Source organism: Copadichromis virginalis, linkage group LG14, assembly GCF_057382275.1.
Source record: "Copadichromis virginalis isolate Kocher_CV1m ecotype Utaka linkage group LG14, C_Virginalis_male_GT1.1, whole genome shotgun sequence".
Classification (NCBI taxonomy): Eukaryota; Metazoa; Chordata; class Actinopteri; order Cichliformes; family Cichlidae; genus Copadichromis; species Copadichromis virginalis.
The window spans coordinates 20412938-20552671 of NC_140631.1; the positions used below are offsets into that span (position 1 = coordinate 20412938).

The window sequence follows — 139734 nt, forward strand, 5'->3', positions numbered from 1 at the left end:
AACACTAATATAAGGGTCCCCCTGTCACTGAGCTCCTAGATAGTCAGTAGCGCCTTTCCCATGACTATGACAGAACCTGTGTAACATCTCTACATTTTGTAATAGAGAACACCAAAGGAATACTAACAGAAATACCACTATCACTACATCTTAAGGACGTTCTATGACACTGTGGTGGCATCTGCTATCTCTAATGCTGTGATCTGCTAGAGTGGTGGAATGGCAGAGAGGGACAGGGGGAAACTTAAAAAACTGGTCAAGACGGGCAGCAGGTCAAGACATCAAGCAGGTTTGGGAGGACAGGATGTTGTCTAAGCTAACATCCATCATGCACAACACCTCCCACCCCTTCTATAAGACTGCACGAGCACTGAGCAGCTCGTTCAGCAGGAGACTTTTACACCCACAGTGTAGGAAAGAGCGCTACCACAGGTCATTGCAGCTGCTAGAGTCTATAGCACAGTTTAACATGGTTATCCTACACATCACCTGTTTAATTGACATATCATATGTTTTTTAATTACTGCTACTCATTTGCAGCTTGTTTGTATGTCCACTGTATTTTTGCCATTTTTCCATTTTGTAGTCATAATGAGCTCTCCATCATGCAGCCCTTCAGAGATGTCAGCATTCATAGAGGAACCTTGTTTATGAAAAGCTTGAATTTGAGCTTTTACAGTAAACAGCCAGCAGGAGGCAAAACAACAACCCACTGCACACTATATTATATTAAATATTACTATTATTGTACGGTCCTCCTTACAATATAAAGCACCTTGAGGCGACTGTTGTTGTGATTTGGCGCTATATAAATAAAATTGATTTGAATTTAATTGAACTGTATCTCTGAGATGCTGCTCAGCACTGTCTCAGATAAAAGATAAAAGACTAACCAAACACAAAAACTGAAGATGAAGCAGCAAGGAAGCACAATCAGGAAAGAAGCTGTAATCAAATGTCTCATTAAAATCTTTGCTTGTTTTAATATTTTTACATTACTCATTTCTGTTTTTAAACTGATGGACTTTGTCCAATTTTTTCACTCATGTGTTTTTCATACAAAGTACACATTGACTTTTTTGTTGTTTTCATAATTCCCTTTTTAATTGTAATAGTTTTTAAGTAATAGTCACCTCAAGGAACGTTAAATGATGTATGGTAAAGACCCTGCAATCACACAGGTCTCAACATATAGTTATTAAAGTCTTTCAGTATTCAATCCCTGTTTTTATTAATGAAGGTGTTACCTAAATAACAAATCATTTTGCTCCAATATTAAAAAATGTAATATCAATGCAATCACATGGACCACTGAGGTATCAAAGACTCTAAACGTGACAGTAAGCCAACTTTCCAAGGAAGATACTTTTCATACTACCATAACCATAAGCTTTGCTCTTTTGCACATCGACTATTTATTTCAGTGCAAACATAATAACACAGCTGCCAGGAACAGCAAAACATGCAAAGAACAGTGATATAATCATAGTAAACACTGAGATTGATCGTTGATACCACATGCTGACAGAAAAATAGAACATACTCAAAATTAACTGAAACACGGAGTCTTAAAAACAGCAGTAAACATTTCCTACAAGCATGCGTTGTAGAGATTTTTATGGGGTACTTGTACAATCAACTTAAATAAAGGATGTGACACCTTGACCCGTATAAAGAATTTCCCAACAGTAACCATGCGCTATCACTGAGTACTGCAGAGGTATGGTTTTGAGTGGTGGAAGTATGTGACCTTTAATATATTTGCAAGTTGCAAGGTAACAAAACCACACAAAGTATCACCACATTTGATACAGTGTAAACAAACAAACTATTATACTGTCACGTTATTACACTGTCACATTAAGACTTACATTTTGATGCTCAGTTTACTCTTGAAATATATTTTTTTTGATGAAAACTAACATTTAGTCTCAATAAATGGGTGAAATCTGGATAGTATTGAAGTATTGAAGCCTTTTGATTTTTATTAAACAACTTGCTACAACACCCACAATAAACTTCAGCAGTTTGCCTAGCAACACAGCCATTGTGACTGATGTGGGTAAAATGTACTACTTGTCTTTTGATTACAGTAGCTAATGATCACTTTATGTATTCATGCGTGGCTTTCATAAGGGGGCCTCTTGCCCAGGAAATATCAGCAAGCTTCCACAGGAAGTGGTCTAAAGCAGAATGTCGCAGCAGGTGCTTTCTGCTTTCAGTCAGAAATACAATATCACTCTTTGAAATGTAATTATCTACACATTTCAGTTAAAAATGTAGCATTACTAGCATTCAGTTAAGATCACTGATTTTTGTGCTAAACATATAACTCCCATATAAAGGTAAATATGGCAAACCATTGCTTTAAACAACTGAAACTCGTGGTCTTGTGGTTTCTTTCTGTGATAATGAATAGATTAATATAGCATCGTGCTGCTCACATTGTACGAGATGCTGAGGAAGATGCACGCTGCCAGGTGGCCGCTCCTTTTTACCTTGTGCCTCACGTGTGTGTGTTCAAATGGTAAGTTTTAAAAATATATATATCTATAGATAGATAGAAGTCGGCTAATGAAAAGTTAATGAAAAATTTCATGTATTTAGACAGTGATTTTGTAACATTCCGATTTTACTCATATTGATAGAAAAAGGCATATCACTGAATATATTTTCTAATAAAATAATTTTGTCAATATTAAGGAAACATAAACTGTAAATGATGCGAGAAAGGTTAGTTGAATGCCATATACAGATCACACAAGTTCAGTGAAAAAGTGAAGCACTGTCAGTCTTCATGCACTTTTTTGTGGTCTTCATTTGGTTTTTATCTTCATCTTAATCTGGTCTTCACAGTCAGTATACTTTCAAAAAAGTCTAAACTTGTGTGACATGAATGTACACAATGAGAGTAAGTAAGAATAAGATGTTTCTAATTAAATATAATAATCAAGTGATTTAAATGGTAAATGGACTCATTCTTATGTAGCACTTTGCTACTCTCCTGGAGCACTCAAAGCGTGTTATATGCGCTTTATTTAGGAAGAGTGAAGGTGTGAATTCAGCCTACAGGCGTGCAGTGATTAAAATGTTTGTATGATGAACTCCAGCCAGGCTGCACAAAAGAGCACAGAGGGGAACCATCTATGCCTCGTTTTTGGTGACAGTGATCTAAATGAATCTGTACTAATTGATGGAGGTGTGAGCTCTGAAGTAGGCAGAGGGAAATTGAAAAATAATCAGATAAATAAAAAGACTGATAAACTGCTTAAAAGACGGAATAATTATTCTCTCAGCAGGATCATGATCCATGGTGTGAGAGCTACCTTTTGATAGAATATTTTCTCACCTAATGTCTCACTTTTCAAATCAATACTGTATACTTTCACGTTTTGGTGTCTAATCCAGAGAAATGCATATTCACTCACCGGTCACCTCTTTAGATATATTATTTTTATATTGCGTTGAATCCGGGATTTGCCTTCAGAGCCGCTGTAATGATTTTGTGTCACAGATTCAACTCGTTGCTGTAAGAGTTTCCCAGATATTTCAATCCGTATTGATATGATAGCATCACACAGTTGCTGCAGATTCATCACATCCATGATGTGAATCTCCTGTTCGACCATATCCCAAAAATGCTCTAGAATAAGATCCGGTGACTACTTGACTACAGTGATTCTGTTGGAAGTAGCCATCAAATGATGGTACATAGTGGTCATAAAGGCACACTGTGGACATGGTCAGCAACAATACTCAGGTAGGCATTTATGCCATATTCTGACCCTAGCACCCAAATGTTGTGGCTGATATCAAGATTTATGAAACGTTTTTCCAAATTGCTTTCGGCCAATTTTGGTGACCCTGTGTGACTTTTGGCCTCAGTTTCCCATTCTTAGCTGACAAAGTGTCCCACAGTGGGGTGTGGCCCACAGGAAATGGTTGTGTGGAAAAATCACAATATATCAGCATTTTGTTCTGAAATACTCAGAACAGCTCCTCTGACACCAACAACAATGTCACATTCAAAGTCACTTACATCACCTTTCTACCCTATTTTGATACTCGGTTTTTTTCATTTCTAGTATCTTTATCCAATATATAACATATGATCCATCAGATAAGAAAAACCTCCCCTTCATGCACTATATTATTTTTATGTGTTTGTTTATTGTTGTACAAGTATAACATATCTTCTATAATATTCTACAATATTTATAATATAATATTATCTTCTTTAATATTTATAAGCTTTTAGATTTTTTTTTTGTCATCAGCTCTCTTCAGCTAATCTTATCGTCATCGTAAACATTGTTCGCTTTTAACTGAAATTTTTATTTTGCTGTGGTAAGACCTATTAAAAAATGTCTGTTCTCATTCCCTATATAAGCTTTTTTCAAATATCAGTCTTTCAGAGAAGACAGCAAGCACACAAAATTATGATGATAATTGATTTGATGTTACTTTGTTTCACGCTTTGTGGTTTTTGTAGCAACAGATCCTTTGCCGCTTCAGTTTTTAACTACTTTTGGTGTAACTGTACATTGGCATAAGATATGGTTACTCTGTTGAAACATTTAAAATTGCTTAAATCATTTTAACATTTTTACTATAGATCATAAATTTTTACACTAACGTAGTACCACAGGCCAGTTTTAATCAATGTGTAAGGGTTGTATAATATAGTTGTATTTATTGTGATGACTTTTTGGTCATTTGAATATGAAATAACTAAACTTGATTATATTTCATTTTTTCCTTGAAGATGAAAAATCTTGTGAGGATTCAGTTAACTTCTGTGAGAAGATCAGTAAGACCGTTTCACTTGGCTCGTCTGTGCTCCTACCATGTAACCTTCGACCAAACAGCTCCAATTGGGTGACATGGAGCCACGCTGCCACAAGGCAGGCAGAGATGGTGCAGCTTTCATCTCAAGGGCATGTTAAGTTCCTGGACCCCAGAAATGGCCGAGTCAAAGTCTTTTCAAACGAGCAAATCGACGGGAACTACTCTATTAGAATTGATGAGCTTGAAAAATCTGACCTAGGGTGTTACCGCTGTCGACGGCAGTGTGTTCAAGTCATGGAAAGTCGTAAGTGGAGTTTTATTTTAAGCTATGTTAAATATTCAATACTAAACAGCAGCCTGTAGAGTTTCTTCCTTTCCAGGGTCACAAACCTCAAGACCCATTACACGAGAAGGGACAAATGATTAAGCGACTGTTTCCTGTGACACATATTTTGTAAAACCACAACTTTTCATGCAGGTGCAAGTACCGCCGACATGTGGCCAGTCATTTACATCTGTATTGGTGTGGCTGCACTCCTTCTGATGGTTGTTGTCAGCTTCTACATCTACTGGAAATGCATAGGTGAGAACCTGACATGTCAGACACAAAGCTGAAACTGGGTGGTTTAGTAATACAGTTTGCTTCTGTTTCAGTTTGCAGTAAAAACAAAACACAGGACAGTGCCGAGATTCCCACCATTGCAGGTACAGAGTCTATGCCATATATTCATATCTGTGTTACATCCTTTGTTTGTAATTTTTTTCACTTGTTACCATATTTTACGAACACTAAAAAACTAAAAGGGAATTTAAACTGGGATTACAAAGATATGTATATATAATATATATACTAAAATATCATTGCTGTTTCACTGGAAAAAGGTAACAGACGCAGGCCGGTTTGTTGTTTCCTACATGCAGCTCAGTGTTTAACATGCTAACCTGCAGTAACTACCTGCTGGCTTCATATTTAGCAGACAAAATTTGTAAAAATTTGCCAAGACATGGAATAGCTATCTTCCCAAAAATCTCTGAATAGACCCTTAATTTGCTCTGACAAATGTGCCACTGCAGATCCCAGTGCTCCACCTATGCCAACAATCAATGTACCAGTGGGTGTACATGTGCGTGTACAACAGGCAGCAGGAGCCTACGGTAATAATCTCGTCTACGGTGAGTTTACTCATCTTTTCTTCCCTCCTTACTTGCTAAAATACAATCAAGTAACTGTCTTCCACCTGAGAAATAATGATGAGTACGTTTTAAACAAATCTTTTTTTGAACAACAGAAAATGATAACCTGCGTCCAGCAAGTGCAGAACCCCCCAGAAATCACTATGACTCACGTGGAGCTGTGCAGTATCTGGACAGCATTCAGCCTCAACAGCCCGGTCACAGCAGCGGTGGGATTTATCCAAACGTGGATCAGTTTCACTTTGAAAGGGTGGAAAGTCAGAGAACCAGACAGAGATTTCATTTAGGTGCTTGGAAAAAAGTCACTTTACTTACGGCATTACTGGTGACTTCTAAATAACAGTGTGAAGTAACTGTCTTCTCTTACCCCATTAGAGCTTTTCAGCAGGTTACGGCAAGCAAGTCTCAGCCGGCATTATTACGGTAATCTTTAATTATATTTACATTTAAATTATTTCATTATTATGAGTTCAGTTCTGTCCGATTTTGATTCATCCGTTTTATTTCACAGTTAACCAACGCGATCTCCGCAAGCAACACGCCACATCAAAGCAGGCGGTGAATCAAAAGAGAGGTAGTTTGAGTTGATGATAAATGAGGAGAATGTCTGACAATAAACACAAAACACAGATTCCTTTATTAACTCACATTTCTTTTCCAGTTGGCCGCGAGAGGAAGAAAAACAAAGACAGTGAGTGTTGACTTCATCTGTGGGCATGTTACTAATCAAATAATACTGTACACTGAACTGCTGTTTCTTCCTTTTTAGATTGTGAATACAATAACCCGATTTACAACACAAGCTCAGACCAGCTCAACCGGCTGTAGAGAATGAAGGACAGAGATTTAAACTCCTTCCACAGTGAGGATTACTGATTTGTTTATTTTATTTCTTTGAAGTGATTCGTGTCTTATTGTATTTGTTTGTAGTATCACTGCACTTACTTCACTCCCTGTACTATTCTTGTTTCTGAACTGTTGATGTTTGTATGCTCTTTTACTAAAGTTCATCATTTATGGATCTTCACATATAATATATTTGCAATCTAAATGTACACACATTCAGAGATGTGTGTTACTTAAACTTAATAAAAGAACCTGTATGTACTAAATTTGGTTTGACTTTTATCACTGCATGTTAAAGCAGTTCTACGGTGCTTTCACTGTCAGCGCTTGTACCTTCTGTCATAGTAACAATGAGATTGCATCTGAATCCCAACTTTTCATTATGTCACCAAGGATTGCTGCATCATTGTGAAAACTATTGCTAACTAAATAAAAGAGTGGCAGATCGTAGTGTTCTTTGCAAACACACACACAATCACACAAATGTTACTGCTGAGTGCCAACCAAATGCCTGATCCTCTAAATCTTCCCAAAAACCGATTCTGTTCATCAGGACGTAGCATTACGCAGCAGTAGAAACACTACTACTCTATGTCTCTCATCCAAGTGACCGGACATGCCCTTTGTTTCAATTTTAACAGCACACTTGTGAAGTTTGATGTAGGTCTCTTATCTGGTTACGGTGCTATTACAATCACAAACTGAAAACTAGGTTTGTGCTAGTTTTTGTCACCAGGACCACATTTTTCCATGATGTCAGCCTGTTAAACTTACAGGCTCAGTGCAAAGACACTTTAGAACGTCATATGTCAAATTGCATGCCATTAACATGACATGTTAATGGCATGCTAACATGACACTCTTATTTCCATAGGTAACAGAGCTATAATATACAGCGTAACACAGCTGAACAACAACACCTACAGCCACAACTCATCTAAGTTGAAAAACGAATTAATATAGTTGACACCTGGTTAATATACGAGCTCAATTCAATTTTATTCTTATGGCACCAAATCAAAACAACAGTAACCTAAAACATTTGATTTCAAATGTAAATTATTATTCCCAGATACATACTTCAGTTTGCAGCCATATGCAGTATTAAGGCTGCGTACCACACTCATATGCCGGCAGATAGAGAAATGCTTTAAGAGGAGCAGGAGCAAAAACAAGAGAGCAAGAAAAGCATTGTAGAAAACCATGCGTATGAATTCATGAGCAAGTTGGTCTTGGCAAAGCATCATCCACGTGACTTGATGGCAAAAACAAAAGCCAACACATCACAATCTGAGCAACGCAAAACAGTTGATGTGATGAAGCTAGCTGCTGCTTAAAAGAAGAGGGGAATGCCGAAAAAACCGAATGGCAGCTGATCACACCTTCTTTATTTCTGTTAGAGAAACCATAGACAAAACATTTTTACAAAGCCCATGAGAGAATTTCTCTTCCAAACCCAGGAAGCACGTAAGCACTTTCTTAGTTGGGGGGTAATGGATATTCAGTGGCAGCGTCCTTACATGACCCAACACAATGTTATTAAGTAAAGCCAGATCACAAAACCAGCAGGTAATACATTTCACATAGTTTGTACCAACAGCACAGATCGAATGGGTGATCACACTTGCTCTCAGTTTCACAGATCTGCCTTGGTGTGAAAAAGGTTTTTGCAACCCAACACGGCAGAACTTAGTTTGTGAAATGGTCTCAGCACTTTCTGTAACTTATGATTTAATGTTCCAGTTTGGTTTTGCGGACACCTGACACATATGAGAGGTTCTAAAATTAAGTGAGGTCAAAAATACTTCTAAATATAGCTGCAACTCTTACAGAGCCATGATTGATCAACGGACATCCTCAGCACTTTAGTGGGTGCAACCACCTGAACCAATCTTTAATTTTTGTTTCATGCTTCACATATAAGGATTCTGATGACAAAACTGGGATGAAGATTTCTCCTTAATCAGAAGAAAGTAAAGGCCCAGGAGAAACAGAGACGTGACCATCAGCATCTGTGTTGCTCTTACTTAACGTTCTCATCTCAAGTTGAATTTTATTTCCAACCACAACAACAGTAGTTCCTTCTACTGCTCAAAAGTTAACCTAATTTCACTAGATGCAGATGCAACAATAGCAGCCATAACCAGCAAACAAAAGCACTAACCCCAAAATGACAAAAAACAAAACAGGCCCAAAACAGCCAGAGCTCAATAACCCATACAACAACAACTCCCCACAGCACAGCCCTGTTCCTCTGCCTAACCCTAATCTAACTGACCCTCACGCTTAGTTTTCAGGTGCTACTTAAGTTGGGTACTTATGCATTTAAAACCACAAAACTGGTAAAATATAAATGGCAAAAAACTGTTGCATCCTTGAATGTGTCTCCAAGGCAACCCTTCAAACCACTTTTAACATTACACTATCAAGACCTCGCAATGAAGTCAAAAGGGAATTCCCTCTCACACCTAACAGCAATTTTCTACAAACCAAGTACAAGCCTTAGCTCAAAACCAGGAAAAACCCCCGCAGAAGAGAGCTTACTGAGCAAACATGCAGCAGAACAAATCACATTCTGTTCTTCACTACAGCTGCTTCAGTTACCTCAGAACTAGAGCCCAACCGATGATCTGCTAATATATCGGTACCTGCATTTGCAGTGGCTGATAAATGAAATTGTAAGCATTTTATAAAGAAGAGCTGGACAGGCATCCTTCAAACATGAGTGTTAATTTTGTTTTGAGTTTTAGTGTTGGTGTTACAATCAGAAAGAGAGATGAAGGGAGTCTACAGGAAAGGTGGAGCTGTGATATACCAGCTCACTGGGCCAAGGTGTACCTCATGCTCATGCATGATCATCCAGTAAGCTCAGAAAACACCAAAATAGAGTTACAGAGTGCCAAGTAGTCCTAGCTACTCTAAATGTTTCTTATGTAGTGTCAATAGAATACACCGTCTTTTGGATCAAGATATCACTGGAGGAAGATGGAAATGCAAGTATTAACATTTGCATTACCTCCTCATCTTTGTAAGACTTGTCTTTAATTATCCTCTTTAACTGAAATGCTAAATTTAACAATGATTATGCAATGTATTTATATTTATGTTAAAATCTTTTTTGTGCACCCCGTCAGTGGTGTTTCCATCTACAGAAGTAAATGTAATGAAAACTCTTATAAGACAAAAAAAAAAGACACAAGTTGCACATGTAAACACTTTAAAATCTATTTATTGGATTTAGACTGTCATATAATATGTGATATATTGACATCAACGTTCAACATTCTGCTAGAGGCAGCTTTTAAAAGAAAAAAAAAAGGGTCCCATGATGAAGTTTACAGGGACATCAGCGCCATCTTTCTGCAGCTCATTTACAATGAAGTGTTTCTGGTGTCACTCAATCAGCCAGCGACACTGATGGAAATTAAGTACCTGAACTGTTTTGACTATTCAGTGTGCACTGTTTTAGTATTTGCAGCCTATGAAGAGATGTCCATTACTGGACATCTAATACTGGATTTTATGACAAACAACAGTAATAAAATGTCTGTAGGAAATTTTAATATATTAGATCTCAATGACATTTAAAAACAGTAATAGTACTAAAGTAAGTCATCTTAATTCCCAACATTTACTCCAGGATCAAAGAGAGAATGCAGTCACTGGACGCTAATCTCAAAACATAAATAATAACTTTTTATGTAAGAAACCTTACAATCTTTGGTGAATTAAGCAGTTTTATTATTATTATTATTATTATTATTATTATTATTATTATTATTATTATATAAGCATTGGGTGCATATAAGTAATGCAATAAGTCAATGACACTGACATGCCTCAACAATTTAGGCTTCTCTCACCCCCATTCTCTGCGGCCTGCTGGAGCGGGGGGGGCTAGGAGGAGTTGGCCGTCCGACTGCGGTCTGGAGTGTGGGGCCTCCCTGCTGCTGCGGAGTCGGGGCGGTCTGCCTCTCCCCACCGCAGGGAAAAGGGTAACACCACCTGGCTCTGGGTGCAGTTCCCCCCTCCTAGACCCGGTTCGTAGAGTACGCTTGGGGAGTGTGATCGTGTGTACAGCGTCTCTTTATGTCTGTCTCCACGTTGGTTGAGTGTGGAGTAAGTGCATATGAGAGCATGAGGGTGGGAATGGATGTTTGTATCTGTGTGTGCCTGTATGTCTGTGTCTATATGTCAGGCTGGGTATCAGACGCCACCTCTCTGGGGACACCTCAGGCCCTCCAAGGTTTGGAGGCCTATCTGCACCCACCACCACTTTCCCTGCCAGTGGCGGACTCCCTCAGGTGTCGGTGCGTTGGTGGTTCTTTGTGTCTGGGGGTGGGCGTCCAGGTACACACCGGTTCACTCCTTGGCGGCCGCTTATCGGGGCCTGGAGCCTGGGGCTCGCTCGGGCCACTTCGGAGGTGGGTTGCCCCCGGCCTCTCGGCCTGGGGCTCGGTCACTCAGGCACAGCTGGCTGCCGGCGGAGGTCACGGGTGCGTCACTGCAACTCCCCCTGGCTTCTGCTCCGCGGCTGCTGAGTGAGCCCTCATCTGGGACTCTCCTCAGCTCTTACTGGGACAGTGGCGCAGCTGCCCCTCTGTTGGTCTTCCTTGGTCTCTTGTGTTCTGGGGGCCTCTGGATGTCTGGAGTTTTGATCTCCTCCATACCTGCTTCATACCCTGGAGGACGGGGCTGTGGCCCCCCCACACTCCCTAGCAGATCGTTACATGGAGAAACCTTTGGAATGCAAGCATGCTGATCCACACAGGTATGCACACAGGTGCACACACGGGTATTCACAGACGCGGACTACAGCTTTCTTGGCTGCTGCCTCAAAGCACATTGTGCGCTGTCTATCTTGCGTGATGCACAATATCGTTTATTATTTAGTATCTACTGATATCTACTGCTAGCTAGTTTATTGTGATGGTGCTGGGTTTTTTTTTATTATGTTGCTCTTTGTTGTTTGCTTTCTCTTCTGTTTTTTTTCTCCATACAGGTGACCCAGGTGTTTTGTTTTTTTTGTTTGTTTGTTTTTTTCTTTCTTCTCCCCCTTCTCACCGTCTCTTCTCCCCTTTGGTTTTCTCTCTCCCTCTCTTTCTTTCATTCTTTCTCCCTGTCCTATCCCCCAGTCATGTCTGTCCCTTATAAAAACAAAACACAATAAACACCATTTATGTCTCCAGAAAAAAAAAAAAGTTATGTGTGTTGCAGGTATCGGTCTAGTTATGCTGTTCTTCAGTTGGTTGCTGTCGATCTTCAGAGCCAAGTACCATGGATATCCATACAGCTTCCTGATGAGTTAGTGCTGATCAGCTCCTCCAGAGTCAGAGCAAGTATAAGTCAGAGGACAGACGTGCTGCAGGGTGCTGTCCACAGCATCTTTGATGAAAAACTGTTTGTCAAGCCATGATTTGTCCTCTGATCTGTTTAATAAAGTCAGTACATCATATACATACGGTGCCTTTTACAATATCACAAGTGGTTCCTTTACAACAACAGAGCTCTGATCGCTGCTGTGCAACATGAACAGTCGTGTACCAAAAGGTGTCTTCTTGGTCTGAACTTGGGCCAAATTGTTTGATTTGTGATTCATTTCTAACCTGCAGACTATGTTTTTGTCTTAAAGTGCAGACATGAGTCAGGGCTGTTTAGTTCTTGTTGCTGAGACCTCAGCAGACATTACAGTCTGTTGTTGCTGTGACTCTTAGGATCCAGCAGCAGTAATCTGTGTGCTATTTGTACTAAAAAAGTTTTGTTAAAACATCAGTTGAGACATATATGGATCTGCACTTAACGTTTCTTTTTTTTTATGTACAAATGCTTCCCTCCTTTAGTAATACTCTGCTTGGTTTTTACTGAGTTTTTACACTTGTGTTGCAGTTAGGCAAACAGTCAACAGAGAGCATAGTTTTGATTTTAAACCCACATTTAAATTTAAATGTGATATTTGATTTATTTGCCGGAGTAACTGTTAAAGTTAGCTCTGTTTCTGGAACAGAACCGCTTCCTTTGTTTGGGGTTAACAAACTAAACCTGTTGTCGGCATCACGGCCCTCACATGTAAAATATGATCTGTAGAAAGAAAAGTTACTTTCATTACATGGCTCAGTAAAATCCCATAATCAGTAAAAAAACAAAACAATTTAGGCTTCTGTTCTGGCCATTTATGGCACCACCAGTGAAATGAAGAGCCTGAACTCCCAAATCATTGAGAAATTTATTTACAAAAAATCAAAATACAATTGCAGGTAAAAAAAAAAAAAAAAAAAAAAAATCCATTTCCTGAAATACCATTTAAAATCGATTAACTGAGAAACATGTACATATAATACAAAGATTAAGAAGCAAAACAAACATGGAAAAAGAATGATGAACTGTTAAAAACAAAGTCCCGATGAACTATTTGTGGGTGAACGGATGTGGGGGGCTTGACCAGTCATCAGACTTTCATCCTTCGCATCATCTGTAAGTTTGAAAGAAAAGAAAAAGACAAAGATTAAACCAAAACTCAGGAAAATGCATTTCAGCAACACTGCTACAAAACAAGATTTAATAACATCTGAATACAATAAAATGTTGTTGCACATGTCAGAAATAAAAACCACACCCTGTGCTGTTGTCCTTTCATAAACCACTGCAGTGTCAGATGTTTACCTTGCGAGCGCTGGCTGTCAATCCAGGAGACTTTGCAGATCTGCTGGCAGCTTGGGGAGATTTCCTCGATCCTTTCGTTACCACTTGAGGTGATTTAAAGTTTCCAGTTCTCCCAGCTTGTCTCACACCACCACGTGAACTCCCCGATGGCATTTTTTCCTGGTGCTTGCGTGCGCTCGTCTGAGCAGGCGACTTCTTCAAGCTGTCGCCTGGGGATTTACGTGCAGAGCTGCGCAGCTTGTTCAGATGTTTCTTCAGGTAGTTATTGCTTTTAGGGGTGTTTTCGATGGTAAACATCATTGACTGCCTCCGCTCAGCCTGAGAGTAATGCAAGTGAAACTTAGCAAAGCGCTCAAAAACAAAGTTTTGTCACAATTTTGTGTGAGCTAAAATTACACTCACTGGGCTGAGGGCAGCACGAAGAGTAGAGCTCGAAGGACCACTGCTCACGCTCCTGTTTTTCGGGGTGAGTGGACGAGGGAAGCAGCTGGCTTTCATCTTTTTCTTCAGGTTGAGATAAAAAGCAAACATAAAGTTACATTTTAAACATTTTTCTACTTATTTTGGATGACTATTCAATAACTATACAATATACTATCCACCAGTAATAGTATACCACAGTTTCCTGTTCATGGTTCAACCAACCTCAGGTGAAGTTTGGTGTAGGGACAATGTGGATGAAGGCTGCTTTGTGCCTTTTGGGCTCCTCAGCTGATAGGAGCTGGCGGTCCTTGAGGGTAGCTGGCCTGGCATCAAGGACAGACGGTCGGAGCGAGTGCCGGCAGCAGCACCCACCTGCCCCAACATGAGTGACTGTCGATGTGAGATGAGGGAATCCCGCAGCTGGCTTGGAACCATGGATGCTCGGCGGATTGTGTCTGACGGGTCACCTGTACGCAGCTCTTCGTCTGTAAAAACCAATGGACCGCTCCTTCCAGTCTAGAAGAAGAAAGATTTTAGTGCATTCAGTATACAGACGTTTAATTAGGAACAAATGGTAAATGGCCTGCATTTGTATAGTGCTTTACTCAGTCCCTAAGGACCCCAAAGCGCTTTACACTACATTCAGTCATTCACCCACACACACATTCACACACTGGCGATGGCAAGCTACGTTGTAGCCACAGCTGCCCTGGGACGCACTGACAGAGGCGAGGCTGCCAGACACTGGCGCCACCGGGCCCTCTGACCACCACCAGTAGGCAAACATGGAGTTAGTATCTTGCCCAAGGATATTTGGATGCAGCCATGGAGCCAGGAGGCAGCCTGGGATCGAACCACCGACCCTCTGATTAGTAGCTGACCTGCTCTGCCACCTGAGCTACAGCCACCCAACACACTATTTGAGAAATTTGGCATCCAAGTTCTTTTCTTATCACCTCAGACTCAACAGGGTAGCTGCTTTTTAGGTGAGGCAGACAGGCCTTGTTCCTGGACTGGAGCTCCGCAATCCTCTGCCAGTCTTCAGGTCCACCATCAGGCTCGTTTTCTGCTCCAACGCAGAAGGTACTGGTGGCTGAAAAGAAACAGATGACGCAAAACAGTTACACATACACACAAATCTCAGGTTTTACAGTTGTTACTATGAACGTGCAGCTCCAATTTCAGCTTCCATCAAAAACAGTGATTCCCAAAGTGTGGGCCAGCGTCCCCTTATGGGCCACAAAGGTACTGCAGGTGGGCCACATCAGTAACAGAAATTTAGCTTGAAATCACTCACAAATACAAGTTACATACTTATATAAATTTAGTTATATAAAAAGTGAATTATAACTAGTAAAGGGAGGTGGTTAGTTGAAATAATTTTAATTAAATAATCTTTACAATTGTAATAACTGCAATTATATTTCTTCCATAATCAAGCAGCCTGAGTTGCTCCAACTATACAGTAATTTAATAATGTTATAACTGCATTATAAATAATGCTGTTTCTCTCTGAAGGCTTATTAGAATTACGATTTAAAACTTAAATGAAGTTCCATCACGATTCTGCAACTCTTTCCTTTCAGGAGGGAAAACTGATCCTTTTACTCACGCTGTACATGGATGGTGCTCCGTCTGTACCCTGGAAGCCCAATGAGTTGGTCGCTGGCAGAGCTGGTCCTTCTGGCGGGAGTGTCAAACAGCTCCATAGACACGGGCCGGGCAGAGTTTGCATTAGCGAGGTTTGGCTGGGAGCGAGCTGAAGCCAGGCTGTAGAAGGTCTCATCAGCTTCACCGCAGCCCGGGGTCTTCTACAGATCAGAAATCAACAGTCACAACTACAGTAATACTCGGATGGAAGTTTTGGGATATTTAGAAGGGGAAACGTTGGACCACTTAAATGTATTGTTAAGGTGCTGCGGTGAATTATTATGTGCTGCCAACAAGCAAGTGATGTACACAAAGATCTATTAGTCAACTAATCTTTTAGTATGATAGTTAAAACTTGAGACAGTGATTCCTTGTTAGAGAAAGGCATCAGAGAAATTTTAGAAACTGGTTAAATGAAACAATAACAATAATACTAGTAAACCTTCATCAGCATAGTGACTAAATTACATAAATAGTGAAGTTGAAACACCTGTAATTTAAAAAAAATACAGAGAATATTAAAAATGAACCAATTTTATCAGTGTGTATTATTGTGAACATGCAGTAAGCGTGTGTGAGTTTCCTCCACCTTGGTCATAGTGATGTTTATAACCTGTGTGGTTCTGCGGCGTTTGACTGACGAAGTTGGATTTTTTTGGGTTGAATCCATAATTTCCTCTGCACCGGTCCTGAGAAAGAAAAGGAATTTGAAAATGAAAGATTTTGAAAGCAATTAAATCAGTATTGTTTCTAATACATGAAATACAATTTAGACACAATTATCTGTACAATTGTGTCCTATTCAGTTTTATACATTAAAATTACATTTAAGAACAAATGTTAAAGGGTCTGAATAATAAATTATTTTACTACAGTAACCAGGAAATAAAGTACTCACTCCTTAAAGGAGTAAAGAGTTGCAAAGTGTTTCGTAATCGCACAATATTAGGGGACAAGATATAATCACTGCTAATTCTTAAATTTTGTCTTGATAATAAAACACGTCTTGGTAAGATCACAACCAATCTAGAGCTAAAAATGCGTAAGGAGTATGACCACAAAAGCACCTCTTGACTTGTCTGGTGTTTATAGGAGTAAAGTACAAAGTTTCCAGTGACTCGGCCTTTAGACCCCAGCGTTTGGCTGCCAAGCGTTCTGAACTGCGAACAAGTGGTGTGCTGGATTCATCGGGCGCTGAGAGTTTTCTGAAAAAGTTTGTTTTAAAAAAAAGAAAGAAAACAATGTGCATTAATCACTACCCCCACTAAATCTTTCCAAATCCAATATAACACTTTCACCTTCCACACAGTGAGTGTCTGCATGTATAGTTGTTTTTGGGAGAACTACCACAAAGGTGATATTCAGAATTCTGGCAGGTGTTTGTGTGTCTAGTGGGACATATTGTGTTTTGTCAGTACTACAGTAGTCATGAAACATCACAGGTGTGTCGTTGGGATTGAAATGAAGTTTGAGGATGTGTGTAGGAACACAGAGTGGAGGCATGTCAGAATTTATGGGCCACAGCCCCTGAAACATGAATATCAATTTGTCATCCCATTTGGATTGTTTTCCATTTGTAATGCATTACTGCATCATCGTGTGAGTCATGTAATGCATTTTAGTCCAAGAACACACTGACTTCAGCTGGAGCCATCCTGTACAAGGTGGGCTTCAGTTATCTGTTACTCAAGTCACAGCTTTTAAAAGATTTTGCATCTCCTCTTCTTTAGAACACCAATCTTTTAACTTTGTTCTGTGCGTTTAATTTATTTTCCCGTCTGTTTGGTGAACAAGTCCTATAAAAAGATTCTGAGAAACCTTAACCCAACACTTACCTTGTGGAGTTTAGAGAGTCTTCCATACTGCTCTGGTCCAGGCTATCTGAGCTCATAGCTCTCTTCACCTGTGCTCTAGTGCAAACCCCCGAGTTTGAGTAAGGCACCTCAAAGAAACACGAGCTTGTTGCACTGCCTCCATTGGCATGAATCTTATTCTGTACTCTTAAATTCTGGTCAGCACAGGCAAGCTGAAAGTAAAGAAATTGTGACAGAACGGGTTAAAATGCTAAAAAAATAAAATAAAATTCAGGTGTGGTTTTAATTTCTTCTATGTTTCTGCTTATTGTGTTCAATCGTCATGCTTTAAACTGCAATACTAACCTGTGCCTCCAAGCTGGCCACCCTGTGTGAAAGTGTCTTCTCATTGGCTTGAGCCTTGTCCAAATCAAGCTGAAGTACTTTCTTTTCCATTATCATAGTGTGCATTTCATGCTCTTTAGCTTCAAGAGAAAGCTTGAGAGCATCCACTTCTTCTTGGCTTTTCTGGAGAAGCTGCTTCTTGCTGTTGTAATGATTTGCAGCCTTCTCCATCTGTGGTATTCAAAACACATATCTTAATTTTCTAGTCCAGATCATTTATCTCACACACAAAAAAATTCTCATGAACAAAACAATTATATTAAGAGATAAGCAGAAATAAAAATGATTACATTCTCAAACAAATCCAAACAGATGTTCAGTCACAAGCAGTAAACTATATTTTGTAACAGTTTCTGGTCACACCAACCTGAGCCTTGTAGTGTTCAGCAGCCTCTGATTTAGTGGCAAGCTGTTCCTGCAGATCTCTCTTGATTAGCTCAATTTCTTCTGCTTTCTCTTGCTCTTTCAGCAATTTCTCATTCTCCATTTTCAGTATTTCCAGCTCTTGCTGCAGTACAGACTCAAGCTTCCGTGAGGCTACATTCTCCCTCTTTAGGGCCAGGTTGGCTTGGAGAAGTCTTTCCTTCTCAAAAACTATGGCTTCGTGATCTTTTTCTGCCTGGAGTATTCTAACCAAAAGCACCTGTTTTTCTTGGACAAGAGTATCCTTCTCTTTGAGTGTGGTAACCTGCATCTCCTGCACAGTCTCTTTCAACCTGATGTTAGTAACTTGTGTTGCTTCATGTTGTGTCAACTCTGCAGCTGCGGATGCAAGCTGTTGCTGAAGGAGGTTTATTTGCTGAGCAGACTCTTGCTGAGTTTCAACTAATTTCTGCTCTTTGGCCAGAAGCCTTTCCACCTCCTCCTTCAAATCCTGGATCTCATTTTGGAGAACATAGGTCTGTTTGGAGCTCTCCTGTTGTATCTCAGCCACAAGTTTCTCACTAGCTTCAGTTTCAGCTTTTGTTTTTTGTATCATGTTAGCTTGAGCAGTGACCTCCTCTCTGAGTGTGTTTATACTTTGGTCTTTATCAGCTCCAAGTGTCTTGACAACTGACAACTCTGCCTGAAGGACTTTAACCTTCTCCTCTGCCTTTGTGAGAGACTCTCTCATGTCACATACTTGGTTTTTCAGAGTTTCGATCTCTTGTTCTAGCATGTCAGAGTGGATTGAGCCCTCTTTTCTAAGTGTGACCAGTTGTTCTTCTTTGGCCTCGACCTGCTCTCTCAGCCGCTTTACCTCATCTTCTGAGGTCATCATCATGTTTTGTAGAGAGTCCTTTTCCTGAGAAAACTCAAATTCCTTCTGTTTCAGCAGGTTTTCTTTAACCTGAGCCTGCTCTGTTGCAGTCTTCAGTGATTCATTCAAACACTGCACTTGACCCTGAAGACTTTGGATCTCATTCTGTAGAGCCTCTGACTCCATGTAGTTGTTGGTCTTCATCTCATCTACCTCAGCCTCTTTAGTCTGGATTTCCTGCTTCAGTCGATTCACTTCTGCTTCAAGAACTGAAATTTGCTTCCTAAGCTCTTCAATCTGCAAAGTGCTTTCCTCTTGCTGTTTGGCCATTACAGCTTCTCTGGCTTGAGCGTGCTCCTTGGCCATCTCAAGAGAATGGGTCATGCTCTTTATTTGGTTGTTCAGATCATCAAGCTCTTGCTGTAACAATTCAGAGCGTGTAGAGGCCTCAGTCTCTAGCAGAGCCATCTGTTCCTCTTTTGCCTGGACCTCATTTTTCATTCGCTTCATCTCTTCCTCAGAGGCAAACAGTTGTCGCTGCAACAGCTCTTTCTGGACGACGCTCTCCTGCTCCTGTTTTTCAAGTGCAACTAGCTGCTTTTGAAACTCGTCCTCTGCCTTTGTGAGAGACTCTCTCATAGTATTCACGTTGGATTTTAGAGTTTCGATCTCTTGTTCTAGCATGTCAGAGTGGATTGAGCCCTCTTTTCTAAGTGTGACCAGTTGTTCTTCTTTGGCCTCGACCTGCTCTCTCAGCCGCTTTACCTCTTCTTCTGAGGTCATCACCATATTTTGTAGAGAGTCCTTTTCCTGAGAAAACTCAAATTCCTTCTGTTTCAGCAGGTTTTCTTTAACCTGAGCCTGCTCTGTTGCAGTCTTCAGTGATTCATTCAAACACTGCACTTGACCCTGAAGACTTTGGATCTCATTCTGTAGAGCCTCTGACTCCATGTAGTTGTTGGTCTTCATCTCATCTACCTCAGCCTCTTTAGTCTGGATTTCCTGCTTCATTCTATTTACTTCTGCCTCAAGAACTGAAATGTGTTTCCCAAGCTCTTCACTCTGCAAAGTGCTTTCCTCTTGCTGTTTGGCCATTACAGCTTCTCTGGCTTGAGCGTGCTCCTTGGCCATCTCAAGAGAATGGGTCATGCTCTTTATTTGGTTGTTCAGATCATCAAGCTCTTGCTGTAACAATTCAGAGCGTGTAGAGGCCTCAGTCTCTAGCAGAGCCATCTGTTCCTCTTTTGCCTGGACCTCATTTTTCATTCGCTTCATCTCTTCCTCAGAGGCAAACAGTTGTCGCTGCAACAGCTCTTTCTGGACGACGCTCTCCTGCTCCTGTTTTTCAAGTGCAACTAGCTGCTTTTGAAACTCGTCCTCTGCCTTTGTGAGAGACTCTCTCATAGTATTCACGTTGGATTTTAGAGTTTCGATCTCTTGTTCTAGCATGTCAGAGTGGATTGAGCCCTCTTTTCTAAGTGTGACCAGTTGTTCTTCTTTGGCCTCGACCTGCTCTCTCAGCCGCTTTACCTCTTCTTCTGAGGTCATCACCATATTTTGTAGAGAGTCCTTTTCCTGAGAAAACTCAAATTCCTTCTGTTTCAGCAGGTTTTCTTTAACCTGAGCCTGCTCTGTTGCAGTCTTCAGTGATTCATTCAAACACTGCACTTGACCCTGAAGACTTTGGATCTCATTCTGTAGAGCCTCTGACTCCATGTAGTTGTTGGTCTTCATCTCATCTACCTCAGCCTCTTTAGTCTGGATTTCCTGCTTCATTCTATTTACTTCTGCCTCAAGAACTGAAATGTGTTTCCCAAGCTCTTCACTCTGCAAAGTGCTTTCCTCTTGCTGTTTGGCCATTACAGCTTCTCTGGCTTGAGCGTGCTCCTTGGCCATCTCAAGAGAATGGGTCATGCTCTTTATTTGGTTGTTCAGATCATCAAGCTCTTGCTGCAACAATTCAGAGCGTGTAGAGACCTCAGTCTCTAGCAGAGCCATCTGTTCCTCTTTTTCCTGGACCTCATTTTTCATTCGCTTCATCTCTTCCTCAGAGGCAAACAGTTGTCGCTGCAACAGCTCTTTCTGGACGACGCTCTCCTGCTCCTGTTTTTCAAGCACAACTAGCTGCTCTTGAAACTTCTCCTCTGCCTTTGTGAGAGACTCTCTCGTGTCACATACTTGGTTTTTCAGAGTTTCGATCTCTTGTTCTAGCATGTCAGAGTGGATTGAGCCCTCTTTTCTAAGTGTGACCAGTTGTTCTTCTTTGGCCTCGACCTGCTCTCTCAGCCGCTTTACCTCTTCTTCTGAGGTCATCATCATGTTTTGTAGAGAGTCCTTTTTCTGAGAAAACTCAAATTCCTTCTGTTTCAGCAGGTTTTCTTTAACCTGAGCCTGCTCTGTTGCAGTCTTCAGTGATTCATTCAAACACTGCACTTGACCCTGAAGACTTTGGATCTCATTCTGTAGAGCCTCTGACTCCATGTAGTTGTTGGTCTTCATCTCATCTACCTCAGCCTCTTTAGTCTGGATTTCCTGCTTCAGTCGATTCACTTCTGCTTCAAGAACTGAAATTTGCTTCCTAAGCTCTTCAATCTGCAAAGTGCTTTCCTCTTGCTGTTTGGCCATTACAGCTTCTCTGGCTTGAGCGTGCTCCTTGGCCATCTCAAGAGAATGGGTCATGCTCTTTATTTGGTTGTTCAGATCATCAAGCTCTTGCTGCAACAATTCAGAGCATGTAGAGGCCTCAGTCTCTAGCCGAGCCATCTGTTCTTCCTTAGCATGAATATCTGCATTTAGCCTCTTGATTTCTTCTCGAGATGCTGTCTTCTGCTTCTCGAGTGCTTCCATATGTTCAGCACTTTGTTGTTGAAGTAGCTCTATTTGTTGGACATTCTCTTGTGTGGTTTTATCTAGTAAGTCTTGCTTCATGTGAATTTCCTGCTCCGCCTGTTTGAGAGATGAACTAAGGTCTTCCACTTGAGCTGTTAAGATCTGGATTTTGTCACTGAGAGTTTCTTGCACATTAGACTTCTCAAGAAGTAACTTGGCAAGCTCTTCTTCTTTGGCTTGAATTTCATCTTTGTTTTTGTTAGTTTCATGTGTAAGAATGTCAACTTCATCTTTGAGACTGTTAATTTGTTGCTCTTTAACAGCCAACAGAGAAGTAGCAGCAGCTAACTTTGTCTCAAGATCGTTCACCTTTTCTTCAGTCTGATGAAGAAGATCTTCCTTTGCTTGCTTAATTTCCTGTAGTTTTTTAATTTCTTGTTCACAAGCAGCAATATGCTGTTGTAGCCTGTCTGTCTGCTCATTTTTTTGCTCCTCAACCTGCTCAAGCTGAAGCTTAAGGACTCTGATCTCTTCTTGAAGAACTCCCCTCTGCTCATGTATCTCCTTAATTTCTTGGTGGCATTCCTCCAGTTGCTGAGTTTTAGCATGAATCTCCAGCTCAGCCTTTTTCAGGGAGAAATGTGTAGTCTCTAGCTCATTCTTCAAACCCCTGATTTCAGTCTCCAACATTTCTCTCTGGCAATTTAAGAAGAACCAACAATTATAATCAATGAAGTAGAAAATAAAATTTCCAAACTTAAACTGAAAATAGGGCTGCTCAATTAATCGAATTTTAATCACGATTACGATCTGGGCTTTCAACGATCATTAAAAATGACTGAGCACACCTCTCTGCATTTCGAACACGTGTCAGAGCAGCGGTCCACAACCTTTTTTGCGCCACGGACCGGTTTATGCCCGACAATATTTTCATGGACCGGCCTTTAAGGTGTCGCGTATAAATACAACAAAATAAAACTAGTACCAGTACCGAAAAAAAGAAAATTTATTCATACCACACGTGAAAAGACCAAGGAAAACCGAGTAAATGATAAAAATGATAACAAAATAATGCTGAAAAACGATAAAAACCCTGAAAACTATACATTTCACACCTGAGCCTCAACTCTCGCGGCCCGGTACCAAACGACTCGGACCGGTACCGGTTCGGGGACCGCTGATTAAGAGGACCCGAGGGATGCTCGGAAAGCTCAGCAGAAGTTATTTGGAGAGGAGAGTGACTGCCGTTGGTTGAAAAGAGAGGTAAAAAACTTCAGTGGTGTGGAAACATTATGGATTGGCGGAGTCAGACGTGGATCAAGTAGACACAGTGTGTAAACTTTGCTACAGTGTCGTAGCTGCACCACAGAGCAACACTGCAAAGTTCACTAAACATAGATGTTTACATTTTTCATATTGCAAACATTTGCACTGTTATCAGTATTTTCACACTATTTTATATTATTTTTTGACAATCTTTAAAGTCATTATTCAACACATTGTTATTGTTAAATAAATATCGTCAAATAATCGAGATCTCAATTTCAGTGAAAATAATCGTGATTATCATTTTTGCCATAATCGAGCAGCCCTAACTGAAAATAAACAATTCAAGATGTTTATCGCTTACCATAATATTTTATAAATTTTTTATATTTTCAATTAAGTTTGCTTTTAAAATTGTTAGCTTTTACATATAATTACCTCTACTATGGGTCCCATATTTTCCCCAACTTCATCCTTACTGGCCTTGCTTATTTCATCCTCCAAACAGGAAATCTTTCCTTGAAGGATTTGAATTTGTTCTGTAAGGAGTTCCTGAGAAATGAGAAAGGGAGCAGCTTACAGTAAATTAATTTGTATAAAACCCAACATTTAATGAGAGCAATGGAGAAATAAGATTACTTACAGTCAACACAAAACTAATATAACTACTCTTCTTTATTTATAATAAAATAGGCAGACATGAGCATTTAAATGTGCTTTTCTTCTGAGTCTTCAACAGACATGATGTTTCCTATTCATTGTCCTTTTTGCATTCAGATTTCTCTGAATGACACAGGAATGCATGTTAAACAATATCTCTTGTGAATCTATACCTTTTGAGCAGTTGCTTGGTTGAGCTCAGACTGTAGATTGTTTCTTTTGTTTCTCCACTCCTCCTGAGCGGACGCTTGACTTTCCGTCAGTCTACCAACTTCTGTCTCAAAGGCGGCAAGCTGTGAGCACACAGCTCTCACCTGAGAAAATTTTTAAAAATTAAAAAGGTTTTTCAAATCCATGTTTTGATCTCAAAACTGACACAAAAAAACTCCTCAATACTTTAAAAGGTTTCTACTAGTGAAACACTCTCCAGAAACATGAAATGCACATGACCTTTACTGAATCCTGTCATGAGTGAGAATTCACTATCACAGATTTGCCTCAAAAGGTTTGGAAGCCGTAACAGCAGACACGTTCATTAGATCTTTAGTGTAATTAAGACACCCTCAAGAAAAAAAACAAAACAAAACAAACAACAACTTAAAAACAAACAAACAAAAAAAAACCCCAGAATATTTTGCATGTTATTACCTGAGAAGAAAGCACACCGTTTTCATCTGCAAGCTCATCCACTTTGCGCTCCATGAGTGAAGTGTTTGTCTTGAGGTCTTTATTTTGCTTCAGCATCTCATTAAGACGCTTTTGTAAGCTGGAAAATAAATAAATAAATAAAAAATTTACTTTAAAACACTTCTGTACAAAGGTCTTGAAGTACAGACTATTAGTCTGTTGTACAGAATTTAGTCTGTTGTTAGGGGGTTGCTAGGCAACATGATGACAAAATATTGTGTAACTTTTGTGGATAGAAATTAGATGTTATGGTTGTGATATTAAAATGATGATTTTATAGGTAGGGATGGGAATCGAAACCCGGTTCTTGTTGAGAACCAGTTCCCACTGTTTCAATTAACTGGAAGCCTAGGCTGTGAATCTCTTAAGATCTCACTGTTGGGTTTGTAAGGCCATGTTACTCCTAAATTTCTATCTTGTTCAAAGAGAAGATATAAAACAAAGTTATAAGCTAATCGACCTGTGTGTTCTTCTTTTTTAAAAACAAGAATCGATAAAGAATCAAGTTGTTAAACAGAATCGAAAAAGGAATCGGAATCGTGAAAATCTCATCAATTCCCATCCCTAGTTATAGGTTCATAAATCACTGTTCTTGGGTACTTACTCATCGTTCTTGATCTCAAGCTCATTAATTTGTTCTTTGGTAACATGCTCCTGATCACCTTGTTCTTCCTTTAGTTTATCCAGGCGGTACTGCAACTGGTTAATGCGAGACTCTGGGAAAGAGAGAGAAAGAAAACCAAAGCACGAAGCAAAGTCTACTGAAAACATGACAAGTATAAAAAGCTTAAATGAAAATGCAGACAATCTTAGACAAATATGAGTGGTGCTTTAACAAGAATTTTGCCATTTCTCAAGTCTAACAAAATGCAAACCATACATTCAACAGATAGTACCTCTTTGTTCAATGAGCGCAATCTTGCTGGCCAGCTCCCTCTCCAAACTATCTCGGTAGTCTCGCTCCTTGATCATCTGTCGCTGCATTTTCCTCAGCTGAAATTTCGGTGTGTTCATTACATCCTCCAGAGGAGAACTGCTGTGTGAATTAAGCAGATCAGAAAGGTAAAGATTTTCAACGAAATGATGACAACCTGTGGATTTTCATCATGTATATTATAAGATAATGTAATACAAGGAAGATTGGATTAACATAATCCATAAAACTGAATAAAAATGAATATTGCAACATAACCTGAAAATATTTAAGTCATATCTGGTACCTGACTGAAGAAGAAGCCACAGTTTCTATGTCCACAAATTTAATTCTACTGGTTCGGTGGAAGAAAGGAGACTCATCACCCAAGAAGGAAGAGATGCTTGACATGTTGGTACCAGAGGTGGCTGCTGATTGCTCAAATATTTCTTGAGAGAAAGTCAAATCTGAGACAAATATTGCACAATAGAGTCAAGCCAATTAGTTAGTTTGTTTTGATAAAAACTTCTTATTACAGTCTACCTCGGAGGGGAAAAACAAAAGTGACATATTTGCGACTTACGTTTTCCTCTCAGATGAGCGTCAAGTTCCTCGCTCAAATAAACACAACCCTCACTCTCCATCACAAAGGAACTAGTTAGGTGTGCTAGTTCCCGCTAGCAGAGTGGGAATAAATAAATACACACAGAATTAAAATAATAGCACCAAGCAACTCATGAGAAATGAGATGAGATGTATAAGTGTGACCACAATACACCAGCAGCTCCCAGCTTACCTCCACATCGCAGTCCAACATGTTCAGAGTGCAGTGGTCATTCATCATATCATGGTATACAAGCAACAAAAGCACCTAGTGATGTTGCAATAAAAAAGTATGATAAGTGTTTTCTTTGGGCCTTTGAAAAGAAAAATGAAAAACAAAGAGGAAGTTTTTTACCTTTGAAATTTCAGCTGTTAGGCTGATGCCATCTCTAATGTGGTCCCAACGCAGAGAAGAGCTCTTGCTTGCATTAAATCTGCAGTCCCCTAAACAACAAAACACACACATGCTCAGGTCAGTAATATATTTATCTCCCATTATAATAAAAATGGTACCAGTGAGGAAGTTTTACAGTGAGGCTCAGGAAGAAAAGCCAATGATCTTTAAACATGAAGGTCAGTTGCTCACATACTGAAGCGTCCTTGTGCAAGACACTAAACCCCAAACTAACACTTATCCACTAGAGTTAATGTGTGTTATATGAATGAGTGAATTTGGCTTGTAGGCTAAAACACGCCCTGTAACAGTAGAAAAGTGTTAAATAAGTAGCAGTCCATCTACCAGGACACAATCTGGATCCCACCCAGGAATGCAGGGTGTGTCCAAAGGTGCAAAATATCTGTTATTTAAGGGAGAGAAAACAATGTGTTTAAAGTAAGGATGAGCTCCAAGTTCCTACATTAACACTTTCTGAAATACAAAGCCGTTTAAGCCCAATCAGACCATGAAATCCCCTTTGATCATATGTACTTCAGTCATTGGTTTGGAACAACATAAGCCTCAATAAGCTAAAGTGCTGTGATTCACCAGCTGGAGCCTTTATTACATATATCTTGTATTAATATCACACTCGTACAAAAAGACACTCTTTTAAGAAGTCTCTCCAGAAAGAAACTCACTTTCTAGAAACTCTGCAATGACTCTGAACCGATCCTCAGTTGCATCATTTAGACAGGGGATGGGCTGCTTTTTCCTAAAATGACAAAGAAAAAGAAGAAAAATATAATAAAATAAATGTCTGTGAAGGTTCTCAGTCATCCAGGTCATCGTAGTCAAAGGAGCTTGCAAAGAAAAGCGTCTGGACTTCTTAAGTTACTTGAAGACGTTTCACCTCTCATCCGAGAAGCTTCCGAGAAGCTTCTCGGATGAGAGGTGCAAGGAAGTAGGAGCTCTATATTTTCCAAAAAGCACACAACCAACACGTTTAACACCCTGTCAGTCGCTGACACTCCCTGTTTACACAGGCTAAACATTACACCGCATTGCCAGCATACTTACAGCATATAAACAAGTCTAAGTAAGATCACTCCGTCCTGCAAGTCATCGATGGTCAGCTCTGAGTCACAGAGTTTTAAACTGTTCACCTATAAAATTATAGTTTGGAGAGAAAAAAACAAAACAAAAAAGGGTGATTAAAACTTTAAACATTAGTGCAATCATTTCACCGTAATGTCCACTAACATAACTCAACTTACCCAGGAAAGTAAAGACTTTACAGCCAAGTTCATCTCCATCTTGGCTGACCCTTTATTCAAAAAAGGGATTTGCACTCAGGAAACTATAAAACAAAAAGCTATGTTAAATACTTGCAAGCTATCCAATTAGCACCGATTAACATTGTTGCACGACATTTTTTTTAACTACTACTACTACTTAACAAGTACCTGACAATAATATCTACACTATGTTTCAGCAAAGTTATTTTGACCATAATGTTTTAAAACACCAGCTGCCGACCTACTGTTGCGTGCGAAATAGAGCTGCCAAAGGGTTCAGTAACGTCTATTAAGTCGAACGGTAGTAAAAATCGTGACTCACCTTAAAGGTTAGCAATTCTTGCCACTTGTACAGCAGTAGTCTATAGTGTAACTTATTAGTGTCTGAAGATACGCCTGCCTGTCTACAGAACATAGAGTTACTGGTAGAAAATAAACAGTCCCATGTGAACTACCACCAAATTCAAAAAGAGACGAAGAAAATTGAACCAGCCAATCCGTTTACACATATACTCGCGTCTGAAAAATAGGCAAAGTTGATTGGTTTACAAAGCGGAAGTTGTTCTCGATCATGTCCGGGCAACACAGGCACTGCGGAAAAGTTAAATAAATAAATTACATCCTATCTCATTTTTAAACACTTTATTTGACCTCCATGTCAAGTGATATGAGTTACGGAAAACGGCGAAGGAGAATTTGTAAGGGCGTAAGAGAACTGCGGCGTTCGTTCGGCGTCTCATGTTGATGACGTTTGCCAAGGTGAAACTACAATCTTCCGAGGAAGGACTACAAGCGCAGCTGTCAGAACGAATTGATGACTTTTGTTTTGGGTCACTATTGTTTAAACGTGGAAAACCCAGTGAAACATAGATCCTTACAATGGATGGAATAGAAAATAAATATATACACTCAGTGGACACTTTATTGGGTACACTTTGCTAGTTCTGGGTGGAACCTGGCAGAAATTTAATTAGATACTGGAGTACTGGCCCAACTTTTATGTCTTGAATTAATTACATTCTCCATTTTGTAGACAAATTATGACTTGTAGAATAGCTGAGAGCCTGCAGGTGGCAGGCTAAACTATGATGACAATGTTCACATGACATTTTCTTTAAATGAGAGATTCGGCACAAGCTTTTACAGTAAACAGCCAGTGGGAGGTGAAAAAACACATTTCTCAGCACTATAGCTATATACTATACTATTTAGTTACTTATGGTTTTAAACTACACCGTTTGACATTTTATTTTATTTTTTAATCTATTAGCTATTATATATTTTTATATCTTTTGGTATGATGTCCAGAGGTACCAAAGAAGTTCAAATGTTTGATAAAAGGGCCTGAAATCCAACTTTTCCTGTGATGAAAGTGACTGTTTTTATGTTAAGGTCGGACTCCTGTGGGACTTATTTCAGTCAAAAACTAAGGACAGCTGCCAGTGACAGCTAAAGGAAACACACATGGCTTCAGCTGGTTAACCTATGACCTGATAGATGAAGTCCCTTTATTTTGGAATTGTGAATCTGTTGTTTGCCAGCTCTTTAAATTCATATAGACTGATATTTCATACCACACAGTGACAGAAAAACACCTTAGACATATTTAAATATAATCCTAACCCATGAATTCTCAAAACAGAATCAGCAAAATTAGAATTGAGGTGGCACTGAACCTTGACTGACTTGGAAACTTTCCCAACCTTGTGAAACCTTAAACCATGACAAAACACTGCAGAGGCGTGGATTTGAGTGACAGAGGCAGTGACCTTTATTTACTTACAGTTTACCAAACCACACCAAGTATTAATGTACATTTAAACAATTCTACAAAAGCAACCAACAAAATGTGAACTTACACAATGTTATACCATGATAGTTATATTAAAGTATACTCTATAATAGATTAATATTAGAACTTTTATATGAAAATTTAAATCTGATGTACAGCATGGCCCATCTCAGAGTCTTTGTCTATTGCTGAGTAACTGAAATTTTGATTAACCAATTCACTTAAAACACAACACTCGGATCTTATGTTGATTAAAAGAAAACCTGCATGTGACATTGCACATGACAATGATCACTTCATATATTTATCTTTCTTTGTGTCTCGTACTCCGGAAACATCAACATCATTTCCACAGGAAGTGGTCTGAAGCAGACTTTTGCATCAGGTCCTTTCTGCTGTCTGTCAAAAGTACATTATCACTGTTTGAAAGATATTTTTTTTAGTCATTTGGTTTCATTTGGGGTTTTTTTCATGACTGCTGCTCAGTTAAAATAATGATTGCGTTAATCTGGCTGCAGTTAATATAAAGAATTTCTTCAAAGAAGTGAAACTGGTGGTCTTGTGGTTTTGTTCCGTGATGCTTGAACAGGTTAATATATCATCGTCAGGGTGCTGCTCACACTGTACAAGATGGTGATGAAGATGCACGTTGCCAGGTGGACTCTCCTTTTTGCCCTGTGCTTCACTTGTGTTTCTTCAAATGGTAAGTTTTTTGTTTTTTTAAGAAATCTTAAAATATAATGTTAAAAATGTAAAAAAATAATAACCAGTTTTATTGTAATGTTTAGAAAATATATGTCTACATAAGTCTGTCAGGTTTTCTTCCAATTCTCTCTTTTTTTTCTTTTTCTTTTCTTTTTGTAAATATTTGACTCTACTGAGTGAAGAGCTCAGAATCTGGCCAATGAAAAGTACACTTAATGTATTTAGACCGTTAAACTATCACTTAACTATCATGTTAGGGTAAAATCTTCTATAAACTATCTTAGAGCAAGCTGGTTAAAACCAGTTGCAAAACTGGGACATGACATTGGATTTTTTTAAAAAAGAGACATCTACAGAGTTAAATTAAATAATAAACTTGGTCTGAATGACCAGTGAGGGATTCCAACCAGACCTCAGTGCGGAGGTGGGACAATGTGTTTTTTTCTGACAGTGACACATGGCAACTTGTGTTTATTGCAGAAAAGGTGAACTCTATGTCATGCAAAGGTATTTGCAGAGCAAATTCACAAAATAATAATATTATTAAATATTATTAAAACTATTCTGAAAACGAAACAAGGTAAACTTTCAGCGATCTAAAGTCTACCAGCAACCTCTTTTCTAAAGATGAAGTGATCTTAAGATCACTCATAACACCTGAAGAAAACACAAAGGAAATGTTCAACTTTGGCTTAAACTTAACTAAACTGTTGTTTATCTGCATTTTAAAGAGTATATCTGCTTGATTTTTAACTTTATTTTAACATTTGCATAAAAGATCTTTTTCTCCTTGATATAGTAACACAGGGTCATTTTTTACCTGTTTGTGGGTGGGCCATATAAGATTGTTAATGGTTTTAAAAATGATGATTAAGGTTATCACTTATACATTATTAGTCTTTGTCACAATCCACATCCTTTAAGGGAGTGACCTAAACTTTCTATTTTGTTTCATTTTTCCCTTTTTGATGAAGACTCCTGTGAACATTTAGGAGAAATCGGTGAAGAGCACAGACTGAAGGTTCCACTTGGTTCATCTGTGCTTCTACCATGCAACATTCAAACAAGCAAGTTCAAATGGGTGATGTGGAACTACAGTGGCTCAGGGCAATTGCTCAATCTCTCATCAAAAGGGCACGTTACATTCCTGGACCCCAGAAATGGCCGAGTGAAAGTCTTTCCAAACCAGGGCTCAGAGGGGAACTACTCTATCAGAATTGATGATCTTGAAAAGGCTGACATAGGATTTTACCACTGTATACAGGAGGAGGGAAAATGTGTTCTAGTGGTGCTGGATGAAATAGGTAAGTGGATTTTTACTTGTAGATTTTAAGTTTATTCAATATTAAGCAGCGGCCTGTACTGTTTCTTCTGTCCTTGGATGACAAATGTCAAGACCCAGCACACACGAAAAGGACAAATAAATAAGTTTCTGTTTCCTGTGATATAGATCTTGTTAAACCGCAACTCTTCATGCAGGTACAAAAATCCCATGGCTGGTGATATACATCTGTGCTGGTGTGACTGCTCTATTTCTGCTGGGTACTGGTGGCTACTACACTTACAAAAAATGCAAAGGTGAGAATTGTTCTGTCTGAAATTTAAAGTCAAAGCTGAGTGTTTTAGTGATTGTTTAGGAGGCTCATTGTATATTGAACTCACTTTTTGATTCTGATGTAGATATCCGTAACAACAAAAGCAACAGCAAAGTAGAGAAGAGTACGGTCATTCCCAGTAGTGCAGCTGCTCCGGGTAAGCAACAATTTCAACTCTGTGTCACTCCAGTAATGTTCATTTGTTCGATGTAAACTAGAAGACATTTGAAATTTGTATTCACAGAGAATAACGTTTGCTTTAAAATCATTTAACTACTTTCTTACTGTTTAAAATTGTATGACAGATGCATAAAATACATATACAAGTATCACTTTCATGGCTATCCATTATGTTTAATGTTCATGTGAATTTGCATTATAATATCAACAATATACATAACACACTATACAGAGGTAAAACTACAAAACATGTCTTTATCTATCAAATCATAGACTGTGTACTACCTTTCAGCTGTTCATTTATAGTTTTACAAAATAATTTGATGTTTTTAATCAATATCATTAAGTAACTGTTAGGTCAATTGTTAACCAACGTACTTTAAAGGTGCTATTTCAACCATTTATTCACTCTTTGACAGTTAATTGCATATTTAATTCATCCCTTTTTTGTTTGTGAAGCTGTCTTCATGTTTAGCAGAACCAAACAGAAGAGCTCTTTCAGTTACTCTGCTAATGTTTCACTGCAGGTCCCATTGCCCCACCCGTGACAACAATCAACATACCAGTAGGTGTGCATGTACATGTACCACAGGCAGTAAGACCCTACACTCATGATCTTGTTTATGGTGAGTTTACTCATCTTTTTCTTCTCTTCCTCACTATTAAACAAACATTTTGAAGTCATTGTATATCAACTGAAAAATGAAAAAAAAAAGTTCAGTATATAATGTTCTCAAACAATAGAAAATGATGACCAGTTCCCAACCAGTGCTGACCCCACCAGAAGTAATCCACACGGAGCTGTGCAGTATCTGGACAGGACCCAGCCTCAACAGTCTGGTCAAAGCAGCGGTGGAATTTATCCAAATTTGGATCAGTTTCGCTTTGAAAGGGTGGAAAGTCAGAGAACCAAACATAGATTTCATTTAGGTGCTTAGAAAAAGTCAATATGCTTACTGCAGTTTGCATTGTTGGTGACTTCTAAATTGTAACAGTGTGAAGTAACCATCTTCTCTTACCCCATTAGAGCTTTTCAGCAGATTACGGCCACCAAGTTTCAGTCAGCATTATTACGGTAGAATGAGCAATTCTAGTCATCTTTTATTTTTATAATGATGCTATCATCATTTCAGTTCTGTCTGATTTTGACTCATCCATTTTATTTCACAGTAAACCAACATGATCTCCGCAAGCAACACGTCAAGTCGAAGCAGGCGGAGAATCAAAAGAGAGGTAGTTAGTGTTCGCTGAGTTTTCTCCAAATGATCAGAATTATTTGTCACTGTTGGAGAATAAGCACAAAACACTGACTTCTGTTCTTTCCTCACCTGTTTCTTTACCAGCAGGCCGCGAGAAGAAGAAAAACAAAGACAGTGAGTGCTGACTTCATCTGTGGGCATGTTAGAGATGGAATAATACTGTGCACTGAACTGCTCTCCCGATTTTCCACTCTTTCCCTCTCAGACTGTGAATACAAAAACCCGATTTACAACATGAGCACCGAACAGCTCAGCCAGCTGTAGAGAATGAAGGGCACGAATGAAGGAGTTTAAATCTCATTTGAGAATGAGGGCTACGAATTCTTTTCTATTTTACTCCTTTAAGGTGATCCATGTCTTTTGTATTTGTTTGTACTGTAAGTGCGCTGCATTCCACTATTCTCTTGAATGCTGTTAGAATAAAGTTCATCAGTGTCTTCACATATAAACTGATTGCATGATGAATATACTAAAAATGTCTTCTATTGATATGTTTACCACTATGTACAGAGTTGTGTGACTGTAGAGATGTGTGCTGTTTAAACTTACAGATTGTTGTATTGAGCCTGTGTGTATGACATTGAAATAAGACTTTCTAAAAAATAAAAACTGTTTTATTGCCTTTCTATTATTTTAAAGAGAAAAATTCAAGATGTTTTTTCTTAGAAACAAAATCCCCCGCCCCCCCACACACACGCACGCAGTGACTGTAACTTTAACAAGTTGGGGGGAAACCCATCTTGAAAAACTGATAACACCAGAGGGTGACCACACGATGCTCATGTTGTGTGGGCAGACACCTCACTGTCTACTGGCTGCATCAGTTTGCAGATCACTTTCTGATCTGCTGGGTTGCTTTTACCCTCCTGGTGGGAGAGGTGGCAATTAAAGCTAACAACAACCAGCGGCGCCCTCGCACTCAGACTCAGCAACCACGAGTGAAGACCAAGTTTATTCTGGTGACATTTACTTTCTTTTCACTGCCTATTCTGAAATGTGAAACCCTGGCTGTTTCAAACTATTTCGAAACACTGTGAAAATCAAAAAGGCCACTTTGATTTGCTGTGAGGAGTTCATGTCTCTCTATATATCAAAGATTAAATTCACAGATCTTTTTAATGGCCATTTACGTTTACGGTAAGTCATGCGCTGTCAATATATGTACAGGTATGTAGCTTTCAAAGTGCGTGGAGCTTTGAAATGTTTGTTGTGTCTGTGCTTCTATTTCTATTGATTCACACTCAGATGACCACAGCGGATATTACCAAGTCACTGCTATAGCAAAGCAGCGCCACTACTTCCTGCAAGAAAGTAACAGCTTGGTTATCTTAACAGTTGCATCCTGGGGATGTTTTGTGAGAAAGAAAAGTAAGATAAACCCATTGTGTATTCTTCTAAAAGGACTTTTATTTTCAAAACTTTTCTTTAACTCAACACAAATATAACACAAATATAACCATTTTCATTGAAGCACGTGCCAGCAGTGGCAGAGTTGAGTCAGAAAAGTGTTGAGTCTTTGCCTCTAATCTGTGAAAGGAAGATGAAAGGTAATGCACAGAAATATCACAATATATTTTAGTTTCTGTTTATCAAATAATTCAAGCATGTTTTCCACAGAAGTGTCATCAAAGCAGTTTCTCTGCAGCAAAGATGGCTTCAACATTACCATACACAAGCATGCAACAATGCTCCCTCTGAATCTGGATACAGTCTGGATTCACTCTGACCAAAATCCCAACTGTAAACCCAAGAAAAGATGAGCTGATGCCATCACTTTCATCTTTCTGTTCAGTGACTGTGGCACTCGGTCTATGGTAACCATCAGCCTTTAGAATATAAATAATGTTATATATTTACAGTGTGAGTTATTGCATGTAAATTAAGTACTGCACAGTGGACGATGACACACTTCACACTTTTTTTTAAAGATAGTTGTCACTCATTCTAGTTTCCTTTTCCTTTTGTCTCACTGTGCAGTGCAGCTTTGCACTAACTCAAATGACTCAACTAGGCATCAGGGTTCAGCAAAAAAAAAGTCAGAGCGCCCACTTAAACTGAGGAGCAAAGGAACAAGAACTGAACTGAGAATTGCCAAAAGTCAAAGTTTCATTCCTATTTTTGTTTTAAAAAATATTTTTTGTATTTGTTAATATGATTAAAATGTGGTGGGTCTTACTCAGACATGTTTATCTGCAGATTTCTCATATAGGTCTTTCTATTCCCATTTTTACCATCCAATAGTAGCTGAGCGTGGCCAGCCCGTGTATGTGGAGCTGTTTGTAGTCAAACGTGAGGACAGGGACTTTGTTCTGCTGCCGGAGGACAGCTGGGCTACACCGACTGAGGACTCAGATGGCCAACAAAGATGGAAACTGCTGCTAGTGGCAGCCACAAAACAGTTATGCTGCAAGTTTCCAATACAGAACTAGGATAATCCTCCATTCACAAGTGGTTTGTGGTTAGACTTTTCTCTTTTGTGAAATCCCCAACAGCTGAAAACCTGGTATGTTAAAGAGAATTTGTAGAGAATTTGTATCATTTTATCGCTGAGCTTTGCTACAGTACCTTTTCTCCTACAGGTGCATTTCTACTGAAATGTAGAGATCTCTAAGGGGCCAGGGAGCCTGCAGCCTTGTAGTAGTGGGAAATCGACTTTTAAACTGTTCATCTTTTGTCTTATAAATCTAAAAATAACACTGATCCCACACATTAACATGTAACACTGTGAACAAAAGATTGTTTTTCTTTGTTTTGGGGGAGTGCATAAATCAGGAAGACCTCCTGGATCACTATATGACAATCAACTCAACCAAGAACTGTACAATTTGTAATGGATATTAAATTGTACCTTGGCTCCCAAAAGACGTTTTCCTTATAATATTTGATCACATATTTAATTCTATAATCCTCCAGTCACTGCACAGCTTTATTGTCACTTTGGGTTGTTTGTGTCAGCAGCAGGGCTGGACTGCGACAAAAAATCAGCCTGGGCATTTTGACTAAAAACCAGCGTACTAGGTAATATAGGAAAAGCCATAAAGCCTTTAAATGAACAAAAACGCTTTTGTGACAGTGGTGTACACTGTCCTGTTGGTATATATGTATGATTTCTATATATTTTGCATCAGATGACCACTTTGATTGTAAGATTCTGATAATTATTTATTAAAAGCTAGACATTCTAAATGAGAATAAGAAAGAACTATTTCTTTGTGCCCCCCTTTCCCTGTTAATGCCCTACCTGACCCAAGGCAAACCTTTAGACCCGTCCCAGTACAGTTACCAGCTGTCAGCAACTGTCAGAAACGGTTCGTAACTTCCCTTCAACTCATTCGTCACCTAAAAGGTAAACCTGTTTCTCCATCACCTGTTCAGCTCTCATTCAGTAAGGACATCTCCCGTTTTCATCTTCATATTTCCCTCTCACCAGATATCCAAACCGATATATGCCCTGTATGCCCCATGGTCAGTCCAGCTGTGGTCAACAGGTTGTCTGTTCAGATGCACGCAAGGAGCAGATGCAGATGTTGTGTGAACAGCAGTGTTGTTGTTACGAGTAGTTATGATAAAAGACCAGTAGATGTCGCCCTATGTCAGCTAGCACATTAACATTTTTCAGTGTCGGATATAGATCTGATATAAATATAGATCTACTGCAAACAAATGGCTGTTTATGCAACTACAAAACAGTGTCAGCTTTTGTTCTGTAAATCTGTTTGACTCATTCAAATTGTACTAGAATCGATCTCTAATGAACTACATTCGCTAACAGCTGACGTCATGTGGAAGCAAATGAAAAAGTACAATTTGAAAATATCCATTCAAATTCAATTAAAATTGCAAATCTTCACATTTGTGCATGGGTTTAAACAAACAAGCATGTTTTTTTTTATAATGGATCAAGTGCTGCTCATGGAGAGAGAGAGAGTGAGTGAGGGAGGTGGGCAGGAAGTAAAAGTCACAGCAAGATACCAGCGATAACATCTTTCAAAGTACAACAGGAATCGACCTCAAAAATCATAAACATGGATCCCACTCAAGAGCTTCAAATTTAGAATTTAAGGGTTTAAGATGAGACACTTAATCGTATTCACAAGCATTCAAAATCCCTAAACAACAAATGGTAACCAGAACACAAATAAAGCAAGAGTCCAGACTACATACCTCGCATAGCACAAAAAAAAAAAAAAAAAAAAAAAAATGAAGCGCAAAACCAACATAAAAAAAAAAAACGGGGAAAAAAAACAACTTCGAAAAAACTTTAAAAAATTATGTTGGTTTGACACCATTGATACAGACTCATTAATCAGCCATATCATGCAGAATGATGATGTGTTATTTTAAACAATAGTTTTAATTGTATTGTGCATGGTCAGCGCCAGAGCAGATGGACTGGATGGGTAACTTGCTTGAACAGGGGAAATTAGATTCAGCACACCTAAAAAATGCATAAATAAAAACACATTTTATTACCAAATCTACTCAATTTTACTTATAACTGTCAAAGTAGGTCAGTAGAATTCAGCTGATGGGGAAAAGTGACCTTTTTGGACAGCCTGGACCCCTGGAGCCCGTCCATAATGCAGACACTGGTGTAGATTATTATGATAACACTAATTGTTAAGAGCTCCCTCACCTTAAATTTAACACCACACATCGCACACTGAACAAAATGACAAACTGATGGTCTTTTCTGTCCTGCTAGCAAAAAGTAATTTACTGATTAATGTGTTTCTTCTGCTTTTTGTTTTGCAAAAGCAAGCTTGGATATGATGCATAATGAGATCATAACAGGATACACAAGACAAAGTTAAGTTAAAAAAAGAAGTTAAAATCGTCCACTAAAGGCTACACTGCACAACGAGTACGTCTCTGTTTGGCTGTTTTCTCTGTACACACTGCACCAATGAAAAAATACCTTTATTTTGAAAGTTGTGTTTGAATTAGGCCCACCCACCCGTTTTTTTTTTTTGTCAGTGCCAAATATACTTCCGGATGGACCCTTTAAATAGAACCTGTGGTCTTGCGTGTACCCTGATGCTCAAACAGGTTAATACACCATCACCAGGGTGCTGCTCACATTGTACTACATGCTGAGGAAGATGCACGCAGCTGGGTGGACTTTTGTTTTGTGTCTGTGCTTCAACTGTGCGTCTTCAATTGGTAAGTGACTCGGTGGAAGTCTAAAAAGTATGAAACTACTCTAATCAATTAAAAAAAATAAAAACAAAATGCGGATTGAAATATTTTGGCTGAATATTTGGACTTCTGACCCAGTGGATGGTTTCAGAAAAATATTTTTAATCAGATTTAAGATATATTAATTAAACTAATCAACTAAAATTCATGAGGTTGATTTTTTTTGCATTTATTATTTATAATTGCATTTATTAAAGGAAATGTGAATTTCATATGCAAAAGTATTTAGAAAGCAAGTCTAACTCACAGTTTACCATCCAACTGATAAAAGGCAATCAAACCTAAATCCAACAGTCACGAAACCTAAAGGAAATACAAAGGAAACTTCTGTGATATGTTTTACTGAAACGTAACCAGAGATCTTTCTTGTAAAATACAATGTTTGTATCTTTAAAATACCTTTAAAATACCTACTACTTCCTTTGACACTTTCTTGTTTAATGCACTGAAACAGACATATGTTTAATTGCACTTTAGGTCTTTAATTACCTAGATATGATTGTTATACTGTTTAAATATGTTTAAAACTTTATTTTTATCACTGTGTAGCTGGGTTGTAAAGATTGTTAGTGTCAAGGTCTGTGCAGGCAGACCATGATGAGTGGAAAGTAATGGACCCAAATGCAGATTAACAAAACGTGGAAATGAAATTGGATTATAACAAAAGTTGCGCCTTTTATTGAGGCCGGAAAACAGAACATGAACCAAACACTTCTGCTTCTTCTTCCCTGTCATAATTATTCACTTTTATTGAAGAAATGAACACGTCATGAGCTCTGAATACCTGCAGTATGGAGGGGTAAGAGGTTGTTCTGTTGGCTCTTTGATCATCTGACCACGAGATGAGTAAACTAAACTTTCTATTTTGTTTCATTTTTCCCTTTATGATGAAGACTCCTGTGAACATTTAGGAGAAATCGGTGAAGAGCACAGACTGAAGGCTCCATTTGGTTCATCTGTGCTTCTACCATGCAACATTCAAACAAGCAAGTTCAAATGGGTGACGTGGAACTACAGTGGCTCAGGGCAATTGCTCAATCTCTCATCTGAAGGGCACGTTACATTTTTTGACCCCAGAAATGGCCGAGTGAAAGCCTTTCCAAACCAGGGCTCAGAGGGGAACTACTCTATCAGAATTGATGATCTTGAAAAGGCTGACATAGGATTTTACCACTGTATACAGGAGGGAAAATGTGTTCTATGGTGCTGGATGAAATAGGTAAGTGGATTTTTATTTGTAGATTTTAAATTAATTTAATTTTGAGCTGTAGAGTTTCTTCATTTTGAATAACAAATCTCAAAGCCTGACAGGCAAAAGGACAAATCAATAATCTATTACAATGATGTACTCTGATACATATCTAGTAAAACAGCTGGTCTTCATGCAGGTACACAAAGAATCCCGTGGCTGGTGATTTACATCTCCGCTGGTGTGACTGCTCTATTTGTGGTGGGTGTTGGTGGCCACTATGGCTACCAAAAATGCAAAGGTGAGAACTTGCTGTGTCTGACTGGATTGTCAAGTGATTGTTTTGGAGGGTGGATTGGTCACAGAACCATTGTACCAGACAAAAAATAATTAAACTGCCAAACTGCAAGATATCCCATGTTTATAGTCCTGTAGAATTTGTATCACAGAGAAAAATATATATTTTTTTAAATTAACCTATTTTTAGTTAAAAAAAAAAAAAAGTTGTTTCAAACCGTAATAAATTAGCTAAGGATTCCAAAATAAATAATCTGTTGTCGGACAGCATAATGCTAAGAGCACTTTTAACACAAACAAATAAAACAATAAATGTCAGACTACTGGAATAACAAATGTGAAATCTAAAATAAAATGTATTGTTTGTTTTTGTACAGGAGAAAACAGGTGAGAGGCCACAGAATCTTCCTTCTATAATTAATCCTCAGAAGAGGGAAAAGAGAAAAAGAAGAGCAAAAATGAAAATACTGAAAAGTTACTAAATTACAAAATTCTATAAATAAAATTATTCATGAAATAACTGCAATTAACGACATCTAAGGTTGCAAAGCCATTTCTAAAGCTTCAGGATTTCAGAGAACCACAGTGAAAGCCATTATCCACAGACGGAGAAAACTTGGAAAAGTGGTGAGCCTTCCCAGGAGTGACCACCTAACAAGAAGACTCCAAGATCACATTGAACTCATCTAGGAAGTGAAAAAGAAAACAGAACATCATCTCATGAACTGCAGGCCTCACTTGTCTCAGTTAATGTCAGAGGTCATGATTCAATAATAAGAGATTTTGCTCCTTATCACAACTGTTTGAAAGTTTTGCTGCTGCCGCACAACCAGTTATTAGGTTTAGGAAGCAATTACTTTTTTCACACAGGGCCAGTTAGGTTTGGATCATTTTTTTCCTTTAATAAATGAAATCATCATTTAACGACTACATTTTATACTTACTCAGGCTACCTTTGTGTGATATTGAAGTGTTTGATCTGAAACAGTTTGACAAACATTCAAAAAGAAAAAGAAATCAAGAAGAGGGAAAAACACTTCTTCACAGCACTGGATGTATATATGCTGATTTTTTTTTTTTTTTTTTTTTTTTTTGACACAACCCACTGTGGCTTATGGTTCTAATTTTAACTCTTACAGAAACCTGACATTTATGCAGTGTGTGCATCCACGTGTAAATTGCATTGGCTTCTAAAAGAGAAGGTTTGCTTATCTGTTGTTTACTAAAATACAGAAAGTGACAGCAACCACCAAATAAAGCAAGCAAAGAAAAGAAATATGCAAGTTATATATATTTCAAACATATTAACTTTATTTGACACATGATTATACACTCAATATGCATGTTTTTTGTTTTGTTTTGTTTTTTACAACAGATTATCCAGAACAAAGTTTACTGGGTTCTGTCAAGATCCTTCAAAAAAGGAAAAATAAGTTTTGTACACACATATTTGCAAACCATCTATCAGTTTTGTAGGGGAAGCTGACATATACCAGAAGAGTTTAATCTGAGACATTCCTTAGCTGCTGCTTTTAACCGTGTTGAATTACCATATTTCTCGCTCCTTTTTCTCATTGCTCTCCTATTACTATGAAATATTTAGAAAAAAGTGAGAACTGTATAAGTCAGCTGGGTACATTAAAGTTACAGGTGATGTTTCTGTGTGTGAGTTTCAGCAGCTTTGTGCAAACCACCAGTTTTTATTTATACACTGTTTTTTACCATAATGAGGACAGTGGTTTCCATTCTCTTGGCCCTGAGGCATTAGTGCTAGCAACAACCACCGTCTGCGACCGAGAGGGCTTCTTACTAGCTGTTGCTGTAAAAAAAAAACTCTCTGTTAAAGGTGGAGCTGCTAACATGTGACTTAATTTGACACATTTTGCCTTGATTACTATTTATTATTTCTTTTTCTCTGTCAGCTTTTTAGGTCTCTCTTGTTTTGCTTTTGTTGGTCCATTTTTATCAACCACTACCTTCCCAGTGTGCACAGACATGCAGGGAAGGGGAAGTGCTGATTGTTTTAAGAGATTAGATTGGGCAATCCATTGTCAGTAATGGCTCCTAGCCCGTTCAGGGCTTGGAGGGAAACTACTCCATCAGAATTGATGATCTTGAGTTAACAGACCTTGGATGTTACTCCTGTATACAGGATAACATCCATCACCACTGTTTTCAAGTGGTGATGGTTGAAGTAGGTAAGTGGATTTTTATTTGTTTAAGTTAAGTTGAGCAGCACCCTGCAGTTTCTTCCTTTTTATGGTCACAAACCTCAGGCTCAACATACACAAAAAGACAAATGAATAAGCTACTGTTTCCTATTATTAATATGTTGTGGAATCACGTGCAGGTACAAGGAGGGACATGCAGATGATTTACATCTGTGTTAGTGTGGTTGCTCTCCTTCTGCTGTGTGTTGGCGGCTACACCTGCAAGAAATGCATAGGTGAGAACCCGACATGTCTGACATTCTCATTCAGTAGAGATGGTAAAAGAATCTGGGTGGTTGAATTGCTAAGTGGGTCAAAGTTACCTTACAACATTGATTATAAAGCAATATTGTAAGCTTCCTGGATATAATGATGTGACTGTCAATATTTTTATGTGTATTTTAAATAATCTGTGTGTCAGGCAGAAACATAATGATAATGATTTTTCTTGGGAAGTGTAAAATAAAATCTGTTCTTTGTTTGTGTACACTACAGGAACTAAAAGGTAATGGACCACAGAATTTTCCTCTTCGTCATGTTCATCTTCAGCAGAGGGGAAACAAACAAACAAAAACTTAAAAAAAATGTAAAAGAGGAGCAAAAAAGCCTAAAAAGAACTAGCAAAGAAATAATAATGAATAAATTCTACAAATAAATAAATTATTCACATCTAAAAAAAAAAATCATTGTTAATTCTGCCTTGTTACTTTTAGTTTTGTATATAATCCAACTTAATTTTTTGTGGTTGTTTTGTCCTTGAAAGTTTCTTGGTGAACTGTGTTTATGAAGAAAAATCAAAAAGAAATAATTGAATCAGTCTGTGTACCATCATTGTGCCTTACGTTCTGGTTGTATCATTATTATGTTCTCTGAACTGTTTTGTACTATCAAATAAATCAAAGAAGAAATTTCCATATATCACCTGTACTCACTAGTTAATGGGATACACAACAACAACAACACACCTCTTTTGTTACACAGCATTTTGAGATCCCACTCTACTTTCTAGTCTGTCACTTTGGACTGGCTTCAGGTTTTTCTTTATTCAAAGATTAAAATGGGGGTTTGGCAGGCAAACACAGTCCAAACATCAGTGATAGAACCAATCAAAAGCTATTTTATTTTTTATTTTCTCTCTGTACGTGTTGTAAAAACTTTTTTTTTAAAGTACTGCCTGAACTTACTTAGACATTTGGCAGCTGTTGTGTGAAGCTTAATAGAGCAAAGCATTCTGTTAAATGCATGAAACTGTTGGTTTTGTGGTTTTCTTCTGTGAAGCTTAAAGGGTTTACTAAAGCATTGCAGGTAGCAGCTTACATTGTTAGAGAAGCTGATGAAGATGCACGCTGCCGAGTGGAGTTTCGTTTTTGCCCTGTGTTTCATCTGTGTGTCTCCAAATGGTAAGTGCTTTTGTCAAAGAAAAAAGTGTGAATACATGCTAACAAAATTTCATGTCACAAAAATCAGTTTTGCTCAAAAATTAAAGGAAAAAACATACTACTACAACAACAACAACATTACCTTTTTAACTATATATTGCACATTATTCTTTTGATTGCATATTTTTGGTTATATTTTTCACGAGCTTCATAGCATTGTCTAACATGTCTAACATATATTTAGAATTTAAGTAAAGAAAGATATATGCAAGTTATACATACACATACATACACACACATACATCATATATGTGTGTGTGTATATATATATACACACGCACATATATATACATATATTTCCACATACATGCTTACACATAAATGCCATGTGAGGAGCAGGTGCAGTATGATCAGTGAGATTGCACATTGAGTGTGTGTGTGTGTGTGGGGGGGGGGCTACTATAAGTACGGTTATAATAAATACAGTTTAAAGATTATAGTTCATAAATAAAGTGTAATGTCCATGAGTGTTGGCAGTGCAGTTATCCTCCAATCAGGGTGGAGGTGGTGCATGTTTGACAGCCTGCGAGTAGAAGCTTCTGTTGAGTCTGTTCGTTTGTTTGTTCATTTATTTCGATCATTTAAACAATATACAGGTACATAGCAAATAAAACAAGAGAGAAAAAAATACTATACAGAATAATATTAATATATTTCAATATTGCTTCTGATTCAGTTACATGTCGAAAGGAAGTGGGAAGAAGTACACACATATATAATCTGACCTCTTTGCCATAAGTTATCAGTCAATATTTAGTCAGCTTCCTTACTGATATAATCTGTAATAAAAATACCGAACAGATTTTTGTTATAATATATACTATAATATCACATCATGAAATTTTCTAGATAGAGACATTTACTTAATTTCAACATTTTCTCTTTCTTTATAGGTTCAAGAAGATCATATCTTTTTAACTCTCTTTGAACTGTTTCAACATTGCTTCGATTCCATATTCAAATTGTTCCAGTTTCACTCCATGCACAGAAACACAAAAGCTTTTTCTTGTAGTACGTACCTTCCCTATTTTGAAATTACAAAAACCCCTTACATTATAACTTCTTTAAAAAAAAAAACATACTCTGAATATTACCTGGCAGTTCCTTTTTTTTTTTTTTTTTTTTTTGCTTTTTTGCTTTGAATAGAATTTGTGCTGTTTGGAATTTCACTAGATCAGCAAATTTCAATACTTCAGACTGCAAAAATAGTGAGTTTGTATGATCCCTATAACCTGCACTGTGGATGATTCAAACTGCTGTTTTTTGAAGAGTAAAAAGTCTCAAAGGTGTCTTTGACCTGATGGACCTGAAGCCTTTGCCTGAGAGAAGGGGGGGGAAAGTGAGTGTCCAGGGTGCAAGGGGTCCTTGATGATGATACTGGCTTTCCACTGAAGTCTGCCAAATGTCTCTGAGGGGGGTTAGTGAAGTGCTAATTGCTCGCTCTGCTGCCCTCACCACCTGCTGCAGTTTCATCTTGTCTTCTACAGTGCAGCGGTTGAACCAGAGTGTGCAGCAGTAGGTCAGAAGGCTCTCGATGGTGGAGCGGTAGAGGTTTACTAGCAGTCTCTGGGGTAATTGGGCCTGACAAAACTTCCTCAGAAAGTACAGCCTTTATTGTGCTTTCCCTACCTAGTGGGAAATGTTTGTGGACCAGGTAAGGTTGGCCGAGATGTGGACTCCGAGAAACTTAAAGCTTTCTACCTCCTCACCATTAATGTAGAGGCTAGAGTGCTCAGATCGCCTTGTTCTCCTGAAGTCGATTACCATTTCCTTGGTCTTGACTGTTGTTGTCACACTATTGCTTCAGATGCTGAACCTCCGCTCTGTAGGTTGAATCATCGTTGTTGTGGATCAGTCCTATGATGGTGGTGTCATCAGCAAACGTCGTTATGTTTATAAAAGAAATAGAAAACAAATCAGCGTAAATTTGCACAGGCATACAGGGAGTGCAGAATTATTAGGCAAGTTGTATTTTTGAGGAATAATTTTATTATTGAACAACAACCATGTTCTCAATGAACCCAAAAAACTCATTAATATCAAAGCTGAATGTTTTTGGAAGTAGTTTTTAGTTGGTTTTTAGTTTTAGCTATTTTAGGGGGATATCTGTGTGTGCAGGTGACTATTACTGTGCATAATTATTAGGCAACTTAACAAAAACAAATATATACCCATTTCAATTATTTATTTTTACCAGTGAAACCAATATAACATCTCCACATTCACAAATATACATTTCTGACATTCAAAAACAAAACAAAAACAAATCAGCGACCAATATAGCCACCTTTCTTTGCAAGGACACTCAAAAGCCTGCCATCCATGGATTCTGTCAGTGTTTTGATCTGTTCACCATCAACATTGCGTGCAGCAGCAACCACAGCCTCCCAGACACTGTTCAGAGAGGTGTACTGTTTTCCCTCCTTGTAAATCTCACATTTGATGATGGACCACAGGTTCTCAATGGGGTTCAGATCAGGTGAACAAGGTGGCCATGTCATTAGTTTTTCTTCTTTTATACCCTTTCTTGCCAGCCATGCTGTGGAGTACTTGGACGCGTGTGATGGAGCATTGTCCTGCATGAAAATCATGTTTTTCTTGAAGGATGCAGACTTCTTCCTGTACCACTGCTTGAAGAAGGTGTCTTCCAGAAACTGGCAGTAGGACTGGGAGTTGAGCTTGACTCCATCCTCAACCCGAAAAGGCCCCACAAGCTCATCTTTGATGATACCAGCCCAAACCAGTACTCCACCTCCACCTTGCTGGCGTCTGAGTCGGACTGGAGCTCTCTGCCCTTTACCAATCCAGCCACGGGCCCATCCATCTGGCCCATCAAGACTCACTCTCATTTCATCAGTCCATAAAACCTTAGAAAAATCAGTCTTGAGATATTTCTTGGCCCAGTCTTGACGTTTCAGCTTGTGTGTCTTGTTCAGTGGTGGTCGTCTTTCAGCCTTTCTTACCTTGGCCATGTCTCTGAGTATTGCACACCTTGTGCTTTTGGGCACTCCAGTGATGTTGCAGCTCTGAAATATGGCCAAACTGGTGGCAAGTGGCATCTTGGCAGCTGCACGCTTGACTTTTCTCAGTTCATGGGCAGTTATTTTGCACCTTGGTTTTTCCACACGCTTCTTGCGACCCTGTTGACTATTTTGAATGAAACGCTTGATTGTTCGATGATCACGCTTCAGAAGCTTTGCAATTTTGAGACTGCTGCATCCCTCTGCAAGATATCTCACTATTTTTGACTTTTCTGAGCCTGTCAAGTCCTTCTTTTGACCCATTTTGCCAAAGGAAAGGACGTTGCCTAATAATTATGCACACCTGATATAGGGTGTTGATGTCATTAGACCACACCCCTTCTCATTACAGAGATGCACATCACCTAATATGCTTAATTGGTAGTAGGCTTTCGAGCCTATACAGCTTGGAGTAAGACAACATGCATGAAGAGGATGATGTGGACAAAATACTCATTTGCCTAATAATTCTGCACTCCCTGTATGTCTTCCTGTTTCCCTGTATAATTATAAAGTAAAGGTGAACAGCATTTAATGTCATTTTTTTCTATACATGTGTAACAAGTAACATCTAGTACTCTTCACCTCTGGAATGAGATATAGTTGCTTTCACACCTAACTGTGGTTTATGCATAGCTCTAACTCTTTAATATTATATTGAGACCCAACTTTCTTGCACACAGTGTGTGTGTGTGTGTGTGTGTGTGTGTGTGTGTGTGTGTGTGTGTGTGTGTGTGTGTTAAGAAATATATTCTAAAACACTTCTTCAGTAAAGACTCAGAGAAGAGAAACACACAGAACTTCTTGCTAGCAAGGGCAGCCTCCAGACTGAGAGACTCGCACTGAGAAACTGCCCCGGTCTTTATTTATACTTCAGTGAGCGTTTGTGGAGGTGTGTGTGTGTGTGTGTGTGTGTGTGTGTGTGTGTGTGTGTGTGTGTGTGTGTGCGTGTGTGTGTGGCCCCATAAACGACTTCCCTTAACCTGCTGGTCTGGAAAATCCAACAGTTCATCTATATGTAAAGAAGCACTTAAACTAAAACTGACATAGCTACGTTAATCCTACCGTAAAACAATAAGACAAGGTATGACCTCTGCCATGCTCCTAGGATGTGGGGGTGAACACACTAGAATGTTACAGACCTCCTAGGATGAGACATTCTTTCAATATGCCACCAACTATATACTTCTACACACAAATAATTACATGCAGCATTCTACCATATGCAAACTTATATCATTAAAAGATTATACTGACTACTAAGTACAATTTTCCTATTAACAGTGTGTGTGTGTGTGTGTGTGTGTGTGTGTGTGTGTGTGTGTGTGTGTGTGTGTGTGTGTGTGTGTGTGTGTGTAAAATACAGCAATCATAGTTGACACTGTATATGTTACATTCAATTAAAACATACACAGACCTTATTAACTTCACTATTCATTCCCAAAAAGACCTATTCAAATTTGTAGTCTAGTGTCATCTTTTCACTTTTAGTTTTAAAGACCTCAGCTGCAGCTTGGAAATTGGAGGAGCATATATGTAATTATATACTCAGTAAAATGTTAGCAGATAATACAAAAGCCAGTTTACAGGCTTCATTTTAAAGCAAAAGGTTCAGCTGCTTATGAACGCAGACGGACATAAAATCCTGCTGCTGCAGTATGCTGTTAGTCATCATTTGTCACATGATGAACATCACACACTGATTTTATACCATTAATGACTTCCTGATACTGTTTTAGGCTATTATCATATTAAATAAAAAATCTAGCGGCGATAATAAGTGGAGGTACGCTTTTCCTTAAGACTAACTCATATCTGTGTTTAGCCAATAATACATCTGAAATACCTTCAGGTTCAGGAGATGAATAGGGAGAGAAAGCAAGCTGCATCAGGTCCTTGCAGTCATGCTTTTGTCAAAGGAAGCTGCTGTGCCTGATTCTGATACCCCATTTTGGAACATTCATGTCAAAGTCACAGTCATGGTATCCCCACCTTAAAGATAATCAGCACGGTAGCAGACTAATGCCAAGGTTTTATCCTAAATATTCAGAATTATTTATCACTATGTGACAAACAACACAAAACAACAATTCCGTTTTCCACTCCAACAGGTCACGAGAAGAGTAAAAGCCCAAGAGAAGTCCCGACTTGATCTGTAGATATATTAGAGACGGAATAATTCTGGATTTTTGTTTGTTTGTTTTTGACTTCTTTAAAGTGATACATAGTGCATACTAACTGTATAAATTTTACTCCCCAAAGGAAGTAAAATGCACTGCACATATGGGATTGATTTTATTGAAGTTCATCAAATCATCATTGTCTTAGATAGAAATGAGTTACGTCGTGATCATATCCAGAAATGGATCCTTAGAGCACTGCGGTAAAAATGTATATTGCTTACATTTAATAAGAGGTTGTTATAATAATGTGGTATGTAAGAGATCCCGTTACTGCTTTTATAAAGAGCAATGTAAAGAGAAAATATTTTAATACATGGTGGGGTTAAGGTTTTATATAGATTTATGGTTGGATTGGCAACTTTCCCTCTCAGTAAGTTTTGATTTCAATAAAAGTAAAAATAGAAAAAAAAAATCCATATACTTTTATTGTGAAGGTGCCTAGGTCATGTGTCCAAAAAAGGACCAATAAAAATGGAGAATGAGTTTAGTTTGCGGAAGCCGAGGAAGTAGCGTGTCGCCTTCGAAACGAGAGGACCAAATTTTTAAATAAGCCGATCCTCTGTAAAGTTTTATAAAGACTCTGGCCGCAAAGATTAATTTAAGTGTGCTCGGCACTGTTAAGGTCAGTGTTTCACGTGTTTAAATCCTCGCACGGCTCAACACATTCAGTTTTGTCGGTTATGTCAAAATCAGCGAAATGGAGCCCAAAAGAAGACGGGTCAAAACGTCTGCCCATCTATCAGCACAAAAGCAAACTAATTCAAGCTGTCAGAGACTGCAGCTTCCTGGTGGTCACCGGTGAGACTGGCAGCGGGAAAACCACACAACTCCCACAGTACCTGCGTGAAGCAGGTAAGCTGACTTTTATTGTCAAACACACAGACATACTCTAATTCTGCACGTAAAGTCACCATATACATGCAGTGTACCTGAACTGAACCGTCTGAATAGTGCGAAGTTAGTGTGGCGACCATTAAATGAAAACGATGGCCAACTTTTGTCTGTTTGTTTTTTTTCAGGTTTTTGTAAAGATGGCAAAATTGGCATCACTCAGCCGCGCAGGGTCGCTGCCATCACTGTGGCCCAGAGGGTAGCCCAGGAGATGCAGTGCACTCTGGGAAAGGAAGTTGGCTATCAGGTCCGCTTTGATGACTGCACGTCACAGGTAAAAAAAAATCTAATAATTATAATACTACTACTACCTATAATAATAATAATAATAATAATTTATCCCCTGCAGAAAATACGTGTTTTCAGTATTTTTTTTTTTTGACACACACTTGTTTGTGCCTGAGCCAGGACACGGTGGTGAAGTACATGACAGACGGCTGTTTGCTGAGGGAGGTGCTGGCAGACCCTGCACTCTCTCAGTACAGTGTTATAATCTTGGATGAAGTCCATGAACGCAGCCTTAACACAGTGAGTCACCCTCCTCACCCAGAGTAATTAACATCATGTTGTTAGGACACTGACACATAACAAAGCTTATCAACTACCTTAAACCAAAACCTCCAGCCCTCAAACACAAACAAACAAATGAACAAAAAACTGAATTACAGCCTTTAAAAAAAACAAATTCTGTGACGTCATATCTGTGGTGGGCCAAGGTTTACATGCACCCATCATGGGTAGCTCCTGCTACAATCGTACTCAAATGTTTTGGTAGTTAGAGGAGCATGCACTGTGTAGTCTTTAAAACAACATAGAAACATTAGATTAGTTAGAACTCATCTTTCAAGATAGCAAATATACAAAATGATTTCAAAACAACATAGGAGATTGAAACACTGAATGGGGTAAACAACTGCACTAAAGTTATCCATTCAAACACTGCCACCTTTTGGTGAAAGTTTTTTTTTCTCCCCCTTTTAAGTTTGTTTCTCTGTGTGTTTTATTACAAGGACATTCTCTTGGGTTTAATAAAGAAAGTCTTCACTGACCCAGCCAAGGCCACCAAGGGCCGATCCTTCCCTCTGAAGGTGGTGGTGATGTCGGCCACTTTGGAAACGGACAAACTATCAGCTTTTCTTAGTAACTGCCCCGTCTTCGCTATTCCTGGGAGGACGTTTCCTGTAACCTGCACGTTTGGGTCGGCTGTTGGACCTAAAGATCTGGAAAGCACTGGTTATGTAAAAGAGGTACTCAGGGTCATCTGGAAATCAGGCACTGCTTTAGCCAATAATAATTATTAGTGATTAGGTAAGCTTAGATATGTTGTAGATTGATGTGTTTGGCTTGCGTTTATCAGATTTTACACCTTCTGCTCCACAGGTTGTGAAAGTGGCTCTGGACATTCACACTAGTGAAATGGCTGGGGATATTCTGGTGTTTTTGACAGGCAAATAATGATTAGTCTTCATCAAATATCAAGACTGCAACATACTCATTAAAAATAATATTGATAGTCAGCCACATTATTTCCTTTTTTTTTTTTGACAGGTCAGTCTGAGATTGAACACGCCTGTGACATGCTGTTCGAGAAAGCCGAGTGCATAGACTATCGCTATGATGTAACAGACCAATCAGTGGATGGCCTTCTCATTTTGCCCCTTTATGGATCCATGCCTACTGGTAAACACACACAGTTGTGTCAGATTGAAGCCAGTGTCAGCTTTGTGTGGTGTTACTGTGATGTCATCTTCTTTTCTTTCTTTTTTTTTTCTGTCTTAGATCAACAACGGCAGATCTTTCAGCCACCACCTCCAAGAATAAGAAAGTGTGTCGTGGCCACAAACATTGCTGCAACCTCTCTCACCATCAATGGCATAAAGTGAGTAAAGACTGTCGGTCCAGTGGTTTAACAGTCTCTCTCACACCTTTTGGCAAACACATCATCATGCTATTCTTGTCCACATTTAGGTACATTGTGGACAGTGGCTTCGTGAAGCAGCTCAACCACAATTCGAGGGTGGGCATGGATCTCTTGGAGGTTGTGCCTATTTCAAAGTGAGTTTCTGAAAAAATTAAGTCATTTTAGACCTGCGTACAGCTTTAACAGAGACTTGATGTATCTTTTTTGTAATCAGGAGTGAGGCGCAGCAGAGAGCGGGTCGAGCTGGAAGAACTTCAGCTGGGAAATGTTTCAGAATCTATACCAAGGAATTCTGGGAGAAGTGTATGCCTGAATACACAATTCCAGAGATCCAGAGGACGAGTCTGACCGCTGTGATACTCACGCTGAAGTGCCTGGGAATTCATGATGTCATCAGGTATATTTTTACCTCATTCTGTCTCAGTTTCTTATTCAGTGTAGTTTAACTAACTTTGCCTTCCTGTTGTCACCGATTTATTCATTAACAAGGTTGATTTGTTTTTAAGGTTTCCTTATCTGGACTGTCCAGAGGAAAGATTCATACTAGAAGCACTAAAGCAGCTCTACCAGTTTGATGCCATCGACAGGTGAGTACAGTGGATTTAAAAGTCTACACACCTCTATAAAAGTTAAATTTTTTGCAATGTAAAATAATGACAGCAAGATAAATCACTTCCAAACTTTAATGTTAACTATAAGATGTGCCACCCAATTAAAAAACAAACATGAATGCGTAAGTGTGTACACTCTTTTATAATAAGTGATATGACTATGGTCAAAACACACCAATCACCAATCTGCCATCAGTTAAAGTTCAGCTGTTCTTGTAGGATTTTTCTTACATTTACTTTAGTTGCATCTTACAAGCTGGTCCACAAAGAGCCTACAAAGCATCATCGTTGGAAGGACAAAACTTTAGGTCATTAAATACACCACAAGACACAGCAAAGATTATCATCAACAAGTGGAGAAAATATTGTGCAAATGTTACTTCTGTAAATATCCACTCAATGAGCACTCAAAGTGCTTTCTACCACAGGTTTTATTCATCCAGTCACACGCACTCATACAGTGATTTTATGTATTACTTAAGTGCTTTATAACACTCACATACACTTTACGGATGCACTGAGGGCAACTGAGGGTTAGGCATCTTGCCCAAGGATACTTCGACATCAGGACTGGAGGAGTCGGAGCAATCCACCAACCATCTGATTGGTAGATAACCCACTCTACTGCCTGAGCCATAGTGACATTACTGTGAAAAGGACTACAGGAGCATTAAAGGAGCTGCCTGAACTTCTGGCAAGAACTGGTTGTGCACTACATGTGACAGCAGTCCCTGTGGTTAAGGATGGCAAGATGGAATCCTTTTCTTATAGAGAAAAACATCTGATCCCAGCTAAATTTTGCATACATTGAACAAACATGAAGTCTTCCAAAAGTGTGTTGGAAAATATGTTATAGTGTGATGTGGCCAAGGCTGAACGTTTTGGTCATAATTCCAAAAGGTTTGTTTGGCAGAAAAAACAGCATTGCACATCACCAAACGAGCACCATACCCATGGTGAACCATGGTGGTGGCAAGAACATGCTTTAGAGGCTGTTTTTCTTAAGCTGAGACTGGAATTTTAGTCAAGTGGGAGGAAATTACAAACAGTTCCAAATATCAGTCATTTTTGTCATAAAGTCTTCAGGTGTCTGCTAGAAAGATGAAGAGGAATTTCCCCTTTCACCACAACAATCCAAAGTATACACCCAAATCATCAAAGTAATGGCTTCACCAGTAGAAGATTGAAGTTTTAGAATGGCCCAGCACGAGCCCAGACCTAAATTCAATGGAAAATCTTTGAAGTGACCCGAAGAGGGCTGTGCACAGGATACGCTCTTGCAATCGGACAGCTTTGGAGCGCTTTTGCAAGGAAGAGTGGGCAAGTTACCAAGTTAACAATTGCTGTGCTGACTCCTACCCAAAAAGGACTCAATTTTGTATTAAAATCAAAAATGTCAACAAAGTGTTAGTGTTCATATTTATGCAACTAGATTATTGTACTTTAAAATTGATTTTATCTAAGTTTATATTGTTTATCAGTTGAATTATATGTGTTCTAGATCAGCGGTCCCCAACCTTTTTTGCGCCACGGACCGGTTTATGCCCGACAATATTTTTCACGGACCGGCCTTCAAGGTGTCGCGGATAAATACAACAAAATAAAACTAGTACCGGTACCAAAAAAAAGATTTATTCATAACACACGTGAAAAGACCCAGGAAAACAGAGTTAACGATAAAAATGATAACAAAATAACGCTGAAAACCGATAAAACCCCTGAAAACCATACATTTCACACCTGAGCCTCAACTCTCGCGGCCCGGTACCAAACGACTCACGGACCAGTACCAGTCCGACGTCCGGGGTTTGGAGACCACTATTCTAGATCACAATAACCGTGGAAACGATTCTGAAATCATTTATCTTGGTCTTGTGATTTTTTTTACATCACAAAACCATGGCATTTTATCAAGGATGTGTAGACTTTTTAAATCCAGTGTATTGTTGTTTTTTCAGGGGCATGAAATTTACACAATGTCTTGTGTAAATTTCATGAGCTCTTATCCTCTTATCTCTTTGATGTTTGGGCTGTAGAAGAGGAAATGTGACAAAGCTTGGGGAGCTGATGGTGGAGTTCCCCCTACACCCAGGCCTCACCAGGGCCCTGCTCAAGGCTGCCTCCCTCGGCTGCCAAGACCTGTTGCTTGCTGTGGCGGCCATGCTGTCGGTGGAGAACATCTTCATCAGGCCAGGTCCGCAGTAAATTTTAATGTTGATAATTTAAAGGAAATGTCTTCTAACAGGGACAATAAGCTATACATACAATACAGTCCATTTATTTACTGATATGCTGGTTTATTTGTGTATGTATTTCACATTCTACCAAATGGGGAAGGCAGGTGACATGGTATGAAATAAAGCTTTCGGCTCACAAAGTGTTGGCTGATCTCTTGTTCCCCTCAGGCCACCCTGATAAGCAGAAAGAGGCAGATAAGAAGCACCGAGCGCTGGCTGCAAAGACTGGCAGTATGAACGACTTTGCCACACTTCTCAGTGTCTTTCAGTCCTGCAAATCCAGGTGAAGAAAATAATCGATTAGTACTACAAGATGCATTTCTATTTTCCACTTCTTCCTCTAGAACTTCACATTGCATGACTTTATCTGTGAGCCGCTGTGTGAGCCTCTTATTTGCTCTATAGTGATCGACCTTCAGCGTGGTGTAAAGAGAACTGGATCCACTGGAGGGCGCTGAAGTCAGCCTTTAGTGTGGAGACTCAGCTACGAGACATCCTCCACCGACTCCAGCAGGTAAAGCTTTTTGACATCACTGCGACGCTCTGCTAATTTGTTCATATTGCTTCTCATTGTTTGTGGATCTGCCTGCTTGCTTTCTAGAAAAAAGATTTCCCTGTAGAAACATTTGATGGCAACAAGAGTGAACTCTTTAGGCGATGCCTCTGCACAGGATACTTCACTAACGTTGCAAGAAGGTATCTGAAATGATGCTATACGGCCTCATTTGGGGATTCATTATATATAAAAGATTATAAATTCACGGTGGTTGTTGATGTATTGCTTTATCCCATCCCACATAGGTCTATTGGAAAGGTGTTTTGTACAATGGATGGCCATGGATCAATGGTTCACATTCATCCATCCTCATCTGTAAATGATTTTTAAAAATGTTTTTGCTTTAAATAATTCTCTGTATTCAAACTGCAACATAAACTTACTGAGTTTTTCTTGTGGCTTCAAGCTATTTGACCAGGAGGGAGAGCTGAACTGGGTCATCTTCCATGATGTGCTGGCGACATCACGGGTGTACATCCGGACTGTTTGTCCTATTCGATATGAGTGGGTGAAAGATTTATTACCCAAACTCCATGAAGTGGACGCCTATGAACTGAGCAGTGTGGCGAGAGAAGAAGTTACAGCCGAGGAAATGACAAAATGGGAGTCCAGGGAAGCCGCCAAAAGACAATCAGGTTGTTAAAAGTAGAATCTGAGGCAGAGCCTTCAGCTTTCAGGCCCCTCTTCTGTGAAACCAACTCCCAGTTTGGATTTGACTTCTCTCACCTCTTTTCACCATGTGTTATACACCACTCTAAATGTAATCATTCTGGTTCTGCAAGAGATTTATTCCTCTTAAAAGGGAGTTTTTTCTTTCCACTATGACCAAGTGCTTGCTTATAAGGGGTCGTGGGATTTTCTCTGTATTTGTGTAGGGTCCTTACCTTACACTATAAAGCACTTTGAGGCAACTGTTGGTGTGATTTGGTACTATATTAAATGGAAGAGGATAAAACTGACTTGTCAGAATATGTATTTATGATGTATGTATTTATTTATTGTTATATAATATTGTGGTTCTTGGTCTGTACTCACATTACTGAGAGATACCATCAAAAATAGCTCAAAGAGGGTGAATTTAAAAGGGTTAACCTGTGCGGTGCTTTTCTGTTTGTTTTTTTTAATCTTCCAGAGGTTTCTGATGAGGATGCAATGAAGAAGCTGGAGAAGCGAAACGACGAAACCACAGTGAGCGAAGCTCGTGCTCGCTACCTGCAGCGAAAGCAGCAAAGGCAGCAGAGTAAACCTCTCTGATGTTTTTAAGGAAGTGATTCATACGCTATAATACAAAGGAGCAGTTTTAGAAGACATTTAAATAATAAAATATGTAGTGGTAATAAAATCGCCTCTGTCTTCTTTAATCCCTCCACTTTACATGCTACACTGCAGCTGTGACTCTGTTTGCTTTTAAAACTCCTAGCTGACTGACTTGAGATCCATTAACATTAATTTGGCTTGTTTCACACGACTGCCTCCCTGTCACTCAGTCCAGCTCTTTCAGGCTAAGGTTACAGCAAAGCACTTGATGTACTTTCACACTGACCGTTCAGGGGCAGTGGACCCCTCTCTGGTCTCGTACGTCACTTCCTTTTAGTGTGAGTCTGCGGGGCCGCTGTACTGTCTGGCTGGGACGGAGGGCTTCAGTGCTAACCTTATTAAACTCCAAAGAGGCGTTTTCTTTTCTCCTGGATTGTTCTTTTTAATTACTTGTCATCGCATTTACCTGCCCGGCACTTCGCACCTTAGTGGAATCTGTTCCCTGGTCTGTTCACACACGTTTCAACAGAGAACTGCAGCAGCGACTTGAGCAAGCACGCCGCCGCTACCGCTGTTGTTGTCAGAGAAGAAAACAAGCTCGGCGAGCAGTCCGCTAAGCTGTGTGATCATTGACAGAGTTCAATACACACACGCTTCCAGTGATATCTGAGGGTAGCTCTGCGATAGCGTAGCTCCGAGCCTTTTCAAAGAAGCGACGGCTGGGACTTCTTCGTTGTCACTGAAGCCGAGGTAAGAACAACCAGAGTAACGAGAAATACCGCAAACGGCTAACTAACATGCTAACTAGCTGCTAGCTTGAAGGATATTTTGGCTAGCTGCCTTGTTTGGTCGTAATGCGGTCACGGTCAGTGTCCTCGCTGCTACCTGACGCGCCACTTGGCCTAGCTGCACATCGGCTATAATGTTAGCTGGGAGTGTTGTAACTACTCTACTCATAAGCTAGAGAAGCTTTGAGCCCGCTTTGGACTTGGAGGAGTAGCATTTGTTGACTTTGTTTCAGTTAGCTAGCTACACCACTGGAGGATGTGGACGTGTTAACTTTACGGTAATGTTTACGTTTGGCAGATTGTGGTCGCGCTGAGTACGGTGCTTAGTTTTAAATTTGAATTAAATTATATTTTCCGACAGAGTAGCAGCATATATGTCGGCTTGCCTCCGTTTCTTTAAGAGTTGCTGCATTTTAGGGCAAAAAACAACCTTAACGCTTGGCTGGTAGTGTTGGGAGGAGAGGTCACGTCTGTAAAAACAAAGGGGTGTAAGTTTACAAGGAAATGTCCTCCTTGTTTATTATCTCAGAGAGCAATTACCTATTATTCTGGCCAAGCTGTGATAACTAAGGATAGTCATAAAAAAAAAGAAAGTCTGAAGTCGAGGGGAGCCTTATCTGTTTCATCTTTGTAAACAAGGCAGTTCAAACAGTCTTTGTGACTGTACGCACTGTAATATTCAACCCCTTCATTTTCACCGAAACGCTGCGAAATTCCGGTAAACCTATTATCTAACATAAGCTGTTGATTCAGGACTGACCCTGGATCACCAAGGCCTCTCCACAAACATTTAACAAGAGCCGTTGTTGCTTTTTGACATTACACAGCGTTTCAGCCATTTCACTGTTAGATGAGCGGCATTGATTTCCTGATCACTTTCACTTGGCTATTGCTCGAATACGAGGATCTACTACGTTTGGCTATAACGTGACAGTAAAAAAAACAAACAAACAAAAAAAAAACACCGGGGGGTGGTAAAGATTTGTCAGAGAGATTTGCATGAGATAATGATGACGGCACCTGGAGTGGTCATGATAATGATGTGCAAATTGCAGCAGTTTTCTTTTGTTGTGGAGTTGCTTTTCAAAGTGGCAGAAGGTGGAGAGTTTACTCAGGCACATTGCTGCAATGACAGCAGTCAGATAGGCATCAAGAGCAACACTTTTTTTTTCTTTGTGCATGTGTGTCAGTTTCAGTTTGTCTTCACCGTTTTGCTTCCTTTAGGCATCGTGTCTTCTCGTATTCATTTTCGTTCCCCTGCACCTTAGTGAACATTAAAAACAATTACTTGAGGCTATGTGTTCCTATTCAAAGTGAGGAACCGAATTGTCCATTCAGGGAACGTTTTTAGTAGTTATCGACAACTAACATTACACTTTTCCGATAATCCTGTGCAGCTCTGCGTGTTTCTTATTTAAATGAATGTAGATAACCTATTTAACTTGGCTTTTTAACTGGCTTTGTTGTATTTTACCTTTCATACTCTTCTTGGTTATTCTCAATTTAACTGGCGTGCTTGGTTCTTTCCTCCAGGTATTTCTTTCTTTTTTTGTTGTTGTTATCTGAGCCACAGTGAGGCACTTGACCAATAAGAACAGCTTGCACAATTTCCACCAACCTGTCTGCAGCCCCCTCCCTACCCAGACAGTCTTCTGCCCCAGCATGAATGAAGTCAGTGTTGTGAGAGAGGGATGGCTCCACAAGAGAGGTAAGGGGACCTTTGTGTTCAATATCCATCACCTGAGTCTGCATTAAATGACATAATTTTATATTTTAAGTATTAGCTACTTCTCGTGAGCTTGTCAGGGGTTCCTTTATTGACAGAGAACAGCTGTGACAGCCTTATTGGATTCCCAGTGTAATGATGTTCGAGTACATGTATAGGAAAGTCAGACATCACTGGCCTCTCTTTAAAAAAAATTAATAAATAAATAATCTGTTTTTCAGGTGAATATATTAAAACATGGCGTCCTCGTTACTTCATCTTAAAGAGCAATGGCTCCTTCATTGGCTACAAAGAGAAGCCTGAGGTGTCCAGTGACCACAACCTCCCACCACTCAACAACTTCTCTGTCGCAGGTCAACTTTCCCTTCTGGCTGACAAACTTGAGTCAGTGCAATATCTAAACTCTGTTTTATTGTTGGTGCCTTCAGCTGAAGTGTCTGTGCTTTTGCAGAGTGCCAGCTGATGAAGACGGAGCGCCCCAAGCCCAACACGTTTGTCATTCGGTGTCTGCAGTGGACCTCCGTTATTGAGCGGACTTTCCATGTAGACAGCAATGAGGAGAGGTAAGACTTCCCACTCTCTGTGGGAAAAGTGTCGATCACAGTGGCTTTAGGCTGGTGCATCTTAAAATTCTGTTTACTTGTGAAAATGGCTTTTGTCTGTAATTTGTCTCTCCATACTACATAAATATCCTAAAAATGAACTTAAATATTGTTCAGAGATGACATAAACTCTGCTTGAGCTCAATAAACCTTGTTTTCTTTATCATCATTTGCAGAGCGCTGTTTCACTAGAACCAGACTCCAGTTATTTATTATTTATATCCAGTTATTATTTAATTGCTCTGAAGTGGATTTTGCCCTTTCTTTTGTTTCAGATACATAACAAGTTTAAATAAGTGAACTGATCATACATGTGCGGTCTTGGAGATTACAGATTTAAAACAACAGCAGAGTTTTATATAGCGTTGCCATGGTATCCAAATGTTGGCAATATGTTTTTTAATTTATATGATACAAAATCCTTTGTGTAACCAAGTTGATTTTAGTATGTAGTTTTGATCACATCTTAAAACAGCTTTAAAAGAATAAAAACGGAAAGACACAGAATGGACCAGAATTAATCCAGAGTCGATAAATGGGTCATTGTTAACCATACTCACTGAAAGCCATTTAGTTTCCAAGTATGAGCAGCCATCATAATCTAAAGAGAATTCAGGGCCAGATTAGGCCTGATTATTCACCTCTAACTAGAGCTGGGCGATATGAGATTTTTTCATATCACGATATGTTTTTTTCATTTCAGGCGATAACGATATCTATCACGATATAAGCCAAATAACTATATTTGTAAGATTTAAATGTGCCGTTGCTCACAAGTAAAATGTGAAATAATCAGCAGCTTGTTTTTAAATATTTATTTCCCATAATAAGTTCAACAGGGTAGATGTACTTAAGGAACATGAGACTTTTTCAGATAAATAAAGGCAAATATTGCAAACTACACAAAAGACAGCCGCTAAAGCGTTTAAGTTTCAAAATAGAACAAATGAAACAGACTAAATTGTCAATTCCACTTAGAAATAAAGTATTAATTCTAAAAATAAATCTTAGTTTGTTTTACAGAAGAACAGACAAAACTGACTAACTTTTGTCAATATCAAATAAACTGAGAACTAAAAGGAAATTCTCAATCTCTCCTTGTTGTATAGCTGAGCTTTTCAAACAGTTTTAACAGTTACTTTAGTCTGACAAAAGCCGAATGACGAATTAGCGCTTCCAGTCAGAGACTGAGGCTACGTCCACACGTACACGGGTATTTTTGAAAACGGAGATTTTCCGTTTTCGTTTTAAAAATAATCCCGTCCACACATAAAGGCAGAAATGAAGGAAAACGCTGCTATGAACATGCCAAAGCAGCAGGTGGCGCTAGATTCCTAACCGTGCAGAAATGTTGGCCAATCAGAAGTCTAGAAGCCTCGGTGGGAAAAAGTAAACAAAGCTGGGGCATAGAAGCAGAACCGAGTCGTATGTGTGGACGGACAGTAACTGTGTGTATATGTAAGCATTTAAACACTGCAGAGAGTAGAATTAACAGTAACAGTATTGTAGAAATTCATTTCACCGAAACAATAACGTGGCGCACAGTGTGACGCATGCACCAGTTTATTGTATTTCCAGACTTGCTTTCGGCACATTTACAGTGCACGCTACTCTGTTTTTTGTCAGACTTGAAATAGCCGAAATACCTTCACACTACGGAGCTTCTATGGCTCTTCCGTTCGACAATCTCTCCGGCATTGGAACCGTCATCTGTTTTCTCTTCGGTCACGCTCGGTAGATTTTTCTAGTCGGCACACTCATTTCCTCCATTACCCGCTGGCTGCTTCCCAAACAAACACACGTGCGGCTTGGCACTTGTGCTGTATGTAACAAGTCACGCGACGTGACGCTGCGGCTGTGATTGGTTCGGCTCTGCGCTACTGAATTTGGATCGGCTGACCTTTTTTTTTTTTTTTTTTTTTTTTTTAAGAGAACAAGAGCGGCGAGGTCTATCGCGATAGCTTAATTTCTCTATCGAGTAAAAGTTATATCGCGATACATATCGTTATCGTTCTATCGCCCAGCTCTACCTCTAACCCAAGCATTCGTCATTGGGCTTTGTTTACATCGTCTCTGCCAAGTAGCAAATCCCAGCAGCCCCTAGATGACTAGTACACGGATTATCCTCTACCTTCTAAACTTAGCATGCTAGACTACAGATTTTCCCACTGAGATTTATTTAAATTTTGACTACTTTGATGCATGTGTGTTGCTCCAATCAGGGAGGAATGGATGCGATCGATCCAGGCGGTAGCAAACAGCCTGAAGAGTCAGCAGCAGGATGAGGAGCCCATGGAGATCAAATTTGGCTCCCCGAGTGACAGCAGTGGCATGGAGGACATGGAGATTGCTGTGTCCAAATCCCACACAAAAGTGGTCAGTATTTGCACAAGCAGTGCCTGGCAGCTGAGTGTATGCTGTGTTTGTCCAGCTAAGCTCATCTTTATTGAGCAAGTTGTTCAAACTTTAAGCCTCTTTCTCAAAGCTTTTTTTTCCCCCTTGGTTTTGATGAAGCAATCTTTAAAGGAGTTCAGGGTAACATTTCATTATATATTTTATCAATTGCTAAGTCACTTCAATTGATTTTGAAGATTGTTGAAAATAACAACCAGTGAGGTTGTTATTGAGTATTAAAAACATATAACATGTATAGCTGTTAATGTGTACTGATCAAATACAAGTTTGTTGTTCTGTAAAGAAGTCTTAATTTATGGGGTAAAAGTGTTCCTATCACATCTTATCCCAGTTGAAGTGTTCTGCTTTACTTTGTGTTTGTGCGATATAATTCAAATTGTGATCTGCCTCCTTGTCACCTCCCTTACATTCTGTACACCAGAGGCCTGCACAAGTCTTTGAAGTAATTCTTTGAAATGAATATCAGTCCATCTTGTTGCTTTTGTTTCTCATGCAATATGAAAAATTAGCAATATTTTGAACTACATCATGGCATAACATGTTGCCTGTCATTAACACGAGAAATCAACATGCTAGGATACATCAGCAGTGTCCAGTAGCTGTTACTTTACATTTTAGATAGAGGTAGTTCCGATGTATTTATACATAACAACACATCCTTCAGTCCAATCAGAGTTCGAAGATGAAACATTGGTGGCATCTTTGAGAGTTGAGTTTCGTTCAAGAGCACTCGTAGACCCATTAATTTGTCTCGGCTGATCTTTGACCTTTGTTTTCTCAGACTATGAGTGACTTTGACTACCTGAAGCTTCTGGGCAAAGGGACATTTGGTAAAGTGATCCTGGTGAAGGAGAAGGCCACAGGGATGTACTATGCCATGAAAATCCTGCGCAAAGAAGTTATCATTGCTAAAGTGAGTCCTGTCACATCAATATGTGTAGTAGCAGAATTCTGAGCAGTTAGTTAGGTGTTGTTTACACTCCAAGTACTGAATGTGTGTTTATATTTAGGATGAGGTGGCACACACAGTTACAGAAAGCCGAGTTCTCCAAAACACACGGCATCCTTTTCTAACGGTGGGTAACGGTGCATCTATTGTTGTTTCAGTTTCTGCTTTCCTACAATGACTGGACTTTCATCAGTATAAAACAGTCAGTAATTCATCTTCCCTCTTTTACAGACACTAAAATATGCATTTCAAACACACGACCGGCTATGCTTTGTGATGGAGTATGCAAATGGAGGAGAAGTAAGTCTTCCTCTTCCTCTTTCTCTTACTTTTGTGTCATTTCTTTGCGTGACCTTTTGGAAAATGGCTAGTTGCAGAAGGGCAAAAACATAGAGGACACTGCAGTATTGGGTCACATTAATGAATAAAAAAGAATAGGTTTGATTTGAGAAATGTATTCTAATGTGCTTTTTTCTTTTCAGGAAATCCAATGTCTTGAGAGGATTTACGAATATTTTTTTGAGCTCTTTCCTGTTTTTAATTCTCTTGCAGCTCTTCTTTCACTTATCCCGGGACAGAGTATTCACAGAAGACAGGGCTCGATTCTACGGTGCAGAAATAGTGTCAGCACTGGAGTATCTTCATTCACGCAATGTAGTTTACAGGGACCTGAAGGTAGGAGGATTTCTGGCTTTGACTGTATAACAGTAATGTATACATATATTAAGGAGGGATGGGAGGGATATATAGGGATTAGCTAGTAAGGGAGTAATGACTTGATAGCATCATTACTCCATGCAGCATCTCTGATGCAACACATCAAAGCATCCAAGTTTTGCAGTCACACTGCAACAGGACAACAAATAAGCACTTTTAATATGTACAATAAGTATGCGATTTTAAATTATTTTCCCAGCATGGCTGTGGGCTGATTTGACTCTAATTTGAATTTCTCCCCGCACAGCTGGAGAACCTCATGTTAGACAAGGACGGCCACATAAAGATAACAGACTTCGGCTTGTGTAAAGAAGGGATCACAGACGGCGCCACCATGAAAACCTTCTGTGGAACCCCGGAGTACTTGGCACCAGAGGTAATTCAGTGGTTGCTTTTATTGTCATGAGGGTGGTTTGTGGACAGTATGATGTAAAAAGGCACCAGTGACACAGAGCTGGATGAGACAAGTGGGATAGATGATAAACAATATTACCTTGATAAAAGGACCAGTCACAGTATTCAAAGTGGCCATTTTATCAGAGGATGTCTGTTGCCACCTTGTTCCCAATTTTCTTTTGTGATGGAAAAAATGTTTACTGATATTCCTGCACCGCTATTTTCATTGTTTGGTTTCTTTCTCAACACTTTTCATTTCTACCCTGTCAGGTGCTGGAGGACAACGATTATGGTCGAGCAGTGGACTGGTGGGGATTGGGTGTAGTGATGTATGAGATGATGTGTGGCCGATTGCCTTTTTACAACCAGGACCATGAGCGCCTCTTTGAGCTTATCCTAATGGAGGAGATCCGCTTCCCCAAGAACCTGGCTCCTGAGGCCAAGGCCCTGCTGGCAGGCCTGCTTAAAAAAGATCCCAAACAGAGGCAAGTTGTCCCATCACAATAAGCACTACTTTATGAATATTATGAAGAATAATTAGAGAGAGAATTAAATGGCTAAGTTGAACCTTAAAGATTTTTACAGCCACTTAACCAAAAATAAACCGCCTAAAATATGTTTTTGATTAAAGCTTAAAATCCTTGAATACATGAATATTTATTCATTGTTTTGAACTTTATCTGCAGCATAATGGATACATGGCAGCAGTTCAGCTGCACTTGTTGCACTCTGTTAGTTTTCTGAATCTTCCACTGTGCTCAGGGGCACCATGTATTCAGCTATAAAAGGAGTAACCATGTTATTTAAGCCCATGTTCTTTCTTGATTTGTTTTGGCTCAGGATAATGGCCATAAACAGGAATGTAATTAGTTGTTGTTTTGACCAAGCACTGCGTTTCTGGTAATAGTTGGAGAACTGCTAATATTAGCACATTAAGGACTGCCCTGCAGGCTTACTAACACATTGCATATGGTAAGGAAATGAAAAATAAATTTGTCTACAAATTGGTAAATATAAGTCAGTGGAGACCAACACAACAAGTGCTTGTTGTGCCCATCTAATGACTGTGTTTTGTACATTTATTTGTAGCTGGTGAGTGTGTGGGTGGTGGTGACGATGATGGTGTTTTTGTTGTGTTTACAGGCTCGGAGGTGGTCCAGACGATGCCAAAGAAGTGATGAGCCACAAGTTCTTCACCTCCATTAACTGGCAGGATGTCATTGACAAAAAGGTGAGATGAAAACAAACGATGGGGGAAACTGGATGACCGGCATGCGAACTGACTGATTTCCTTCCTCTCCTCAGCTTATTCCACCCTTCAAGCCACACGTAACATCCGAGACGGACACGCGCTACTTTGACGACGAGTTCACAGCACAATCTATTACAATAACTCCTCCAGACAAGTGTAAGTGCACTTAAGTGGCTGCTTTTCTTTGTGCTTGGATTTATTTTTCTAAGCAGCTCTAAGTTGTTGTTGTTTTTTTAACGTCTAGTTTCATCTTTGTATCATCTTCTTCTCTCCCCTCCAGATGACAGTTTAGACGTAGAGGATTCAGATCAGCGTACTCACTTCCCTCAGTTCTCCTACTCTGCCAGCATACGGGAATGATCCCTCAGACTTTTGAATGAGCAGGCAGGCTGACACACGATCACAATCCCACATACACACTTGCACTGCTGAGGAAATTTGAACGACACCAACAATTTAAAACAAAAAAAAACAACAAAAAAAATAAAGGAAAAAGAAAGTGGCACAAGACACATTTTCATTCTGTTTTTAACGCACACATACTGGCAAATCAGACAAGACACAGATCATAGTAGTAGGGAATGAACACACACAGACCCTGAATGACTGACCTCAGCAGGTTGGTGTGGATAGACTGGCAGCTTTGTCTCTGTAAGTCCTCTCAGGGCTTGCGTTAGGCTTCCCTGCGGGACCTCTGCTGCAACACATCAGAGCCTTGACACTTTGAAAACCAGGTTATGCCAGCAAGTAACACCTCTTTACCAGCTGTTCCATGCTTCACACACACAAATAAACACACACCAAAATCTACCAACTCATGCACAGACTGCATAAATGTACTTGATAGAGTTTTACAAAACCAGTATAATCAAGATTGGGAAAATCACAGCAATTTGATGATGGGGGAGACAAAGTTTGATTTCATCACTTGTTACGGTTTTAAATGTAAAGCCATATTTCTGCATTTTTTTTTTTACATTTTTTTTTAACAAGTGCTCTTTCTGGAACTTGCTGTTACAAATCAAGAGTGGGATTTTTCCCTACAGTTGGGTTAAAGGGGGGCAATAAGGAAGAGGAGAAGGGTAAGGAGGGGTTGCCATTACTGTTTGCACTGCTTGTGTGTGTGTGTGTGTGTGTGTGCGTGTGTGTATGCAAATGGTCGAGCAGATGTGTATGTGCATATAGGGTGCAAGAGAATGTATGAACAACCATTTTGAGTCTCAGCCATCCATTCGTGTCTGTTTTTATGCACGATGTTTTGGGTTTTTTTTTTAACTCTGAACTTTTGCTGGAATATGGACAAGAGAGGACGCCACCGAGCACACTAAACACGCTGGGTGTTTTGTTTTTGTTTGTTTTTTCTTAAGGGAACAGGCATGTCATTTATGATTGGCTGGCTTATTGCTAAATTGAATCAGTCTGGATTATAAACTGGGATCGTGTGTATGGCTCACATTTGCTTTAAAATACTGCATTAAATTTATCTTGATGCAGCAGACAAGCTCCTAGCATCCAAAGTGTGCGACTAACTTGTAGCCAGTTGAAAGTCTAAGCAAGTTTTCCTTCAGGCTAGCCGAACTTCCATGTTGAAGCAGTAGGAATAGAAAGAAATCCCCCCCCCCCCCCCCCCCCCCCCCAACCTGTCTACAGAGACCAATCTAGAGGAGAACAGACATCTACTGCTCTCACTGGAGAATTTGGCACCAGTCGTTTATTTTCAATCTGTATTACCAATTTTTTTTTTTTTGTGTGTGTGCTGTTTTGTTTTTTTTTTAATTTAGCCCGTGGGTGTCTCCCCTGTATTTAGAGAATGAGCGTTCAATCATTGGTAAGAGGCCAAAATTTGACTGAGTTGTTAAACACTTCACATGATTCCACCTTTGATGTTTAGTCTTTGTGTTTTTAGGGTTTGTTTTTTTTTTTTTTTTTGGTTTTTTTTCTTAAATTCTGTGTTGAAGCACTTAAATCTGTGTAGCTGTACATCTGGAGCAACAGTCTGCAGGTTTACAATCAGACTAAAAGCTGCGTGAGCTGTTTGACCGACCTTCAGCCTGCGAAAGAGGAGGAACTGATGGAAACGCGAGCGCTGATGTTGAAATAATAAAAGCCCTGAACATGATATTGAAAGAGTACTCAAATTGATGAACGTGTATTCCATAATGCTGGAAGAGGATGCTGGTTGCTCTTTGAACTTAACTAAAGGAACATCAAAACTTTTTTTTTTTTTTTTTTTGTATGTCATCATTTTTTGTTTGGTTTTTTTTCCATTCTCTCCCCCCCCCCCCCCCCCATCTATTTCTCAAACCTTTGAAGACACATTGTCTTGTTTGAGTATACGTTATATAAGATATATATTAAACTTTTTTTTAAACCACTTTCTTTTAAGTTCTTCATTTCAAGGGGATTCCACGTGAGGATTGCTTATGTAGCAATTTGACTTGCATTGTCACATCAGACACATCAAAAATGAATTTAATGGTTTTATTAATAATAATAATAATAATAATAATAATAATAAGCTGATATTGGAATAGGAGGGAAAAATGGAAGTTTGTCACTTTTTACTTAAAGAGACATTTGCCCCAAAATGGGTTAATTGTGAGCAAGCCAAGAGCAGCACTTGACTGAACTTACTGTGTATATAAATATTTTCTGCAACAAATCAGCATTCTCTGGGACATCCCTCGTGTCATGTCACATCTTTATTTCTTCAATTTTAAGTTTGTGTGAATGTTGTGGTGTGACAGAGTGTGCCTGTGAGTGAAAGTGGTGAAATAGACACGAGAATCTAAAGGCCCCTGCTCCTCAAATGATGATGATTATGTGGTGATCAAATGGCTTTGATTTACAGTTCACAACTCCAGCACCTCTTCTCACTGGCTCAGGCACAGCCATCATACTCTAGCCTAGCGTCCTGCGTTTTGGAAACAGCAGGATCAGATATCAGAACCATTGCACTGATGGACTCCACTGTGGACTTGCCTTCATTGCTATCACGGCCATAAGGGGGTGCTGCTGGACTTCTTTTGATATTGGTTGTGAAGCCATACACTGAACCTCGCTGCTGGCCACGCTTTAAGCAATGCTTCAATGCTAAACATGCAAGTTAATACCCCTGACCTCTCCTGTAGGCGTACACGGGCACAACAAGTGCCTCTTTATTATTTTGTAAATACCAAAAAACAAAAAAAAAAAGAAGCAGCTAGATGGGGAATGCAGCATTAGTAGAAGGGGAGGCCTGCAGCTTCGTAGTGTTTGATTTGCAGCTTTACTATGGTTATCTTGCTTCTTTGTATATTTGAATGTGATCAGCAGTCAGGAATGTCACACCTGATGCCGGTATAAAAGATTTTTTTCCTCCCCTTTTTTTTTAATATAGATTTTTTTTTTGCTTGTTGCTGTTAGTTAAGGCTCAGAGGGCAATGAAAAAAAGCAATCTCTAAGGGGAGGACTTTGTCCTGGAAGGCATTTCCAGCCCCCTTTTGCAAGACTTTACAATGTAACGGGTGATACCTGCTACAGTATGGTAGCTTATAACATTTGCAACTATAATGTGCCAGTAAACATTTTTACTGAAGAAATCTGTGTGTGTTTTTCTTTCATGAACTTGGTCAGTGTAAGCTACATATACATGCACTCCTTTTCCTGGATAAGGTTGTCAACTAAAGGGACTGTACGTTTAGATTAATGTTACACAATGAGTGTTAGAATTTAAATATAGATGCATATTAGGCCAGAAATAAATTCAACCCAGACCTAGTTGAAGCCATGAGATGCTTTGAAATACCATTTGTGCAATTATTTGAGAAAGGACATTTCCTACAAGCCAATTCTAGCAACTCAATTATTACATCATTTTGTAATTCGACGATTGCACTATGATAGCTTTGTTTGTATTATAAAACTAGTGAAGGAACATGGCCTCGCGTTGACCTTCGTGGGGTTGCATAAAATGCCCCAATTATGAGAGTATAATATAACCGTTAGCATTGTTCGATCTCACTAAAACGTAAGTCGCGGTGGACAAAACATTTCATTTAAGACTTAAAGTTCATCTTTTTCCTTGAACTACGCAGATGAATTTTATGAGCTTTTAAGGACCCATGAATGTCTCACGGTTTGACGTTTTCGCTACAATATGCATTTTTGCGCAATCTCCATTTGTTTATTTAGCCATCTATCTGGCTATCCACCGGAAGTTCTAACCTGTCCATCACACCATTGACCCCGCCCCAATCAGTGGGCTCACCTGTCTTTATTAATGGCTGTTCTGGCTGCACGACTCTGCTCCAGGCCTCCGTCGACACCCGTGGATAAGTAGCTGCAGCGGCCGTGCATGAGACCTCTGTCTTCGGCTGTGACCATGGCCAGGACTGGGTTCTGCGACACCAAGCCTCTGCTGGACTTACACAAGAAGGTTTGCTCGGTGTGCTCCAGAGACCCAGTCTTAAACATATGTGATATACTTCTAAAATCAACTGTTAGAATGAAGCATGGAAATTTCTTCAGTTTCCATGCTTCATTTCTTTTCTGCCTTAAACCTTGGTGTGCTTGCTCAAATGCGGTGAGAATTTGGGCAAGCTGGTGGAGAAGTGAATGAGGAAAAGTAACCTTTACCTCATTAATCACATTCCTTTGTTATTGCACCCCGTTATCATCTCACAGCAACATAATTAGATGAGTCTGAAACTTTTTTTTTTACTGCACTGCAGTCACCTTTCTCAAAGTCTACAAGTTTCTGTTATTAGACTGATTGTGTTCACCTGCCATGAGTCCATGTGGCTGTAACAGGACCTTGATGTGAGGCACGCTTTTTGAACAAATCATTGCAGAGATATACAGTCAGCAGATTGTCTCACAAACTGTACTGGGGGGAGAAATGCATAGCCATTCAATTTTAATGTCAGAATCAGAAAGTGTCAGTCAGTTACCATCTGTGATCCCTCCAGGCGGATGAAAGGCGAGCCCCACTAAGAACCTGGGCTAATGCCTCTGGGCCTATAGATCGCTGGCTGCCTGTAGAAGCAGACGAGTCCAGGATGAACTTGCTTAAAATGGAACCAGAACGCAGATGGGTATGCTTTTTGTCTCCCAACACTAACATGACTTCATGTACTTAAAGTGACTTAATGTATTCTTTTGCCAGCTAAGTGTAGAATAGTTGCAGGAATTCTGTGTGGATGTAAAGTTCTTCTCCTTTGGAGAAAAAAGTCTGGGTTAGAATTGGTGCTTTTATTTTTTCCTTGCCATGATCATAAGAGTTGCAAATTGAGCATCATTTTGCAATGATCAAATGTGTTCTCTGCAGGAAAGGAGGCTGTCCTTGCAAACCAGTGATGGCATCATCATGGGGTTTCATGAGGACAGTAGGGCATGGTCACCTGGTAAATTAATTGGTATGTTTTGTTTTGAAAGATCAGAGCCATAAAACCACGTGGTGCCAACATATAGGATGAATGGTTAATAAAATTGAATTGTCAGTGCTCATAAGAGGGAATATCGTTTTAAATCTGCTCAACGTTTATAAACTTGTGCTTCTCTTGCTGTCCTGTATAGCAGAAGGGTGTGTAGAAGATCCTGTGCTGCTTTATCCTTGTGGCCTGCAGGGTCTTCCTAGCCTACAAGTGCTGGTTCCTAGTTTGTTGCGCCATGAAATAGAGAAGGCATTAGAGAAATTAGATGTCATATGGGACCGGACATATGCCTGGGAGATGTTTCTAGACATGATGGTGAGACACAATTAAACCCCTTCATGTCTTATCTGAGTTAACCTTGTCTTTCAAGTGGGCTGTGTGCACAGGTCACTTGTAATGTGACTTCACACACTTATTATTGCACTCTCATCCTTTATTTTTTTTAATGTGCCTTCTGTCTTCTATTTTCATCCTTTAGCGAACCCAAACACAGAACTCTCTTCCCAGTGCTGACCTCCCCAGGTATTTTACTAATGCCACTCGAGGTATTCTGGTGGATTGGCTCATTCAGGTTCATGTAAGTCCCATTTAAAGTAGATTAATTTTTAGCTAATCAAAGACTGTATCCCTTTGTTGGGTTGTTTGTAAAAAGTAAAACGGGTACTGGGCACACAGGACACGCATGAAAACACACCATCAAAGTAAGTGGATAATGTTGGGTTAATCTATCTAAAAAAAACTATGAGCATACATATTGTAAGTTTGTAAATATGTAAATGGTGTTATCTATATACAGTTCAGGTTATTGCACATAGAATTTGGTATTGCACAGTGGTGGTTTATAGAGGGAAATGGGGAAAGTTGGGGGGCGGGGGTGGGACTGTGTTATCGGTGCGTGTAGAAGTTGAAGAAAACTGTTTGGGTTTTTTTGGGGGGGGGGTTTGAGTCTGTGGGCCTTTGTGCTGATGCATCTTTAGCATTTTCCCCAAGGGAAGCAGGCTTCATACAGCTTGCTCGTATTAGCTGATAAGCCTGCACTTCATGTTCAACTCCAAAAAAGCCAAGATGGAAATATGTGAAAAGCTAAACAGCAATGCTTTTAAAATGGTAGTGTACAAATTAATGGATGGCATCACTGTGGTTATGTATGTACATCTTCCATATAGAGCATAGGTGTCAAACTCTGGCCCGCAGCCTAATTACATTTGGCCCGCGAAGCCATACCAAATTATTATTATTAGAGCTGGCCTACTGGTATTATACAGCTAATATATATATTGTTTAGTATTAAGCTTTGCTTGTTCCATATTCAGTTTTTCAGCAAAACGTGTTTGAGTCCATAAGAAAAGATTCATTCTTATATCTGGAGGAATAAATATATTTCAATAAATATTAACGTTAGCCTGCGACTTTGTTCCAGTTTTGAATTTTGGCCCACTGTGTATTTGAGTTTGACACCCCTGATATAGAGTATGAAGGTCCTGTTTTGTTTTTTCCCAGGAAATTATGCACTTTCAAGATGAGACCCTTTATCTGGCTATACACCTCCTCAACCGCTCACTGCGACTAATCAAGGTGACCACAGCCAATCTGCAGCTCCTTGGCATGGTTTGTCTCTTCATTGCTGCCAAGAAAGAAGAGTGTCTTCTCCCTGAGGTATGCTGCCTCAGCACTCCATGTCTGAACAGATACAGCATCCTTGGATCTCTAAATAAGCCGTGAGCATGTTCAATACAGTGTAATTTGGCATGCCTTCATAAATATATTTTATGTCCTCTTGTTTTTTTGTGATTAATTGGTCAGCCTATTCATCTGGCCTGAAGCTCACATGGAATTTTTTTTTTTTTTTTTTTTTTTGTTAAGAGAAAGGTGAAAACAAACTACCTAAAGATGATACCCTACCCAAAAACATAGATGGCCTGAAAGCAGCTATCAAAGCAGCTTGGCTTCAGTAACATTTCAGGAGTGTCACAAGCTGATCACCCACATGCCATCCAGCACTGATGCATTAGTTTGTGCTAAATAATCCTTATCGAAGTGCTGAGTGTATAAACATACTCTTCAGAAGCTCAACTTTTTAATTCTTTTTTTGGTATTCATCTTAAGAAATATTATTTTGAGATACTGGAATTCTGAATTTCTGGAATTTCACGAGCTATATGCTATAACAATAAAAATGAAGTGTATGAAATATTTCACATTTTGTAATGAATATATGAAAGTTTTACCTTTTCAGTTAATACAAAAAACCCATTCACCTTATGATCTTTTGAGATTCACTACTATTTTTAATCTTGCAAGTTAAGACGACAAACTTCTTTTCTAAAGCTGTTCTATCTTGTGGTGATTGCTCCAGGTGTCTGGACTCTGCTCCCTGATGGATCACACCTATACTAAGCATCAGTTTCTGCGAATGGAACGCAAAGTCCTCTCCGGCCTCAAGTTTGAGCTATCCTATTCTCAACCTCTTCATTTCCTGCTTATTTTTGCCTCCGTTGCTCACTGCAGTGCCATGGTAGATGGACAACATTTTTGTCAAGATGTTTTGTACATATTGATCAGAAAGATCCAGTGTCACCCCATCCTGTTATTTGTGGCACTAGGTGGTGTGGATGGCTCGTTATCTGCTGGAGCTGTCGCTCCTGGAGGGCCAGTGTGTGGTGTTTCTGCCCGCTCAGCTCGCTGGAGCCGCACTCTGTTTGGCCCGCCAAGTTGTGCAGGAGCCTACAACACCAGAGGGAGAGGCTGCCTGGTGTTTAGTCTCCAGCATTCATGTTGGCAGGTCAGCAACACATTTATTCATCACAAATTAATTAGTTACCACATTTACATCTATACAAAGCTTTGTTACTTTCGTAGTGGTTAGTTTAATGTCTGTGCTGCTTTTTTTTTTTTTTTTTTTTTTTTTTTTTTTTTTCTTTCTTTCTTTCTTTCTTTCTTTCTTTTCAGTGAAGCTACTCTTATGAAGATCATGCATATTCTAGCCAGTGCTGCTGCCAAGGCTCAGACCTGTGCTACTTTTCTTAAATTTTCATCTCCAGAAACCATGCATGTCAGTAGACACCCAGGACTGAAAAATGCCTCCAGTCTACTGGGTGTATGCAGTTGACATACCTGATTTGAAACAACTTGATTACATTGTTGAGCTTCAAAGGTGCTAAACTTGTACAAACTAGTTTAAACTAGTTATACTACACTAGTATAACTCAAGAATGTCATTCCTTTGACAAAAAACTTCCAACCAAAGCAGTATCATCTTGACTATGGATCATGAAGTGTTGACATGTAATTGGGTAAAGAAACAAGTAAGATTTGTTGCCAGACATATGTACTGACCAACTTTGCAGCACACCTGTTTTATGAACTTATCTTGTAGCTGATTTAAGAAATATATATTTAAACTGTATTGATGTGTCCTTGTCTTGCCATTTTGTGGAGAGGATGTCTGAATGCCAAGTTATTTGAGAAAGTTTTAATGTAAAAAAAATAAAGTGTCTGTTGCTGAGTATTGACATCCGGCTTATTCATTTTTGTATAAATGTGGAATACATTTAAGTCCAGTGGCACCTGGAAAGTGTTTCTTTTCAATGGCACAGGAATGTTTAATAAAAAAAGTATAAAAGTCTGAAGCCACCTCTAATTTCTTTATATTTTGCTAGAAAAAGTGGAAATGGGTGCAGAGACGTATTGTGCCAATGTACAGGAAACTGGAACTTGTCTGTCAATATTTGCTTTGACCACATTTATTCTTAAACACAACTTGAACACTCTTAATTTCTTTGAGTCTTCAGGAATGGTTTATTGACGGATATGCAGCGATCTTTGGATATTGCTTGTCTTTTTGTTCTGTTCTGTCAAGATGATCCCCAAACTCTAGGAAGACTAAAAAAAACCAACGCACACAATGGAACACTATCAATGCTTTCACTGCATTAGCAGAGTGTTTGGGCTCATCTGACCTAGGTACTCTAGGTTCATTATTCCATGAATTAAACACTTACTGTTGAATCATCCTGACTACATCTGTGTGTATATATAAGAGAACTCTTTATTGTCATTGCACAGTCATATATAGTACAGTAGTACAATGAAATTGGAAAACTGTCCTTTCGCAAATGTGTCTTTTGACCCTCTTGGTTTCCTGCACAAGCGCTGCCTTCCTGCGCACGTGTTTCCTATGATTGGCTCTTGGAGTTCTGTCACGGACCAATGGGAGCTTAGCTGGCGGAGAGAGCTCGTTTCGTGTGTGTGTGGTAGGTGGTACAACAGGCAGCTGTGGGTTCAGTTAAGGTAAAACAGGACGAACACACGTTTAATTGTGTCGCCGCTGGGCTGTCCTCCCACAGTGTTGTTCATACTTACAGGATCGAGTGACAGCGTGCGGACACTGGTTATGTTTTGTTTTCACTTTTTCGGATCGTTTCTGGGATCGGCGACGTCAAGCTAGGAAAAATTTAGCCACTGTAATTTCAAAACAAAATCGTCGCAGTTTGTCCGGTTGGATAAAAGTACAGGTAAGTAGTGACGGAAGAACCTAAACTCAACAAACAACTATATATTGCACTGAGTAGTGTATAAAATATATGATACTATTCACAGAACCGCGTCTTTTTACTTTTTTTTTTTTTTTTTTTAAAGCTGTGAGTTTTATTTTGAAATTTATCGCATATGGCGTTCAACTTAAACAGTTTGATGGACGTTGCCTAATTTCAAACAGTTTTAACCCTAGTTTTTTTAAAACAGCAAATTTGACAAAGCACATATAAAATATACATACTGGATATACAACAGCTATAACATTTGAGCGTTTATGGACAGCATTTTTTTTTAAAAAGCAGAGAATCTAGAAAACAAGCCTTAGAATGGTATAATTGGCTGTTTTACGTAGAGGTTTTACGTTTAGCTTATGTCAACAGATAATCTACACACAGCGTTTATATTGCCACCACCGTGGATACTAAATGTATTTTTTATGTTTTTGTTTGTGTGAGAGGAAGTGTATGTAAGAAGAGGGCCGGACTTAAAGTTGGGTATTACATAACACGGGGGGTGGGGGAAGAGTGGTGTTGTTCAGCTGACAGCGGGCTGTGGTGCCTTCATGGAACCAGCCCGATAATATCATAAATGCTGTGATGATGTCATCAGTCAAGCCCACCCGATTGGTAGGATAATATCTTTAAATTCTTAAAGAGCAGCCATTAAAGTTAAAAGTCCTTCAACTGCACAGCCATGCATGCTGCTGTAGTTAAATCGTTATCATCTCAACTCATCTTTGAGACAGAGAAATCACAGTAGAGAGCACAGAGGGATAATATCAGATTGTAGCTACAGTTTGTGGGCAACATGAGGAGTTCTGTGTATTACAGCCTAATTGTAAGTCATTTTAGTATCTTCATTAAAGCCGAGCTTTATCATGTCAGTTTATTTATATCGGTGCCTGCGTTGTACAGTATGAATTGATATGATTACTTGTTTCGTCCTTTACGTTTTGTTTTACAGAACATAATGCAGGGTGACATGCTTGGGGCAATTTAGAAATGGTGCTGGCAGATAGTTTTTCCCAGCTGAGTGACTGTCTTCAGCACATGAAGCAGAGTGCACATCACAGCTGAGCAGACAGTGGTGTGGGGTCAAGCAGGTAAGCTGCAAACGTGTGTGAAATGTGTTGTTGGAAAGTTAGAAAACCAGAAACCCATTTTTCTTTAACTTCCTAATATAATTATATGTATTTGTATGCTGATACATGGTACAGTTGAGTCCTAATTGAATAACAAGATCAGATGATGCTGGTATGTAATTCTGTTGTCTTTCCTATAATCTTGAACTATTGTTTACACATATACTGCCCTGTCAGTAAGTGTCTTGCAAACAAACTTATTTTTATTTATTTAGCAAAGATCCATCAACTAACATTTATGTCTGTTTGATGGTATTTCTCACAGGCCTTTGGCAGAAATCTTGGTTGTTTGCACCATGGAGTACTGTGGTGCAAACAACAGTACTTTTTTTGTAGACTAACTCCAAAGGCATTGGGCTTTATACAATTAGGTCAGCAATTTACTGGGTAAAGAATTTTTTGTAATTTTCCCTCTGTAGAAGTTTGTAATAAATCAAACTGTCAATATGTGGTTGGAGTAAGCTGAAGGCATGCAAAAATTAAATGCAATTTGCATTTACTATTTAGGAATTACAACTATTACAAGAGACTTACAAATAATTTAACAAACAATTTTAAATATAAGAATTGTTATTTGTGTTATTTATTTACCAAAGTCCTTCACACTAAATGACTACCTGAAGTCTAGAACCCGTGGACATCACCAAATGCTGTTTTTCCTTCATTGAGATGCTCTTCCAGGCCTTTACTGCGGCCATTTTCAGCCACTGCTTGTTTGGGGGCCTTTCTGTATTTAGTTTTGCATTAAATGATCGAACATTGCGTTAAATGATCGAACATTGCTTTGTTGAGCTGAGCTCAAGCGACAGACTTGGCTATTGAAGAAAATATTTCTTTGCCATTAGAAACTGTTGAGTTGCTTTTGCAGTAGGCTTTGGGTACGTATCCATTTGCATTGTGAGGTGCAGAATCTGGACAGACGTTTCCTCTTGCCTCTTCTATCAGCAAACATCTCATCAAGAAATCCTAGTGACCTAGTTCCACTGGAATAATACTCCCTCCACCATATTTGACAGATGATGTAGTATGCTTTGGTTCATGGACTGTTTTTGTCTTTGAGAATACTTTTCTCAACATTGTGGTGCAGACTAACTTTGGTATATTCTTGTAAAGTCTTATCTGGTTTTCCTGTTCTTGAGTGTAATCAGCTCTGTATTTCCATTCTTAAATGTGTCTTTTGATTGTTACCTTGACAATGATTGCCTCACCTATTTCCTCTGTTCTTCACCTGGTTAGCTGTTGTCAAGTTCCTATCAACCAAGGAAATAATGTCAACATGGTCTTTAGTCATCTTCTTTTAGCCTTAGTCGTCTTCAATTCAATTCAATTCAATTTTATTTATATAGCGCCAAATCACAACAAAAGTCGCCTCAAGGCGCTTCATAGATACAGAGAAAAACCCAACAATCATATGACCCCCTATGAGCAAGCACTTTGGTGACAGTGGGAAGGAAAAACTCCCTTTTAACAGGAAGAAACCTCCGGCAGAACCAGGCTCAGGGAGGGGCGGCCATCTGCTGCGACCGGTTGGGGTGAGAGAAGGAAGACAGGATAAAAGACATGCTGTGGAAGAGAGACAGAGGTTAATAACAGATATGATTCAATGCAGAGAGGTCTGTTAACACATAGTGAGTGAGAAAGGTGACTGGAAAGGAAAAACTCAATGCATCATGGGAATCCCCGGCAGCATAACTAAGGGAGGATTCAGGGTCACCTGGTCCAGCCCTAACTATATGCTTTAGCAAAAAGGAAAGTTTTAAGCCTACTCTTGAAAGTAAAGATAGTGTCTGTCTCCCGAATCCAAATTGGAAGCTGGTTCCACAGAAGAGGGGCCTGAAAACTGAAGGCTCTGCCTCCCATTCTACTTTTAAATACTCTAGGAACAACAAGTAGGCCTGCAGAGCGAGAGCGAAGTGCTCTAATAGGGTGATATGGTACTACAAGGTCATTAAGATAAGATGGGGCCTGATTATTTAAGACCTTGTATGTGAGGGGCAGGATTTTGAATTCAATTCTGGATTTAACAGGAAGCCAATGAAGGGAAGCCAAAACAGGAGAAATATGCTCTCTCTTTCTAGTCCCTGTCAGGACTCTTGCTGCAGCATTTTGGATTAGCTGAAGGCTTTTCAGCGAGTTTTTTGGACATCCTGATAATAATGAATTACAGTAGTCCAGCCTGGAAGTAATAAATGCATGAACTAGTTTTTCAGCGTCACTCTGAGACAGGATATTTCTAACTTTAGAAACTTAGTTACAGCGCTTTCAGAAAGACATCTGCTTTGATAAAGTCTACTCTCCACTGCTGTGTAATCAATTATTGTAAATGTAAATGTTATCAGGAAATGATCAGACAGGAGAGGGTTTTCAGGAAACACTGACCCGTGCAAGAATCTACCAAATTGTTGGTAAACATTGTATGCTATCCTTCTAATAGTTTTTTGTTTTTTTTTAATTTGATTTCATTTTTTCCAGCCTCACTTGCAACACTCTCTCTTTGGACCTTCATTCCAGTGAAAGGACACCCTGTGAAAAACAGCTCTTGCAATTAACCATGGATCTGTTTATCTGTTTAATTTCTCAAGGAAATAAAACACAGGGCTGGGACGCACCTGGCATCAGGGATTTGTCCAATTGCTTCTGAGCCTCTGAATCTGAATTTGTGCAACATTTTTGTTAAAGTTGAGAGTATGTGCTTCAATCACACTTTGATTGTTTAAAATCCAGTTTTGTGATTTTTTTTTTAAATTGATTAATTAATTAATTAAAAAAACATATGGGCATGTACATGGCTTAATAGAGTCCTAAATGTATGTCAAGATCTGGTTTATGGTTAGGACTTAAAAAGTATCTGTCTAACTGTGTCTTAGTGAGTGATGTTAGGACCATCTGTTCAACACTGTGGTTAATGTTGCTGTCTAAGGAATTTTAACCACACATCAACTGAAACAGAGTATTCCATTTTACAAATTAAACTGAAACAGTTACCCTCCTATAGTATGAAGTATGAAGATATTGCTGTTTATTTGTGGATTATATATATGGTAAACCTGTTTAGGGTTACTATTTCCTACATCTTAGCACAGAGGAGCTATTTAAATTTCTCTGATTTTCTTGATAGGGTCCAGTATGCCAAAGGAACAGCCTCCATTGGATCAGCACAGCCTTTGTGCTGCACCCAGCAAGAAAGTTAAAGATAAGAGCAACAATACAGCTCTACTGGCTATACGTGACATTAAAGACAAAGATGACTCAAGCAGGAGGGGCTCCCACTGCAGCTCCGAGAAGGACTCTGGCTTCTCTGGTGAGTCCAAGTCGATATAACGAACATTTCATATTTAATTTCATAGCTATTCACCATGCTTTTTAGATTTATATACAAGCCAGTGCAAGCATTGATACCTTCACTTCAACTTTGCTGGAATAATATCTAAAGCATCTCCTTGAATTCAAAGTGAAAAGGTTATTACAAATATATAGTTTTAGCTTTTGGGGTTAGATTTTCATCTATGCGACATTCCTAAGGGACACGGTGAAAGTTGATTAGAAGAAAATCATAATGCAATGAGTATTGTTGGACGTTCTTGTGTGGCTTGAGTCATTTAAGAGCATCTAATGCACTTTTTTTAAATTTTAAATACAAATAAGAAAATAAATAAAACAGAAATACAAACACTGTGTTACTGATACCACAAAAGAAGTGTTGACTGTAGGAAAGCATGCATGTTGCTCCTGTCTTCCCTTTTGTGAGAATAAAGCAAATGTTTGCCTAGTTTGATTTGGTACTGCCTGATAAGGTAGTGAGGGGAAGAAAAAACATCTTTCTGCTGCATTGTGTCACAAAAAGTTCAACTATCCTCTTGAATGTGGCATTCAGCTGTTAGCATTTCTTCCTGTAATAACTTTTCTGCAGATGGTTCAGACTGGCAACTGGAGGACCAGAAGAGAAACAAAAGCCAGTTCAGAGCCAGTGAACATGCAGAAACGTCACAAAACCAAGAACGTATGCAAAGGAATCTTGGAAAGCATTCTGTGATGCCTGATGGTCATGACCAGCCACCTGTTTACATGATCAAGAACACGATGCTTAACCAGGTAAAGAAGGATACAACCAACACAGGATAGTCTTTCAGAAAGAAAAATAATGTTCACATCAGATGTACGGTGGAGCTCCTCACCAGTGTGTCATATTGACTTTTCTCTTCCTGTTTTGTTCCAGCAGTCAGATGTGACCCAGAAAAGAGGCCAGCTTCTCTGGGGAAACAGCGTCACTGACATCAACCATTCGGGTTCTCGTCAAATAATCCTTCTCCAGCAGCCAGGATTGTTGCCTGCTACCTTCCAGCTATCAAAGCCCTTGTCCCGAAAGTTTAATGTCTCAGAAAGGAAAATACCTGGTTCCTACTTACCCATACTGAACTCCTACCCACGCATAGCGCCACATCCCAGCAAGAAACCACCGGATAAATATTCAATCCACGAATGCCAGAGTCTCAGCAAGAGGGTGTGCTCAGAACAAAAGGGTGATGGCCCGTCTGTGACCCGAAATCTGCCAGAGCAGCACCTTCATAAACAACCTAAGTTGGCACTCTCAGCGACTGGCATGCCGTGTTCTTCTCCACCCCAAGATCAACTGTCTGCCTCAAGTCCCACCCCTACTTCCATGAGCCAGAGATCCCCATCTGTATCCAGTCAGGACACCAGCTACTCGTTATTCACAACCAGTTCGGCTGGACTTAACAGAGATGCCACCACCAGTATTCGCCACCGACGTTTTCTCAACACAGTAAAAATCCTCAGACAGTCTGGTCTGCTGGACATTACATTGCGCACAAAGGAGTTGATGCGTCAGAGCAACGCCACAGAGAGGGACCTCTCCCAGCTGCGGCAGCACACAGAGCTGCTGTGCCAGGCTGCCAGAAACCCCAGCCTCAATCTAAATGGTATCACTGTTTGGGAGCACCTCCATCAAGCTATGGCTGAGTCAGGAAATTATCCCAACCTTAAAATCCTGCAGAATATCCAAATCTCAACTGTGCCAGGTTCTGCCGGTCCATCAGAAAGGATTTCCAAAGGAGACACCAACAGGCCACAAGCTGCTGAGACCACACAAGCCCTGCCAATGTGCCTTCTCAGCACCATGCCAGAGCAACACTGTGGTGTACTACAACAGTCAAAACAAGACAGGAAGCTCAAGGCCAATGAGACATCCTTAGACAAAGCCAGCTTTACACCTCCTGACAGTTCTACTGGTTAGCCCAGTCGGCAGTGCCTTTTTGAAGGGTGAGTTTTAGTTGTGGACATTTAGTTTTATGAATATTTTAAACCCAGCGTTACAGGAGTCATGCAGAAAATCTCTGTAGGTCCATGGAAATCAAACACAGACGTAGCTTTAGTCCTTACTGTGCGTGTCACAGTTTTCGGACTTAACTAATGGCTTAATGCACTTGAGTGCAATCAAAGACCAGATTCACCATCTGATGACAGATGATGGTAAAATGTGTGCTTGAGATGCACTTAAAGAAGAGGAAAAAAACGTGTTTCCCTGGGAGAAGGGAAGGGGAGTGGCACTTCATGCAGTGGTGACATCTGCAGTATATATTATCAAGTTTGGTTGTTTTGCTGTTGTTTCAAACCAACCACATTCAGGGAAAGATGAATAGAAACAGTTCTTTTATACCTGTATCACCAACATCGGTGTGATTATTCTGTGCCTTTGATAGCACAGCTGAAGCTAAAGACTCAAAATATAAACTGTTCAACACTACACTGGACATGTGGATTTCTGTCCAGTCTCTTTTCCACAAAGCCTTAAAGCTTTTTTTCTTTTTTTTAAACAGGGGCACATTTACATCACAGGCTATCATGCTGTTGTTGTTGGTTATAACAACTTTCTTTCTTTTACAAACACAGCACACATCTCATGATAATGGAAGCAATTCTGCAACAAGCTCTATGTATCCAGTCATACCACATCCTCTCATGTAGCCGCTTTATTTTTTACTTTTTTTTCTTTTTTTTTGATCAAGCCACTAATTGTTGCTTTTGTATGGTCATTTGTTTTTGCTCGTAGAAAACCACACTTTGGTTTATAAATGTAAAAATTTGAGTATAAACGCTGTTGTTTTTGTTTTGTTTTTTTAATGCATAGGGTATGTGCAAGATTATTCTCTCTTTCTGCATATGAACACATTTGTGAAACTTAAGGTGGTTTTTAATGCTAAGTTTTCATAATTAAGCTATTTAAATAAAACAATATGGGAAAATGGTCTTTATTTCAATGTGGAGCTTTTCAAGGTGAGTCTCATATTATTGTTGTGTTTTTGTGCCACATGTTTACTTAACCTTGAGTTATTCTAGCTGCTGCTATGGAAACTGACAGGGTGCTTCATGTGGTAGAAGTGCAGCACTGTCTCTGGTTCCTGAAAGCCATGGAAATAGTTTCCTTTCCATTTGCTGGATTGTGTGGATTGTAACTCTTGTCTACACTGTGTTCTTTTCCTAATGAAATAACATGCTGACATATGTCTGTGAAGGTTCTCAGTCATCCAGGTCATCGTAGTCAAAGGAGCTTGGAAAGAAAAGCGTCTGGACTTCTTTAAGTTACTTGAAGACGTTTCACCTCTCATCCGAGAAGCTTCTTCAGTTCTAAGGTCAAATGGTGGGGAGTCCCAGATATAAACCTAGTGGGAGTAACCCCCCCAAAGAGGGACAAGAGGACCCCCTGATGATCCTATAATCGCCTGAGCCAAGGTGTGAAACTGGGTGTGGGTCCCAATCAGCCAGAGTTTCTGACATATGAAAAGTACACTACAGTGGGGCAAAAAAGTATTTAGTCAGCCACCGATTGTGTAAGTTCCCCCACCTAAAATGGTGACAGAGTTCAGTTATTTGCACCAGAGGTACACTTCAACTGTGAGAGACAGAATGTGAAAAAATAAATAAATAAATAAAAACAAATCCATGAATCCACATGGTAGGATTTGTAAAGAATTTATTCGTAAATCAGGGTGGAAAATAAGTATTTGGTCAATAACAAAAATACAACTCAATACTTTGTAACATAACCTTTGTTGGCAATAACAGAGGTCAAACGTTTACTATAGGTCTTTACCAGGTTTGCACACACAGTAGCTGGTATTTTGGCCCATTCCTCCATGCAGATCTTCTCGAGAGCAGTGATGTTTTGGGGCTGTCGCCGAGCAACACGGACTTTCAACTCCCGCCACAGAGTTTCTATGGGGTTGAGGTCTGGAGACTGGCTAGGCCACTCCAGGACTTTCAAATGCTTCTTACGGAGCCACTCCTTTGTTGCCCGGGCGGTGTGTTTTGGATCATTGTCATGTTGGAAGACCCAGCCTCGTTTCATCTTCAAAGTTCTGACTGATGGAAGGAGGTTTTGGCTCAAAATCTCACGATACATGGCCCCATTCATTCTGTCCTTAACACGGATCAGTCGTCCTGTCCCCTTGGCAGAAAAACAGCCCCATAGCATGATGTTTCCACCCCCATGCTTCACAGTAGGTATGGTGTTCTTGGGATGCAACTCAGTATTCTTCTTCCTCCAAACATGACGAGTTGAGTTTATACCAAAAAGTTCTACTTTGGTTTCATCTGACCACATGACATTCTCCCAATCCTCTGCTGTATCATCCATGTGCTCTCTGGCAAACTTCAGACGGGCCTGGACATGCACTGGCTTCAGCAGCGGAACACGTCTGGCACTGCGGGATTTGATTCCCTGCCGTTGTAGTGTGTTACTGATGGTGACCTTTGTTACTTTGGTCCCAGCTCTCTGCAGGTCATTCACCAGGTCCCCCCGTGTGGTTCTGGGATCTTTGCTCACCGTTCTCATGATCATTTTGACCCCATGGGATGAGATCTTGTGTGGAGCCCCAGATCGAGGGAGATTATCAGTGGTCTTGTATGTCTTCCATTTTCTGATGATTGCTCCCACAGTTGATTTTTTCACACCAAGCTGCTTGCCTATTGTAGATTCACTCTTCCCAGTCTGGTGCAGGTCTACAATACTTTTCCTGGTGTCCTTCGAAAGCTCTTTGGTCTTGGCCATGGCGGAGTTTGGAGTCTGACTGTTTGAGGCTGTGGACAGGTGTCTTTTATACAGATGATGAGCAGAGGTGTGGACTTGAGTCACATGACTTGGACTCGAGTCAGACTCGAGTTATTAATTTTATGACTTTAGACTTGACTTGAAAAAATGTTCTAAGACTTGTGACTTGACTTGGACTTTTACACCAATGACTTGGGACTTGAATTGGACTTGAACCGGTTTACTTGAAAAGACTTGATATTTTACCCCAAATATAAAATTTAACATGCATATTATATGGAGATTGAAAATGTGACGTCATTCACGGGTAGAACCGCAAAGGATTCTGGGAACTCGTGGCAAGCGGTACTAGCGCACGCAGGCTTTCAATTAAAATCAGTTACACAGCGATAAAAAGAAACACAAAAATGTCAAGAAGCTGTTGTATTATTAACTGCAATAGCCGGTCGCATGACAGCCACGGGAAGCCGACGGGTAAAGAGATCGGTTGTTATCGGATTACGTCGTTGAAGAGAAATTGTTCGAGCCATGTTTCCGAAGTAACAAAGAGGCGACTGGATTGCAGCCATTCAAAGATCAAATATAACGTCCTAGAACACTCCAGCTCACAGGTTAGTCTGCTCCAAGCATTTACACAAAGGTCAGTGTTTTTTAGTAGTTAATACGTCACTTTCATAACATAATTGGTGATATAGGTTACAAGCAAGTCTGGCGCTGAACAGAAATTGTCGCGCTATGCTCCTGTGTTTATTGTGCATAAATAGTGAATTGTCCTGACACAATATTGCGTTTCGCTTCTGTTATTATGGTACACTGACAAAAACACATACTTTTATTCACAGGATAAAACAGGTTTTTTGTATCACTAATTGCCCAGTACGATTACAGCATACAATATTATTGTCACTGCTACATTTCTGTGATGCGTACCAGAAATTATTTCCACTACTAATTAATTACCGTTGAGCTCAAAGGTTATATTAATAAACGGTTAACGAATGTGTATTTATGAAGACGATTTGTGAGACTGGTAAACTTATGATACGTACGATGGTCTTTCGTTCTACACGGTGCAGTTCAAGGTCCTGCACCCATCCGTCGGTAAACTGTACCTGGGCTTGTTGCAGTGACCGGAAGTTACTAAACTTCATGAGTGTATGCACTCACTCCAAGAACCGTATGATTATAAATATGCATATAAATATGCTACGATGAGATAGCTGACTTCATCTAACTAGCAAATGTTTTCCAGGCTACGTTGGTGATACAGTTTTTTTTAATGTGTATGATATTTTTGTCATGCGATTTTAAAGCTGGTCCTACAACCGCATCCAAGAATAACATGCAGCTTATCTCAGAACTGTCGGTGAAAATTATTCTTGGAGCTAGGTTTAATTGAGCTGCATTTTAAAGAGGTGCAATTTCACAATTTGTGTATATTTTCTAAGTTCACTATTTTGTCATGTGTTGAGAAAAACACAGATTTTAAAATTACATGGTCTAATATTTACATTTAGCATAACTGCAACATTATTTTTTCGTTTGTTTTTTTTAAAGACTCGAAAGGACTTGAAATTCAAAGTTTCAGACTTGTGACTTGACTCGGACTTTTACACCAGTGACTTGAGACTCGACTCTGACTTGCCTGACATTACTTGAGACTTGACTTGAGACTTGAGGATAAAGACTTGAGACTTACTTGAGACTTGCAAAACAATGACTTGGTCCCACCTCTGATGATGAGTTCAAACAGGTGCCATTCATACAGGTAACGAGTGGGGGACAGAAAAGCGTCTTACAGAAGACGTTACAGGTCTGTGAGAGCCAGAGATTTTCCTTGTTTGAGGTGACCAAATACTTATTTTCCACCCTAATTTACGAATAAATTCTTTACAAATCCTACCATGTGGATTCATGGATTTTTTTTTTTTCACATTCTGTCTCTCACAGTTGAAGTGTACCTCTGGTGCAAATTACTGACCTCTGTCATCATTTTAAGTGGGGGAACTTGCACAATCGGTGGCTGACTAAATACTTTTTTGCCCCACTGTATGTACAGAGGCCGTTGGAAAGAGTGAGCAAAGAGTGAGCAATTTATACCATTGGTCCTTGATATTTAATCAAAGTATAGACCAGATGTGGCACCCCCTTTGGTTATTTTACTCCTCTAGGGTCTAAGCACTGTACCAGAATGGGATTTTAGGCATATGCATGGCGCTTTCATAAAGCTTAAAATCAGAATCAGAATCGTGTTTATTGGCCAAGTATATGTGCAGACACATACAGGGAATTTGGTTCCGGTAGATGGTGGCTCTCAAGCACAGCAATGTAAATCACACACACACACACACACACACACACACACACACACACACACACACACACACAAGTGTCTATATATACACATTACACATACATACACAAAGCTATGTAAACCAACTATAAATAACGAATCTAAACGTATATACATAAAATACAGAAATGAATGAGGTGGAATGAATACTACAAAATGTACATAAGGTGCAGTTGCAGTCTGGCAGTGGGAGCAGTGTGACAGGTCAACTGTTAAGAAGGGAGATGGCGAGGGGAAAGAAACTGTTCCTGTGTCGGGTGGTCCTGGTCTGCAGGCTTCTGTACCGTCTGCCAGAGGGCAGCAGATCAAAAAGTCTGTGTGCAGGGTGTGAGGGGTCTGCGATGATTTTCCCTGCCCGTTTCCTGGTTCTTGAGAGGTACAGATCCTGGATGGAGGGCAGGGGGGTGCCGATGATCCGATCATCCCACCTGACTTAGAGTCCCAGTCTCAGTGCCCAGCTTATACAGGGCCCATCCTGGAACAAGCAGGATGGAGGAGAGGGCCAGTATCCACCCCAGCACATATGCCCAGGATGGATAGATGTACCACCGATTAAAGGTCAGAGGCTTGTACTCAGTGAAAGAATAGCCTGAGAAATCAAAAGGAGATGGTTTAGCTGGTGGCGAATTGAGTGCTGACATCCTAACACTTACAGCTCAACTCACTAGTGAGACCAGTGGTGTGAGGTAGAGCCAGCAGAGTTTAAAGAAGTAGTTGGCTTGTGTTTTCCTGTCATGTCCTTTATTATGTCATACAGCCGATCTACTCCTTAATAGGAAAACAAACAAGATAAACAACATATATTGATCACACTTGGTGTTAAACGGCACTATAATGTCTATAGTGTCCAAAAGATAAATCTGAGAAAATTTCCCTGATCATGTCATCACCACGACATCACTAGGGAACGATATGGAAGAGCACACCTACCAAATATCCAACCCAGTGCCAGAGTTCAAAACACACATAGGAAGAGGATGCAGGCTCCATTACAAGCATAGTAGTCCAACAACTGGAACACAAACATTCCTCCCTAGACACAATGACACAGATATTTCATATGTGTTTAGTTTTAAAATCTAAAATCAGAAACTTAGGATATATAATTTTTAAATATTTTCTTTCAGACCCCTACACACATTTCTAAAACATTTTTTGGCAGTGATACATCACATTGAGACCTCAGTAACCATGACAAGCTGAGAGAAGAAACATATCAGGCAGTAGAGAAGGAGAAAAATCTCCCTTCGGCCAGCTCTGCGCAACACTTTGGGAAACATATCGACAAAGGACGTCATCACTACTTCCATGGCAACAAACTGTGCAGAAAATGGACAAAACACTTAGTAAATAGCAACGCATAAATGCAAAGTTTCAAAGTTGTGTGTGTCTTACTTGTGAATCAAGACGCAAGAGAATGAGCATAACAAAGAAACAGATGGACCACAGTTGAGGCAGGGGCATCATGGCTACAGCCTGAGGGTATCCTGGTATGAACGCCAGGCCTGGACCTGAAACACAACAGCATGATGCCAGAAAACTGAGCTCCTTCTATATAAAACATGCCAGCCAGTGTTGAATGTTTGTGTTTTAGTTTGGACAGTTTGTGGTGTGTAATGGCATAAATATGACAGCAGGAATGCAGTAAATTGAACAGCCACCTGTGCCTGCTTATATTAACAAATATTACTTTGCTACTCATGTTTGACTGTCCACAAGATGGTGCAAGAGGCTGAGATTTGATTTGTATGGAATTTTGTTTTCACCATTGAGGGGGAAGAAAACAAGAACACCATTAACCAGTTCCTAAAATCATCTTTAAAAAAAGAAAAAAGTAAACATGTCATGTTCATTGTTTCTGCTCTTACTGTCCTTCTTCAATGACAGTGAAACAAAATATATTTATTTAAACATGAAAGGGACACAGATTTATATGTGATGTGTGTTTTGGCTAAACAAGAGTTACGTTTTTCCAAGTGTTGATGAGCTCTGATGAGAGCCCATTGTTTTATTCCACTCCTCTTGTTTAAGCTCTAGGCAGTTCTTCTCCCTCAGTGCCTGCTCCCATATTTTCAGTCTCTTGCTTTCTACATCCGAGCACAGCAGACGGCCTAAAACTTTTTTTATTGGTAAGCTGGAGAAAATAACCTCTAACGAGTGAAATACCATTTAAATTGATATTGTTCACCAAGTATGGTTTGCATTGGTTGTTGTAGAGTACGGAGTGAAAACGGGGAGTTTACTGAGCCATGGCGTCACGTAAACACTGAGCATCCCTCTCAACAGCGGTAAGCTAAATGTGGCTAATTAGACACATGAGTGGTTAAATTGAATTGATATACCTTTATTAGTCCCACAAGGGGAAATTTCATAAGGCTGTCGACCTATTGCATGCAATGGCGGCGCCATCTTACCCTCCGACCATACATACATTTCACAAACCATCACATGGGGAAGACAGGTCAGAGAGGTATAACAATGGAAAATGCATCACATGAGGAAAGATAAGGAGAAAGAAAAATAACTCCCCCCAGACTGAGCTCCAACAGGGAGATCAGTTTGAGAACAGAAAAAAAAACAAAAAAACCCCACCTCTGCACATAGCACATGAAAAAACTCTTAATACACCAAAGAAACACATGACAAGCAACAGGGGTGGGTAAAGGGTGCAGCATCAGAAGGGAATAAGTGTAGAAAGGGGTTTGGAAAGGGAGGGGGGGATGAGTGTGTGCGTGTCCAGAGTTCAGCTGAGACAGTGTCCTTCGCCCTGCTAGGCTAAGTAAACAGTCTTCCAGCCAACCCAGGTGGCCTTGCATGGAATGGGAAGGAACAGACTAAACACAGTCGTTATCAGGGTGTTGTTGTTCAGCTCCAGCCTTGAGACCGCAGCTGGCGCCAAAGGGGCTATCCGCATGAAGTGATGGTGCTTTTTACTTTAGTGCGAACAGCTCATATGAATTTCAAAGCAGTGGCTTTTTTCAGTGTTTTATGTGTTCGTGAGTAAATCGGTTTGGCTGTGATTAAAGTTCAAGTTTTCACACAGCTGAATAAACGTCAAACAGAAAACTGATTAAATAGAAGTGTGAGATGGTCGAGAATTTACTCCAATGTCCTGTTATATATTAGCGAGCGAAGACCAGACGAGTTTGCTAAACTCCATCGAGACAGTTGGTGATGCAAATCTGAAGGCTAGACCGTCCCATTTCACAGCCTCGCACTTCCGGCCTTCTCAGTCTTCAAAGGACCCGGCCCACATAGGCCAAAAAGCCTGGGTCCTCGGAAGAATGCGGCCTATGAATTAGGACATAGCTTCTGAAATGCACTATAGTTATGCAAATTAGATCGCTAACCAAGTCATTACCCTGTGAAAAGCTGTAGATGGTTAGAGCAGCTGAAAATAGTTTTATGGGAAATAAATGTAAGGAGACTTTATGCTGCTTCCTTATGTGATGTCGCGATGAGGAATAACCGGGGATGGCAACTAAGATATTGACAACGCCACCTGGGGGAGGGCGTTACACCCCAGGAAAGATTTCTCTAGCCAATGTACGTATTGCACTGGCTACCAAAGCCCACAGACTCGTTATTAACGGCAGAGGTGAGACAAAGGAAGTTTACAAATCAAAATTTATTAAGAGGAACTACTAAAAACATAACTATAAAATCAGGAAGGCACCTAGGGTAGCAGGGTTGAGACGGCAAAATAGTTCATTAAAACACTTTATTAACAAACGATGATTAAAATGACCAGACTCCCTACCACGATGCTACCCTAAAACAATCACAGCATGATAAAAGAATAACTAAACAAAATAGTGGAGACCGGCCACTGAATGAAGCTGGGACTTGCATATATACATACACAAAAATCTATTTTATTTTATGTGCTGGAATGTGCAGAAAATAGGTTTAAATGTTAAACAAATTTCTTCCAGTCAGAGAATGTTGCATATAATTAAATTTTTTAAAAGATTAAAACTAATAAAACAAGTTTTAAAAAGAGACTTTTTCCATTTGATTACATTTTGTATGATGCATTATGCAGAAAAAGCAGAATTGAGCTGAAAGATCTTTTGATTTATCACCTATGCAGGTTGTAAATCGTGTTTTTAAATAGTAACTAAGTAACTAAGTAATTAATTACTTTTGAAAATAAGTAATCAGTAAAGTAACGGGATTACTTTTCGGGGGAAGTAATCAATAATTAGTTACTGATTACATTTTTCAAGTAACTTGACCAACACTGCTCATTAAGTATGGATTCTTCCTCCATTAGCATGAATAAGGGACAAAATAATTTGGGTGAATAGTTATACTTACTAATGAATGATTGGATAATGGACAAGTACTTATTGAGCACTCTTCCATCCTATCCAGCACCGTCCTGGATGACAGTAGCAAATCTATTCTTGAGAAACTCTGATGAGGGCAAAAAACAAACAAACAGTGAAATCCCTATCGGTTGGGTGAGCTACTCTCCAGGCATCATAAATTTCTAGATCACAGCAGAACTCTTTCAGTCTAAGGCTTTTTGGTGATAAGTAGGGATGGGTACCGGTATCCGGTTCTGACATAAACGGTAGTAACCAGACCGAAAAGCAGCGCACATTTCGGTGCTTTATTTCGGTGCTTTTTTTCCCTGAGATGTCATACACTTTGGATACTAGCCAATCATTTTACCTTTGCGAGCGTAGTAGGCGGGCCCAGGTACGTACGTTCTTTTAGAGCAGAGCTACAGATTAAAAATGCCCAAAGCAAAGCGGTCAAAGTCTGGCTGTACGTCACAGCAAAAGATGCAAACTCAGCAGCCTGCAACAAGTGCTTTAAGCTGATACTGTGCAAAGGAGGTAACACCTCGAATCTGATGAAACACATGGTGGCATGTAGCGTTTTGTTAAAAGCCGAGAAATGCGCCGTATTTGATAGCTTGCTGCGAGACCTCACACCGAGCACATCTACTGCGGGTGGTTTTCCTGTTATCGGACCCGGAGTTAGCAACATCCCCCAAAAACCCGAAGAGTAGAGTCCTGGCCCCTAGCCCTGCCAGTGTAGCAGAAATGATGACGGAGGATGATGCAGCAGCAGCCGTTCTTCTCTGCGTGAGTAGCTTAATGTTGTTGGTGTGTAATTTACGTTGAGTAGGCTAACCATGTTATTAAATTAATGCAAGTAAGGTGAACTAGCAAACACCGTCGTAGTTACATGCGGCTGTCTTCTTGTTTGATGGCAGATACTCCCTTCACCCTGGCCAAAAAGGCTAAAATGACCAAAGAAAAAGTGGAAAACAGCTAAACATGAGAGGTTTTTGGACAAAGTTGGTGTTTTTTTTCCATTGATTAAGCACTGCTTCCAGCCAAGAGTGATGCCATGCCCTATAGCTGCAGAAAAGGCTAACATTGTTATCTTTTTACAAAAAACAGCTGAACATGAGAGGTTTTTGGACAAAGTTTGTGTTCTTGATTCTTTAAGCACCGGTTTGAGCACCGTTTAAGCACCAGCACCGTTTCAAAAGTACCGGTTTGGTACTGGTATCGGATAAAACCTAAACGATACCCATCCCTAGTGATAAGTCACCCTCTGTTTTACATTCATCAACCCTTGGATCAGATACACAATTAAAGTCACTTCCCAATACCATATATGGAGAGGCTATGGCTGAAACAAGGGTTAAGAGATTTTTTTGGGGGGGGGAAGAGATATCTTCTGAATTTGGACCATAAATGCATCCTATAGAAATAGATTCTCCAAATAGATATCCAGAGAAAAGAATGTAGCATCCTTCATTTTCTTTTACAACTTTTTCTATAGTTAAAGGCAGATTACGATGGATGGGGATGGCCATCCTCTACTTTTTGTATTATAAGATGAGTAAAGAACTTAGCCAACCCAACTTCTCTTTAATTTTGAGTGTTCCAAATCATTTAGATTGGTTTCTGATAGTAAAGCAATTTAGGTTTTTTCCTCTTTCCGGATTGAAAGAGGGTTTTTAGTTTGTTTGTTTGTTTGTTTTGCCTTTTTACAACATTATTCAGTCCTTTAACCAGGGGTGATTTTAGCCCATTTCGGAATCAAATGAATGAATCAAAGCACCCCTCAAAGATCTCTTACTTTTTTTTGAGAATATTTGTTGTTTGTGTGACACACTACTAAAAATATAAAAAGCATTCAGTACTTGTTTGGGACTTAACATTTTAACAACAAAAGTATAGATACCCCTCCCCCCAAAATGGTTTGTTCCAGTTCGCCTCTCCCCTGCTCTGGCTCTAGCGCCGTTGCTGCCAGAACAATGGTGGCTGACATGCAGCGGAGAGGATGTGTAAGTGCCTGGCTTAAAACAGGACATATTAACTGCATTTAACCTTCAGTTACTCTTTATATAGTTAGGTAAGAGTCAGACCATGTTTCTTTTTAACTGAAAAACATTACACCCAGGTAACCGGCTGTGTTGAAAACGTGTTTCTCGACTATGTTTGCTACCCTACAATCCGTCCTGCTCTGTAGTAAAATCAGCGATATTTGACCGTCCTGTTGCTCCCATTGAAATTTATACAGTCTATTTAAAATCTAAAACTTAACATTGTCCGTAGCCTACTGTTGTTACCACTGTCCTGTTTGAAATGTAATGAGAGAAGCTGGTTATTTTGTCATATGTGCATGTGCCGATATTGAACCCAAGGTACTAACTAGCTAACTGACTGGATGCCCATTAACCTTATAACTTCTGTTGTGTGTGTGTGTACAGAGAGACACACACACATCTCATAATGGATATGAGGAAGTTTTTTCAAAAACAAGAGCCACATTCAGGTAAAAGTGTAAAATCAAATGATCCGTCAATAACGAATAATGTTGGATCAGTGTTTCAATATTTATATCTTTTATTAGATGTACATGTGGTTTGGTTATTTGCCTTTTGGTTGAAAGTACACTGAAAGAGGACTTTTTTATTAGTGTTCTTAATAGTATTTTTTTAATCTAATTGAATACAATCTATTTGTGTATGATTGTCAGTCCAAAGATGGAGAGAGGAAAGAGATAGGAAATACTAACAGGCAAAACAGAAACTGGCAAAGAAAAAACAACAACTAATTTTACTCATACAATCTGGAAGTTGTGTCCTCCCTATATTAAAGCTGCTATACAGTGTCAGGGGTTGCTGAGTGGATGTGGAGAAAAGGACTCAAACGCAGGACTCACGGTGAAGATGCAGGGTGTTTATTGTGAGGGACGAATGACGAAAACAGGAGATGGCTGGCTGACTGACTGAATGAACGGCTGACTGATCTGAACTTGGGAGGCAAACATGGGGCATAGACAGCAGTGACAACATTAAGGACGCGACGCTGACCAGGAGAGAACTGAGGACTTAAATACACTGTCTGAACAATGACTGATAGGTGACAGGTGAGTGAGTAGCTGAACACAATTGAACTAATGATGCATGGAATAAGAACTAGAACATAATGCACACAGAGTAACGTAACACAAAACAGGAAGTGGAACGTACAGAGGATAAACAGTGAACATGAACTGAAAATACTGGGTCAATGACCCAGAAACCCTGACATACAGAATCTGCAAAACCAACTGGGTTGTCAGCCCTGGCACTGCATTACCATATTGAACTTCAGTCAGAGGAAGTCACGGTTGCCAAAAACTTTTTGAAGCTCAAGAGTGAGGCTGGTGCCATCCCAGATATGTTAACATTGTACAATCTTCTGGATAATCAGATCTTCCCCACACTGAAAACTGTTATTCAGGTTGCCCTAACAAACCCAGTTACCAGCTGTAGCTGTGAAAGGTCTTTTAGTGTCTTGAGTCAGCTCCATACCTGGCTGAGAAGGACCATGGGTCAAAGCAGACTCCAGCACCTGGCTGTGATGTCAGTTGAGAAAGAGATGCTTGAGAGACTTGACCACCAAAATGTGATAGACGGATTTGCCAACCTCAAGGTGAGGCGACATAGGTTAAAAGAAAAGAAAAAAATCTGCAGAGCTATATTAGTATCTGCAGTAAAGATCTTTTCATACATTGTATACATTGTACCATAGGCCAAGGTGTCCATTTTCTAATTTTTTAATAATATTTTGTACATTTCAAGGACTCTTCTATTTTTGGAGTGTATTTTTTATATTATACATACACATTAAAAGTGAATCTCTGTCCAAAATATGCACTCAGTTTACTTCTTACTCACTGTGAGCATCATTCACTTCTCCCACAGTAATTAAGGTTGGGATATGTTTTTTATTTTTATTTTATTCCAATCCATTCTTCTTTAGCAGCATTTAAATAACCTTTATCAGATTTGATGGTTTTGTTACAGACTTTTCAAAAAAGTGTTTTGCTTTTCTTTCACAAATGTGGGGATTAAATTGTGTTAAAATGTACAAAACAGTGATGTAATGTTTTGTGATGAGGACCCAGGCACAGAGAGACTTGATGAATTTAAGAATCTTATGATTTAATAAAGAAATTTGCAGACTTGCACAGAGATGGTAAAATTATGATGAGTGATAATGGAGATGAAGACAACAGACGATGAGGACAGGGAGGAACAGGGGTTTAAATGCACCAAGGAGACAGTCAGAGAGAACTCGTGACAACTGGAGACATTTAAGGATGCAGGGACTGACAGAGACGGGGAAGACGTCTCATTATGACGAGTAAAGGCCTGGATGCCTGGATGGGCAGCTTCCTGGCTGCTCAGCACCCCCAAAGCTCTGATCCTAGAATCGCCCCTGCCTTTAACGTTTAAGGACATTTTTTTGAGGTCAGTCATATCAACACAAAAGCATTTTTTCTTTTTGTAACATGTGGTGTAAAACATCATTTTTGGGAGTGCACTACACAAACACAGCAACCATATCTTTCCATTAAAGAAAATGTGTGTGGATTTAGATACATTGATATATTGTATAAACAAAAAAAAGAAAAAAATGACTATGATGCAGCTCAAATGGGTACAGAAGTGGAAAAAAAGAGAATTTTTTTTAATGGAAAACAGAGAAAGTGACATCACGTTCAACTCCAAATCGTAGGTGTTACAAAGGGATCAGATGACCTTTTGTATCAGTTGAGTGTGAACTACTGCAGAAGTTCTCTGATGGTCTCTAGCTGAGTTTCCCTCTTTTGGTTCTCTAAATTTTCAAGATTAGGCTGGCACAGATGATGGAAACGCTACAAAATGGAGAAAAATGGAGAAAAACTTAATTTAAAAGTTTTATAATAATTCTAAAAAGGCTATTATTACCATGATTTCTATTACGTTAAAAATCACCCAGTAAACATGAAAGTCTTACATTTTTGTTTAACTATATATTTAAAATAATAACACAGTCATCCCACCTGACTTAGAGTCCCAGTCTCAGTGCCCAGCTTATACAGGGCCCATCCTGGAACAAGCAGGATGGAGGAGAGGGCCAGTATCCACCCCAGCACATATGCCCAGGATGGATAGATGTACCACCGATTAAAGGTCAGAGGCTGGTACTCAATTAAAGAACATATAAAAGAGCCCTGAGAAATCAAAAGGAGATGGTTTAGTTGGTGGAGAATTGAGTGTTGGTATCCTAATACTTAAAGCCCAACTCACCAGTGAGACCAGTGGTGTGAGGTAGAGCCAGCAGAGTTTAAAGAAGTAGTTGGCTCGTGTTCCTGTCATGTCCTTTATTATGTCATATAACTTATCTACCCCTTAATAGAAGAAGAAACAAGATAAACAACGTATAAAGATCACACTTGGTGTCAATGGAATGCCATGGATGTATTTTTTTCACATAAAGGTTAAATGACAGCCAAAGGAGTCATAATCACCCATGTAAAGACTCCATTATAATGTCCTCACAAGTGTCTGCAAGATTTGCCCCTATATATGAGAAAACTTCCCTGATCATGTCATCATTACGACATCATTAGTGTGAGATGTAAAAAGAAGAGCACACCTACCAAATATCCAACCCAGTGCCAGAGTTTCAAACACACATAGAAAGAGGATGCAAGCTCCATTACAAGCATAGTAGTCGAACAACTGAAACACAAACATCCCTCCCTAGAGACAATGACACAGATATTTATTTTGCATGCATTTATTTTCCTCACTAAAATCAGGGGCCCGTTCTTCGTACCTCGCTTACTACATCCAAGATCAAATGACACATCCAAGATCAAATCATCTCGCTAACTTTGAGCTCGCTATTCCGGTTCTTCGAACACACCTGTTGTTGACAATTAGTATAGCTGGATGAAGTAATATTTCATATGTGTTTAGTTTTAAAATCTAAAATCAGAAACTTAGGATATATAATTTTTAAACATTTTCTTTCAGACCCCTACACACATTTCTAAAACATTTTCTGCCAGTGATACATTACATACAGACCTCAGTAACCATGACAAGCTGAGAGAAGAAGCATATTAAGCAGAAGAGAAGGAGAAAAATCTCCCTTCGGCCGGCTCTGCGCAACACTTTGGGAAACATATCGATGAAGGACGTCATCACTACTTCCATGGCAACAAACTGTGCAGAAAATGGACAAAACACACTGAGTAAATTTCAAAGCATAAATGCAATGTTCCAAAGTTGTGTGTCTTACTTGTGTATCCAGACCCAAGAGAATGAGCATAACAAAGAAACAGATGGACCACAGTTGAGGCAGGGGCATCATGGCTACAGCCTGAGGGTATGCAATGAACGCCAGGCCTGGACCTGAAACACAACAGCATGATGCCAGAACATATCAAACATGCCAGCCAGTGGTAAATGTTTGTGTTTTAGTTTGTACAGTTTTGTGGTGTGTAATGGCATAAATATGACAGCAGAAATGCAGAAAATTGAACAATCACCTGTGCCTGTTCATATTAAGAGGGAAAAATCAAATGACATCAGGTTTTCACCATTACTCACGTGTTTGACTGTGATGGCACAATGGCACTGACTGATTTAGCCCACATAATATAGTCTGACTATTGGAACTCAAAGGATGCTGAGACCTGATTAGTATGGTAGTTAGTTTCCACAGCTGTAAAAATTATTTTTTGCCAGTGAGACCTAAGTCTTAATTTCAAGTTAAGCATCACAAAATGTCAACTTCCTGACACAAACATTTAGCAAAGCATTCGGTTTTCCTATAGAAATGTGAATACCACAGAAAAACCAATCCTTCTGTTCCACATTCCTCCTCTTCCTATAATCAAGATAACAAGGAAACTTTCACACAATGTTTGGATGCCAACATTGTGTGAAAATGTTGCCAATTTTCTTATTAAGTTTTCTTAGATATCGTAAATTTTGAATTTTCAGTGGCAAAAGTACTTCGTTGTTTTTCTTCCAGTGCTGGAAACAAGTTCCCATAGATTAGGTATAAACTCACTACTGAGAAATTAAGCTTTTGTAAACAAAAATGTCGAAATCTGTCACGGTTCTGGGTCACTTTGACCCAGTATTTTGAGTTGTTATTTTTTGGTGTGTTTTTGGATTATGGATTGTTTTCTTATTCTCTTGTAGTGATTGTGGTGGTGATGGTGGTGGTGATGATTATTAGAGTTTCATGTTTCTGTTTATCCGTGTTTAAGGAATTGTTGTTTCATGTATTGTTTGAGTTCCATGTGTTATATTCTGTCTGCCTCTCTGTCTGCCTCTTTGTTTAGTGGTTTCTTGTTTCCTGTTTTATTGTGAAGGTCTGTGTCTCATGTGAGTGTGTTCAGTTCTACTGCTCCCCTGTCTCGTTAGTCCAATTTCTCCCAGCTGTGTCTCCCTCCTGTTGCTCATTCCCTGATTACCACCCTGTGTATATTAGCCCTGTGTTTTCCTGTGCTCAGTGTCGCTTCGTACCCCCAGATCCTGCCTGTGTGTTCCAGTTTTATGGTTTGATTTCTGTTTTTGTTTGGTGCCAGCAATAAAGCTGTGTGTGGTCTTCAGTTACATTTCCATCTCAGAGTCCTTCATTTGGATCCACATCTCCACCTGCCTGCACAATGAGCCCTGACAGAAATCATTCCAAAAAATAATATTCCCCCAAATCAAGCTTAACAATTAAAACAGAGCCCTGAAAATTTTAAAGTCTTTCTTGTTCTGTTACCAAGTCTGTGACCAGTTGAGACATGCTCCCATAATATTGTTATGTAAGATTGAGTCCATTTATGGATCACTGTTATGTCACATTTATGGGTCCAGGAGAATATGATCGCATGTTTGTGATATATACCTGACTCTGCCACTTCTGCAATGGGAACACCTTGCTCATGAGCCATGAATCCCAGCACCGAGAACACAGCAAAACCAGCTACAACACTGGTACCACTGTTCAGCAAACACAGCATCAGAGAGTCTCTGCAAATCACAAAAACAAAGTGCAAAGTGCAGTCACTGCATGTGACAAAATATGAGGTTGTTAATATTTAAATATCTATTTAAAATTAAGGTAAATAACTACTGATCATCATGTACTTATAGCAGTTGTTGTTGTATTTGTTGTAGCTTCCCAGCACAGTTAGGGAGCCCACACCGATACTGTAGGAGAAGAAGATCTGACTCACAGCCTCCATCCACACCTGTTCCAACAAAGCAACAGTATTACACTTGTCCACCTGTGTCAGACACTGTTAGAGATTTGAGCTCGTACCTGAGGGTCTATCAGTCGTGAGGGTTCAGGCAGAAGATAAAACATGATTCCTTCGAATGCTCCAGGAAGAGAGAGGCCACGAATCAAAAGTATTAACAACATCACGTAGGGGAAGGTAGCTGTGACATATACCACCTGTGGGAAAAAGTAACATTTCAGAGCATTTAAGTGTTTACTCAATATGTACTATGTATACATACTGTATATAGAGCTACAGTGAGGAAAAATAATTATTTGATCTCCAGCTGATTTTGTAAGTTTGATTGCTTATAAAGGAGTGAACAGTCTCTAATGTTTGTGGTAATTTAATTTTAATGGGGGGGGGGGAGACAAGATATCCCCAAAAAGAACACATTAAATAAAAGTTATAAACTGATTTCCATGTCATTGAATGAAATAAGTATTTGAGCCCTTACAGCCTAGCCAGAACTCTGGTTCTCATAGATTTGCTGTTGTGGCCTATGTGGCACACAGATTGCAATCAATCAATGAATTAATCAGTTACAGATGCTCCTGTCACAGTTCTGGGTCTTAGGGCCAGCTTCTGAGTTTATTGTGGGGTTTTGTTTTGTTTTTTGAGTGTTTTGTGTTATCATTATGACTTAAGTTTCAACAGGCAGTCCTGAATTTATTCTTATTATTGCTTCAGAGTTTTCTTGTGATCTCACTTAATTTCCTTGTTCATTAGGTTTCCTTTGTTCCCCCCTTTGTCCTGTGTCCCTCGCTCCCTTGTTGCATTTGGTTGTGTGTGTGCGTCTCTGCGTCTTGTTTCCCTTTTCTTTTTACATGTTCCCCTCCTTGTTTTTCATTCCATATTTCTCCTGTCTCTCGTGTGCATTCATGTCTGTTCTCCACAGCCCAATTTTCCTCTTGTTTCAACAAAAACAAACAAAAACAAAATGTTTTACGTCTATTTGTCCTGTATGTTGCTCTGCATTTAGTTTCTCACATTTTTGATTAGTTATTGGCTTTTGGTTTTTCTTATTTTTGTACCTTTGTGTTTTTGCGCCTAAATAAAATGCTAGCCTTTTGTTATTGTTGGATTTGTATTTTTGATTATCATTTATGCTTAGAAATATCTACTTATATATGCTTAGAGTTTTATAATTAGTTGTAGACAATAGAGGTTTGATCCTTAGTAGTCTGCAGAGACGTTGTTTTCATTCCAGAGTGCTCTGGCATTCACACCCACATTCTGGGAGCATGGGAGAGGTCGTACCTTGTCTTATTGTTTTATGGTAGGATAAACGTATCTATATCTGTTTTAGGCTAAGTGCCTTCTGTTTAGACCAGCAGGTTTAGGGAAGTCATTTATGGGGTCACACTCTGACCCCACACACGCACACACAACGCACAGGCAAGGTACTCTTTGTTTGTATGTAGACATCATATGTTAATGAACCTATGTATATTCATGTAACCTCAATAAAAGAGCAGTGTTACGGGGGGCGGACGAGAGCAACTGGGGTCGAGCGAAGGAACGGCGTTTGTCCAGTTCTCTTCCGTGCACTAGAAACATAAAGAACTTTGCCTACTCGTGTCTTGCTTTGCTGTGTAATTAAATTATCTTGAACGTTCCAGCAAATAGGTTTAAGTTACAAACCTATCAGCTCTTAAGTTCATTTTTCCTTCTGCCATCTGCGCAGGGGTCCGTTCATTGCCACACACAATCTGCATCCACAGATCGTTGTCAACAATTTTCTATTTTTTTGTCCACAAAATATGGGAAATCTGTGGAGGTAGCTAACACTTGAAGTTAAATACTTATCTCATTCAATGACATAAAAATCAATTAATTCCATAACTTTTATGTCACATTCTGCCTCATTCCATTGAAATTAATCTACCATTTAAATTAGAGAGTCATTAGAGAGTCATGTATTTGGACAAACTTATAATTTCTGCAGGGGATCAAATAATTATTCCCCCACTGTATTTACCAGCAAAACTACCTTTCCTGTAGATCTGACTCCTTTCCAGATACAAAAGTAGCAGACGATCCACATAGCAATGAGGCACAACAGCACCTCCCACTGGATGCTGCCTATTTCCTCAATGCCCCCAGAGATCATCAGCACTCGTCGTCTAGAAGTCAATTAAATGCAGAAGGTAAAAAAAACAATATATAGATTGATAGACAGACAGATCGATAGGTAGAAGGATATAGATATATATAGCTGGAAAAGGTACAAAATGTTTTATTGGGCTTTAAATAACTTGGTATGTAGGCTTTTTCAGTCCATCTACATAGACATACTCCCAAAATTCGGTGGCTGCAGAGGTCGAGTTTGTCTGGTTGGTCCAGTGGACGGTGTTATTTTTTGTTGAAAAGTCTACACAGCCCTCTGAGAAGAGAGTGTGAAAAGTATCAGAACAAAAGTTTAAATACCTAAACATACTTTGACAATTTTTTATTGGAAAATGGAAATAATCTTTGCATTTTACCTGTGTTCCAGTCGTTGTTGCAGGAGGCCCAGGGGAGCTGAGAGCTGAAGGAGAACACGAGGTAGCGCAAAGCCCAGGAAAGAATAATGATGTAGGTCATACAGCTATAGAAAAGGATTAGTTGTCCACCAAAGCCTATCCCTGAAAGGCATTTACAGATAATAATTACAAAAATCTCCATTTATCAATTACTCAGACTTCTTACGTTGGTTACTCAGCAGTTTTGGCTTGAGGTCTGTGACTGTGGTGGCCATTTGAATGAACTCATTGTTATATTCAAGAAACCAGTTTAAGATGATTTTGTGATATAACAGGATAATATGACATTATCCTGCTCAAAGTAGCCATCAGAAGATGGCTACACTCTGGTCATAAAGTGATGGACAAGGTCAGCAGCAATACTATAGGCTTTGGCATTTAAACGATGTGCAGCTGGTACTTAAGGGCACATGGTGTACCAAGAAAATATCCACCACATTATTACATCAGCACGACCACCACCAGCCTGAACCACTGATCCAAGGCAGTGTGGACTCATGCTTCTATGCCAAACCTACCATCAGAAAAAAAGTTTGCTCTCTTCTCTAGTTTTGGTGAGATTCTGTGAATTTCAGTTTCCTGGTCCTTATCTGAGTGGCACTTGATTACAGCTGAAGCCCATCTGCTTCAAGGTTGTTGTGCATTGAGAGATCCTATTTTTCCCAGGATATATTGGATGTGTGTGTGTGTGTGTGTGTGTGTGTGTGTGTGTGTGTGTGTGTGTGTGTGTGTGTGTGTGTGTGTGTGTGTGTGTGTGTGTGTGTTTCATTTTGAATGAGCATATTTGATTTGTGTGCGGGTATTGAAATACATGTGTGCGTATTCAGATTTTTGCTACAATAATATGTCAAGATACTGTAGCAGGTTACATGTGAAAAGGAAGCCTAGTGAAAAGTTGGGTGAGCTGTAATTGTTACTTGCCTGTATTTTCAATGCTTTCAGCAAAATGTTAAGACTTTTCAGGCCAAAATCCTAATAATAATAATACATCGTAATAATGTGCAACTTTAAAGTCAACTTTTATTTCAGGCTGCTTGCATTCTGTTGCTAATTGCTAACTTAAAATATAATGGGTCCAAAAACTTGCAGCTACAGTAGCTTTTATGTGTAGAATTCAGTTGTGGGATAGTCCAGTGCTATTCCTTTAAAAACATAAATAAAGAGTGCCACAAACACTGTTTTATACATTAGCTGGGTAGCAGTCTGCAGTAAACGGGACAAACACATTCCAATATTTAATAAAATTTAGTATTTCTAATTTGAACATCATGGAAAATATTTGAGATAATGTAGAAAAGTGAACCACACACATAATATTAGTCTTAACATATTAAATTTAAATGCATAGAAATTACATCTTGTTCCTTTAGAACTGCCTAGTAGCAAATCACTGAGAATGACTTGCAAAACACAATGTTACCAGTTCTCAGTTAAGGCTTGAACTTATAACTTGAAGTTTGTGATAAGTACAGAATTGGCTTAACTTTAAATACTTATTAACTTGTTCACTACATTTTGAGACACAGTTGTGCAAGACTGTGAATAAATGGCCATTGAAGAGAAGGATAACATGTTTTCTTGTTAACGATCCCTGAACAGCTTACCTTCTGCTAATGGGCACAGCTTCCTCCAGCAGGTAATGCCACCCTCCTGGGTGAATTGCCCTATAGTTGTCTCCAGCAGGAACACGGGTACACCACAGGTTACCACAAATACCAGATATGGCACCAGGAATGCACCTGAATTAAAAACATACACAGTAAACACACCTGTTGTGCAGCTTCTGAGTAACAAGCTTACTCAATTATGAATTGAAATTTTATTTCAGTCAACAACAACAACAACAGATTATAATTTTACATAAAAGTACTCAAACAGAAACCGAAAAAGGAATAGGCTGAAGCCTTATGGCTTATACTTATCCTATCCCTTACCCCCATAGAAATAATCAAATCCTTAACCAAGAAAATAAATAGCATTGATAAATAAGTTGTATAACAGTTTGAAAAGAAATCAATGATAAATCAAGAAATTAAATCAACACAAAAAAATTTTAACAAACCAAATTTCTATAACCTTGTATAATACTAATTTTTAAAATCTTCCTGAAGAATGACAAAGAAAAACACATCTTCAGTTCATCATTAAGTCCATTCCATAATTTCACTCCCAAAACTGACACACATCTATACTTAACATTGGTTCTCACTTTAGGCATTTCAAACTTATAAGACCCCCTCAAATCATATTTTCCATCTCTTAGTTGAAACATACTTAAAATACAAATTGGAACATTCTTTTTCATCACACGATATATCATTTCTAAAGTTTTAGAATATATAATGCCCATGAATTTTAACATAGATGATCCTACAAAAAACTGGTTGGTGGACTCCCTATATCCAACTTTATTTATTATTCTAATAGCTCTTTTTTGCAATTTAAATATTGAATCCAAATATGTTTTGTATGTGTTCCCCCAAATTTCTGCACAGTAGGTCATATAAGGCAAACAAAGGGAAGTATACAATAAATAAAGGCAGTTCTTATTCAAAAAATCTCTTGTTTTATAAAGAATAGAAATAGACTTGGATAATTTTCGTTTCACATGTTCTATGTGGGGCTTCCAACAAAGTTTATCATCAATAATTACTCCTAAAAATTTTTGTCTCATATACTCTTTCAATTTCAACATTATTTAAATTCAATTTTACTTTAATATTACTTTTACTACCTCCAAATAACATAAATTTTGTTTTACTTTCATTCAATGATAGTTTATTAAATACAAACCATCTATTTAACTTCATGAGTTCTGTTTCCACTGTTTTCAGTAATTTCTTTATGTCTTTTCCAGAGCAAAATAAGTTTGTATCATCAGCAAACATCACATATTTTAAAGTATCACTGGCTGTACAAATATCATTTATATAAAGTAAAAATAACTTAGGTCCCAAAACAGATCCTTGCGGAACTCCACAAGTTACTTTTCTAAGTTTAGATTTCATGTTATTAATACTCACATATTGGAACCTATTATTCAAGTAACTATTTAACCAAAATTGTACAACACCTCTTAAACCATACACAGCAAATTCAAAAGTGTTAAATGTTTTGGTGTTAATAGTCTTCTTGCAAAAGTAGAGTTAATTTTACTCTAAGTAGAGTCACATTCTTTTAATGTAACTCTGAGGTGTAAAATGATAGTAGTTAAAATCGAGTGTTAAAAATGAGTGTTTCTCTGTCAAATCTGGAGGTGTTACAATGGAAACATTAACTCTTGACCTCTTAACTCTGAACTCCTAGAGGGGCCATGACACCAACAGAGTAAATTCACAGACTCCGCCCCCAGCACGGCTCCAATCGAAGCTGAAGTGAAGCCGTTTCAGAACATTTTGCTCTACATATTTGAGTTGTTTGCCATGCTTGGTAAGTCATTTTTTCAAAGATTGTTTCAATTATTTCTATTAGCTTTTACTTCTGTGGCTCTTTGGAGTTGAGACAAAGCTGTGTGAAAGGCATTAGCCATGTTGCTCGCTGATAGCATAATATTCTGTTTTAGCTAGCTGAAAGGTATTGTTTGCAGGCAAATACCACAGCCTTGAAAAAAAGCTTGCATGTGAATTTTCAGTCAAACTTTTGGTCAAATACACCTAAAACAATGTGTAGAATGTGAAATGTTGGTATAATGGTGGTACTTGAAGCCTGAAAACGATCGCCCATTAAAAAAAACGAGCAAACAGCAGTAGCTGACGTCCTGACTGGATTCTACGTTAGCATAGATCCCTCCAGAGTTTTGTGCACACGGTTTAGGTAAAAATTAAAAAGGTTGAGGTTTTACATTTAGTTCAGTATTACCTGTTGCCTGTGTCCTTGTCTTTTGGGAAAATACTTTACACAAGTAATGGCTCAAAGAGGATTCCTTTTTTTTTACTGTGCTGCAATTGTTTACTGGATTATTTGTGCCATTAATTAGTCTCAACTAATTTTTATTCAATCTCCACACAGGATATGCTTGTGAAGATGGAATATGGGGGAGAGCAGAAGTGCGTTGAAGTTCCACAAAGGGATGAATGAAGGACATGCATATTGTATTGAAGAAATAAGTGATGAGAATGCTGTTATTTGCATTTACCATGTCAGACCTTTTGATAAACAAAATTCTAATGAAAGTGAGAACATGTATACTGTTACATCTTTCAGAAAATGTTTTGAAATTGTGGTGCACAGTTCAGAATAAATGTTTTTCAAAAACCATTGCATCTTTTTAGTAAATGTTTATTTCCAAAAGAAATTTCTAGAAGTTCAGAACAGTAAAATTCCTGCTTTTTAGAATGAATTAGAAGATAACTCTTACGTAGTTAAACTAAAATACTCTTTTAGAGTTAATATATAAACTCTTAACACCAAGTGTTAAATTATCAACTCCAGACAGATTTGGTATTTAACACTAAATCAGAGTTAACGTACCAACTCTCCAAAAAGAGTTAAATTAACACTCTCTAGTGTGGACCCATATAGACACTTTAATAGTGTTGAAATCAAATCCGACAGTGTTAATTTGGACATGCTGGATTTGCTGTGTACCTTTCACACTTCCGTAAAAGTAAAGAATGATCTATTGTATCAAAGGCTTTACGTAAATCAATGATATTAAACAAGGACCTGGTATATGCTTTTAAAAACAAAACATATATCAGTTGTTTAAACATACTACCAAAATTACGATGACATATTGGGAAGTTATTAAAGGAAATTTTTACTAATGAATTGTTTGACTAGTACTTTTACTACTACTGCTGCTACAACTACTTTTTACTAGAACTTTGTTTGTGAAAGTTGAATTCACAAAAAAACTACAAGAGGCAGATTTTTATAAACTAATAATATTGTTTTCTTCTTTTTTAATTATAATGATTCTATTGCAAACAATCAAGCTGCCTGAGGACTGGATGCTATTGGATTCAGTGGAGCAGAGTCTTCACTTTGGATGCTGGCATCAGATTTGATGGAATCAACCTGCTGCCAAATCCAAAATGCTTCAAACAGATAGAGAGCCCTGCTTGACTTCACCTACAGTTGTCATGTGAGCTACCTCAAGTGATAAAATTAACATTTCCTAGAGTACCAATGGAGTTTGAAGTCACACTTTCAGTCTCATTTCAGTGACTGTGAACTAGTAATAATAGACCTTGAACTAGTACTGTTTTGTAATTTATTTTGCTCATGCTTTGCACAATCAATATAATCCTACAAGATTAATACACCTTTAATGTAGTGAGTTCCTCATTTGCTTACCCCCTCCATTTTTGTAACAGAGGTAGGGAAACCTCCACACGTTCCCCAGGCCGACAACATTTCCCGCCACAGCAAGGAGAAATTCCACCTTATTTCCCCAGTGTCCTCGCTCCTCCACCTCTGGCTGTGTGTCTCTCTGCATAGATTTTCTTTTCATCATTTCTAAAGGTTCAGGGTGCGGACAATGATGGCACTGCGCTTGGTGCTCTAATTGTCACTGCCTTTATATTCTCTGCCAATTCTGTGTTGAAGAATGAGTTAATAAGTTTTCAGTAGAAAAATTAATTAACTCCAGGAGAGTAACTGGATGAAAAAAAAAGGTTTCAAAGGTTTCACTTTTAACTTGTTGGGGTCTATGTTTTTCAAGATGCATCTCAGATATAGGAGGGGTTAAAATTTAGTTGTGCTGCATCACTATGTCACAACTGCTGATCGTTAAGCTATACTTGCCAGGCTTTTGTGTTGGTCAAAGTAAAAGTTTAAAGGAAACCATTTAAAGCCATGAGAAGATTGCGAGTTAAAAGATGGGAGAGGAAGAGGAGGTGCACTTAAAATTGGGGTCTCCTGTCTCTAATTTAACTGTGAGTTTGTGTTTGTGGTTGCAGTAGCTTCTGATTGGTTCTCTAAGGCTGGCCCAGAAGGTGGGGACAGCCGAATTTCAAATGAATAACTGAGTAACAGGTTTTAGCAAGGTTCGTAGGAAAGTAGTTAAATATTAAATTTTAGTTTAAATATTTAAGCTAAAGTCCTACAGCTGAAGCACAAAGGAAAGTTTCTCAGTACATTTGTGTGGGATGTGGGATTTTTCAGTTAAATATAAACAAGGTGCATGACTCTGCAAAATTCTTTGTTTCCAGCTTTGCCAGATTGTATTTAAGGTCTAAAGACACTAAGAGTTTTCAATACTTTCTTTTTGTAGATAAATGGACGTCAGAGAATAAAAGCGAAGACCCATCAGTCAATTCTTATCATGGGCCACTCTTTAATATTACCCTGACTAGTGGTATACAGATACTGCTTCGTAAATTTGTCAGATGTCTCCATGATATCATCTTAAAACAACTTCTTTTTTTTCTTTTTTTTTAAATGTGTTAAGAAATGCATTATTTCATCTTGGCCATTAAGTGATGATGGTCTGTGAAAACAATCCAGTTATTTACCCACTGCTTTATTTGATTTCTACTTTTTTATTCCACATTGGGAAAATCCTGGATCCAAGTTCTAGGATTTTGAGTTTTTCTGTGAGTTATTAGTTCTTCTGGGTTTTTAGAAGTGATTTATGTTTTTGTTTTGTATCATTTCATGGTTTTCTATTGTAGTGATATTTTGCAATTCCTAGTTCTGAGTTTTGTTATAAAAATTTTAATTTTATTTATTTAATGGACAATTCACAACAACAGTTGCCAGGTAATGTATATTGCAAGGTAAATACACAACAATAATATAAGAAAACAGAGAAAACCCCAACAATCATATGACCCCCTATAAGCAAGTGCTTTGGTGACAGTGGGAAGGAAAAACTCCCGTTTAACAGGAAAAAACCTCCAGCAGAACCTCAGAGAGGGGCAACAATCTGGCACGACCAGTTGGGGGGTGAGGGTAGAAGGACAGGACAAAGACATGCTGTGGAAGAGAACCAGAGATTCAAGGGTGTAGATTTGGTTGTGGCATTGGTGAGGACGGATGATTCAACCATCGAACCCTGCCCTGTTTCTTATTTTTTCTTTTTTGTTTTTGCTTTTTGATAAAAGGATATATATGTACATATATATATACAAAAAACTTGAATCTTACAGTGTTTATTTATCGGATAAAATACCGTTATTATTGTCCGGCCGGAAACAGGCTGGGAGTGTCCAAATTCAGAGGCTGCGTCCACCTGAGGACCCGGCCTTTGTGGTCTAAGTGGGCCGGGTCCTCCGAAAGCCGGGTAGACCGGAAATGAGCGACTGTGAAATTGGACGGTCTAGCCTTCAGAATTACGTCACCTGCCGTCTGCTCCTTGCTGTCTAAAATATAACCGGACGCTGGCGTAGATGGTCGAATAAACTGCTGTATTCACACAGCTGCTTTCACACACTGCTGTGTGACAGCAGTTTATTCAGCTGTGTGAGAACCCGGAGGAATCCTCCCGAGGGATTGATAAAGTTTTATTTAATCTAATTTAATCTAATAACTTTAATCTCAGCCAAACCGATTTACTCACCAACAAATAAAACACAACTAAAGCACTGAAAAAGGCCAAACAATAACATGTTTAAGTTATTTGATGTTTACACAGCTACATTCTCGCCTGAAAATGTGTTAAAAGTTTATTTTGCGACCCAGAAAGAGTAATAAGAGTAAAACTAAGTAGCTGCAGTAATAGTAGCCATTGTTGGAAACTGAAATTGGCTGGGCCAGTCTGGGATATGGCTTTTCAGTTTTGTTGTCCGGGTGGAAAATCGGGAGAAATTGGGGAGAATGGTCGCCCCCAGAGATTTTTGGGAGGGGCACTGAAATTCGGGATTCCCCGGAAGAATCGGGAGTGCTGGCATGTATGGCCTAGCATAGCCTGTAACGTTATTGTGACGGACACATTATATGAGTGAACTTGACTTTAAGTGACTTACAGGTTTCTTTGAAAAATACTTTCTTATATCCAGGTTCTTCCTTTTTGCTGCCATCCTCCTCTTCTCCTCGCAGCGCAGGCTACTAGGTTTTCTTTCTATCGGGTTGTTTTTCTTTACTCGAAGGGATCAAATTATTGGTGGGGACAATTCAATAATCGCTGGATATTGGTGGGGACACGTCCCTTCCGTTCATGCCAAATCTACGCCCTTGCAGAGATTAGTAATAACTAATAATGAAATGCATAGAGGTGATGGTTGGTGTGATGCTTGGTTTTGGTTGTTTATGGTTTGTAATTTGTGCCTTTATAGTTTGGTTATAGATAACTTCATGTTCCTTCAGCCTTGTCTCTTTTTTTGGACTTTTTTTCGCATGTCAAGTTGATCTTGGGTGCACATTCAGTTGTGTCACTCTTCCCGTTTTCTTTTGGCAAGTGTTGTTCCTTCCATCTCATTTGTTTAGTTGTCTCCAGCTTGGTTTCCCACCATTTCCAACTCCCCTCATTACCTTGTCTTTATATTGTCTGTGCATTCTGTGTTTTTGTGGAGTCCTGTATCCTAACTAATCTCTGATTTTTATGTCTTCTGTTTTTGTAATTATTTTCTTAGATTCTGGACTTTGTTTATGTTTTGATCTATCAGTATTAAAGCTTGCCTTGGTGTTATTGGTGCTGCTCCCCAAGTACAAACTACAAATGAATCGACCTCTCACACAGCCTTAAACGTGACAGGCATACAAATCTAGTTGTAGCAAAAATAAAAGGAAGTGCAATAAAAGATTTTTTATTCTTTGCAAATTTGCATCTTTTGAATATCAATATGAAAAAAAATTATTGGTGCTTCAGATTTTGCCTTTGAAAATACAGTAGAGCAAGCTCTGTATCAAGTCATCAACAGATAATTTTGACCAGCAAAACATTTGTAATCACACGGGGCTAAAGCAGAGGAAAGCACAGCAGGCCTAACAGCAAGAAAAAGAAGCCTGTGGGCATTTTCTGTCCAGTCCCACTGGTTTCTGTACTCTTGTTTTGTAGCTGCCTCTTCTGACCATTTGTTAGATGGCAGCGTTTCATGTTTCCAGCTTTGTCCCAAACCAGCATCTTTGCCTGAGTAGAGCAGCAGCTGGATGTGTAGCTCACAAACAGTGGCTGAGATACATCCAGCGACCATTCTGAAATATTCAAAGGGGGGCCCCCTGTCTCTAATCTGGCCTTGTGGTTGTGTTGCTCTTGGTGGTGGTGGTAGGCTCCATTTGTTGATTTATCCCTCTGTGTCTGTTGCAGCTCAATGCCAGGCTCTCCAAGGCTGTCCTCTGAGGTTGGGTTACTGTGAAACAAAATCAGAATACCTTCACCTTCCTGTAGCTGCAGAGCATCAAGGCCAGAGTGTCCGATATCTGATACAGACAGAGACACACTCCAGCTAGTCGCGTTGCAAATTGCAGAACAGTTCGATTGGACTCGTGCTGCAGAGCAGGATGGTGGGGACGTGTCTGAATCCTGTAGGCAAGAGAAAATCATCATATACACAATAAACCAAAAAACAAGTTTTCAGCAGAATATCCTGCAGTTTCTCTTATTGCTCACCTGAGGGACCACAGTCAAGTAGGCCACTGCATAATTTGAGTCAGCAGAATGAAGATCATTTACAGTCAGTGTAAGGGTGACTGTCACCCCTGCCTGCGCTGTGGCTGGAGTCTGGAGGTACACCTGGTCACGAAAAGACCTTTGTTCTGCTACAAGAAAGCTGAAGGGCAAAAACATGAATTGTGAAATCATTTAACTTATACTTACAATACCGTGCCAGAGTTTTGAACTAGCCATCATTTAATTTAGATTTTTCTTAAAATGCGAAATAGATGCAAGGTTTTATCTCCTTTCTTTTAGTAGTCTTCAGGAATAGGTCTCCAGGCTTCTTAAAAGACATTCAAAGGTCCTCTTTGAATGCCGGCTGCCTTTTGTTCCACCCTCTGTCAAGATCATCCCACACTGCTTCAATAAAGTTAAGGTCCAGGCTCTGGGGAGGCCAATCCATGAATAATAGTGTTCTACTTTGTGTTTTTCTATCCAGGTATGCTTTTAATGCACTGGCAGTGTGTTTGGGATCATTGTCATGAAAAATTAAGCCACTGCCAATCAGGCCCAAAATGGAATCATACCTTTCTGTGTTCTTAATTGCATCAATTTTAACAAGATTCCCAACACCAATGGGTGAAATGCAGGCCAAACCATGACTGTAGATACTGACTGTTGTCATTCCATAAGACCCGTTACCACAGATTTTCAGTCCATAATTTGGTATATCTAAGCTTTTTCCCGTTTCCCTTCCTTGGGGATGGCTTCATGACGGCCTTTATAGGCATCTTTATCTGCTATGGATAGTTAAGTGGGCATGCCACTTCTTATTTTGTCCGCAACTGGTCTAATTTCCTCACACTTTTTAATGACACACTACTCAGCTAATAGTTCTTTTGAATAATCTTGTTGGTACATTTTGTTACTGTTTCACAGTGTTATCTTTGAAATTTTCATTAAAAAGAAATGGGAACAAATTATGTGTTTTAATAACAAAGTGCATAAAGTTAAAATTTAAAATTGGTTCTTTTCCCCATCTAAAGCACAAGTGCAAACTGCAATAGGTGCACACCCTTAATATATCCACTAGCAAAAAAGAAAATTGAGCAGAATTGAGGGGTGACTCAAGACTTTTGTACATAACTGTATAATTTAAAAAATATTTTGGGTTACTAAGTTTACATAGTTTTCAAAGGTGAGAGAATGCCAGCGAAGGTGACAAAAGAAGCGGGATGGCAGTCTAAGTTCTTTGAAGTTTGCTTTGTACCTGAGCAAGATGTATTTTCATTTTGATCTACCTGTGGGGCTCTGTCATAAGAAGATATCCACAGTCATCATCGGCTGTCCAACTGAAGTTCCGTGCTGCACCGTGGTTTTGGATCTCAAAGTTCACCACAGCACTCTGACCAGGCACGAGGTCAGGAAGAGAAAGCACCTGAATAATGTGTGAAACAGACTGTGTCAAAAGTGCACGGACCACCGGTCAAAGAAAGGTCATCACCTGACACCTCTACATAGATACTGTAGGTAATCAATAACTTATAATTGTGCCATCTGGCCCTGCAGAATTTAAAGAAGCAAGAAAATAGAGTTTTACAGAGAAAACTGTAAATCCAGAAAGTATTCACAGGGCTATACTTGTTCTACAGTTTGCCATGTTGCAGCCTTTTCATCTCAGAATTCGACACAAAATATCCCATATTGAAATTTTCGGGTTGTTTTCATTTTTCTCATTCTTCTTTGCAGAACCTCTCAACCTCCATTAGGATCGATGGGAAGCATCAATGCACAGCCATTTTCAAATCTCTCTAGACATGTTCAATCCGGTTCTAATCTGGTCTCTGGCTGGGACACTCCAGGATTTAACAAAGGAGTGGTCTTAGAGAGTCTTTATATGGGTTCATATGGCCCACAGCAAGAAGCTACCACCAGCATGCTTCACTGTAGGGATGGTATCGGTCTGGTAATATGCAGTGATGAGAAAAGTTAGATTCTTTTAACCAGAGGATTTTGTTTCTCATGGTCTAAAATGGTTGCCCTTCTAGAACGTCCTCATCTCTCCACAGAGCAATGCTGAAGCTCTGTCAGAGTAACCGTTGGGTTTTGATCACTCCCCTGACTAAGGCCCTTGTACCCTAATCTCTCTGGTTGGGCAGGCAGACAGCTCTAGGAAGAGGCCTGGTGGTTCAAAACTGGTACCATTTACGGATGATGGAGCACACTGTGCTCACTGGAAACTTCAATGCTGTAGAGGTTTTTCTGTAACTTTTCCCAGATCTGTGCCTCAGAGGTCTTGGACTTCATGGCTTGGTTTGTGCTCTGACATACAGTCTCAACTATGAGACCATATATATATATATATATATATGACAATGTTGTGTAATAAGTGAAGTGATGTGAATACTTTCTTGATACACTGTAAGAGTGCAAGAGTGCTTTACATTTATTGTGCACAGAAATAACCAAACCAAAACAATTTCCATTTAAAATATAAGAAAAATTGAAAAATAGATGTACATAACAGAGTAACGGAGATGAACTATAGTAAACTTGGAGTAGAAAGCAGCCTCTGTCCTCTTCAGCATTATTGCTAACAATTACCTGTATCTGAATGTGAGTGGGCTCCACCATTTCTGTGGAAACCCTCTCCAGTTTGTTTCCTCTGCTGTCCTCGCCTGAAAGTCTAATGCAGAAGGGAACTCTGGGAAAAGGGTCCACCAAGCCCACCAGCTCCTCCAAGGAATAGATAGATGAAGAGGAGGAGTTGAGCTTCACCTGCTGAAGACTTTCTCCTTCAGCCCCCAGCAGTGTTGCATGACTAAAAGATGCCTCTTCATCTGAACCCAGGCCTGTAACAGCCACCACTAGAAAGGCAGGAACACCTGAAAATTAGAAAGATATATTCTTAAACATATTGTTTACTTACAAATCCTCATTATCGTGTAAATTTATCAAAATCCCTCACCTGCTGTAGGATTACCATCAACTCTGGCCAGACCCGGGTGTGTCTCATTGGTTATAATTGCAAAATAATACAGGAAGTCTACACCGCTGTCACCTGGTGGTGTAGATCAAAAGACAAATCAATTTTAAAAAATGTTTTTAAAAAAATCTCATACCATAGTAAAGCTGCATTTGAATTGAAAAATGAATATCTGCCAGGTGATCTGCTTGATGTACTCAATATTATTTCTTTTACCTATAACATTGAACGTAAGATGCCCATTGCTCTTGGCTTGCAGTTTCCACTGGCCAGGTTGTAAAGGAGGAAACAGGTTGACACGGTACAGTCCCTGAAATTGCTGTAGCACTGCTAGGGGACCTTCTTCATTCAACAGTGACTGACTCTGGTCTGAGAAGAGAAGCATAAACAGCTGAGCTTATTTTACCCTCAAATTACAAAGAAAAAAAAGTTAAAGAATGATCTTTGCAAGGTAACACTTTAAAGTATGTGTGATAAATCTAGCGCGTAATTCCCCTGTAACTAAACTGAATTTCAGTGTAGTGTAAATACCTTTCAATATTTACATGTAAATATAATTATACTGCTATTTAAAAGAAAATATGCTGAAATTCAATTTAATTACAGGGAAATTGCACCCTGTACATGATATTTCAAGCAAATGCAAAGTACAGTTCAAAGTGCAGTGTCGTGATGGAAAAAAAGCTAACCCTGACTTCATAGCTGATGTTAATATGATGTGAGAATTACCTGATGGACTGGTAAGGATACACTCCGTCATAGTGCCAGAGACATGTAGGGTGACATTTTTTACCGAGCTGTCAACTCTAAATGTATGAACGGACATCAGGTCTTTGTGACTTTCCACATGGAGGAGGGTCACCTGAGGTAGGAGAAGAAAAATAAGTTGTGATAGGTAATGAAGGTAATGAAGAGTAATTATAAGTGATATCATTATGAAATTAAAGGTCTAAAAGAGAAATTAGTCGGCTTGCTGGAAAAGAAACTAATAAAAAAAAAAATTGAAATATACTTTGTGATATAACTTTTTATAAAATCTGACACATTTCTGCTCAGCAAAAAGTTGCAGCTAAGATAGACTACTTGATTAAAAAAGATTTACATGTGCTAACTGTCATGTAGAAAATGAAATTATATTGTTTTTTCAATGCTTTATAAGCAGCAGTTGCCATGTTTGTCTGAGAAAATTAGAGCATTAGGTCAATGGAAAATTTCATATTTAATTGAAATTTTCTAATATTAAATGGTTGATAAATTATGAAGGTGGGAAATTGAGACTGCTAGAATGAGATAAGTTAACACCTACTGTGAGCTAGTGTACTACCTCAGTTCCTTAAATAACTTGTTAACTTTGTTTGGAGTGAATTTCCAGTAAAAAATCTTATTTTGGCACCTTGTCAGCTGCTGTGTTGTCCTCCACTATTGTGGAGACCCTGTGTATGTCAGAGTTGGTGGTGAATATTGTTAGTCCTCCTGACAGGGAGGACAGTGAAGAGTAGAGATTAAAACGATCAGGAGATAAAGGTTCTCTACTTCTCCTCTTCCTCCTCATTAACCTGCCTCGGCTCTCTTTGGTGTAGTTGGGATCTTCAGTAAGGAGAAAAGTCACCTGTAGGGAAAATAAGTGCTGTCAGCTGTAAGTACACTGACATACAGTTTGCTTTACTGCAGTCCCCCTGTCCAAAGTAATTTCACAGTGAGCAAGAGAAGGCAAACAAGAGGGGTTCTTTCAGTCTTTCAATCTGGCTGCATGTTATTTTTGCTCCTTATTAGTATAACTGCTGGATGAATTATTTTCTTTGTTACAGTTTTTTCTGATAGCTTAAGCACATTTTTTGTAACTATTGGCTAATTTTGCAAAACTCTTCACACAAATAAGAAAACCTGTCACCCAATCATCAAAACATTGTAGTTCTCTTGCAAAAGCAAACACAGCTAGATTAACTCTTCACACCTTCGTAAAAATGGTGTTTCCGTATCAAACAGTACACACAAGCCATCATCTACTAAGCACACAATGCGCCAACTGCACACTGATGGTATGAATACAAAACACATCTGGCTTTTGCTTTCTCTGTGCACAAGGTAGGCTATGTCAGTTTGAGCTCATACTTCTGTCATAGATCCATAAGCATAGAGGGATCCAAACTTCAAGTACTGGTGTTTATTCAAACACATCAAAACAAACACAAGTGTTTATTTCCAAGTATAGGATTATTTGCAATCGCCATAGTGACTATATGGGTTACTTGGTCTGCAGTGAACATGCTTCCTCTGCCCCCAGCATCTGGTCATCTAGCAATTCTGTAAAGTAACAATTTCAGTATTTTTACATCAGTGGTATTGGTGTGTTTCTCATTGGCATATGGCAGTGCTACAAATCTTTGTGCAAAGTGACTGTACTAACCGATTCTCATTTCAAGATGTCCTTATGGTGCTTGCTACAGTGTAGCGGCTCGAGTTAGGCTGGACCCATTGGCCAGCTACCCTCAGGGTCATTCCACGGTTGATTACATGGTCCACTATTGTAGCTCTGATGTCATCAGCAATTCTATTTCTTACTCTTCCTACCCTTCCTCTCCCCCTTCCTCGTCTTCCTCTTGCTCCTCCTTGTCCTTGTCGTCCTCTTCATCCTACTTCTTCACCTCCACGTCCTCTTCCTCGGCCTCCTCTACTTCTCACTCTTTCTGCTCCCTCCATTGTACTCTGCACACACAGCTTACCTGTATTATAGTGCTTAGGCTGATTGCAAAGTGAACTAATTATCTAAAAAAGTTTTCACATGTGAAAGTGTGCCAGACAGTTGGCAAATTAGTTTTAATGATAGCCATACATGTGTATACTTTTGCTAGGAGTGTGTTGGAAATTTGGTAATTGAGTGTTGTGCAGTGAATTGTGCCTACAGTTTTGCAAAGTGTGTGTTACAAAATTGCAAACTGAGTGCAAAGCAGTTTTTGTGCTTTTAGTTTTGCAAACTCAGTGAGTGGTTTTGCTATAAGTCTGAATAGTTTTAGAGATTGTGCTACAGGAATCACAGTTAGGGTTTAAGCATTCAGGAAAAACTGTAATAAAACTGTCCTTTGGTTAAAAGGTTTCATGATACAATAGCACCACTGTGTGGCCAGTGACAAAAACTACAATTCCATTAAACTTTTAATTTTCAACTAGTGTAGCTGCTGCCACCTGCCGGCCACATGAGGCAGGTGATCTCCACCAGCTTTCAGCAGGCACAGTTTCTCCAGGAAATTCTTATTTCCTTTAAAACCCATCTAAAAATGTAATTCACGCAGTGCTTTCTTTATAAATATACATACAAACAGAAGCTGTATAACCAGTAGCAATCACATCAGATGAAGGCTTTTATTTTAAAGTTTTGAAAATCTGAGAACAGGTTATTAAACAGCAGCTCCCGGTTGGTGTTTGTCTTCGCTGTCAACCTTAAAGCAGCTCTGATTTTTGTTAAACATAATGCTATGTGACAGATGAAAAAAAAAAGACTTCCCTTCAAAGGTGCATATACCTTGCTCTGTTTCTCGAGGGAGAGGGCCTTCACCACACCGAATAAATGGGCATCTTTAGGGGAAGCGTCAGTGAACACGAAGATCTCAGACAGAGGTGGACTGTGAGTGAGTGCCAGCTAATAACAAGAAGAGAGCAAGTTAGTGGTGACATGTCCAATCTATACAACTGCAGTGTTTGTGTTTTCTAACTCAGGTGTCTTAGCTGAAGAACTACAGGGTGATTTAAAGAAACCCCTTGTCACACACACACATGCACGCACACACACATACACACACAACATCACTTATTCTCTCTGAGTGTTTAGCGTCTAAATGTACCTGAATTGCAGAGAGGCACATCTCTGGTTCATCTCCGCCTCCAAGAGCCATCAGCCCCTCCATGTGCTGCATGAACTGGCCTGGATCATCAGTCTCAAATACCGGTCCTACTCCTGCACAGTACAGTAAATATAAATGCTTACAGACTGTGATAAGGAACAGCTTGTTTGCAGTCTTTATAGACCCTTATTGTCTATTTAAAACATATTTACAGTACCATAAGACTGAATCTTTAAGCTATCAAGAGGCTCTGTCTATAAGTTATTATATTAATATATTATTTCTCATTTCATTGCTTTCATGGAAGTCACAGAAGTTCATTCAGTCATTCTTTGAACTGAGGGAAACAGATGGCACAAATCTAGAGGCTCACTGTTGATAGAACATACAGTAGGCATGAAACATATAATCAGAACTATACTTTCTACAGAAGTATATAAAGGTATGTATATAATGGGAAACACAATCACACATTAACAGGGGGCAAAAGCCTCTACAGGTTTATCTGTTATGACCTGCAGGCACTTTTTACCACCAGCTGTCACCTGGATCGTGGAAGGGGACGAGCACAAAGGTGCCGAGTTGCCCCGGGCTGTTGGCTCTGCTCTGTATGATGGATTGAGCCCGAAGACGAGCAGCGTGGATCTCCTCAAACATGCTGCCTGTGGTGTCCATGACAAAAACCAGTGCAGGAACTTGCTTCACACTAAAGAGTCTTCAAAGAGAGTTCAGCAGCAATTAAAGACAGTCATTTCATGCAGCACAGGCATCACCTAAATCTTGTAACAAGTCTACAGTTCAGGGAGCTTTAGCAGTGGTTTAAACTTACTTGAGAAAGTTTCTGTGGCCCACAGAGTCTCTGAGGTCTCTCAGCACAGTCAGGGTGGCCTCAGTAGCCAAAGTGGCAGCTTTGAGATGGAGGTAATGATGAGGGGAGAAGAGAGGTGAGGTGCTGTCCTTGTTGATGCCCCCTTTGGCGCTCGAGAAGCGGCTGCTGTCTAGAATACCTCCATGACTGCATTTGCCTAGAAAAAAAAAAACATCTTTACAGCTTTGTAGATGGAAACGTAGTTGAAAAAGTCTTTAAAATATTCTAAAAACCAAATGTGTTTATTTATTGTGTTTTTGTAACACTTTGCCTGCAGGTGGCCGAGGTTTACCCTGAGGTTTTGGAGGAAATGTACTGAAATATCCAGTGGTGAGCAGCTGAGAGTTTCCCTGTGTGGTTTTCAGTCTTTGCAGAAGGTTGTTTCGACAGGTGGTACTGAAGCACTCCATACAGGTAGGTGTGTCTTCTGAAAGCAGAAATGATGAAGGCTTTAGTTTTTACATTTAAACTTTTTTTTTGTAATGTAATAATGAATATATCAGATTGACATATGTACAGCCAGGTTTCCAAAACATTGGGAGTCTGTGTTAAATGCATGACCAATAGAAATGATAGCTGATTTCCACTGAACCATTTAAAGCCACATTTGAAAGAATGTTGAACATTTGGCTGGTCAAGTTAATTAGTAAAGATGGGGAGTGCTTTACTAGACGTGGTGGGTCAATAGTTAAATGACGTGGATAATTATATGTGTATGTGTGTATATACATATACACACTGAGTGACACATTGAGTTTTGAAAAAAACCAACACATTATATAAATATTATATTCTTTTAAATGAAACATTATGCACCCTGCCTTCCTGGGTGCAGCTACTACCTTATTTTTTACATCACTTCCATTTTCCTGCTAAACTAAACACTGACATAATTGCTCTGATCAAATCGTTTTCTTTATTTTGTTGAGTCAGTCAGCCTCTGTTCTGCCTAGTTTAAATCGCAGCACTCAGTCATTTTGCCTTTCAAATTCTCATTCATGAAACCCACTTCCTTTTCATCTCTGCCTCCCTCTTGTCACTAATAGCCCCACCCAGGCCTCCGTCTTCATCTTCACTCTCATTGTCCTAATTTCTATCATTGCTGGGACTCCATTCTGGTACAAGTCTGATTACAAAATAACATATTAATCGAACTGTTAAATAATAACTGAATGATCTCTACTTGATGAAATAAATACTATACAGTAGCATATTACAGTTTTTTCTGATTGCGTAAGCACATTTTTTGTAACTATTGGCTAATTTTGCAAAACTCTTCACACAAATAAGAAAACCTGTCACCCAATCATCAAAACATTGTAGTTCTCTTGCAAAAGCAAACACAGCTGGATTAACTCTTCACACCTTCGTAAAAATGGTGTTTCCGTATCAAACAGTACACACAAGCCATCATCTACTAAGCACACAATGCGCCAACTGCACACTGATGGTATGAATACAAAACACATCTGGCTTTTGCTTTCTCTGTGCACAAGGTAGGCTATGTCAGTTTGAGCTCATACTTCTGTCATAGATCCATAAGCATAGAGGGATCCAAACTTCAAGTACTGGTGTTTATTCAAACACATCAAAACAAACACAAGTGTTTATTTCCAAGTATAGGATTATTTGCAATCGCCATAGTGACTATATGGGTTACTTGGTCTGCAGTGAACATGCTTCCTCTGCCCCAGCATCTGGTCATCTAGCAATTCTGTAAAGTAACAATTTCAGTATTTTTACATCAGTGGTATTGGTGTGTTTCTCATTGGCATATGGCAGTGCTACAAATCTTTGTGCAAAGTGACTGTACTAACCGATTCTCATTTCAAGATGTCCTTATGGTACTTGCTACAGTGTAGCGGCTCGAGTTAGGCTGGACCCGTTGGCCAGCTACCCTCAGGGTCATTCCACGGTTGATTACATGGTCCACTATTGTAGCTCTGATGTCATCAGCAATTCTATTTCTTACTCTTCCTACCCTTCCTCTCCCCCCTCCTCATCTTCCTCTCCCCCCTCCTCGTCTTCCTCTTGCTCCTCCTTGTCCTTGTCGTCCTCTTCATCCTACTTCTTCACCTCCACGTCCTCTTCCTCGGCCTCCTCTACTTCTCACTCTTTCTGCTCCCTCCATTGTACTCCGCACACACAGCTTACCTGTATTATAGTGCTTAGGCTGATTGCAAAGTGAACTAATTATCTAAGAAAGTTTTCACATGTGAAAGTGTGCCAGACAGTTGGCAAATTAGTGTTAATGATAGCCATACATGTGTATACTTTTGCTAGGAGTGTGTTGGAAATTTGGTAATTGAGTGTTGTGCAGTGAATTGTGCCTACAGTTTTGCAAAGTGTGTGTTACAAAATTGCAAACTGAGTGCAAAGCAGTTTTTGTGCTTTTAGTTTTGCAAACTCAGTGAGTGGTTTTGCTATAAGTCTGAATAGTTTTAGAGATTGTGCTACAGGAATCACAGTTAGGGTTTAAGCATTCAGAAAAAACTGTAAAACAGATTAGACCACAATAGAATGACATCTGAAGAAGCAGCAAAATCGGTAGTAGGAAAACTGTGGAAGAGCTGTAACTTTACAGTTTTTTCTGAATGCTTAAACCCTAACTGTGATTCCTGTAGCACAATCTCTAAAACTATTCAGACTTATAGCAAAACCACTCACTGAGTTTGCAAAACTAAAAGCACAAAAACTGCTTTGCACTCAGTTTGCAATTTTGTAACACACACTTTGCAAAACTGTAGGCACAATTCACTGCACAACACTCAATTACCAAATTTCCAACACACTCCTAGCAAAAGTATACACATGTATGGCTATCATTAACACTAATTTGCCAACTGTCTGGCACACTTTCACATGTGAAAACTTTCTTAGATAATTAGTTCACTTTGCAATCAGCCTAAGCACTATAATCCAGGTAAGCTGTGTGTGCGGAGTACAATGGAGGGAGCAGAAAGAGTGAGAAGTAGAGGAGGCCGAGGAAGAGGACGTGGAGGTGAAGAAGTAGGATGAAGAGGACGACAAGGACAAGGAGGAGCAAGAGGAAGACGAGGAAGGGGGAGAGGAAGATGAGGAGGGGGGAGAGGAAGGGTAGGAAGAGTAAGAAATAGAATTGCTGATGACATCAGAGCTACAATAGTGGACCATGTAATCAACCGTGGAATGACCCTGAGGGTAGCTGGCCAACGGGTCCAGCCTAACTCGAGCCGCTACACTGTAGCAAGTACCATAAGGACATCTTGAAATGAGAATCGGTTAGTACAGTCACTTTGCACAAAGATTTGTAGCACTGCCATATGCCAATGAGAAACACACCAATACCATTGATGTAAAAATACTGAAATTGTTACTTTACAGAGTTGCTAGATGACCAGATGCTGGGGGCAGAGGAAGCATGTTCACTGCAGACCAAGTAACCCATATAGTCATTATGGCGATTGCAAATAATCCTATACTTGGAAATAACCACTTGTGTTTGTTTTGATGTGTTTGAATAAACACCAGTACTTGAAGTTTGGATCCCTCTATGCTTATGGATCTATGACAGAAGTATGAGCTCAAACTGACATAGCCTACCTTGTGCACAGAGAAAGCAAAAGCCAGATGTGTTTTGTATTCATACCATCAGTGTGCAGTTGGCGCATTGTGTGCTTAGTAGATGATGGCTTGTGTGTACTGTTTGATACGGAAACACCATTTTTATGAAGGTGTGAAGAGTTAATCTAGCTGTGTTTGCTTTTGCAAGAGAACTACAATGTTTTGATTATTGGGTGACAGGTTTTCTTATTTGTGTGAAGAGTTTTGCAAAATTAGCCAATAGTTACAAAAAATGTGCTTAAGCTATCAGAAAAAACTGTAACACGTGAAGCTATGCAGTATGATAAAATGATGCAAAATGAAAAAATTCTGTAAAGCTGTTACCTCAGTAACTAGTCTTTTCAAGAGGACCTTTACAATAATGTGTAGATACAACTAATTTTGTTTTTTTGTGATTAAATGGGACTATAATGTCACATTCATGAATCACCTTTAGCTACAGGCACGGCAGGCTCCTCTGGCTGAAGCAGATGGAGGTAAATAGAACGCTGGCCCATCTCCACCCAGTTACTGTGGCTGTAGAAGTCCTGACATAGCAGATGTTCAAAACAAAAACATAGCCAAAACATTTCACTTCATGAAATATCTCTAAGGTTAAGCTAACCCTCCCCCTATTATTAAAATTCAGTTCTGTGTGGCAGATTACCTGCAGTGAATGAAATAGCTGACCCAGGCTATGACGGGCACTTTGGTACTCTTTGGCCCGCACTGAGAGCACAGTGTGGGTCCAGAACCGTCGTAGCATGACCGTGGCACTTTCAATATGCTCTGAATCAAAGTGGTAAACTGGGTCAGACCTTGTGGAGCTCCGGAAGTCCATGGCTGCATTGGATTTCACCACATCTCCCACAGCTCTCCAAAATCCACGTCCCAGTCTGATCTGCAATCGTTAGACCAGGACTTTTATCATTATTTGAAAGAAATTCAATACGTCTGTGTTCAAATATCACCATAGGGAGAAAGAGCGATTCAGTTAAATTTGCATACTTACTTAAAGAGGTAATTCAAACACTTTATGAACCACTGATGCTGCATTACTCAGTAAATCTCCTGACTGCAAACATGACCTCACCTCCTCTTTATCATGGTTTCCATGGTGTTTTTTTAGTCCCCTCAGAGTCTCCAGGGTTACGTTTAGAATGGCCCGCTCTGTAATGTACTGGTGAGTGTGTGAGTCCCAGGACAGAGTCAGCACTCTAGACCACAAGTCAGGGAGGAAACCCTCGCATGGTGAAGCCAGGAGAAGAAGGTAAGGGAGGGTAAAAAGGTGCACCTGCCTCCTCCAGATTCCTCTGTGCTGTGACATTGTGCTCTGAGCAGGTCACGTCCTACCTGCATGAAATAAAAACGAAATGTCATTTGCCTGATATCAGTCTTGCTAAGACTCATTATTTTGTCTTTTAATTGAAAGGATTTGAACTGACCTGACTTCTATTGTTCAGTAAAGTTTTGTGCTAATTTGATCAAGCTGTGCCACTCAACCATGCGTACTATTCTGTCATCACCCGGTCCTTACCACCACCCCCGACAGCTCCTCTCAGATTTTTCTCAGCCTTGCCTGTACAGAGCCTCCTATTGTTCTTTTTCATCTTAATTCAGATACATTCTTTGGGATTGTTCTCACAGTCTGTGCTTTCACGAGGAGATAGTGCAACAAAGCACAAGGCCTATAAAAAACAACCTGTTCCTTTTACTATGTCAGGGTCCCAATTAAAACTCTCCAGGATTGATTCAAAGACAGTCATTCACTTTAACATTTCACAAAGCAAAAACTTTGGTGGTGTTGGTGGTCAGTTTAAGCAATCACTTGCCATTTACCAACACAACTAATCAATTTTTAACACTTTAGCCTAATACGTTAACTGACTCCAGTGCAAAAATGAACACTAGATGAGCATGAAGTATGAGTTATTTTATGCCATAATGGTTATTTTTATTAGCTTCCAAATTAGCAGACAAATGCAAATATTTCTTTAGAGCTGTAGTCAGACCCAAAGAACTTGATAAAAACAGTCTCACCTCAGTTCATCCTGTATGTCTAGCCCTGTAGATCTGTTTGATCACGTAGCACAGCATCAAGAGTACAGAGTATCAAGAAACGCCACAACACATGCTTGTCAGTGGTTAAGCAAATCACAACATTTCCATCTTTGAAACAAAATAGCAAAGTCTTCACATTTGTGCGTCCTTGAGCTCTTGTCTCTTATTTGCTCCTCATGGATATAGAAACCCTCCCACCCCCCACAAAAAAAACAGGACCTGAATGTTAGAGGCACTTTCTTCAGATGAGAGTTTAGGTGATACTGCACAGTCTTGGGTGTGCCTCTTAGCTTTAGGGGTGCACTGTGGGGCAAAAGATATCTCGTCATAGCTCCCCATTGCCCCTCCTTATCTCCCCATTAAAGCACGGTGCATTGATTCACCACAATAGGGCTGAATATATTACCAGTCAGGGTGTTCAACTAAGGCCTACCCCAACCCCCTCTTTGCAATGTATCACACTCTGTGTTCCTCACAAAACCAAAAAAAGCACTTTGCAAAGGCGTTGAAAAGAGGGGAATCAGTTGCTAGACAACTCCAAAGAGGGTGTTGAGCTTGCAGGACTGAAATGTGGTTAAGGTTATAAAGAATACAGGATGTCTCTGCTTTGTGTTTTTGTTGTTGTTTTCTTATGCTGTTTTGTTTTGCCTTTTTTTTGGCATTTTAATTATTAAAATTAATTATTACAATTGAAAGTGAAACACGAGATGCAACGGTTGTTTTGTTGCTGTGTCTCACTCTCCTGCCCTGACAAACCAAAACACACCCAAGAGGAAATTCTAATGTGTTATAGAAAGTGATCAGTGGGAGACTTTGCTATGGAGCTGCAGTTCTAATGAAGGACAAGTGCATTGCACATGGTTCCATGCAGGCACTCATAGCAAGAAAGAGGCTAAACAAGTCTGCTAACTTTTGCAATTTACCAGAAGAGTGCTGAGGTTGTTGAGGGTAAGGTTACTGTTTCCTGTTTACCTGCAGTAACGTAAGCTAGTTCACCACACTGACATTTCTGTCTGTCACCTCAACCAAGTACTTGTTACAAAAGCTTCTTTCTGTACTGAACAGTACAATTTGTGTCTTATTATTTTTATAATTCATGTAACTGGAGAGTCCTCTTCACAGACAAAGTTTAATATTGGAGTTCTACAGGGTTCAGTACCAGGACCAGTTCTGTTTACATTATACATGCTTCCTTAGGCAGTATCATCAGAAGGCATAGCATACATTTCCATTGCATTGCCAACTTTATCTATCCATTAAGCCAGATTACACACACCAATTAGTTAAACTGCAGGAATATCTTAAAGACATTTTTCAAATGACCTTGGCCTCCAGTAACACTGTGAGGAATCTTGGAGTCATTCTTCACAATGATATGTCCTTCAATGCACATATTAAACAAATGTCTAGGATTGCTTTCTTCCATTTGCGCATTATATCCCAAATTAGAAACATCTTGTCTCAGAACTAGTTCATGCTAGTTCTAGTTTATGTATTACTTCTAAGCTGGACTACTGTAATTCATTATCGTCAGGATGTCCTAAAAACTCCCTGAAAAGCCTTTGGTTAATCCTGCAGCAAGAGTACTGACAGGGACTAGAAAGAGAGAGCATACTTCTCCTATACTGACTTCCCTTCATTGGCTCCCTGTTAAATGCAGAATTCAAAATCCTGCTCCTCACATGCAAGGTCTTGAATAATCAGGTCTCATCTTGTCTTAATGATCTTATAGTACCATATCACCCGATTAGAGCACTTTGCTCTCAGACCGCGGCTTACTTGTAGTTCCCAGAGTATTTAAAAGCAGAATAGGAGGCAGAGTCTTCTGTGGAACCAGGTTCCAGTTTGGATTCAGGAGATAGACATTATTTAGTCAAATTTGTGAAAAATCAAAGACTTTCAGAATTTTTCTGAATGCTTCTTTAGCTTAATTCTAATTGTTTTACTTGTATGTATCTTTCTGTTGGCAGCAATTGAAAAATAAACCCAGTGCTTTGGATGAAATGAGCTCCATTCCTTTAATTATTGACTTTGCATGTTTTCTGTTCAGTGTTGTGCAAACTATGTAACACATTTATGAACACTCTCTTCTAAATTTAAGAACTGACTACTGTAAAAAAAAAAAAGTTCATATCTCTAACCTAAAGTTTAACAATTTACTCTTTGCTTAGGTCTTGGTATGCTGATTTCAAGAAAATGAACGATAGCTGTCTACTTTTTTTCAATAATACTTACATATATTACAACAAACTTGCAATGTCAGCATAGATTTAATATCTACAGCATCTACCTATACACTCCACTTCAGTACACTTCAGAACTTCTTTCAGTAACTACGAGCTGTGCTATTGATATGGCTTAAGCCAATCACCTTGGACATGTGAATGGTTGTATTCACAAGATACAAGTGAACAAAACAAAATAAATTCTATCGTAGAAACTGAGATCCCTACCTCTGAGCATAAAAAGAAGGTTTCTGGAGAGCTTAAACCCCTACATCCTGAGAGATTTGCCTGGGGTGCAAAACTACATGTATAACGTTGTGGTCTATGGAGACTCCAAGAAGGCTCATGATCCACAAATGTAGGCAGACCTCAAACGCCTCCAGATAAATGCAACAAAAAAAAAGTTTGTTCAGCCATCCCAGCATTCCATTTCTGATAGATGTGATTTCCAGAGATGGCCTGTGCTCTAAGTTTTTGCCTGACTATACAACAGTGCTGAGGCATTCTGGGAAGTAATACACAGACTGAAATGCAGTGGAATTTGATGGCAGAAGAAAGCTTCAGGGAAACTAAAACCTATCACAAGTATATATATAATATAGAAATAGAACAGATAAAATACAAATAGTACAAATGAATAAATGAAGACAGAAAAGGAGAGAAAATATTGACGTGTGAAACAGAGATGTGTGCAAAAGAGCTATAGCTTAATATGCTGCCTTAATATGCTGGATGACCTGATGTGCAAAAAATTATTATTTCTGTTCAATAATAGGTCAGCTGTTCAAGAGTCTGATGGCAGTGTGGAAGAAGGAGTTGTTGAGTCTGGATGTTCTGGATTTCACACTTCTGAACCTCTGTCCCAAGGGCAGAAGTGTGAACAGTCTGTGTTGTGGGTGTGTGAGTTCTTTGAGGATGGAGGCAGCTCTCCTCTGGACTCTGCGATGGTAGATGCTCTGAAGAGAGGGCAGCGGAGTCCTGATGATCTTCTCCACAGTTGTTATCACTCTCTGCAGGCGTTTGCGGTCCATGACAGTAGTGCTGCCGTACCATGCTGTGATGCAGCTAGTCAGTTCTAGGTTACTGGAAAACCTAGCACTTGTGATTTATGACCCTGGATTCCATACCTTCGTTACCACAGATTTCTGAGACTGAGACACTTTCCTAGCTCAGCTTCACAAAAACAACATTGAATGCAGAGATGGGCAGTAATGCGTTACTTGTAACTTCTTTTTACAGCGAAAAAAAACCCTAAACGTCCAAGCAAGCACCGAGTGCGCTACGACGTAATGAGAAATTCACAGAGAAACTCGCGGATTCTTCCACTGACCGCTGCAGCACACCTGCACCGGGGTAAACCTCCGCCTACCCTACTTCTGCTTTGCAGGTGACAATAGAGCAACAGAACTGCTAGTCTTTGATTTTATTTATTTTCTGCTGTGATTTACTTGCATCTATTTGAAAGAGTGAGTGTAAACACAAAAAAAATTTTTTATTTTATGTGCTGGAATGTGCAGAAAATAGGTTTAAATGTTAAACAAATTTCTTCCAATCAGAGAATGTTGCATATAATTAAATGTTTGATGCATAAAGTTAAAAGATTAAAACTAATAAGACAAGTTTTTAAAACAGACTTTTCCATTTGATTACACATTGTATGATGGATTATGTAGAAAAAGTAGAATTGGGCTGAAAGAACTATTGCTTTATTACCTGTTCAGGTTGTAAATCGTGTTTTTAAAAAGTAACTAAGTAATCAGTAAAGTAACGGGATTACTTTTGGGGGGGAAGTAATCAGTAATTAGTTACTGATTACTTTTTCAAGTAACTTGACCAACACTGATTGAATGTGTAATTGCACTTGTATCCTGCATCCTGTCACCAACTGACAGAAAATTCTCCATAATCGAAAAGTACAGATTGGCTTGTGTCTGGTGCGTGAAGCAGTGGAGAACCTGTGTATGGGGACTCAGATTTACAGAGATAAAGTTCAGGTAGGCAAACACATGGGAAAGGGAGGGCCAAGGTTCTCGACCACCATTTTGGTCCATCAGCAGACAGGGCCCAAGCACATTCATCCTCAGTGACACAAAACACTGGAAGATAGAAAGACTTTCTCCCTGTTCACAGTGGTCTAAAGGGTCACCGCAGAATGACTTTTAAGAGTAAGCAGGCAAGGTAACAGAAAGAGAGACACCTTCCTGTTTGGTGTAAACATTGTGTAATAAAGTATCCCTCACATGGAGGATTAAAAAAATGTAAATGGTGTAGGTGGATCTCTTCACTTAAAAATGAAAATAAATGAATAAAAAAATGTATCAAGAAAAATAAGGCTAAAGTAAAGTTTTACCTTCAGAACTTCAGCTGACTGCATTATATTTTGTTTTTAAACTTTCTATTATTTCGACATAGGCTTAATAAACCTGAGGTGTATTGCGTGAAAGAGATTTTTATCCAGAGTTTGTTGATTCCAAGTGCTTTGCAGAAACATAGACATGCTATTTGGCTGGTAGATGCTTGTACCATCTACCAGCCAAATAGCATGTCTATGTTTCTTACATGTGTTAGGCTAAACCATTATGTGAGGCAGGCAAGAGTTGGCTTTTGTCGCTGCTGCAGCTTTTTCACAAGCAGAAAATGTCTTGGGTAATGGAGATGTTGGCCACCAGGCGGCAGGCAAAACGTATTTTGGAGAATTCATATTTAATGCGATCTGATAAGGGAGATATATGAGACACACAGAGAATTGGCAGGTATGATTACTCTCACTCTCTCCGTGTATGTGTGTATATATATATATATATATATATATATATATATATATATATATATATATATATATATATATATATATATACACACACACATATATACATATATATATATATATATATATATATATATATATATATATATATATATATATATATATATATATATATATATGTATGTATGAAAAAAATAGCACTGGGTGTTTACAAACTGCGTTTGAAGATGTATTAAGAACGCTGTATAAAAAACTCTTTAAGAATTTAGTCTTAAATGCAGATGTTTGTATTTCAATACTTGTCTTGTATGATGTTCTTTGGTCTTCAAATACCAGACTATTTTAACAACGGTGATGGGTAAGTTTTGTATAATAATAATAAAAACAAATTTAAGGTCCACCCACTCGACTCTGACGCGATCTCACTGAAGGGTTCCCACGGATACAGGAAAGTGTTTCAGTTCGGTATAGAAAACTGGCGTAGGGGCATTTAAGCCACATTTCACACACTGAAGAACGAAAGTACTTTGAGGAGACAAAAATCTTTCTTTTCAAAGGTAGGCATTTCTCTGAAACCCATTCCCGCACACTTGTTGCGTGTGTTTTGTGGAGAATTCTGTTATTTTTCTTTTCACAAGAAGCGGGCTGTAAAAAACAAAAACAAAAAACAAATACAAACTGAAAAACAGCTTCGATCTGTGATCACCCCGCCTTCACATGACTTATTATTAAATATTCATCCGCTCTGCTGTTTTGATCAGTTTGAGAGTGTGTTTTGATCACGTGGAGAAACTATGTAATGGCATGAAGACATCATCTTGCCCAAATGATGTTTTTCCAACACATTTAAAAAATATATTTTTAAGGTTATCGGTACTGACATCTTAAGGATTTTTAACAGCAGTCTTAGTTCAGGTGTTGTGCCAGCCCGTTTCAAACATGCTGTTGTACAGCTTTAAAAAATCATCTGGATTCCTCTGTCCTCTCAGATTTCTGGCCTATTTCAAAGCTTCCTTTCCTGTCAAAATTTTTTTGAAAAGATTTTATTCGTTCAGCAGCAATCTTTTTTTAAATTGACACGGTGTCCTTGAGAGGTTTCGGTCTGGTTTTAAAGCTCTTGGCAGCGCTGAAACCGCAAAGTTTTTATCGGTCTTTATTTAGCCACTAACTCAGGAGACTCGGCTGTGCCTTTGCTTTTGGATCTGACAGCTGCCTTTAATACTGTTGACCACAGCATCTTGATCTCACATTGGGGCATTGCAGCATCAGATTGGTTCAGTGGCATTAGAGTGGTTCAGGTCTGAGAGGACTTTCTCTGTGAGCTTTGGAGATTTTATCTCTTCCTCAGCTCCCTGTAACCCACACAATTTCCTCAGGGATTAATAAACTATGCTGATTCTCATTCTGATTACTTGTGGTGTTGCCCAGGGATCTATATTGGGGCCAATTTTATTCTCTATTTATATGCTACCTCGAGGTCTTTTTTTTTTTTTTTTTTTAGAAAATATAACATTTGTTTCCATTCATACACCGATGACACTCAGATCTATCTAGGACTGAAGACGAGCTGCCCTGCCCCACTGCTATGGATAGTTACCCCACCATTACTTCAGTGTCTCGGTGAAATTAAAGCCTGGATGGCCTCTAACTTCTCTTTAATGAGAATAAAACCAAAGTGATAATTTTTGGACCAAGTGGCAATCCCAGCACAGCTGATTTTAACCGGCACAGTCTTACTGCTTATATGTTGGAGTTATCCAGATCTGCCTTGTAAGACTGCAGTTGGTCCAAAATGTCGCAGCTCGTCTTCTGACACGAACCAAAAGACGCGAACATATTTCCCTGGTGCTTGCCTCTCTTCACTGGCTCCCTGTTCACTTTGGAGTTGATTTTAAATTTTTTATTGTTGATTTATAAAGCCCTGAATGGAAAGGCTCCTGGGTATTTGTCTGACCTCCTATGGGCCCTCTAGATCTATTAGATCAAATGATCTTCTGCTTTTATGGATACCAAGGTTGAGGCTGGTTCAAAGAGGCGATCGAGCGTTTGGGGTTGTAGCGCCTTAACTGTGGAATAATCTACCCCTACACATCAGACAGGCTCCTTCTGTGAAACCTTTTCAATCTCATCTTAAAACACATCTGTATTCACTGGCTTTTAATGCAGTATGAAAGTTATTTGTTATTTATTTGTTGTTTGGTACCATCATAAATTATTTGGAATTAGTTGTTTTGTATTTTTGTACAGCACTTTAGTCAACGTTGTTGTTGTAATTAAACGTGCAGTATATATAAATAAACGATAACGAAACTATTATGGTTTGATCGAGGAGGTGATCAGGGTGTCAATGGGACAGTTTGAGCACATGGGCGAGGTTCTCTCTTAAACGCTACACGGGTATTTTTGAAAACGTAGATTTTCCGATTTCCTTTAAAAAAAATCTCGTCCACACAAAATATCTCCGTTGTCATGTAAATGCAAAAAACCGGAGTCAAAAAGTCAAACCAGAACCCCTAACCCACTAAGAAATGTTGGCCAATCAGAAGTCTAGAAACCTGGGAGAGAAAGAGTATACAGGGTTTTGTGTCCTCACAAAACCTTAAGTACTGAAAAGTTTTATTTTTATTTTTGGAAAGGCAACTTATTTTGTGTTACTTTTCAAGTGCGTTCATCATTTTAAATGTTAAGAAATGTTAAGAAAAACATTAGGAATGAACAAAATGTATACAGCATACATAAGTTTAATATATATATATATTTTTTTTAATTCAAAACCGACGTCGGGATTTGGGTTATGAGAGCGTCTGTGTTGAAGAAGCCACGTCCGAAGTTCACTCTGACCTCTCTGTCTTTCTAAATGGAGGGCCAGTAACTGCGTGTGTATATGTAAGCGTGTAAAAACTGCAGATAGTAAGATTAAGAGCAACAATATCTTGTCTCTATCCACCATTGTACAAATTCATCTCATGTAAACAATAACGTGGCGCACAGCGTGACGTCAAAAACGGCGCACACCTTTTACATTGGGTGACAAATAAAAACCTAAACTCAGTTTTCAGTGATGGAAATTTGGATGAAAGGTGCCACGCATAGTAAAATGCGTGGCACCTCCTTGGGCACAACGCCACAGGTGGCCTGTCTTTAGGCGTATTAATTTTTTTGTTAAGCTGCTAGAGTAACATAGTGTCACTGAATCTTGTTCTTTTAATTAGTGTCTGAAAAGTGTTTTAATTTCAGGTCTGGTAGTATTGTAAGTCCTGCCACGTAGTTTGCTGTTTTTTCCCCTGCTGCTCCTTATTAGTTTCAGTTATTTTATTAATAAAAATCCTTTAATTAGTTTTTCTACGCCTTTGCCTTGTCAACAACCATATTTCCCGGGGTGTACCTCCACGCCAAGCGTTGTCAGTTCCATGTTTACAGACAGCTGTCTTTATTAAATTTTATTTCATTTTTGAGATGCTAAATCTATTTTGGCCTAGCTGAAAAAGACTTTAAAGCATTCACCTTATCCCTGACTGTGGTTGCTGTCCATGGTGCTGATCAAAAGCTGTAATGATGCTACTGATATTATTATTATTATTATTATTATTATTATTATTATTATTATTATTATTATTATTATTATTATTATTAAAAATATATATGTAAAATATATTATTTTTGCACTCAAACACTGTGTGCGTGTGTGTGTGGTGGGGGGACTCATTTCTCTCAAACAAACCATTTTCTGAGCTGCTAGAATAAATGTTTTTGAGTCTGGTGATGTGAAAATTCGCTTTGAGTATGTGCAGAAGAGACAGACTCCAAAAAAGCTGATAAGTGTAGTATAATATACTATGTAAACTGAAATGTTTTATTGAGGAAAACTGTCTGTGGTGTTTGTCTCTTATATAGGTACAATGATGAGATGCTGTGGTCTGCTAACTGCCCAGAACAAACCAGGTAAAAATCTGATAAACATTAAAATGAATTTTCAATTTGTCATAAAAAAATTAATAGAGTTGCATGGACAGATGGCTCAGCAGAAAATCTAATTAATTGACTTTAAAAAATAAATGCTACTATGAAGTGTGACTGTTAGAATTCTGTTTGTCTGTCAGTTCCCCTGAAGAGCATTGAGGTGGAGCTGGAGGTGAGGGACCATGTGGCTACAGTGGTCTCCACTCTGAATTATGAGAACAAGGAGAACAAACCATTAGAGGCTGTTTTTGTCTTCCCTCTGCCTGGAGACGCTGCTGTCTGTCATTTCAGTGCTAAGATCGGACAGACACAGATTGTAGCTGAGGTGATGGAAAAACAGAAGGTGAGCTGGACAGTAAATATAACCTCATTATAAGTAAGATTATCTATTCCATGGACAAAAAGCAATGTGTGGTAGGTTATCCATAGACTTGAGAAAAGCATTTGACACTATAGATCACAATATATTAACAAGAAAACTGGAACGTTAGGGTGTCAAAGCGGTAGTTTTAAATTTGTTTCCTGAGTAATTTAAGTGACAGGAAGCAGTTTGTGAAATGAAATGGTTGTTGCTCCTTATGTATGGACATTGCTTGTGGTCTACCCTAAGGGTCAGTTTGGGGCCCAAAATTCTTCAACTTATACATCAATGACATTTTTAAAGTCTCCAAAGTATTAAAATGGTACTATTTGCTCATGATACAAACATTTTATGCTCTGGTGCTGATCTGCAGAAATTATTGGATGAGATGACTAATGAAATAAGTAAAGTGAAGTTCTGGCCTGATAAAAACAAATTGTCATTAAATTTGAATAAAACACACAAGACACTTCACCTGCCGCCTACTGGTGTTGGCCAGAGGGGCCGATGGCGCGATATGGCAGCCTCGCTTCTGTCAGTCTGCCCCAGGGCAGCTGTGGCTACAACCGTAGCTTGCCTCCACCAGTGTATGAATGTGAGAGTGAATGAATAGTGGAATTGTAAAGCGCTTTGAGGCCTCGAAAAGTGCTATATAAATGCAATCCATTATTATTATTATTATTATTATTATTATTATTATTATTATTATTATTACCAGCAAAAGCTTTTGCATTTCTGTCCATGGAGTGAAGCTGTGGAACAGTTTGAATATGGAGTTGCAGCAGTGTCCAAACATAAAGCAGTTCAAAAAGAGTTATAAAGATATAGTTATAATGATTTTCATGAAAGAAAAGGAAAATGTTGAAATTCAGTGAATGTCTCTATTTAGAAAGTGTCATGATGTGATGTATATACAGTATTATATCAGATATCTGTTCGCTATTTTTACTGCAGATTTTATCAGTAAGGAAGCTGACTAAATATTGATAACCTAAGGCAAAGGGATGGGATTAAATAAGTGTGTAGGCTACTACTTCCCACTCCTTTTTGATATGTAACTGAATCGGAACAGTTGAAGCAATATTGAAATGTATTAGCTTTATTTTGTATAGCATTATTTTCTCTTCGTTTCTTTTCTAAATGTACTTGTATATTGTTCACATGATTGAAATAAATTAACAAACAAACAAACAAACAAACAAACAAACAAGATTCAAATTAATAATAAACACAGTGAATGTCACTGACATGTGCCACCTGTCCTTCAGGCTCGTGAGGAGTATGATGATGCTCTGAGCTCGGGTCAGCAGGCCTTCCTATTGGAGGAGAGTGATCAGAGTCCAGATATATTCTCTCTGAGTGTGGGCAGTCTGCCTCCAGGAGAGAGCGCCTCCATCAGGTTGGAGTATGTGGCTGAGCTGGCTGTGCAGGCTGATGATGGTCTGAGGTTCTGTCTGCCTGCTGTGCTCAACCCTCGATACCAGCCTCGGGGTAGGAAAAAACGTTGACACTAACAGAAAGCCTCAAACTCACACCTCTGCATAGAAAAAGGTTTCATAACTGCAACTATGGTGGTGGAGGAATTTCCAACCTCTTTCTCTCTCTCCGTCTCTCTTCCTCCATAAATAAAATATTTTTGAATTTGTTATGTAGACAAAAAAGATAAACTTGAAAAGAATTAAGCGTAACATGGAAACATAAACATTGAAAGCAACTGTCTTTCTCAACACTTTATTTTCAAGTCCAGAATCTATAACATGATTAGGGGATGGACTTTGGGGTTATGGAGTATCTGTGCTGTGTTAGGCTATGTCATTCTTTCTTTCTCATTCTGCATTTATTCTGTCTTTCAAACATACAAAATTATTTGATTGCCCTTCCACCATTACTATAACTGCAGTTTCTTTGCTCTTTGTGTCATTTCTAGCCACAATTTAAACACAGGGGTTACTGTGGCTCCTCTGAAAGAGAACACCTCAAATCAGAAGTACTTGACTCCCTGGTATAACTCGCAAATGTGCACCTTAAAGCAGATAAAGTAAGCTAGAAACAGTGTCTCACTAATTAAGAAGATCATCATTTAGCTTAAAAAATAGTTTTTTGCTTTATAAAAAAGCCTTCAGTAAAGCTAGAAGGTTACTATTCATCACTGATTGAAGGAAATAAGAGCAACCCTAGGTTTCTCTGCAGCATTTTATTCTATTACATTGTCTACAATTGTGTACAGTATCTTATTCTTATCCTTTTCCAGTGTTTTTCTAAATTTTACGATGTAACTTTGCACTGTCCACTTTCTGCTGTAACAAAACAAATTTCCCACAGGTTGGACTAATAAAGGTTATCTTATTGTATCTTATCTTAGCACTGTAGTCAAGCTGACAAAAAGTCAGAGCTCTGCTGAGCCAACCATTCCTTTAACGTTAAATAGTAATGAATTCATGAATGTCTTCACAAATACAATTTTAACTACTAGAGGAAAAACATACTCATAATCATCTCACTGACTTAACAATGTGTAGAGTTACTTTCAGTACCAGTGGTATTTATTTCATCTTTTTCTTCAATTGATCTTTCTGAGTTAACTTCAGTAATTACTTCATTACTTCCTCCAAATGATCAACATGTCTCATAGACCCCATTCCTACAAGACTGTTCAAAGAAACTCTGCCAATAGTTAATATTTCATTCTTAAATATGATCAACCTATTTCTATTAAGCGGCTATGTACCACAGGTCTTCAGACTGGCAGTAGTTCAACTGTTACTTTAAAAGCCACCTCTAGACCCAGCAGTCTTAACTAATTACAGGACAGCCTTCCCCTAATTAGGACTGGATCAGGTGGCCCAGAAACTTCCCTTAGTTACACTGCAATAGGTCAAGGTTCCAATGAAGCATTAAGTGTTTTTCTTCACTGAGTGTTTTTTCACTCACTATACGTTTACACATACCTCTGCATTTAATTCAAGTTCTCTTCCATGGCATGTCTTTGTCCTGTTTTACTCCTCTCACCCTCAACCGGTCTTGGCAAATGGCTGGCCCTCCCTCAACCTGGTTCTGCTGAACGTTTCTTCCTGTAAATAGGGAGCTTTTCCCTCTCATTGTTGCCAAGGAACTTGCTCATAGGGGGTCTTTCGAGTGTGGGGTTAGTGCCCTACAGTCTGTCTTTCTCTGCCTGAGTGTCCTCTCCTCGTCCAATCTCTAAAGTAGAGTCCAACTGTTCCCTGGATCCTCTCCAGTACCTCAACACTGATCAAACCCAGGCCACGGTAGGTAGAGTGCTGCTGTTTCTGCTGTGTGTGGTTGTTACTTATTACTGAGAATTAAATATGAATGTGTTTGTGGTGTGCAGGTTAAGCTGGCTGCAGGACACAAGTTTGACAGAGATGTTGAACTGCTGATTTATTACAAAGATGCTCACCAGCCCACTGCTGTGGTGGAGGCAGGACAGGCCTCTGCTGAGCCGGGTGAGTGGAAATGATAGGAGTAGTTGATTTGCCAATTTTAAAAATCATTATCTACTTCTGCTTGGAAGGTCAAAATGTTGACATAAACAAAAAGCAATTTCTCAGATTTTTCTGTCTGTTATTTTTCAGGCTCTCTGATGGGTGATCCAGTGGTGATGGTGAGTCTGTACCCTGAGTTCCCCCAGTCTGCGATGGCTTCATGTGGAGAGTTTGTGTTCTTAATGGATCGATCTGGAAGTATGAGTAATACTCGCATCCGCAGTGCCAAGGTATCTGTAATATTTTAATCATAAACTCTTTAGTTTCAAATTGTTCCTCTCACACAGTGGCCTCACTATATTTTCAATGTTCTGTTAAGGATACTCTGCTGCTCCTGTTGAAGAGCTTACCAGTGGGCTGCTATTTCAACATTTACAGTTTTGGGTCCTGTTATGAACACATCTTCCCGTGAGTCTCTCCCTCATATCAAAGGCCCTGCTGTCTTTGTTAAAATATCCTAATGGGTGTTTTGGTGCATGTGTTTGTGTGATGGCAGTAAGAGTGTGGAGTACAGCCAGCAGACCATAAAGGAGTCTCTGAAGAAAGTTGAGCAGATGGAGGCTAATCTTGGAGGAACTGAGATCCTGGAGCCCCTCAAATATATTTACAGCCAGCCCTGCATTCCCAATCAGCCTCGACAGGTAACACACACTCACATGCTCTTCTGGTTTGCTGTCTTCGTGGGGACATCCCAATAACATAATGCTTACCCTAAACTTAACCATTAACCATAAACCAATTGTAACCCTAAAACACTAAAACCACAATTTAAGTGTGAAAAATGCCTTCAACAACTTGGGGACCTGGATTTTGGTCCCCACCAAGATAGTAAGAACCCGTGCACACACACACACACACACACACACACACACACACACACACACACACACACACACACACACACACACACACACACACACACACACACACAAACTGCTTTGCATTAATCTCCTGGAAATTTCCTTTGAACTTAATTTTACTTTCTGCTTGCCTTGCTTTAGCCTTAGAACAACTTCATCTTAAAATATAATGATTTAGGATATTTTAGCTTTTTTTATATCACCATGAAGATGCTTTATAGGGATGTATCTACATAGAGCAGATTCAGTTTCATAAAAACATTGGACAAAACTTGGACCACACACGCTCTACAAATGTTTCTCAGCATTGGCATTAGTGTACAATCTAACTTTTAATATATCACATATTTTAACCCTGTGAATATAATCGTTGTTCATGTAACAGCTTTGTTCTTTAGTTTGGAGTTCATACTAACTGTACATTGTTCTTTGCACACTACCATAAAAACATTTGTGTTTCTGAATCCTAACTCAGCTCTCAGAACAAGCTGTGTGTTTCTGGGTCTGATGTTATGTCCTTATGTGCCAACTCTCCTCTCTAGCTGTTTGTCTTTACTGATGGAGAGGTGAGGAACACCAAAGAAGTGATAGATCTGGTGAAGAAGAACTCAGATTCTCACAGGTGAAACCACAAAAACACAAGTACGTCTACACAATTACAGAATGTCCAACATGTCCTCTATGTAGAAAATTGTTGTATTGCAGGTGTTTCTCTTTTGGGATTGGGGAAGGGGCCAGCTCTGCTCTCATCAATGGGATGGCCAAAGAAGGAGGAGGTCATGCTCAGTTCATCACAGGGACTGACAGGATGCAGGCAAAAGTAAGACATTAAACACAAAAAGAAAACAAGTTAAGCATTGCAGCAGCAGCAGCAGCAGATGCATATTTGTGATCAGACCTGCAGTGAGTAAAATGTCTGTTCCAACTGTTTGTGTATATTTGGAGAGTTTTTCATTATTTTTCAGGTGATGCAGTCGCTGCGATTTGCTCTGCAGCCGGTTGTGGTCGACATCTCAGTCACATGGGATTTACCAAAGGAAGTGTCTGTCACTGTCCTCTCTCCACCAATCACTGCACTTTTCCAGGGTCAGAGGTCGCTGATTTATGCCCAGCTCACTGGACAGGTAGGAGCAGCACCTTCTCATGTTGTTGTTTAACTATTTCATAACTTCTGACCCTGTGATTCTGTGTCAGAGTTCAGAGGCAGCAGCGGGCTGTGTGACGGTGAAGTACAGCCTGGCAGGTCATCCCTCTGAGAACCAGCTGCACTTCAGTCTCAGACCTGCAGAGGACACTGGGTAAAACAGAGTTTAAGAAACTCAGTACTTTTCAATGGTTCATGACTTTAGATATATTGGGTTGAAAATAGCAGTAGATTACAATGAATATGAACTGAAATATGTTGTGTTCACATCTGAAATAAAGTATTTAAAAAAAAACAAAGAAACACTTAACTCACCCATCTCTTGGTGTTCCTTATTATCTGCAGATTAACAGTCCACAGGTTGGGTGCTCGAACTCTGATTCGCTCCCTGGAGATGGAGGAGAGAGAGCACAGAGGACAGCAAGGTGGAGGTGTGAAGGAGAAGGTGGTGCATCTCAGTGTCC

The 139734-nt window shown here is 39.3% G+C and overlaps 11 protein-coding genes, 1 long non-coding RNA gene and 1 pseudogene across 23 annotated transcripts in view; 9 read left to right on the top strand and 4 right to left on the bottom strand.

Annotated features, from left to right (window-relative positions):
* Nucleotides 1–2454: 2454 nt before the first annotated feature.
* LOC146693862 (uncharacterized) lies at nt 2455–7248 on the top strand. Its single transcript, XM_085429828.1, has 10 exons — nt 2455–2527; nt 4766–5092; nt 5267–5371; nt 5443–5493; nt 5863–5961; nt 6078–6269; nt 6358–6405; nt 6494–6556; nt 6644–6673; nt 6752–7248. The coding sequence occupies exons 1-10, from the start codon at nt 2455–2457 to the stop codon at nt 6808–6810; spliced, it is 1047 nt and encodes a 348-aa protein (XP_085285954.1). The 3' UTR covers nt 6811–7248.
* A 5784-nt stretch (nt 7249–13032) lies between these two features.
* LOC146693863 (uncharacterized) lies at nt 13033–28260 on the bottom strand. 3 transcript variants are annotated; one of them, XM_085429826.1, is made up of 24 exons: nt 27954–28260; nt 27611–27693; nt 27414–27499; nt 27035–27108; nt 26313–26401; nt 26151–26225; nt 25938–26031; nt 25662–25821; nt 25338–25477; nt 25046–25157; nt 24403–24520; nt 23928–24068; nt 23533–23646; nt 18127–22524; nt 17721–17930; nt 17397–17587; nt 16629–16766; nt 16151–16250; nt 15524–15719; nt 14868–15004; nt 14134–14427; nt 13891–13992; nt 13489–13806; nt 13033–13297 (listed from the first exon to the last, which is right to left on the bottom strand). In XM_085429826.1, the coding sequence occupies exons 2-24, from the start codon at nt 27647–27649 to the stop codon at nt 13274–13276; spliced, it is 7350 nt and encodes a 2449-aa protein (XP_085285952.1). In that variant the 5' UTR covers nt 27650–27693; nt 27954–28260; the 3' UTR covers nt 13033–13273. The 3 variants fall into 3 exon arrangements, with proteins under 3 accessions (XP_085285952.1, XP_085285951.1, XP_085285950.1); XM_085429825.1 differs by having other exon boundaries at nt 15524–15722; nt 25338–25474; nt 27954–28259; XM_085429824.1 differs by having other exon boundaries at nt 15524–15722; nt 27954–28259.
* A 1538-nt stretch (nt 28261–29798) lies between these two features.
* On the top strand, nt 29799–33788 carry LOC146693864 (uncharacterized). The gene is made up of 10 exons (XM_085429827.1): nt 29799–30126; nt 31103–31432; nt 31608–31706; nt 31809–31880; nt 32431–32529; nt 32648–32833; nt 32931–32978; nt 33074–33136; nt 33247–33276; nt 33368–33788. The coding sequence occupies exons 1-10, from the start codon at nt 30054–30056 to the stop codon at nt 33424–33426; spliced, it is 1059 nt and encodes a 352-aa protein (XP_085285953.1). The 5' UTR covers nt 29799–30053; the 3' UTR covers nt 33427–33788.
* Nucleotides 33789–34766: 978 nt separating this feature from the next.
* LOC146693865 (zona pellucida sperm-binding protein 4-like) lies at nt 34767–35882 on the top strand (annotated as a pseudogene).
* A 2338-nt stretch (nt 35883–38220) lies between these two features.
* LOC146693866 (uncharacterized) lies at nt 38221–42973 on the top strand. The gene is made up of 5 exons (XM_085478678.1): nt 38221–38325; nt 39255–39577; nt 41916–42045; nt 42198–42293; nt 42553–42973. The coding sequence occupies exons 1-5, from the start codon at nt 38253–38255 to the stop codon at nt 42564–42566; spliced, it is 636 nt and encodes a 211-aa protein (XP_085334804.1). The 5' UTR covers nt 38221–38252; the 3' UTR covers nt 42567–42973.
* A 6214-nt stretch (nt 42974–49187) lies between these two features.
* On the top strand, nt 49188–56257 carry dhx40 (DEAH (Asp-Glu-Ala-His) box polypeptide 40). The gene is made up of 17 exons (XM_085429829.1): nt 49188–49551; nt 49719–49864; nt 49999–50118; nt 50601–50837; nt 50971–51037; nt 51139–51270; nt 51370–51469; nt 51559–51645; nt 51726–51908; nt 52018–52098; nt 54159–54316; nt 54528–54642; nt 54765–54873; nt 54961–55055; nt 55161–55230; nt 55322–55550; nt 56048–56257. Exons 1-17 carry the CDS (start codon nt 49380–49382, stop codon nt 56167–56169), a joined length of 2223 nt encoding a protein of 740 aa, XP_085285955.1. The 5' UTR covers nt 49188–49379; the 3' UTR covers nt 56170–56257.
* Nucleotides 56258–56488: 231 nt separating this feature from the next.
* Nucleotides 56489–65516, top strand: akt2 (AKT serine/threonine kinase 2). 3 transcript variants are annotated; one of them, XM_085429831.1, is made up of 14 exons: nt 56489–56922; nt 58494–58668; nt 58908–59039; nt 59138–59249; nt 61511–61664; nt 62485–62616; nt 62714–62779; nt 62884–62952; nt 63205–63327; nt 63617–63745; nt 64036–64250; nt 64909–64996; nt 65071–65173; nt 65298–65516. In XM_085429831.1, exons 2-14 carry the CDS (start codon nt 58623–58625, stop codon nt 65375–65377), a joined length of 1449 nt encoding a protein of 482 aa, XP_085285957.1. In that variant the 5' UTR covers nt 56489–56922; nt 58494–58622; the 3' UTR covers nt 65378–65516. The 3 variants fall into 3 exon arrangements, with proteins under 3 accessions (XP_085285957.1, XP_085285959.1, XP_085285958.1); XM_085429833.1 differs by having other exon boundaries at nt 58589–58668; XM_085429832.1 differs by lacking the exon at nt 56489–56922 and adding an exon at nt 57015–57238.
* Nucleotides 65517–65583: 67 nt separating this feature from the next.
* Nucleotides 65584–73937, top strand: ccnp (cyclin P). Of its 2 annotated transcripts, XM_085429835.1 has the most exons (9): nt 65584–69434; nt 69967–70092; nt 70326–70413; nt 70577–70746; nt 70910–71008; nt 71932–72087; nt 72788–72946; nt 73035–73213; nt 73381–73937. In XM_085429835.1, exons 1-9 carry the CDS (start codon nt 69354–69356, stop codon nt 73538–73540), a joined length of 1218 nt encoding a protein of 405 aa, XP_085285961.1. In that variant the 5' UTR covers nt 65584–69353; the 3' UTR covers nt 73541–73937. The 2 variants fall into 2 exon arrangements, with proteins under 2 accessions (XP_085285961.1, XP_085285960.1); XM_085429834.1 differs by lacking the exon at nt 73381–73937 and having other exon boundaries at nt 72788–73366.
* A 717-nt stretch (nt 73938–74654) lies between these two features.
* On the top strand, nt 74655–82386 carry LOC146693870 (CLOCK-interacting pacemaker). Of its 3 annotated transcripts, XM_085429836.1 has the most exons (6): nt 74664–74721; nt 74796–74945; nt 75931–76069; nt 79227–79409; nt 80019–80200; nt 80325–82386. In XM_085429836.1, exons 4-6 carry the CDS (start codon nt 79235–79237, stop codon nt 81360–81362), a joined length of 1395 nt encoding a protein of 464 aa, XP_085285962.1. In that variant the 5' UTR covers nt 74664–74721; nt 74796–74945; nt 75931–76069; nt 79227–79234; the 3' UTR covers nt 81363–82386. The 3 variants fall into 3 exon arrangements, with proteins under 3 accessions (XP_085285964.1, XP_085285962.1, XP_085285963.1); XM_085429838.1 differs by having other exon boundaries at nt 74655–74945; nt 80328–82386; XM_085429837.1 differs by lacking the exons at nt 74664–74721; nt 74796–74945 and adding an exon at nt 75170–75804.
* Nucleotides 82387–87050: 4664 nt separating this feature from the next.
* On the bottom strand, nt 87051–91011 carry LOC146693871 (uncharacterized). Of its 2 annotated transcripts, XR_014914823.1 has the most exons (5): nt 90850–91011; nt 87925–88040; nt 87711–87848; nt 87460–87562; nt 87051–87297 (listed from the first exon to the last, which is right to left on the bottom strand). It is a non-coding gene; the product is annotated as an uncharacterized LOC146693871 (long non-coding RNA). The 2 variants fall into 2 exon arrangements; XR_014914822.1 differs by having other exon boundaries at nt 87051–87562.
* Nucleotides 91012–95362: 4351 nt separating this feature from the next.
* Nucleotides 95363–110251, bottom strand: LOC146693872 (sodium- and chloride-dependent GABA transporter 2-like). The gene is made up of 14 exons (XM_085429840.1): nt 106935–110251; nt 103241–103375; nt 101598–101738; nt 101410–101497; nt 101105–101237; nt 99153–99287; nt 98978–99081; nt 98736–98860; nt 97125–97237; nt 96911–97048; nt 96478–96580; nt 96125–96225; nt 95878–96048; nt 95363–95709 (listed from the first exon to the last, which is right to left on the bottom strand). Exons 1-14 carry the CDS (start codon nt 107092–107094, stop codon nt 95617–95619), a joined length of 1740 nt encoding a protein of 579 aa, XP_085285966.1. The 5' UTR covers nt 107095–110251; the 3' UTR covers nt 95363–95616.
* A 59-nt stretch (nt 110252–110310) lies between these two features.
* Nucleotides 110311–124620, bottom strand: vwa7 (von Willebrand factor A domain containing 7). Its single transcript, XM_085429839.1, has 17 exons — nt 124430–124620; nt 123483–123742; nt 123057–123290; nt 122841–122937; nt 119100–119234; nt 118769–118964; nt 118485–118654; nt 117940–118052; nt 117621–117737; nt 115494–115709; nt 114830–114962; nt 114317–114469; nt 114083–114175; nt 113719–113999; nt 112416–112552; nt 111130–111289; nt 110311–111042 (listed from the first exon to the last, which is right to left on the bottom strand). Exons 2-17 carry the CDS (start codon nt 123714–123716, stop codon nt 110479–110481), a joined length of 3033 nt encoding a protein of 1010 aa, XP_085285965.1. The 5' UTR covers nt 123717–123742; nt 124430–124620; the 3' UTR covers nt 110311–110478.
* Nucleotides 124621–129895: 5275 nt separating this feature from the next.
* The window catches only part of LOC146693874 (von Willebrand factor A domain-containing protein 5A-like), a 22321-nt gene continuing 12482 nt past the window's right edge, over nt 129896–139734 (top strand). For 2 of the 4 annotated variants that reach the window (XM_085429841.1, XM_085429843.1), the window contains exons 1-14: nt 129896–129999; nt 133337–133384; nt 133543–133745; nt 135032–135254; nt 136845–137029; nt 137113–137227; nt 137357–137496; nt 137586–137674; nt 137763–137907; nt 138669–138748; nt 138832–138946; nt 139092–139250; nt 139321–139424; nt 139616–139734. The exon at nt 139616–139734 is cut by the window's right edge and continues 102 nt beyond it. In XM_085429841.1, the coding sequence (XP_085285967.1) occupies nt 137365–137496; nt 137586–137674; nt 137763–137907; nt 138669–138748; nt 138832–138946; nt 139092–139250; nt 139321–139424; nt 139616–139734 (943 nt within the window). In that variant the 5' untranslated portion in view covers nt 129896–129999; nt 133337–133384; nt 133543–133745; ... (2 more) ...; nt 137113–137227; nt 137357–137364. Of the gene's footprint in view, nt 130000–133336; nt 133385–133542; nt 133746–135031; nt 135255–136844; nt 137030–137112; nt 137228–137356; nt 137497–137585; nt 137675–137762; nt 137908–138668; nt 138749–138831; nt 138947–139091; nt 139251–139320; nt 139429–139615 lie in introns of those variants that run through there. The other 2 variants (XM_085429844.1, XM_085429845.1) reach the window with 2 other exon arrangements.

What these genes read in the sequence shown, in the direction of transcription:
- LOC146693862 (XM_085429828.1), top strand. Translation starts at nt 2,455, where the DNA reads ATGCTGAGGAAGATGCACGCTGCCAGGTGGCCGCTCCTTTTTACCTTG. An exon ending in TCTCAGCCGGCATTATTACG is followed by an intron (nt 6,406 to 6,493) that starts GTAATCTTTAAT and finishes TTTATTTCACAG; the next exon opens with TTAACCAACGCGATCTCCGC. An exon ending in GGCGGTGAATCAAAAGAGAG is followed by an intron (nt 6,557 to 6,643) that starts GTAGTTTGAGTT and finishes TTTCTTTTCCAG; the next exon opens with TTGGCCGCGAGAGGAAGAAA.
- LOC146693863 (XM_085429824.1), bottom strand. Translation starts at nt 27,649, where the DNA reads ATGGAGATGAACTTGGCTGTAAAGTCTTTACTTTCCTGG. An exon ending in GTGGCTTCTTCTTCAGTCAG is followed by an intron (nt 25,478 to 25,661) that starts GTACCAGATATG and finishes TAATTCACACAG; the next exon opens with CAGTTCTCCTCTGGAGGATG. An exon ending in GCTACCCTGTTGAGTCTGAG is followed by an intron (nt 14,428 to 14,867) that starts GTGATAAGAAAA and finishes TTCTTCTTCTAG; the next exon opens with ACTGGAAGGAGCGGTCCATT.
- LOC146693864 (XM_085429827.1), top strand. Translation starts at nt 30,054, where the DNA reads ATGGTGATGAAGATGCACGTTGCCAGGTGGACTCTCCTTTTTGCCCTG. An exon ending in CACTCATGATCTTGTTTATG is followed by an intron (nt 32,530 to 32,647) that starts GTGAGTTTACTC and finishes CTCAAACAATAG; the next exon opens with AAAATGATGACCAGTTCCCA. An exon ending in GGCGGAGAATCAAAAGAGAG is followed by an intron (nt 33,137 to 33,246) that starts GTAGTTAGTGTT and finishes TTTCTTTACCAG; the next exon opens with CAGGCCGCGAGAAGAAGAAA.
- LOC146693866 (XM_085478678.1), top strand. Translation starts at nt 38,253, where the DNA reads ATGCTGAGGAAGATGCACGCAGCTGGGTGGACTTTTGTTTTGTGTCTG. An exon ending in CAACTGTGCGTCTTCAATTG is followed by an intron (nt 38,326 to 39,254) that starts GTAAGTGACTCG and finishes TTTATGATGAAG; the next exon opens with ACTCCTGTGAACATTTAGGA. An exon ending in AGTGGTGATGGTTGAAGTAG is followed by an intron (nt 42,046 to 42,197) that starts GTAAGTGGATTT and finishes AATCACGTGCAG; the next exon opens with GTACAAGGAGGGACATGCAG.
- dhx40 (XM_085429829.1), top strand. Translation starts at nt 49,380, where the DNA reads ATGTCAAAATCAGCGAAATGGAGCCCAAAAGAAGACGGGTCAAAACGT. An exon ending in CTCACCATCAATGGCATAAA is followed by an intron (nt 51,470 to 51,558) that starts GTGAGTAAAGAC and finishes GTCCACATTTAG; the next exon opens with GTACATTGTGGACAGTGGCT. An exon ending in GGAATTCATGATGTCATCAG is followed by an intron (nt 51,909 to 52,017) that starts GTATATTTTTAC and finishes TTTGTTTTTAAG; the next exon opens with GTTTCCTTATCTGGACTGTC.
- akt2 (XM_085429831.1), top strand. Translation starts at nt 58,623, where the DNA reads ATGAATGAAGTCAGTGTTGTGAGAGAGGGATGGCTCCACAAGAGAG. An exon ending in AAAAAAGATCCCAAACAGAG is followed by an intron (nt 64,251 to 64,908) that starts GCAAGTTGTCCC and finishes TTGTGTTTACAG; the next exon opens with GCTCGGAGGTGGTCCAGACG. An exon ending in AGGATGTCATTGACAAAAAG is followed by an intron (nt 64,997 to 65,070) that starts GTGAGATGAAAA and finishes TCCTCTCCTCAG; the next exon opens with CTTATTCCACCCTTCAAGCC.
- ccnp (XM_085429834.1), top strand. Translation starts at nt 69,354, where the DNA reads ATGAGACCTCTGTCTTCGGCTGTGACCATGGCCAGGACTGGGTTCTGC. An exon ending in ATTGGCTCATTCAGGTTCAT is followed by an intron (nt 71,009 to 71,931) that starts GTAAGTCCCATT and finishes GTTTTTTCCCAG; the next exon opens with GAAATTATGCACTTTCAAGA. An exon ending in AAGAGTGTCTTCTCCCTGAG is followed by an intron (nt 72,088 to 72,787) that starts GTATGCTGCCTC and finishes TGATTGCTCCAG; the next exon opens with GTGTCTGGACTCTGCTCCCT.
- LOC146693870 (XM_085429836.1), top strand. Translation starts at nt 79,235, where the DNA reads ATGCCAAAGGAACAGCCTCCATTGGATCAGCACAGCCTTTGTGCTGCA. An exon ending in GAAGGACTCTGGCTTCTCTG is followed by an intron (nt 79,410 to 80,018) that starts GTGAGTCCAAGT and finishes ACTTTTCTGCAG; the next exon opens with ATGGTTCAGACTGGCAACTG. An exon ending in AGAACACGATGCTTAACCAG is followed by an intron (nt 80,201 to 80,324) that starts GTAAAGAAGGAT and finishes GTTTTGTTCCAG; the next exon opens with CAGTCAGATGTGACCCAGAA.
- LOC146693872 (XM_085429840.1), bottom strand. Translation starts at nt 107,094, where the DNA reads ATGATGAAAAGAAAATCTATGCAGAGAGACACACAGCCAGAGGTGGAG. An exon ending in AGCTTGTCATGGTTACTGAG is followed by an intron (nt 96,581 to 96,910) that starts GTCTGTATGTAA and finishes CATTGTCTCTAG; the next exon opens with GGAGGGATGTTTGTGTTTCA. An exon ending in GGCACTGGGTTGGATATTTG is followed by an intron (nt 96,226 to 96,477) that starts GTAGGTGTGCTC and finishes TCTTCTATTAAG; the next exon opens with GGGTAGATAAGTTATATGAC.
- vwa7 (XM_085429839.1), bottom strand. Translation starts at nt 123,716, where the DNA reads ATGTCACAGCACAGAGGAATCTGGAGGAGGCAGGTGCACCTTTTTACC. An exon ending in ACAACACAGCAGCTGACAAG is followed by an intron (nt 114,963 to 115,493) that starts GTGCCAAAATAA and finishes CTCCTACCTCAG; the next exon opens with GTGACCCTCCTCCATGTGGA. An exon ending in TCTTACGTTCAATGTTATAG is followed by an intron (nt 114,176 to 114,316) that starts GTAAAAGAAATA and finishes CTACACCACCAG; the next exon opens with GTGACAGCGGTGTAGACTTC.